Source organism: Esox lucius, chromosome 25 (assembly GCF_011004845.1).
Source record: "Esox lucius isolate fEsoLuc1 chromosome 25, fEsoLuc1.pri, whole genome shotgun sequence".
Lineage (NCBI taxonomy): Eukaryota > Metazoa > Chordata > Actinopteri > Esociformes > Esocidae > Esox > Esox lucius.
The window spans coordinates 3065122-3209300 of record NC_047593.1 but is presented as its reverse complement, the minus strand read 5'-3'; the positions used below and the strand labels follow the sequence as shown (position 1 = coordinate 3209300).

General features: G+C 41.1%; 2 protein-coding genes across 2 annotated transcripts; one reads left to right on the top strand and one right to left on the bottom strand.

Annotated features, from left to right (window-relative positions):
- Window positions 1–23982: 23982 nt before the first annotated feature.
- cnga1a (cyclic nucleotide gated channel subunit alpha 1a) lies at window positions 23983–32182 on the bottom strand. Its single transcript, XM_010868156.4, has 13 exons — window positions 32052–32182; window positions 31534–31887; window positions 31331–31400; window positions 28872–28977; window positions 28714–28776; window positions 28588–28641; window positions 28346–28480; window positions 28088–28192; window positions 27742–27848; window positions 27344–27648; window positions 25654–25959; window positions 24880–25491; window positions 23983–24748 (listed from the first exon to the last, which is right to left on the bottom strand). Exons 4-13 carry the CDS (start codon window positions 28955–28957, stop codon window positions 24446–24448), a joined length of 2076 nt encoding a protein of 691 aa, XP_010866458.1. The 5' UTR covers window positions 28958–28977; window positions 31331–31400; window positions 31534–31887; window positions 32052–32182; the 3' UTR covers window positions 23983–24445.
- A 19468-nt stretch (window positions 32183–51650) lies between these two features.
- Window positions 51651–108906, top strand: dchs2 (dachsous cadherin-related 2). Its single transcript, XM_010899209.3, has 20 exons — window positions 51651–53727; window positions 73633–73824; window positions 74216–74447; window positions 77423–77659; window positions 79758–80825; window positions 81819–82009; window positions 82958–83057; window positions 83563–83720; window positions 83807–84659; window positions 84927–85166; window positions 91198–91332; window positions 94349–94558; window positions 94657–95517; window positions 96292–96405; window positions 98475–98689; window positions 100919–101070; window positions 101648–101778; window positions 103285–103571; window positions 103793–103934; window positions 105886–108906. The coding sequence occupies exons 1-20, from the start codon at window positions 51979–51981 to the stop codon at window positions 108489–108491; spliced, it is 9873 nt and encodes a 3290-aa protein (XP_010897511.2). The 5' UTR covers window positions 51651–51978; the 3' UTR covers window positions 108492–108906.
- Window positions 108907–144179: the final 35273 nt, after the last annotated feature.

Here is a 144179-nt window from a genome sequence, read left to right as displayed (position 1 = left end):
CATCCCTGCTTAGACTGCTGCCCCCGCGACCCGGCCCCGGATAAGCGGAAGAAGATGGTATGGTATGGTATGGTATGGTATGGTACAAACCCGTCAACCCCAGGTAACATTGTACCAATTTTGGCCACCTCTTGCAAATACCTCCCAGGCATTATTAGAAATGCAGCGATCAGGATTCAAACCTACAAGGCAGCGACTTAGACTACTGTGCCACGCAGGAAGCATGACCACGTTTTCTTTGTCTTAACCTGGAATGTAGTCTGATATAGCACAGCTTTCAACCAAATAACAACCAGGCCGGAAGCACATAGTTTAACATTCTGAAGTTTGGTTGCAGAAGAAATTGTACATCTGTGTATTTGGTCTGATTTCTTTTGCCTTTTTTTCCCACAGCCTGGTTTTCCCCTCAGTTGCCACAGGCCTCAAAACCTCCTTTCTGAACCACAAACTTGTGGCACCCACTGAACAGCCCTGGAGTGTAATTTCTCCTCTCTCTCTTCCTCAGTTTTTATCAGTTAGTTCCCTTTATGTTATCAATAATGATAATTCAATGAATGTTACAAAATGTTATCTCAACAGTCAGTTCTTAAAAACATCCCAAAATGTTTTATGTTAATTACAGCTTTCAGTCATTGTTTGTGACAAGGGCCAAGGGTTGTGGAACCAAGAGCGGACACAGAGAGGAGTTGACGTGCAAAGACGTTTATTTCACAATAGGCAGTCTCGTAGTCGGCAGGCAGAGTTCAGACAATGGGTCGGACTACATGAGGTTCTGAGGAATAGGCTGGTCCGAGGTCGAGGACAAGCAAAGGTCGTAATAGGTGATCCAAAAGGCAGAAGTACCGTGGGGCAGGCAAGCTCAGAGTCAGGGACAGAAGGGGATTGGTACTGGGAAGGCTGAGCAGAAAACAGGTAACAAGAAACAGGTAACATAGAGAGTGGGGTTGAACAGGCATGAGATACGTCACAGAGGGAAATGTGACCTTGTGACATTTTCTGGCATTAGCTCAGTTGCGGTCTGGCAATACAATATTCTGAGATAATTGTTGTAATAACAATGTTATATCACTTCTAAAAACATTCAGATCTTGTCTTTGTTGACAATAAATAGAACATGAATTTGGACTTTTTGTATGTATTACATTTACACATTGATTTTGAATTGATTTTATTTTTGTATGAGAAGAATTCCTTATTTGAACACATTTTCTAAATAAGGGACTAAATGACTGTAGCAATATTTCAATGTTTTTAGATATAGAGTGAGAAATTTAAACAAATGGACACTTAAAATGCATGTAATAAACTGAATGTACTGGCAAAAAATTACCAGGAACATTTTCATTGTTTTACAGACAGTTCCTTGAAAATATTAACAGAAAGTAATGTTTAAAAACAGTGATTTTCCTTTAATAGATGGAGACAAGGGCAGACAGAACTTGGCAAACAAAATAGGGTGCAAACGAGGTGAAAACAATCAGAACAAAAAGGACAGGCTACATTCAAGAACAAAGCAGAACCACACACATTAGTATATACAGTATTTACGTTTTTACAGTTAATAAAACATAAAGCAATTTATGTTTGGACAGTCTAAGGATCTGAAGAAAAATTGCATGTGAGAGGAAGAATGTGTGCTATATTCCAAGCAACAACAAAAATAGAGTGGCTTGCGATGATTCATATTTTTTAATTTAAGTAGCTCAAAAAACATGGAGACCCCCGGTTTACAGTACCACCGCCCACTGCCTTTTAGTCACTCTAACTCAGATATTCAAAACCTCAAAAATATTTTTGTCAAAAAGAGTGGAATTCCATGAAATTAGTTTGAGAATGCCAAAATGTTCTCTTTGTCCTATGGCAAAATATACATTATTGAAGCAAATATTCTTCTAAAGTGTAATGTGCTAAAATATTTTCAAAAGGCGTGAAAGTGTACCCACTCACTTCTTTAAGTTGGTCTGGATGAAAGCTTCTGCTAAATCTCTTAAATCTTGATGTAATTTCCTTGGCTGCAAGCAATGACTTCCAGTGACCTGGCTACAAGAATGAGAAGAAAGTAGCTATATATTGTAGCTATATGAAAACGGAGTTTGAATTCTGAATGCTTATTGGCTGATTGCTGTGGTATATGAGACTGTACACGACAGGTATGACGACACATAACTCTAATGCTGTAATTCATAGTTTTCAGTCACATGATTGCACTGACAGGCTGGCGGGCAAAACATTGTTAAAACATGGAAGCTAACACTGGGAATTCTATTGAGCTAGTGCAGAAGCCGGTCATATCTTCTACTTTTACAGCCCATGAGTGTTTAGATCACCTCACAAAACATGAAAAAAAAGCTATGCAAACAAACTGCATGTCTTAGTCACTTGTGACCCATATACGGCACCCGCTGTGTTATTTACATTGTTACAAACAGCAACCTCCCTTTTGGAGCTGAACTTTGGGGATGTGTACATATACCTTGTGGAGAATCCATCCTCTTACGCACACTGCTACCAAAATGGAAGTGTACAAAAGTACAGACAGCTATCTGTACATTTGATCAGTGTGGGTCAATAATGCAATTGTTTGGGAGGTGAAGGAGAAGAAATTCTTCATTGTCAAAGCGAAGTTGAGTGCTAATTTACCCATTGGTTCTATGGGTGGTCAGTGTAGCGTAGTGCAACCAGTATAACACAATCTTGAGACAAATGCGAAGAAATTAGCATGACAACAAGTTGAAGCACACAGCCAAACTCTGGACTGGCTTCTGGACAAGTCTGTGAATTTTCTTGTGTGGCCCAGCATAAGCCTGGACTTGAACATCTGTGAGGAAGTCTTAACCGACTCTTTCCATCCAATCTGATAGAGCTTGAGAGGATATCCCAGGAAGAATGTTAGAAATCCAGGTGTGCAAAGCTGGTAGATGCATACCAATGAAGACTGCAAGCTGTGATCGCTGCCAAAATGATCCTGATGGCCAGCTTGAATTGCAAAACACCTTGGTCCTCAAGTTGTCAGATAGTTGCAAAATTCTGAATGCAAATGCAAAGACTTGAATCAAGACTAGACATGCACTAATGATTGAAACAAACATACCTGTCTAATAACAAACAGCTGTGAAGCCCTTTTCTCCAAATACTTTTGATACCTTAAAATGGGGGGACTATTTACAAAATGTGCTATAATTAACATATATGCAGTGGTCTCTTAATTTTTTCCAGAGCTGTATGTACAGTATTGTGCATTTATGAAGCATGTACATTTTTATGATTACCTGCAACAGGGTACATTGCAGGATTCTAGGGGTTGGCAAGACAACAGAGATGCCAATTATGTCCAAGGGCTTTTAGTGTCCCCCAGAGGCTTTTAGTGTCCCCCAGGATTGTGTTTTGCTGCCTGACCTGCAAAGGCGATGAACTCCAGTTTCCCACTGGCATTACAAACATGCAACCACGAGCATTGCGACAGAGTTAAATTGCTTGTTTGAGGACCTGTTTTTGCTATCTGGGAACTGGTGAAAGTCAAATTAATTACTTCCAAGAAATTGAACTGATATTACCACCAGTCCCTCAGCTTGTCATTCTCGCAGTGTTGCCATGGCAAAGGCAGTGAGCCTGGTGCATTCTGGGCAATTTCAGCTTGACAAGTGATCAGCCATGTAGAATCGCTGCGAGGGTGGAGGGCATGCTGTTTGTTCTTTGAATCCATAAACCATATATTTTATCCTATATTGTAGTCAACTTTCAAATCAAAATTTAGTAGAACACTAGTCTAGAATGCCTGAGGCTTTAAGAGTAATGTGTGTGTGTATGTTTGTGTGTGTAAGTGTTACATATCAAGAACACTGATATTATGGAGTAGGCCTACATAAAATGAAAGAATTTTTGCTGTTTATGGTAAAAATAAAATACAATAACGCAGATTTTGTTTCAGTTTCATACAAAACATTGTCCCCATGCACTGCATTTTAAATGTAAACATGTTTATAAAATATTTATAAATTCAAATTCAGACCAATTGGCTGGTAGGATGAACTGTCTAGAGCTTACGCTCTTATGTACATTAATATTAATCTATTATAATCAGGTCACAGTGACATATCAATTAGGCCTGCAGTTTCCTCCACGTATTTATTTTTAACAGCTTTTGTGGAAAAGGGGACTTGGCTTAATTTCCTTACTTCAAAGTATTATTTTCTGTTTTGTTCTGGTCGTTGTCCCTGAATGTGCTCTTTGGTTTTTGTCCTTTGTTCTTGAAAGCAGCTTGACTGTCTGTCATTATTGTTTTCACCTGTGTCTCGTTATCTCCTTATTTAGCCTGACCAGTTCTGTTCAGCCTTTGTAGCGTCACTGTGTTTCTTGCCTGCTGTTGTGTTGTTTCTGCCAGCCTGCCTGCCTGCCTGCCTGTCTTATTCCTGTTGTTTTCTCGCCTGCCCTACTTTTTTTCATTAAAGCCATCGTTGTCTGGCAACTTTGAGCCTGGCATGCTGCTTACCCAAAACGTGATAGTGCTTGAATATAATCAACAAAACATAATATGTAAATTTTATTGCACTGGTCGTTAAGCATATTCAGCATATTATTAGTGATATACATTTTAGGTAAGGAAAACCCTGGTTAAAATGATCATGTTTGTTGTACGTTGCTCAATAAAAGTGTTATCCAAAAAGTTAACCCCTTGTTAGAATAATTACTTCTGTTGTACATCACTCTGTCTGTGTTGATGATTACTTGATTTCATCACACTAAAGAATCTGGCTGTAGAAAGCATTTGAAAATTGCCTTCAGAGGTATGAATTACGATGATTAATCACTGTAAAAGGTTCTGGTATACAATATGTACAACATTGTTTGTAAAACCTAATCCGTGTGAGCTACACCACTTATGAAAGGAGATTTCATGAGATCAGATACAGGAAGTCTTTGACAGTCTTCCAGAATTTTTCTTGTTATAAATGCGACTGTCAGCACCAAACTGCTTGGGATGAAAACTAATGATTATCTAAGTTACACTCAGTGAGTTATAAGAACATTCAGTTGTTTCTCTGTCATGCACAAAAACTACAGAGCTGTTTGAAGGACGGCATGGCCTGTAATTATTGAAGGAGTTAATTGATGAAAGCAAGACGTTTTCAGAGCACCAAAAGCACCAAAAGCAAGTGTATTGTTAGTCAGTTGTGTTTTGTTACATTATTTGTGCAGTTATAAGTGCTGTCCATGTCTAGTCTTTATTCTCGGCTTTCCTTTGCTGACTGTTATTGGTGTGTGTCAAAATGATCAGTTCTATATTGTGAAGCTTTGCCCATAGGGGCTTTGCTCCTATTGGTTTACCCCTCTGCCCAATAGGCAGTCACTGAAAATGTAAATATGCAAATCACAGCTATCATAGCCATCTACCCCATGGCTATAAAAGAGGTTGTCATACTCTGTCTCCCTTTTTTCTTCACGAGAATGGTTTAGATATGCAGTCATCGTGATCTCCAACAAGCCAAGGATGGATTCATCGACCTTCTTCGACCTGGAGCGGTATCTGCTAGCCCGGCGCCCCGGCTGCCGACTTTCCTGTCGGCTGGCCGGTTGTAGCAAGCTGGACCCCGGTGGGTCGACACGCACACACTGTGCTGTGCGTGTCTGGGACCGCAGCATGCTCGCAGCGGCGCCATCGACGAGCTGGTGTGCACCACCTGCGCCGTCCTCCCTTTGCAGGTGAGGATGGACAACGTCCTCTCTCTCCTCTCTGAGGAGGACTCCTTTCAGGAGTCGGGGTTGGAGGCTGAGGGGACCGGCCTGATTTCGGCTCCTCCCACCTCTGGAACTGTTCAGGACAGGAGTGTCAGTGAAGGAGGACTTCAGTGACCCCCCGGCAGTGAAGGAGGACTTATTCGCTGCCATCTCTGCTGCTGCCCGGCGCCTGCACATTCCAATGCTGGTGCCCACTCCGGAGGAGGGGGAGGACCTCTTTGAGGCCGCCCGCTGGACACGCGCTCGCTGCCCGATGCCGAATGCGGCGCCGAAGGTCCCTTCGCTGTGCAAGTATGCAGAGTACGAATACGGATACGACTCAACCAGTGCAGCGTGAGGTGAGAGAACCTCGCCCCCCAAGGTCATCACCCTCCTCCTCCTTCTCGCCAGCAGAACGAGGAGGGCCAAAAGTTCCCACCGTTCAAGAAACGCCGTACCTGACTCTTTGGGGGGGAGTGTCCCTCGGATGCTTCCCCACCCTGGGTGCGTTTGGTGGGGAGCTCCTCTGTTGTGGTGAATATAGTGAGCCTTCATTTAAGACAGCTGTTGCAGGCCCGGGTAAGGTTAGTGAGCGGTCTTCCTGCCCTCAGTTTCTGACTGACGGTGGTGGTCTCTGACTCCATAAGTCTGTGGCTTCCCCTCCTGCTGCCATTGGGTTGGCTGGCAGGTGTGGGAGACCAGGCAGGGTTCTGTTGGGAAAGGAGGAGTTCTCTGCTCACCCCACTGAGGTCTCGGGCCCACTGTTCTTGGCTTTGCCACCTGCTGGAGCCTCTATCTCCATGGTTACAGCTGTAACCGATGGGGAGATGGACAGCTCGGCCCAGGTGACGCATGTGTCTTCCTCTCCCTTTTGGGTTGGCCCCACCTTGGGCGGGGTGGTTGTTTGCGAACGCCCCCCCCGCGGTGGTCGGTGCCAAGGACGCGTACAGTCGATGGCTGGCCACAACTCCCCAGCTGCGTGCCTGCCCGCTCTCTCTGTTTTAGTCAGAATGGCGTCGGCTATGCACACTGCCGGGCTGGTTAGACAAGACCCTGAGGAAGGGTTATGCGCTGCAGTTCCATTGCCCGACTCCCCCATTCTCTGGGGTCGTAGAGACAGTAATGATATCTCCCTTGAAGATAGTTGCCCTGCAGGAGCAGATTGTGGAACCTCTAGAGAAGGAGGCAGTGTCTCTAGTCCAGTTGGAACAGAGGGAGAGGGGGCTGTACTCCCCCTTCTTCCTGGTGCCCAAGAAAACAAGGAGGCATGAGGTTGATTCTCAACCTGCGTGTTTTGAACAAATGCGTGTCGAAGAGGCCATTTCGCATGCTCACGACGAAACATTTTTTGGAGTGCGTGAACCCCGGGGATTTTTGCATCAGCATCAATTTAAAAGGACGCTTACTTCCATGTTCCAATACTGCCTCACCACAGGAAGTTCCTGCGGTTTGCTTTTCAGAGACAGGCGTATAATGACACGTGGATTCGTTCGGATACGAGTTGGCCCCCCGCACTTTCACCAAGTGCGTGGAGGTGGTGTTGGGACCACTGAGGTGTCAAGGGGTCAGAGTTCTGGCCTACTTAGACAACCTTTTGGTCCTGGCGCACTCAACGGGACAGGCCCGGTTCATACGTTCAGGTTGGTGACTCAGCTCACTCGCCTGGGGTTTGTGGTGAACTGGAAGAAGGGCACTCCTCAGCCCAGTCAACTGGTGGTATTTCCGGGGCTCCAGTTATCCACAGTGTCTATGAGGGCGTGTGTGTCCGAGGCATGGAGAGAGGCCACTCTGCAGGTCCTGGCCCACATCCGGCCGTTGCGTACGGTGACAGTGTATGCGGTCATGTTGCTGTTGGGCTTGATGTCTTCAGCCCACGCAGTGGTTCACCTGGGCCTGCTGCACATGCAACGCTGGTTCGCACGTCTCCAGTTGGATCCGATCTAGGAAGTGGCACAGGTGCACCTCAGGTCTCTGAGGGCCCTTCACATTCGCAGAGAGCTCATGGTGGGAGCGGACTTGCTGTCTCTGGGAGGTCCCCGGGATGACGAGTGGCATCTTCATCCCGACATTGTAACCGAGGTCTGGAGACGCTTCGGGAAGGCGCAGGTGAATCTGTTTGCGTCCCGGGATGACGCTCACTGCCCTCTGTGGTTTTCTCTTTGAGTACAAGACATGCCACCATTGGGCGTGGACGCGTTGGCTCACCAGCCGTGGCCGAGAGTACTGCTGTACACGTTCCCCCTCACCAGTGTATTCTCCCTGTCATGTCTCGGGTGCAGATGGAGAGGCTGTCGCTCATCCTGATCGCCCCTTTTCGCCCGGCTGCCCTGTGGTATGCAGAGGCGGCCCAGATGGCGATGGGGACGCCATGGCCGATCCCTTACCGCCACGGGGCATTGACACAGGCGAATGGGGTGTTCCCTGTGCTGGGCCAGCCGCTACGGGGCCTGGCTCCTGAGAGGGCCAGGCTGCTGCGGCAAGGACTGACTGAGGAGGTAGTCGCGACCATTGGCTATGCTAGCCATTGGAGGATCTTTGCCCACTGGTGTGAGGACACGGGGTTGACCCCTGTGTTGTGACGTAGGCAGTGTCCTGTCGTTCCTGCAGCATCTTTTTGATCAGCAAAGATCCCCTCAAGGTATACACATTTGCGATCTCGGCTTGCCATGAAGTGTCTGTGTTCAGTCATCCCTTGGTAAAACGTTTTCTGGCTGGGTCCCGCCGTCTCGGGCCGGTGGCTTGGCGGATGTTGCCGCACTGGGATTTGGCTTTGGTTCTGGAGGCGTTATGTGACACGCCGTTGGAACCGATTGATCAGATGGATCAATGAGGATGCTGTCCCTTAAAACTGGCCTTTTGTTGGCCTGAGGGTCAGTGACCTTTGTGCTCTGTCGACGCAGCCTGGCTGGCTCGCCATTAATGGCGATGGCAGCAGTGCTGTGTTGCTCCCTAACCCAGCCTTTCTGCCTAAGGTGATCAAGTCATCGTTTCGCTCCATAATGATTGTATTGTGGGCGTTTTCTCCCCCTCCCCATGCGGGAGAGAGGGAGGAAAGGTTGCATTGTCTGTGTGTCAACGATTAGGCCCAGTATGTCCAGCCCCTTGTGTGTCACGGTGGCGCCTTCTTATTGATTGAGGAGTTACCGGATGGGTTGGTGCCGTATGTACATTCGTTTGGGGCTGTTTTTTTTGTGCTTGAAGTGAGCGGGATGGAAGCGGCTTGGTGTCGTGGTTAGTTATCCACGCCTGAGCCGTGTGTTGGGCACTTATCTCGTTGGTGAGGTAGGGAGACCGGCAGGGTGTACATTGTGGGCTTGCTCGCTTTGCTCTAAACCAATAGGAGCAAAGCCCCTATGGGCAAAGCTTCACTATACAGAACGATAGTTACTATTGTAACTCCAGTTCTATGAGTGGAGCACCGCCCATAGGGTTCATACCCTGACCGGTCTCTGACTGGTTTTCTCATGAAGAAAGACAGAGCAGAGTATGACAACCTCTTTTATAGCCATGGGGCAGATGTCCATGAGAGGTGTGATTTGCATATTACAATTTTCAGTGACTGCCTATTGGGCAGAGGTGTAAACCAATAGGAGTGAAGCCCCTATGGGCGATGCTCCACTCATAGAACTGGAGTTACGAAAGTAACTATCGGACCCCTCTCCAGGAGGTAGGTTTGGATGTTTCAGCCACTACCATCCAGAAAAATTACTTATCCCTACTCATCTCTATTACTTGGTCCTGTCGTACATAGCTAGCATACATAGCTACACATGCTACGGTCACAAGATGCAGTATTTATTGTAAAAGTTTTCTTAACCAACTAGCTAAGGCTGGGCTTTCTCGCAAAGAGCTCCATTATTGTGGATTGATCTACCGATCCATGTGAGACACGGACTCACTCTCAACCTTTAAAACTGTACTAAAGACTCACCGTCACCCACTAGAGCGCTGGCCATCCCAGAGGCCACCCCAAAGCCCTGCCCAGCGACGATGACAACAAGCCGCCCCGAGTCCTGCCTGGCCTATGCCATGCCCGGTTCCTAAGCTTCCCCAATTCCGTGTGGTCTGGCCAGGCAGTAGGCTGGCCATCCGGCAAACCCCACTCCCTGCTCTGCGGCCATCCTTTGCCCAGGGTACATCCCAAATATTATTTTTGGGGGGGCTATGGGGCCCTCCAAGGGGAAGCTCCCGTTCCACCACATCCCAAAGATGCTCTATTGGGTTGAGATCTGGTGAGTGTGGGGGCCATATCAGTACAGTGAACTCATTGTCATGTTCAAGAAACCAATATGAAATGATTCAAGCTTTGTGACATGGTGCAATATCCTGCTGGATGTAGCCATCAGAGGATGGGTACATGGTGGTCATAAAGGGATGGACATGGTAAGAAACAATGCTCAGGTAGGCTGTGGCATTTAAACGATGCCCAATTGGCACTAAGGGGCCTAAAGTGTGCCAAGAAAACATCCCCCACACCATTACACCACCACCACCAGCCTGCACAGTGGTAACAAGGCATAATGGATCCATTTTCTCTTTCTGTTTACGCCAAATTCTGACTCTACCATCTGAATGTCTCAACAGAAATCGAGACTCATCAGACCAGGCAACATTCTTCCAGTCTTCAACTGTCCAATATTGGTGAGCTTGTGCAAATTGTAGCCTCTTTTTCCTATTTGTAGTGGAGATGAGTGGTACCCGGTGTGGTCTTCTGCTGTTGTAGCCCATCCGCCTTAATGTTGTGCATGTTGTGGCTTCACAAATGCTTTGCTGCATACCTCGGTTGTAACGAGTGGTTATTTCAGTCAAAGTTGCTCTTCTATCAGCTTGAATCAGTCGGCCCATTCTCCTCTGATGTCACGTCCTGGCTGTGCCCCTAGCCATCCCTGCTCCTCCGCCGGTTGTTGACCCTCCGCCGTCTCCCCCGGCTCCTGCTCCTCCGCCGGCTGTTGACCCGCCGCCGGCTCTCCCGCCGTCTCCTGTCCCTCCGCCGGCTCTCCCGTCTCCTGGCCCTCTGCCTCCCCGGCCTGTCCCTGCGGCTCCGCCTCCCCGGCCTGTGCTGGCAGCTCCGGGCGCTGAGCCTCCGCCGGTCCGGGTGTGGTCATCCCGGTCTTGCGGTCGGGAGCCCGCGCCTTTGGGGGGGGGTACTTTCACGTCCTGGCTGTGCCCCTAGCCATCTCTGCGCTGGGCTCGGGGCATAGCCAGGACAGGACAGGAGGTGGCCTTTAGCCACCTCTAATCCTTTTTTTGGTTTCCCCAATTGGAGGCAGGTGTTAGTTATTGCCTCCAATTGGGGACCCTATTTAAGTTCAGTTTGTAGGCCCAGAGGTGTGGTTCATTTTGGTTTTGTTTATCCTGTGTAAGGAATACCCACGTCACTGGTTGCTGCCTTTTGTTTTGTTGGAGTCCTTCTTATATTAAACATGGATTATCTTCACTGGCTGCCGCTGCTGGCAGGTAGGAGACGCTGGCTGCTGCTCCAATGCAGCAGGGGGGCGATCTGCGCCGTGGCGCAGGGACAGGGGCGGCAGAAGGCCGCGGAGCAGGAAGCGGTGCGCGCCTAATGGCCAGCCTACAGCCTGGCCAGCCTGCACGGGGTCGAGGTGGCACCGGACATAGAGGGGGCGCCGTCGGGGCTTCCCTCGGGCACCCACTCAGCCCCCCCCCTAAAATGTTCCTGGGGGGACCTCGGACCGAGCGTTGGGCACCTCGCCCTCTTCTTCCTCCGGCCTCGCCTGCGTCCTGTCCTTCCTGCCTCCTGCAAGTCCTGCAGGAGACCCTTCACCAGCTCCCCTTGTTCTTTGGTGAGGGGCTTGACTACTCCGTACTGGTCCGTGCCCCACAGCGGCACCCCGAACCCGTCTTGGGGCAACCCCCAGCACTGCTCCCCAAGGGGATCCTCCTCCACTCTCTCATAGACCACTTCATCATCGTCCGATGAGAGGGAGTCAGACCCCCAATCGCCCCTCCAGGTATACATCCTCTCTGGAGGGACTGCCTGCTGGTTCCAGTTGTGGTGGAACATTCTGTCACAACTCGTCGTGGTGTAGTGTTGGAGGAACCAGGCGCAGGCATATATCGCGTTCGTTGTTTTTTTTAAAACAACAAACAAACCAAACACGAACGGAAAACGAAACTAACTACTGACTGAATGAAAATAAAGTGCGCGACAACGCGTCTTAACAATCAACATTTAACAGTACATTAACAACACTCACCGGCATACTAACAGACAGCAACAATGACAGCGACAGCAACAATGATCCACAATGTGGGGAGCAGAGGGGAAACATATATACACATACAAATGATGACAATTGGGACCTGGTGTGGAAGATGGGAAACATGTGACAGTCCGGGATGTGTTCGTGAGATATGGGAACTTGAGAAATTATGGCACGGTGGCGCTGCTGCTCACCGCACCATGACAGATATTCTAATTTTATGACCAGCATCTGTACATAACAGCATTTGACAATATGTTGGTAACCATCTGGATGAGTCTGTGTCTTTCGCTACTGCTTGCGTCTCCACTACACGTTAGTGCAGCGAATATCAAGCTAACTAGAGCACTGGAAGTTTTCTTTGTTATTCTCATCTACACGCAACACTGATTTGCTTCCTTTGCGAGTCACAGTGCCAAAACTGGTGCGCAACGTTGCTGAAACAAGCGTGATAGCCTTTCCTAAAAAAGGAAATACAATGTATTATTATGAAATATCTCATCATTATTTTAAAAAGGGGCATATAAAAAAGATTTAACAATAATGTGCCACTTAAAATAATATATTTATTTAATTATTTATATATTTAATTTTGACTTCTTTGGTCCTCCATACTTCACTTGCAGGGATCGGTAGGTTACTTGTTAAATGTAATCCGTTACAGTTACAAATTACCTGTCCACGTGTAAACAAAAGTAGTAATCAATCAATGTTAGACATAGCTGGCCAAAAGTTTTATTTGCATTTTACCGTATGGTTTATGTACAGCGCCTTTGGAAAGGTTTCCTAAACCATTGCTTTCTACTTCAATATGGTTAGGCCACTCTACATTACACATTAAAGGTCTGTCAGATATTCAGTCATTTGAATTTATCCAATAACTATTGATCTTCCAAAATCTTACTTTTTATCTAAACATAAACCAAAATATAAGAATGTTCTGTTATTTTGTGTTTAATCCATGTTTTATATCGCTTCAAAACACTGTTGAAAAATAAATGTCAATGGGGGTATTTCAGAAAGCAGAGTTGACTGACTCTGAGCTGTCAAACTCAGTGTTGGTAACAGTTGGTAACAATTAGTTCAGTCAAGTCTGAGTTAAGTTAACCCTGAGTAAAGCACGTGCACAGGGAGATAAAAAGCCCTCATCAATGGAACGCAGATAATGTGATTCATCATGGCAACAGGAGAAAAAGGTACTTCTCCCCAGTGGAGTTAGATATGTTAATGCATTCACATGCAGAATATGAGTATATACTCAAGAAAAAAGCAATACAGTATCAGCAGCAAAAGAACGTGAGCTAGCTTGGCAGAAAATTGCTGACAGAGACAATGCGTGAGCATTAATTGAAAAAAAAGACAAGTTGCATCTCGAGTGTTGCACTCATTAAACATTTATATAATTAATGTGTGTGTGTGGGTGTAATATCAAGTTCAGAGTTTATTTATCAAATGCACCGAATAACACAGCATCATTCTTAACAGTGACATTCTTGTGAAATGCCACACAGAATTAAGAAATATATAAAGAACAAATATAGCAGTAATATACATAAACATTTTATCTAGCAATAATTTTAATGAGAGTAGGATGGGAAATAGGAACAATATGGGTAGAAGTATTGAATATTATAAATGTGAGTGTAATATGCCTATGAATGCTACATACAAAATAATATTCTAATGTACATTAAATATACATAGAAAGACATCATAGCATTTGGAATGTTCATGTGTGATCAGTATGATCATAGATCATTGTTGCCGGTTGAGGTGCCTTATGGCCTGAGGGAAAAAACTGTAAATCTGGAGGTGCGTGCCCTGATGCTCCGGTAGCGTCTACCAGACGGCAGCAGTGTGAACAGACCATAACCTGGGTGGCTGTAGCCTTTGATGATGTTCCGTACTTTCATCAGGCATCGTGTATGGTAGATGCCTTGCACGGAGGGAAGATGGCAGCCAATGACATGCTCCGCAGACTTGTGGGCATAGTACTGTACGATGCAGTAACCCCACCATAACTGAATTCTAGACCACCTTCATAACATAAGATCTCAAACAATGTATACATTCAAAGTTCTTATAGTTCAAAATGATTTGTAGAATTTGTATTTATTCTTTTTAACAATATATTTCAGAATATCAGAATACAGACACTTGGCAGATTTGACCGCAGCATAGCACCTATCTACGGTCTGTGAAATGAATGGTAAAAGAAGTGGAGCACTCCAATAATAGTAATATGCCTCACACTATGCTCATCTTGTAGAAACAAGCAACTTCTTTTTATTATTTACTAGTTTTTAATAGGAATGCAGAAAAAAGGCAATCGCTCTTTATTAAACAAAAAAGTGATCTCACCTTTTTCATTCAGACCTGTGGAGGAATGACGCAAGGAATTCAGACTAGGTCTTCCCTGGGGGGAAGTCCCAGGAGATGGGACCCACGATGCAGGAGGCGGGCAGGATGCGCATGTCCCCCGAGTGTTCCCAGTCGTGCAGATGAGAGAGTGCGTCCCCCCTGATGTTCTGGAAGCGCTTGAAGAACAGGGTCCAGCGGTCCTGGCAAGAGTTGAGGCGCCGTGCAGCCCTGATGCGTTCCAGGTCCTGGGGGTCGGTAGGGACTGTGAACAGCTCTTGGGCACCCTCAAGCCAGTGTCTCCACTCCTCCAGTGCCAGCTTCACTGCCAGTAGGTCACAGTCGCCCACGTCGTAGTTCCCCTCCGCAGCAGTCAGTTTCTTTGAGAAGTACGCACAGGGATGAAGTCGGCTGGGATCCCCGTGCTGCAGGGAGAGGACAGCCCCTAACCTTAGACGCATCCACCTCGACCGTGAAGGACTGGTGCAGGTCCAGATGGCGTAGCAGGTGGTATACCCTTTTTCTTTGTTTCTTTGCAGATCAGTCATAATGTCAACCAATTTAATGGTGAATACTGTCATTATTAGCATCATTTCTGCACCCCCTCTTTTTTCTTTTTCAAATGCATCATTTAACACTCAATCACACAAACTCACACATAAAAAGACCCGATATACAGACAGACGAACACAATACTATGTAAGTGGTGCATCAGGGGGATGGTATTGGAATTGTAACCAGCTTTGTATAGATTCCTTCATAAAAGTCGATGTTTCAAATAATGTACCATTGTCTATCAGTTTAAAATGTCCCACTTTAATCTGCAGCATGGCAAAGGGTCTTTAAACATGTGATGGGCCATTCTTATTAGTCTACTTGAGAACCAGTTTGAATTCAGATATAGTTGTGATAAAATTCAGCTTCAAGTGACTGATTCAAAGCTCTGATATTTATTAAGTTAGACCCCACCCATTTCATATTAATTATATATTTTATCTGGCTTACCATTCCAGATGAAATCAACTTAAAAACAGACTCTCCAGACTAAGGGAGTGTCATAAATAAATATGTGAACTGGGATAATACGAGTGAGGTGAGTAGAGCGGTGGTGAACCTGCCCTTCAGGTCGAGGATGGCCTTCTCTTCTTCTGGGGTCCAGTAGAGGGGCTGTGGTTGACCTTTCAGCAACGATTTGAGTGGCGCTGCAATTGTGCTAAATCCCTGGATGAACCGGCGGTAGAAGTCGACGAACCCGATGAAGCTCTGCAGTTCCTTAATGGTCTTCGGGATTGGCCATGACCTCACCACCTCAACCTCCATCTTCTCTCCCTCCAGATCGATGCGGTACCCCAGGAAGGAAACGGTAGATTGGTGGAACGTAGAGCGCCCCCCTCAGCTGCTCGATGGCCGAAGGGACGAGGGGCATCGGGTACCAGAACTTGATGGTGATATTGTTCAGGCCCCGGTAGTCTATACACAGCCAAAGCCCCCTGTCCTTCTTGACGAAAAATAAGATGACTGAAGCAGGGGAGGTGGAGTGACATATGTCTCCATGGCCTTTTCATTGAAAAACGCCCCGTTTAAGTCTGCGTACTCTGGCGGGGCGTTGGCTGGGAGGGTGCCCCCCGGGCTCTCCACTGACATGGCTCCACACGTGATGGACAAGCAGGTCCCATCTCAGAATCTTCCGTTTACTCCAGGCGATGTTGGAGTTGTGTTGTTGCATCCACGGAAGATCTAAGATGATAGGGTGTACAGATGACAATCATCACCCAGCAAGTCCAGTCTCTCTCGATGGCAGCTGTTAATGTTGAGAGTGAGCGGGCCGGTCACATGGGGCCCCACAGGACGACCGTCTAAAGCCTGGATGGGCATCGGAGGACCTTGAACAGAGCAACGGCAGCCTGAGAGCGGATACCAGAGACCAGCTCCCCGCAGCCCCATAGTCTTTCAGAGCTGTGGAAGAATGAGAGGGAAAGCCTCCTGACAACACAACCGGACAACAGAAAGGGCCTGCTAGCAATGCGCAGGGCACCTACTGTGCCCCGCCTGTGCCAACTTGGCTGCTCACCCCCTTCCTTTTCTGCGCTTGGGCCGAGGCTCACCCCTTCCCGGAAGTGCTCCTTCTCACAGACCCTGTTGACTTTGTTATGCTCTCTCCTCTGAGGTGAGTCTCATAATTCCCTGCTCCATGGGCTCAGGTTCCGGCTCCACCCGGGAGGAGGGTGGATGAGCGTGGCACACCAAACGGTCACTGTCCCGGAGCTGCCCATAGATGGCAATGGCCCGGGTGATATAAGCGTCCAGCGGCACGGAATTGCTAACACACGCCAGCTCCATCTGAACCTCATTCCGCAGAGCCCTTCGGCGAGTGACCCAGAGAGCCAGCTCATTCCAGCCGCTGGGCGCCGCCACCATTCCGGAACGACAGCGCATAATCCGTGGCCGTGCTTGTTTCCTGCCTAAGGTGCATAAGCTGCTCACCCCCCTCCCGCCTATTGCAGGGTGGTCAAACACAGCTCGGAACTAAGTAATGAATCCGGGGAATTTCCTCAATTCCAAAGACCATTCCATTGTCCATTCGAGGGCGCGCCCAGTTAGGAGAGTGATTATTGTGGTCACCTTCTCGTAATGCTTATACGGTTGGTCTCCAAAGCACAGTTCACACTGAACAAGGAAACCACGACAACCCTCCGGACATTCATCATATTTCTCAGGCAAAGCTCTCCGGAGTTCTCTTACCAGGGCGCGGCTAGACTCGTTAGATGACGGGAGGCACAGCAGCACCCGCTGGCTCAATAGGGCTCTCCCCTCCCCACCGTGCTGCCATGTGAGACATCATTTCGCTCAACACTGTTACCAAACAGGCGATCTGTCCCTCCGTGACAGGAGTCTGTCTTCTAGCTCTGACGCACGGCCGGGGCTCCAGCTCATCCTCGTGCCCACCCTGGCTTAAAGGGGACATGTAGGGAAAGTCTAAAATGAATGATTCAGACGTTAAAGCCAAAGAAAAAATGCCTCTGGGCGTGACGGGTTATTCTGTGAGGTGTCAGGGCAGCATGTGCATAAGGTGAGGAAAAAAAGAAAATCACAAAACGACAATGACACAAAGATAAAATTTTGACTTCTCGGTTCTCAAAATACTGCCACCCACACGGTTTCGTAACATGACAGGAAAACACAATAACCAGTGAGGTGTGGGTGACAAACAAGGAACTTAAATAACCACATAAAAACAAATCAGATGCAGGTGTGTGTGTGTGTGTGTGTGGGGTGGGTTGCTACCATCATCTCCAGCCGGCAGTTAGTACGCCGGCGAGGTGGAGCCCCAGAGAGGGCACACAGCACCACGTGGAGGAGCAATCACAGTGGGCATTTCAGATGCATAAGGATGTGACCAGAAGGCTCCTTTAGGTTGGACTCCAGTTACCACATGTGATACTAGATATTAACAGAGATTGAAAAGGAAACAAAATTATGGAACCATACTAGATTTTTCTCACCTTTCTTGTTTGCTTGCTTTAGGGTCTGTTATGTCTGCTCTTGTCTTTGTCAAAATAACAACTTGTGCTCTGGAAGCCGACCCAACATTTCTTAATTAAACTGCCTTTAAAGCTTCAATATCATGTATCTTCACCCTACTACATCTGTATTCAAATAATATAGCCATTTATAGATGGGAAATAACTAGCCAATGACATGTACACTTTCTGTGTGGGTTGCGTTTTGTTTTGTAAAATCACTTTTGTAAAACACCCCAAATAATTCAAATTATTATAATAGTAAAAACAATCATTATAAATACATTTTATGGTTTATTATGTTAAGGCATATATCTGGGTAAGGTTATAAAGGATCTAAGTCCCCGGATGCACAGTTGGCTCTGTAATTGTGAAGTTGAAGAAGTTCCTAGTTCCTAGAGATGGGCGTCTGGCCAAACTAACTAGAAGTCAAGACGGGCCTTAGTCAGGGTGACCTGTGAATATTCTTGACTGGTGAAGCCAAAGTCTAAACTTTAACCCTATTCAACAACTCTGGGGAGACCTGATGATCACTGTTCACCAACCCATCCAATCTGACATAGCTTGAAAGGATCTATGAGAAAGAATTGCAGAAACTGCTGAAATCCAGGTGTGCAAAGCTTGGGGAGGCATACCCAAGAAGACTGTAATTGCTGCCAAAAAATGCATGTTTTTGCTTTGTTATGATGAGTACAGATTGAGAATAATGTGGAGGATGTGAAGAGGTATAAATAATATAAATTACATACACTGTAATTTTAGCAGTTACATATGCTACATGTAAGAACATATTCTTATTTACAGCAACGACCTGGGAGCAATTACGGTTAACTCTCGTGCCTAGGGACAGAACAACAGAGTTTTTCACCTTGTCAGCTTGGGTTAGTTACTGGCTAAATGGTCTTGAGCAATAGGCTACTCTGACACCCCATATATATATGCAGCCATATACAGGTGTTTACAGGAGAACAATATTAACAAAAGTCCTTGAAAGCTCTTCTGAACAATTCTGTCTAGATGGGCCTGAAAAAAATTCCCTAACATTGACTGTGCGTTCCACATCCAAGAAGCCACATAACTGAACGCCCTGTCAACCATATTTTTTGTCAGCTGTGGATCTGCTGAAAGTTGATATGGACCTGCAAGAACTACAGATGTGTGTGTATCAAGAGGGTAGGATGACATTAGACTTATTCTTAGGACTAGAGCCAAATAATATTTGTGCATGGCTAATTTATAGTATGTTTACACCACAATTAAATCAATAATATAATCTCGTAAAATATTTTTTTCATTAGTACACAAAAGGATATATATAAATATTATTAAATTAACTTAATTCCATCTTTTTTATTATTATACTTGTAACATAGTGTTGTAATGTGGCAACATAAATGAACATTTAACCATTTTGTTAAATTGTTTAACATCTGGCCATTTTAAGTTAGATTAACTGATCAAGTTTGTTTTTGCATGATGCTATCCTCATGTGTGCAATGACAAGGACTTGATTTGTATCTAGAAAAACAAATCATTGGCTTCTTTAGTACAGGCAGTTTATCACCATGATTACCTTTGAGTGAAAGCAAGTGCCTTAGCAGTGTGCTTTCCAGCCTCTCAGAAACGCTCTGGTAAATGTGTGTGACGACAGTATTGGCAGAGATTTCATGGCTGTCACTCTTTGTGCTTAAGCAAACATTTTATACCCAGACCTATTTTCTTATTTGTTACGGACTGATTGCCTACAGTGGATGCTACTATAGAGTAGCGGAATACACATGATAATATCCCATTACTGCCAGTAAATAGAACTATTCATCTTAGATTTATGTAGTTACATTTTTTTATACATTTTCTTCTTGACTTATTCTTCTCTCTTCACCAGTTTTGGGATATCAACATGTACATATAGCCCTGTTTCACCCCAGCAACTTCCAGTCGTTTTGGGAGAGTTAAAGATTTTTACATATCTTCTTCATTGGCCTCAACCCCACTCTGTAATATTTTCCACACTGAATGTTCAATCAGGAAGAGGCACCCAAGGCTACTGTGCCACCTGTGAACTTTTTACTATAATTTCTATTGATAGACGAGAGTTGCATTATCTACGCTTCAACCTCTTGTCCCCGCACTCTCCCCATCTTACAAATATCTCCACATCATTCCCCCTTGACCCCGTCCTCTCTTCCCTTCTCCAGATCATCTCTGGAGACCTCACTGCATCCCTAGCAAAGCAAATAATCTCATCCCTTTGGTTATTGCTTTTTAGGAACGCTTGCTGTATTTAACCAAAACTCCTGTTTTCAAAAAAGGCTTTGAGATGGTTCATCACCTGAGACCACTCTGTATTATAAATAGCATGGCATTGCATGGTGTGGTGTAAGCTGGTGTCCTTTACAATTCTTCCAAGTATTACCTTTCTACTCCTTACCATCTCACTGCAATTGACACTTTCATTTTCAGCGGCAACACTAAATGAATGAACTCACTGCTGTCGCTCTTGAAGAAATTCTGCATATGGAAAATGGAAACATAAACCAAATGTGGCACACCACTGAGCTAACAGTCTTGATGTGCTCATAGAAACACAGTACTAATTGAGGTGTCAACAGCGTCCCACCAATACCACATGTAGCAAATTAGGGAAACACAATTTAATCACTCTCACTGTGCCATGGTTGTCCTGACATACCATCAAAACTACAGTTATTGCAGCAAACTAGCTAAAACTGATTTGCTGTCCACTTCAGAAAGGCTAGCATTACATTAATTGAATGCATTTCAGTCACTGAGAACACAATCCCAAGTCCTTTATTTACAGTGATGTTTGCAAACGGTGGTTATGTGAGTGCTAAATACTTTACCTCAATGCGAACTGCCAACAGTGCGCTGCCGCTATTCATGTACATTGGAGAACACAATTAGGAGGTGTCCTTTGGGAAATTACTATGTCTAAACCTCATGTCCACAATCAAAGAGAACCCATGATTCACCTACCATGGGTTAAATAGATTTTGGTCTACAGCACATGGGCATTTCTTTTTTATCAACAAAAAGGTCAGTGCTCATTTCGACAAGCTGTGCACTAATTAATCCCTAACTAAAACAAAATAATAGCTGTAAGGTGAAAAAATTATTTGTGTAATATAATAAGAATAAGTGTTGATACATATTCTACAACAGAACTCTAACTACATTATGCATTATGTAAGCTTATGTACATTAGGCATGTCTTTATTTTATCCAGGGATATGTGTGGTTTCAGTTAGAGTTAATTGTCTAGCTCAAGGAAATAAAATCTGCTGAAATTGGACTGAAATACTTAATTGTCCAAGAAGAATTGTTCATTCTTGTTTTTGTTTATAAAAGCTTTGCTTAAGTGTATGCAATACTGAATATGACCTTCTGTTTCAGGTTGAGGCATATGGGTGTTTCAGGAACAACATACATTTAACTTAAATGCGGCCACTCTATGAACTCTTTTCCAAGAGATCATGTGAATGCAGAAAAGCTACAGAAGAATACAGAACAACAGGTGTGCATTATTCAGAGAAGGAAATTGGGAGAATGCACATGTTTATTTTAGATATTTAGTTCTGTTTTGGAGTAATTGTTTCAGACTACATACCAATCTTTTAAAACGTCCATAACATAATCTTAACTCCATTTCCTTTGAAAGATTCTGTGGAGGGCTGGTTGACTAATTGAAATGCTTAATAGAAACGGGATAAATGTTTGGCTGATGTTAAGCATCTTTACAATCAAATATCTAACAATAATTTTCATTTCAGTGTGCTGAAGGCTTTTATGTACCTGAATGGTAGTCCTGATACTTTGTTCATAACCAGCAGGATAAGCCAAAATGAGAGAGCTTTGCTAAATATCCATCCCTTTACAATTTGAACTGACAAAGTTCAAAGGAAAAGCTTGTTCATGGGACAAAGCGATTTTATAGCTGAGGTGTCAGACAAGGACTAGTAGTTTTTGAAATAGTTTGAGAGAAGAAGACAGATGAAGTCTTGGACTAAACTAAGGTAGTGACTCTCTTCCAAAATGCACATAGTTGAAAAGAAAAGCAGAAATCAACATGGGTGTAAAACGTCAAAGAATTCCATCAGTACTACATGATGTGAACATACAGGAAGACAAAGTTAGCAAGATGCTTGTATGGTCCCAAATTCTATTTTCTGCTGTATTTTCAGGTTGTAGCTTAATAGGCTGCTTCTAATTATATGCTGCTGTGATTATTCCTGTCCAAGGACCATTGCCCCATTCGTTGGTATTAAATTAGGGTCTCTGTGTGTATTCTACCTTGCCTGTTGGTGTCATAATTAAATCCTTATGCTAGCCCAGACTGCTTCTCAATTCATGCTCTTGTGGTTAGTTACCTAAATTACCTTGTACCTCTGCACACCAACTTTCTACAGAAACTCCCTATATTGTCAAATGCATTGTTTTTCACATAATTGTTTTATTACTGTTATTTTTAGTCAGTATTGCTTTTCTTTCTATTTTCTGTCTTTACATTATTTTCTCTTCAATCAGAACCAGTAGATAAGTATTTCACATTCAGTCAACCCATGTTGTTAACAAAACATGGGAGAAATACAATTTTATTAAATGTAGTTAATTTATTATGGCTCAATTATTTGGTGAATGGAGAGAATTTCTATGCTTCTGAGTTTGTTTGTTGTCTGTCTAAAAGCAAGTGCTAAACTGGTTGTTTCAAAGGATCTCTTTGGCGGTGCTTTCACCAGTCTGATTGAGGCAGAGGTCTGAATGATACAGAGATTGATGATCACTTCGCACTGTTGGAAGTCAAAGATAGGAGTCCAAATAAAATGCTCCTTTGAAAAGGCGTTCTTTTTATCACTCGATGCTAGAATGCACTCACATCTGCAGTCATTATCTAGAACTGAGTCAGCGCCTGACCAATTTACGCTCTGTTGCCATTTGTTTTGTTTATTGGAACCTAGCCTGGATTCCGTGGGTGGGCAATACAGCAGAGGTGCGATAGTGAGATGAAATCATTCTCTTGGTGTTTCAGTTTATAGCGACAAATTCAGCAGAAGGTGTGGTGGTTAGTGTTGGACCAGAAAGCGAAAGGTTGCTGGATCGAATCCCCAGAGGTAAAAATAAATCTGTTGAGCACCAAGGCACTTAACCCTAGTTCATCCTGTGAGTCACTACAGGTACGAATGTCTCCAACATTAATAAAATGTGTTTTGTCTTTGTGCTGAGGTTTACTCTATTTACAGTCTGTGACATACTCAGATGGACCGTCTGTTGTAATGTATAAATAAACTGTTGGGATGTGGTAATATATTTACACTGACAAATGCACACATACTCACACACATTTGATATACCTTTGTGGGTAAACGTATATCAAATATACATTTTCAGGATGTTACTGTACACATTGAAGTTCACATACATTTTTTTTGCTGGGGAATTCTTTGAAAATGTGCAAGTTCGGAATAATACACACAAATGCGAACATACTGGGCACACACACCAGTCTTCAACTTAAGTATTCTATACACTTTAAAAAGACAACACTTTGAACCAAAGGGCTTTCTCTGATTTCTATGAAGAACGACAAGGCAATTGAAGAAGAACATGGACAAAATAATGAGATGCATATGAGGTACTACCCAAGAGATTTAAGACATGACACAAAAACAAATGCCTTGTTTTGCATCTTTCCCCTGTCTCTTTGTCTTATTGCCAGCGCTTGCCTCTAAATGCATTAATGAATGGGCAGACACTGTATGACATTAGAAGGAAGAGGAGCTAAAGACAGTTGCACTAACAATGAAAGCATTACCAATACAGTTCTGGGCATTTAGAATGTAACTATAAGTTAGAGGTCATTGTATTTTATGTTTGCATCTTGGCAGGAAGCTGATCCAAGCAGATCATACTGTAAAAGCAATACATTAGTCCAGTTCAGTTGTATACTAAATTGGCAGGACAGCTTTCTGAAATGTCAACATTCGTAAGCTTCTCTTTAAAATTCTGCGTCCTGAGTTATATATATATATATATATGATACTGATATACTGATATATATATATATATATATATATATATATATATATATATATATATATATATATATATATATCAGTAATGAATTCAGAGCATAATTGATTGACCAGAGAATATTTTATTTATTTATTTATTTAATGAAGTTGAATATTAGCTTATACAATTGATGTATTTGGAAAAGAAACAGACTGGACACATTAAGGATGAGAAAACAATAGTCAGAAAGAGCTTTGTGGTACTCATGTGGTGCTTTTGCACAACAGGTCAAAATTTTTGAGCCAAAAATAGTACCACCGCACCAGTTATCTGGTGCCCTCTAGTGGTTTTATTATTTCAATTAAAAGTTGAAGGTTCTTCTAGGAGTGTTACAGATCTATATTCTATCAGGTTTCTATATTCAAAGATTTCCCAAAGCCAAAAAACCCTTCAACCTGCAATAATGTTGGCAATACAGTTTGTTAAAAAAATAACCTGTTTTAACAAGGCTCAATCAATCATATGACTTATAAATCATATCAGTCATTTCAAATGTTATTTGTCTAATGGCCTACGTCCAGTCTGCTCAAATTGTGCTCATTTTCCTACTTCACTTTCTTCTCCTCTTTCTTTCTTCTCCTGTTCAACCTCTCCTTCCTTTTGCGCCTTCTCCTGTGCCTCCTCTTTCTCTGTCTCCTGTTCAACCTCTCCTTCTTTTTGTGTTTTCTCCCACGCCTCCTTCTCATCCTCAAATAAGTCTTCCCCTGACACCTCCTGTCCGGTCAGCCGCTCCATCCCAGCAATGCGTTCCCTTGTGGCCCTCTGGGTGGCGTCGTAGTTTCCCAGAAGCTTCTTCAGCTTGGTCTGCATCAGCTCCAGGTGGCTGTACATGCGGTTTACCTTAATAATAATAATGGTAAGGCATAACATTTTATGTGTTTTCATGGTACACAACACAAAATACTAAAATCAAGGCACAAACCAGAAGCTACAGAAAATTCAGCATTTTAAAGCAGGTTTTAAGGGTCCACCTTCTCCTCGATTTCTGTTGTCTCTGGGATGATTTTGGAGGGGTCCAGTTCCAGCAGGCCATCCTTTAGCAGGATCTGACGACCTTTCTCCTCCAGCAAGCTTTTGGCTTCAGGGTACTCTGTCAATGACTCCATCAGGTCATCCTTGGACAAGCAGAAGAGATCTGAGTAACCAATGCTGCGGATGTTTGCCGTCCTCCGGTTCCCCGCCTTAGAACCTTTTATCGCTAGGATACTTATCTCCCCGAAGTAGCTGCCATCTCCTAGCACGCAGAACTGTGTGATGCCGTCATCGGCCACCACCGCCAGCTTGCCTTCTTTGACGATGTACATCTCACGACCGATGTCACCCTTCTTGCAGATGTAGTCGCCCGGGCTGAAAACCTGGGGGCGCAGTTTGAGCACCAGCTCAATTAATAGGCCCGCCTCGCAGTCGGCGAAGATGCGGACCTTCTTGAGAGTATCAAGGTGGACATTAATGGCAATTTCGGCTCTGAGTTTGTCGGGTAGATATCGCAAGGTCTCCCTTTCATCCTGAGCCTTGCCGTTGGTCCAAAGGTAGTCAAACCACGTGACGACACGCAGCTCTAGGTCCTTGTCCACTTTTCGTTTCTGTAGAGGTGTTAAAAGGGGAAATTGGGGATTTGTAAGACAACAAACCACCAATGCACCCCCTGTGCATTCGATGCTAACTTAACATATATAAAGTGTTAAAGCACACCAACGTTTGTGTGAAAGGTAACAAACCTACAGGACCTAGATGGCTCCACCTACCTGCATATACTGCTTGATGTTGTCAATGCGCGCCTGAAACTCGACCTGCGCAGCGCTGATGTTGGAGATCATGGAGCTGATGTTGCCTACCAGGGTGGCAAAGATGAGTACACCCACCAGGAAGTCCAGCACGTGAAAGAAGAACTCAGAGTCCAGCTCTGGGGAAGGCATCTCTCCAATAGTGGTCAGGGTCAACGTGGACCAGTAGAGGCTGAAGGCATACTTCCTGCCGAGCTCCCCAAACTCTGGGTCATCTGGGTCATTTGGGTCTGGGTATACCCAGGGGTCCGAGCCGAAGCCGATGGACTGGATAAATAAATTAAATTTTTTTTTTAAATTATTGCATGAAGGTACAAAGAAATTCAAGCATAACACACGAAAGCCTTAAAAGATAAGTTCGCTATTATTAACTTGGGGTCTATTTGCAGATTATCTTGCATGATCCTAGTTTATAGAGATTTCCTTTTCATTAATATTTTCAGTTTTGAGTTTTTTCCTGCAGTCTCTCTGGCAGGGTTAATCTGTGTTCAAAGAAGCTTTATACAGCAACCGGGTTTGTTTACAAAACTGTAGCTCACGTTAGCTAGTATAGACTATTAGCTCAAACAAAAATGCCAACAAGTTGTATTAGCTGCTGGTAAACAGATGCAAATCTGTTTGTGAGGAAGCTTTATCCGGTAACTGGCATTGTTCACAAAACTATAGCTCACCTAATCTAACAGGTTTGTAAGAGATGTGAATCTCACAGACCGATGTGCGTCTGTTTACCAGCAGCTAATACAACTTGCTAACATTTTTGTTTAAGGAATGATGGAACATCAGCCTGTGCAACAGATGGCATTGACTTTCAAGCTCTTATAAACCAGGCAGTTTTGGAAACATTCCACATCCCCAAAATAAACTGGAAGAAGAGGCCATAGGGACCAAACAGACATCTTCCAATTCTTTAAGTAGGCATGTAATAGCTATTTGGATAATTCTGTCGTAAGCCCCATTCTGCAGAAATACTATGAGGAGGTTCTTAAATTATTACTACTACGGAGCATTTGCACGATTTTGATCCTGTTTGGAACAGCCATGTCAGTATTTTTCCCTCACTACCGTGTTTGGAAAAACCTCTGGCTCCTCTGATAATTGCGATGCATTCCGGAATGACGGCCTGTCTTTTAGACTCTAACCATTTTCAAAAATTTCTGCAAATTTAGCTTGTTGCTAGATCCAACATGAGGTCAGCATCGTAGTTTATAGATGTTGTGAGGTAGTACGTCGTTTATGGATATTTTTTTTTGGTTTCACATAGAACATAACTATTGATACTATGCACATTTTTGCACCATTTTTACAAGAGAACATACAGAGACTTATATCAATACACCGTGGACTATGCGTTTTGGATAACCAAATATGTCAACACTACATCGGTTGCCCCGTTAATTTCCATTTTAGCCGAGAAATAGACTGCAGGAAACGTAAAAAAACCTCAAAACTAAGATCATTTCAGATTTTTCCCCCCTCTAAACTAGGATCATGCTAGATAATCTGCAAATTGGCCCCAGGTTCAAGAATAGCAAACATATCTTTTAAGCAGCATGTTTCATTGATTTACAATATGAAGGACATCGCAGGACTTGATGATTAGTAAATTACTACATCTCAATAAGTACAGCCAGCATTTCAAAACCTCAAAGACCTTGGAAAAGGAATAGTAGAGGCAGGCATTCCAATGGATAATGATGACAATGTACATGACTAGATTTGATATGCGGAAGAGGTTGGTGTAGTTAGTCTTTGTCTCAGTGCGGACGAAGAACTCCATCATCCGTGTGATGCGGAGGAGCTTGTTGAGGCGGATCTCCGGATAGCTGAGGCCCAGAAAGAAGTACAACACATCGGTAGGCAGCATGGAAATGACATCAAGCTTGAAGTGAAGACTGCTGAAGTAACGCTCCTTCAATAGCTTCTCGTCTTTGACGAGGAGACCTTGTTCCAAGAATCCTGAGAATAGTTTAAATATAAGATAGAAAATGAATGTGAAATATATAATACAATTCAACAACCACACGCATACACACACACACACACACACACCTGTCCTTGTCCTAAAGGCCATATCAGCCAAGTAGAGGATATCAGAGGTGTAGTCCAGAATAAACCAGGCAACCAAGTGATTATCTTGCAGATCCTCAAAGCAAGCCCTGGCACACAGGAGACAGAGCAGGGAAGTCTGCTACCATAGATGCTCAACCATGCTTTACGGCAATAACTTAAAAACGAAGAAAGGCAATGTCACACAAAATATGTATTTTCTAATTCACAGAAAAACAGGATGAAGTTAAACTTTGTAAGTAACCTTCCTGTTTTTAAACTGGTTTATCTGTATATAAGATTAGCTAATTAGCTGTGTTTGTAAAATTTAAACAGCAGCTGTTTTTACCTGGATATGATCATGGTCCAATTGTACATGACTGGTATTGTGATGATGAGCAGCCAGTTGTAGTACAGACTGCCCGCTGGGTTGATGACAAATACTTCTTTGGGCCTGCTTGGTAAGGAATATCAGTAAGTCTATTAAATACTGATTCTGAATAAAATGTATTTTACAGTAAGATAAAGGCCATTGATACTAATACTGATGTTTAGTATATCAACATACTGCTTCATGTGAGAATGTACATAGACATACTGTACACACCCCTCATTTAGATCTTTCTCCTTTTTTTCTTTTTCTTCTTTTTCCTTTTTTTCTTTTTCTTCTTTTTCCTTTTCTTCTTTATCTTTCTGCAGCTTTTCATCCTGCTCTTTTTGCTCTTTCTTTTCTTTCTTTTTTCTGAAAGAAAAGAAGTGAGGTGTTCCAGGAGTTTGTGTGCATAATCTCTCCTAGGCAGTTGTGCAGTATTCATGGTAATTATGTAAAAGGTCAATTGATTTATTTACTCTTTTTTCTCTTTCTTTTCTTTCTTGGCCTTTTTCTTCTTTCTCTTATCCTCCCTGAGGAAAAGAACACATCTTATGACACACACGGCACACACACACAAACATTAACAGACCATCCGGACTCACTCTTCATTATTGTTGCTGTTGTTTACATTGAAGAGAGATCCTGGGCCAGGATGGGGCTCCTGTCTGGAAACAACACACAGTGGGATAAAATCTGATTAATTCCATTAAGTGAAATACCTAACAATAAAGTTAGGACCAACAGGTTACCAACAGTTTACATTTCATCATCACTGTCCTCCTCTGTGTCTGTAGCCATGTTTGGGACAACACGAGGTGCCACCGCCAGAAACGGACGAGGGATCATGGCCGCCAATTTTGGTTAGCCTGTCAAACACAAAGCAAAAGGAGTCCTACAATATGAATGGTGCTAAATGCTAAAATATCAGTATTTTCTTATATGAAATTGTATGTTTATGTATACAAGTGCATCATTGAATATCATGGAAAGTAAATGTATTTCCGTAATTCAAATCAAAGTGACAACTTCATATATTCTAGATTCATTACACATAAAGTGAAACATTTCAAGCCTTTTTTGTTTATATCTTGACGATTACGGCTTACAGCTCATGGAAATCTAAAATGTAGTATCTCAAAATATTAGAATAAAAAATGTATAATACAGAAATGTCAAACTGAGAAGAGCTATAATCAGCTAATTAACTCAAAACACCTGCAAAGGTTTCCTAAATATGTTTTTATGCATTTTTATGTATTTATGCACTCAATTCTTGGTCGGGGCTCCTTTTGCACGAATTACTGCATCAATGCGGCATGGCATGGAAGCAATCAGTCTGTGGCACTGCTGAGGTGTTATGGAAGCCCAGGTTGCTTTGATAGTGGCCTTCAGTTTGTGTTGTTGGATGTGGTGTATCTAATTTTTCTCTTGACAATACTCATAGGTCAGGCGACTTGGCTGGCCAATCAAGCACAGTAATACCATGGCCAGGAAACCATTTACCAGTCATTTTGGCACTGTGGACAGGTGCCAAGTCCTGCTGGAAAAGGAAATCAGTATCTCCATAAAGCTTGTCAGCAGATGGAAGCATGAAGTGGTCTAAAATATTCTGGTAGATGGCTGCATTGACTCTGGACTTGATAAAACACAGTGGACCAACACTAGCAGATGACATGGCACTCCAAATAAAATCATCACTGACTCTGGGACCTTGATTTCCAAATGAAATGCAAAATGTACTTTCACCTGAAGGGAGGACTTTGGACCACTGGGCAACAGTCCAGTTCTTTTTCTCTAGGAATGCGACACTTGTAGCCCATTTCCTGGACACGTCTGTGCATGGTGACTCCAGCCCCCAAGTTCTTGGAATCAGCTTTCCTTGATAAGGCTGCGGTCATCCCTGTTGCTTGTACACCTTTCCTTACCACACTTTTCCCCTCCAGTCAACTTTCCAAGAATATGCTTTGATACAGCACTCTGCGAACAGCCAGCAATGAACTTCTGTGGCTAAGCCTCCTTTTGGAGGGTGTCAATGACATCTGTCATATCAGCAGTCTTCCTCATGATTGTGGTTGTGTGTACTGAACCAGACTGAGAGATTCTAGGCTCAGGGATTTAATTAGCTGGTTTGAGCTCTTCTCATTTCTGTATTATACATTTTTTGTTCAAATATTTGGAGATACTGGATTTTTGATTTCCATGAGCTGTAAGCTGTAATCAAGACTGAAACAAAAAAGCTTTGAAATGTTTAAGTTTATGTGTAATGAATCTAGAATATATGAAGGTGTTACTTTTGGATTTGAATTACGGAAATAATTGAGCTTTTCCATGATATTCTAATATTTTGAGATGCACCTGTACATCAAGAAGATACAAAATTAATACCAAAACTATACTGCACATTATATTGTTCCTTACATACCAAAATAACAGTCTACCATGGTGCATTACGGTTTATTACTAATGCCAAGACACGCACTCATCACTGTCATCTTTATGAGGCGACTGGTTTTAGCTCTTTAGGTCTGTGTAGATGGTTCCATTGGCACATTTTTATTTATAAAGCTATCAATGGTATTTTACCCAGCTATCTTATTAGTTTGTTAACCAGGAAACATTCCATTTACAATCTCCGCTCCAATAACATTCTGACTCTAAATATCCCACGTGTAACAACTGAATTTGGTAAGACTGCTTTTAGTTATGTTGCTCCTTGGTGTTGGAATTTGCTCCAAAAAGTTTTGAAGCTTTCTGTTTTTATCACACTTGAACATTTCAAACAATTAGTTAAGCAATCCAAATCTGAACAATGCGCAAGTTTTAAATAACCCCTTTATGTTATTTTTAATAATTTCACATGTTTTGTAAATCAATTTTGTTGTTGTGACTGTTTCTGTGATTCTGTGTAATTTGTGTAATTGTTGCCCCAGGTCTCCCTTGTAAAAGAGATTTCACTATCTCAATGAGACATCCCTTGGTAAAATAAAGGATAAATAAAAAAAATATATATATGTTTACTCATTTGATTAAAATATGGCCACATTTTATTTCATTTTATTGACTCTGAGAAACATAAATGCATTTTTTTTAAACTATCTGTTCTAGAGGCATTCTTTAACACGTACATACATGATTGATAAAATGAAATATGATTTTCTCTTGATAAAAGGATGACAATTAAATATTTCTTAAAATAGTTAAATACTAGAGTTGACTTACCGTTAAATCTGCTCAGAGAAGTGCACTGTCCATAGTCTGCATAGATTTGTAGTTGCTCCTGTTGTACCTACTGCAGAACAACAAATAATGTAATGGTATTTCAAAATAATCAATCAGTTTGATTACATTCAGTTATATATAAACACAATGAAGTTGTTGTATTGTCAAAACAATAAGCGCAATTCGGTTGGTGTTATTAATACCTCTTGACCCTGAGTAGGATTGGAGGATTATGGAGAAGGATGAGCAATCACCCTCCTCCACTCACCTCCTCCAGGGCCTTTCTGCAAGCCTTCTTTAATACTGAGCAGAATAAAATTAAATAATTCATCTATTTCATTTGTCATAAACAACATAAAATGATCTTGCTGTTTTTTGAGAAACATATAGAATTGCTTATTGCCTTTAGTATTTCACACTGTCACAATCTAAGACATACAGAAACAGTGTCCAAATTGATCATTATTACCAAGTGGAGATTTGACTGGGATCACTGCTGACATAGGGGGCATCTCAATAGTCTGAACCGACTTAAGCTTCCTATCTCCTTTGTTTGTCTGAAAACACAAAAGGAAAGCTTTGTGCTACACCTACATGAAATCTGGCAGTTTGTTTTCAAACAGAAAAGTTGTGGTAAGTACAAACAAGTATGAAGATGAATCCACAGACATAAATATTTATACAAACCAGAGTGTTGGGTCTCTTAGCTAAAATAACGCACCTGTTTGTTGCTAAGCCCGTCTTGTTTATCCAACAGCGGTGTAGGATATAGTCTCACCAGGGTCTGGGTTTCACTCTCTCTGTTGCGCTGTAAGCACTTTCTACCATATCCCCTCTGATCCTATTAAAGCCAGTTGGATAGATGCTGCCTTCAACCACCATCTTAAAGTGTATTATTGGAGGATGAAAGACATGATCCTGGATCAGTTATTATATGCAAGCTCTGAAATAGTATTCCAAATTCTACTGTGACCCAAAGACTCCTCCTGGTGTAGCAGTGGAGATTTACTATGAATTAAAAGGCTGGGATTCAATCTGATCAGCAGTAGCATCACATTAAAAAGTCATCATCATCATCTTCCGCCTATCCGGGGCCGGGTCGCGGGGGCAGCAGTCTAAGCAGAGACATTAAAAAGTACTTAATGAAATTAATCATCAGATTGAGCAGAATTTACAGTGAATGGGTTCTATTAGAAGGTGCATGACCAACAAAAATCATATTGAATTCCAGACAATATGTAGACTAGTAGGAATGTACACACACATCCAGAGGCAGAGGACCGCATTCAGCGTTGAGGTCTTCACTGCTCCATTGACAAAAGCCAGGCAGAGATGACTGAGAAAACAACAGGGTGAAGAACTCATTGAAGAGATGGGGTAGGGAATCACTGAGCTATAGCATGCAAGCAAGTTTATTTATATAGCACAATTCAATGTGCTTTACAAAGAAAAAGAGAAATACAATAGAATAAAAACAAATACTAGGATGAAAACAATAAACAGCATAATAATAAAACACTGAATAAGAAAATAGAATTAAAAAAACAAAAGAAAAACATAACTGGTAGATTCATGAGGAAGCTATAAAAGCTGTGAGGCTAAACAGTGTGGTTAAGTTTAAGCGCTCATTCATAGGCGAATGAACAGAGTAGTGTTTTTAATATGGAGTTTGATGTGTCTCAATATTTATAAATATATCTAGAAAATCTGTGCGTATATTCATCACAACTCACAAATAAAAATAGGATATGTAAATGTGAAAACATTTTGTAAATAGAAATATTATCTGTAAGTATGTTTTCCTTCAATTGACAAGTTCTTCTGTGCGTGGTTTCAGTCAGAGGGCTTCGCATGGTGGGACTTATGGAAAATCCGGACTGGAGCCTGGTAGATTGGAGTCTATAGTAGCTACGACACGCGGTTTTCCTGGAATGTGAGTATAACGTTTATTTGTATACTGTAACAATATTTGATAGCATCACCAATGGGTAATACAACGCTGAGCGTGTTTTCAAGCAACTAACTTAAGCACTGTTAGTTATGTGAGCTTACATCTGGTTGGCTTAACTACAGTAATGAAGGTATTTAACCCCACGGCGTGACTTACTAGATAACTATATGTTGTTGACTTGCACAGCTGCATTCGGTTCATTCAGTATGAGTCTTGCACATCTAGCTAACGTTAGTGGCTATAAAAGGAAAATTATATGCACGTGTTAGTCCTTAGAATGTGTGTAAGTACAGAGGGATAGTACACCAACATCATGGTCCACCTACATCTTTAGTTTGTTAGAAATGTAAGTACCTTTTATTTGGCAAGTATTGGTCGCCACTTGTCAACCTTTCATCACACATCCAATCAGAGATAGAATTCTATCTACTGCACAACACTCAGTGCACTTCTGGCTCTCACAGGTTATTTGAGAAGGGTTCCCATGACGCTTTAAGTTTAAAACAAATTGGAATATTGGATATTTTTATCAAGAGTAACCCTTAATATAATGTGTTTGTATTTCTCTTTGTTTCCTTCCTACTGTAGATTGTGTCATTGTCCCCTCACAATGTCCTTCAATGTCCCTCACACCAAACCTCAAGGAAATAGGTGAACACTTCAGTTCCTTTGCAGTATTTTTAGAATTGCATTCCCTAATATTCAAAGTGTTAAAGTTACTAAATGCATGAACTATACTGCAGTGATCTCTACTGACTTCTACACTACATTAATGTTTTTACCGTTGATTTGTTACTGTTACTTATCCATCAAACATTACCCTGCTACTCTGTCCTGCTTTTTTCAGCAACGTGTTGTAACGACCATTCTCTTTGCCACCACTACCAAATTATGGTCCACCACTGAACTCCTAAATAAATCTGTCTCCAAGTCATCAGGAATTAAGGATTATTTCTCAGAGAGGAGACCATAACATACAATATACTGTATAGTTATTAAAATTGCTTTTATTATGAAAATTTTACAAAATACTCTGTATTTATGAAATCCCCATGAATGCAAATTAGTAATTACATACTGGAGTATTCTTGTTACAACAAATATAATGGTATACATTTTATTGTCATAAGATTCACTGTTGTCTTAAGAAATAATGTTTCCTAAAGAAATGTATCCAAAAATATAAACTTTGATTTGAGAATGCCTGATGTCATCTTCCATTCATTACTGTCAGTTGTGCTCAAATGTTTGCATACTCTTGGAGAATTGGTAATGTATGTACCATTTTTATAGAAAACATAAGTGAGCAGGCAAAACACATTTATTAAATTTCTTATGGGATTCATATTTTATGATATTAAGATCAGGAGACTGATGGCCACTCCAGAACCTTCACCTTTTTCTGCTAGAGTGTGAACTTGGCCTTGTGCTTAAGGTCATTGTCATGCTGGAAAATCCAAGAGTGTCCCATGTGCAGCTTTCATGCAGAAGAATGCAAATTGTCTGCCAGTATTTTCTGATAACATGCTGCATTCATCTTGCCATACATTTTCACAAGATTCCCCATGCCTTTAGAGCTCACACACTCCCAAAACATCAGTGAGCCACCACCATGCTTCACAGTGGGGATAGTATTCTTTTCACTATAGGCTTTGTTGAACTCTCTCCAAACATAGCGCTTATGGATGTGACCATAAAGCTCTATTTTGATCTTGTCACTCCAACTTAGTGTGCCAGAAGCTGTGAAGCGTGTCAAGGTGTTGTCAGGCATGTTGTAACCGGGCTTTTTTGTGGAATTGGCGCAGACTAGTGTTTTTTCCAGAAGTGTTTTTTCTGGAAACTCGGCCATGCAGCTCATTTTTGTTCAAGTATCGTTGTATTGTGCTCCTTGAAACAACCACACCATCTTTTTCCAGAGCAGCCTGTGCTGTATTTCTCCTGAGGTTACCTGTGGGTTTTTCTTTGTATCTCAAACAATTCTTCTGGCAGTTTTGGAAATCTTTCTTGGTCTACCTGAGCTTGGCTTGGTATCAAGAGATCCCCGAATTTAGTACTTACTGGCATTTGCAAGGCTTTTGATATCTTTTATACCCTTTTCCATCTTTATAAAGTTCCATTACCTTGTTACGCAGGTCTGTAAGAGTTCTTTTCTCCTCCCCATGGCTCAGTACCTAACCTGCTCAATGCATCCATGTGAGAGCTAACAAACTCACTGATTATTTATACACAGACACTAATTGCAAAGGGAAATTCACCTTTAATTGCCGTTTTCACCTGTGTGCGTCACCTTGTGTGTCTGTAACAAGGCTAAACATTCTAGGATATGTAAACTTTGATCAGGGCCATTTGGGTGATTTCTGTGATGATAAATGGCTTCATATAATTACTATCCTTAAATAAAATAAAACATTTATGCATGATCAGTCATATTTTTTAAATCGATGGCAAAATGTCACAATTTCTGCCAGGGTATGTAAACTTATGAGCACCACTGTAAGAGCCCTGCTCGGTTAATACTCTTCAAACATATCAGAAATGTACTCAGGGCCTAAACCATTCGGTGATTTATAGACTAAAATCACCAGATTAAAATCTATTCTGTAACTGACTGGAAGCCAGTGCAAAGATTTAAGAAATTAAGAATTTGGTGCTCTGTTCTTAGTCCTGGTTAACATTCTTGCAGCAGCATTCTGAATGAGTTGCAGCTGTTTTACAGCATTTTTGGAGAGTCTAGTTAAGAGGCCATTACAGTAGTCAATCATACTACATATAAAAGCATGGATGAGCTTATCTTGGTCTTTTTTGGATACCAAGCCCTTGATTCTGGCTATATTTTTAAGATGATAGAATGCTGTTTTTGTGACCGCTTTGATATGACTGTTGAATATGAGGTCTGAGTCAATCAGAACACAACGATTATGCTCTTGGTCCCTGGTTTTTAGGGCTTGTGAATCCTGTTCTATACTAATACTAGTTCTCTTATTTTTGTTGTCAAACACAGTCATCTCTGTTTTATCTTGGTTTAATTTTGTTTCATCCACATATTCATGTACTCTATACAGTGACACAGTGAGTCTATTGAGCTGTTGTCATATGGTTCAAGAGACATATATATTTGAGTATCATCTGTATAGCTATGGGAGTAAAGGTTGTTGTTCTGTAGAATTTGGCCCAGAGGTAGAATAGAGATTGAACAGAAGCGGTCCTAGAACTGATCCCTGGGGAACTCTGCATGTCATAGCCCCCTATCAGATTCATCTTTTCCAGACTGTCTAGAAGTGTTCTATGATCTACAGTGTCAAATGATGCACTGAGATCTATTAGAACCAGAACTGTTATTTTATCCAAATCAGTATTCAGCCGTACATCATTTAAATATTTTATCAGGATAGTTTCTGTACTGTGGTGAGGTTGGATGCCTGACAGAAATTTGTCTAAGAGACAGTTTGAGCTCACAAAATGTTGATTGAAGACAACCTTCTCAATGATCTTGGCTATAAAAGGGAGATTTGATACAGGTTGCTCAATATAGATGCATCCAGTGTTCTCTTTTTTAATAGGGGCTTAATGGCAGCTGTTTTAGAGATGTTGGGAAAATGCCTAATTGCAGAGAAGCCATTAACTATTTGCTGTATATATAGATTAAAAGCATTGAGCTGGAGTAGCTCTCACAGTACTGAAGAGCTGGATTACCACATTCTCCAGAACTTTACATCACTAGAGTTCTCCCCTCCACCCACCAAGATCTGATTAAAGAGAATAGAAAACAAAATTAAGATGTTAGTTAACTAATAACAGCATACTAAATCTATAAGTGAGAGTCATACAACAAGTTCATACAACGCTACTTCCGCTTTATCACATGTGTTTCATCCACACCCATTGCTTACAGGCACATAAAATCCAGCAAACAGCAATAAAATCTCCAGAGACAAACATTGGCAGTACGAGATTGGGTCGTACTGACAAGCTCAGTGACTTTAAACATGGCAATGTCATAAGTCAGTTTGTGAAATTTCTGCTGTACTAGATCTGCCCCAGCCAAGTGCTATAACTGTGAAGTGGAAGCATCTAGGACAAACAACAACCTAGCCATGAAGAGGTAAAAATCGCTTATCATCTGTTGCATCACTCACCAGTGTTCCAAACTGCCTCTAGAAGCAACATCTTGCGTCGAGAGCTTCACGAAATGGGTCTCCATGGCCGAGCAGTATACACAAGCCTCACATCAACATATACAATGCCACACATCATCTGGAGTGGTGTAGAGCACCCCGCCACTGGATTCTGGAGCAGGGGAAACGTTCCCTGGAGTCAAGAATGCACTGTCTGGGAGTCTGATTGACGAATCTGTGTTTGACGGATGTCAGGAGAACACTACCTACCAAATTGCATAGTGCCTACTGTATTTGGTGGAATATTTGGTGTAAGTTTCAGTGTTTGGGTTAGGCCCCTTAGTTCTTAATGCTACAGGATACAAAGTCTTTTAAGAAAATTGGGTGCTTCCAACTTTGTGGCAACAGTTTGAGGAAGGGTCTTTCCTCTTCCAGCATGACCCCTATGTAAGGGTCCATGAAGACAGGCTTTGACAAGGTTGGTGTGGAGGAACTCGAGTGGCACTGACCCCAACCCCGAAGACCTGTGGGAGGAATTGGGACGGCGATTACAAGCCAGGCCTTCTTATCCAACATCAGTGCCTGACCTCATGAATGCTCTTTTGGCTGAATGTGTACAAATTCCCACAAAGACACTCCGAAATGTTGTGGAAAGCTTTCCCAGAAGAGTGGTGGCTGTTATAGATACAAAGGGGGGGGCCAACTCCATATTAATGCCCATTGTTTTGGAATGGGGTGTCCAACAATCTCATATAGGTGTGATGATCAGGTGTCCACATTATTTAGCCCATAAAGTATGAATCAGTGTATTGCAGACAAATTGTATTGCAGAGATATATTGGGTATGGGCTGTTGTAATATGAGAAGCCTATATTGCAAGAAGCCTGCAATAATTTAATTAGCTTGTTTTGCATGCTAATTCAAAACCCCCTTAATGCTGAAAAAAATTCTGAGTTCCGTGATGAAAGAATTCTGAGTTCCGTGGAACACTGGCCCAGATCTATACCCTCTACGGGGTGTTGGAGGGTTCATGGGAGTTTGCCCAACCAATCCACATGTGTTTTGTGGATTTGGAAAAGGCATTAGACTGTGTCCCTCGCGGCATCCTGTGGAGGGTGCTTCGGGAATATGGGGTCCTGGGTCCTTTGCTAAGGGCTGTCAGGTCCCTGTACGACCGAAGCAGGAGCTTGGTCCGCATTGCCGGCAGTAAGTCAGACTTGTTCCCAGTGCATGTTGGACTCCGGCAGGGCTGCCCTTTGTCGCCGGTTCTGTTCGTAATTTTTATGGACAGAATTTCTAGGCACAGCCAGGGGCCGGAGGGTGTCAGGTTTGGGGATCACACGATTTCGTCTCTGCTTTTTGCGGATGATGTTGTCGTGTTGGCCCTTCAAGCCAGGACCTTCAGCATGCACTGGGACGGTTTGCAGCCGAGTGTGAAGCGGTGGGGATGAGAATCAGTACCTCCAAATCCGAGGCCATGGTCCTCAGTCGGAAAAGGGTGGCTTGCCCACTTCAGGTTGGTGGAGAGTGCCTGCCTCAAGTGGAGGAGTTTAAGTATCTAGGGGTCTTGTTCACGAGTGAGGGAAGGATGGAACGGGAGATTGACAGACGGATCGGTGCAGCTTCTGCAGTAATGCGGTCGATGTATCGGTCTGTCGTGGTGAAGAAAGAGCTGAGCCGCAAGGCGAGGCTCTCGATTTACTGGTATCTACGTTCCTACTCTCACCTATTGTCATGAGCTTTGGGTCATGACCGAAAGGACAAGATCCCGGATACAGGCGGCCGAAATGAGCTTTCTCCGCAGGGTTGCTGGGCGATCCCTTAGAGATAGGGTGAGAAGCTCGGTCACCCGGGAGGAGCTCAGAGTAGAGCCGCTGCTCCTCCACATCGAGAGGGGTCAGCTGAGGTGGCTTGGGCATCTGTTTCGGATGCCTCCGGAACGCCTTCCTGGGAAGGTGTTCCAGTCCCGTCCCACCCGGAGGAGACCCTGGGGAAGACCTAGGACACGCTGGAGGGGCTATGTCTCCCGGCTGGCCTGGGAACGCCTCTGTGTCCCCCCGGAAGAGCTGGAGGAAGTGTCTGGGGAGAGGGAAGTCTGGGCATCTCTACTTAGACTGCTGCCCCCGCGACCCGGCCCCGGATAAGCGGAAGATGATGGATGGATGTTTTGCATGCTGCAATATCAGACAGCAAACCCTGCTTGCCCAGGGCAACACATAAGTTGACAAACCCATTCATCTGGGGGAGCTAGGTAAAAAAATGCATTCATATACTGTATGTACTTTTACAATATACAAAACATGATGCTAACAATTTAGAATATACTCTAAAATAAGTAAAACTTGATTAATAGTCTAATAGTTTGAAATCTGTAGGACAAGCTTGTGGAAAAAAAGAAGGGGCAAAAATATATGATTTTATCCTACTAAATTTTTTTATCTAACCTTCCTTTTAGCAGGTGCGGTCATGCTGAGACCAAATATCTATTTTGCTGATGAGTTCGGCATTGACACTATTTTTAAACAATTGAAAGTATTTGGCTCATACCCCCCAAAAAAATTTACTAAATAAAGCATGAACACTCATTTCATTAGACACAAACACATTTTTCATGGAACTATAACTCTATCATCCTTTTGATTTGCTCAAGAGGCACCAATTTATTCAGTTTAAAATGGTCTTGGATTTTTTTTCTCATCTGAGGTCCTGAAAAACTAAAAGCTGATCTATCTAACTCGATGGAGATTGAAGGGATCTCTGAAGTTAACCATCCCTGAGACCGTGTTTGTTTATATCCGTGACTATATTCTAGTAAATGTTTGAAATTGGAGCATTTCACTGTCACACGAGCTACTTCCTGTTTGAGGTGCTGAATGCGTAATGTAGTCAATCGCTTTACTTTGGTAATGGATTGCTATGCACAGCATCGCTATTTGAAACTACACTCACTGTATACACTTTAGACCAACATACACCTTTGTGGTTTTGGGCTATTAGTTTCATGTGTAACATTGCCATTGCTGTACATTTGATGTGTTTTACATTGATGTGCATTTCTGTGTTTAGAGATATGTGCTTTGTTTAGTCATTCAGTTTTAAACACTAAGTATATTATAATATTTATAATACTAAATACTGACTATATTGAAATTCTATATTCTATTCATATTAGTATGTTCAGAATTTATGGTATGGTATGTGGCTAATATTGTTGTTTATACTATAGCCTTTCTATTTTTACAGGTTTATAACATGGTATTTGTGGACTAATTAGCTGTTTGTGGAAAATCAATCAGTTTAAAGAAAAAACACAATCAGTCATAACAACGTGTCCTCTCCTGATGCCCCGTTCGGTGGGGCGATTCTTAAAGAACCGAACAGTTATAAACCGCGTCCGGCTGCACTGGATTAAGTGCAGTGAAAAAACAGCCACGGACTTCTTCATTAAGGAAGCTCGATCACCCAGGATTAGTTGGCCTCTCATTTCTCTTCTGTGACTGACTCCCAGGTTATCATTAATCAAACTGCCCGCTGATCAAGTATAAAAGAGCGTGTGCGAAGTGACAGCTCTCTAGTCAACACAAAGGGAGTTACAATGGCAGACTGGGAAAAGCTTAAAAGTGTGCGATCAAGAGCACAGGCTTCATTCACAAAAAAGGCTCATACTCTCAACAAACCGGGACTTCTGGAACCGACTGAAGTTCTCAAAGAATGGAAGATGTTCAGGGTAGACTTTTCTAAAGTCACAGATGCGGGACATGAGTATGCTGAAGCCCTGAGGGAGTCGACAGATAAAGAGGTCATAGAATCTGCAACCCAAATTGATGTAAAGATGGCGGAGTGTGAGAAAAGGTTCCTTGAGGTAAAGAAAGCCACCCAGGAAAACTTTTGGACCAGCTACGCAGAGGAGACGTTCTTCAGGCAGGCTGAAACCGCTGAGTTGGCTATCACTCAGGCAGAGGAAGTTAACCCTCGGAAGTCAATCAAGGATCGCAGGCTAAGGAATAGAGGTCTTGAAAGAGAGGTCATCGAACTCAGAGAAATGCTGGTAGAGTGGAAAGAGTTGGTTTCTGGTCCGAAGGCATTAGATCTCAGGACACGCCACAAGACACTAAAGAAGAGGGTCCTGGCGTTGTCTGATAAACTGGAGGACGACGAAGCAGACCGAGTAAAGGGTAGAGAAAGAAACCTGGGAGATTATGGCAGTGCGGTTGGTGATCCGAGACAAGATCCTTCTTTTCTTTCTCTCCCTGACATGTCTGCTGATCTCAAGTTGAAGCCCATACTGTACACGGGGGCATCGAACATGAACACCCAACCCCTTTTACAGCAAAGCAGCCCAGATAGGACCAAAGGAAACCCTAATCTCCAGCCTCAAATCAGCCTTGAAAGAGCACGGCTACCCACTTTCTTTGGTGACATGAGGGACTATTATCGCTGGAAGACTGAGTGGGAGGACCTAGAAGAATTGGGTAACCCACAAGGTGTGGAATGTCTAAAAAAAAGTTCCACTTATTAAATAGTTTCCACGAAAAGGTCAAGAAGGATCTCGTTCTATCTAGCTGTGAATCTGCCGACGATATGTTTAGGCTGCTGGTCAGCAAATACGGGAACAAAGCGAAAATAGTCCTAATGATCACCAACGAGGTCCAGTCTCTTCAACCCATCAAAGGAAACAATCCAAGAGGAACCATTGAATTGATCCAGGCTGTGGAAAGGGCACTGTGCAACCTCCAGATTCTTGGTGAAGAGGATGCTGTGAAGGACCGTGTTGTTGCTCAATCTCTTGAAAGCAAGCTTCCCAGTTCACTCAACAAGGAGTGGATTATCCATAAAACTGACCCAGCAAACAGGTTCTCTCCACGGCATCATTTTGATTGCCTCCTACGAATCTTGAAGAAGCAGGAGGAGATTCTAGAAGAGTTGGATCAGTTGGAACCAAGCCCTGCAGATAAAGTCCCTGTGGAAAAGGGTTCTGCAGACTACTCAGATAAAAGAGGGAGGATGGCTTTCACAAAATCCACAGCAGGTCAGAAGGATGACTATCCCAGCTGTACTGTCTGTGGAGATGAGTCCCATGCCGGCAAGCTATTTGCCTGCAAGGTCTTCAGAGAGCAAGATCTCTTAAGAAAAAGGGCTCATTTGAAGAAGCTAGGGTTGTGCTCCAAGTGTTTGCGGCCCCACCCCAAGGATGGAAAAGGATGCACACCCAGATACCTCTGCCCAAAAGTAGACTGTCGGAAAGGAGGGGTGTCGGACCACAATTACTTTCTGTGCCCTAAGCCACCGACTCCAAAGAAAGACAGCAGCAGTGAGGAGCAAAGTACAATAAAATTTGGAGGAAAGAAACTTGGCCTAACCAACAAACAAGAGGAGTTTCTGGCAGAGCTTACTCCAGAACAAAGAGAGAAATACAAGAATGCGTTCTCAAATAAGATATCATCAACTGTATGCGGCAAGGCTGGAGATGGACTGCAAGAACATCCAGTGGTGATGATGCTGATGGCGGTAACGACAAACTCGGGTTGCCTTGTTGGCTCCCTAATCGACCTCGCATTTGACACTAATTATATCACAAATAAAACAGCTGATCGCCTTGGACTGTGCGGTGAGAACATCAGGCTTATAGTACATGGAGTCGGTGGGATGAAAAAGACTGTCTTGACCAAAAGATATTCCCTGCGGCTGAAGGTGAAGACATCCAAAGGAAAAGTGGCAGAGCATAGAATTCTCTGCTATGGCCTGGAAAACATTGCGGAGGTGACTCAATCAGTCACTGCCGAGCAACTGCAGAAGTTCTTCCCAGATGTACCCAGAGACGAACTGGTCCGTCCCACAAAGATTGAGCTCCTTATCAGTCAGGTTGTCTTGTTCCCCAGGCAATCAAGATTGTGGAAGACCTCGTTCTCTGGGACGGCCCGCTGGGAAAGACTGTTGGGGGAACCCACCCCAATCTCATTGAGACAGTCGACTGGCCGTGGTCTTCGAGTGGTTCAAGTGGGACAGCATCGGAGCAGCATGCAGTCCTCAATGTGGCGGCTGCAAGTGTGGTAGGTGCCCCTCTGGTGGATTACCATCAAGGAAGAGCAGGACCTGGAAAAGGTAAAAGAGTGCCTAACATACCTACTGGCGAACAAACACAGCAACTCTCCCTACTGGGACGCAGCTTATCCCTGGAAGACAGACCTCACAAAACTGCCAGACAAACGGCAGGCAGTGGAGGCAACCTTCAAAAATACTGAGAAACGTCTGGAGAAGGAACCTGTGTGGAAGGCTGCATACAAAGAACAAATACACGAAATGGTTTCAAGAGGGGCTGCTGCAAAAATTGACAACTGGGAAGGACCTAAATGGTACATCAGCAATTTGGTTGCACCGAACCCTCACGCCACCTCAACCCCTGTGAGAGTTGTGTGGAATAGTAGCCAAGAGTTCCGAGGCATAAGTCTAAATGATCTCCTTCACAAGGGTCCCGATGTATTCAATCCCATCGATGTATTCAATCCCATCCTTCTGAGATTCAGGAGTGGACTCCATGCTGCACTGGGTGATGTGAAAAAGATGTACAACTCAGTGTGGCTGAAAGATGATGAAGTTCACCTCCACCGCTTTCTCTGGAGAGACAACCCTGAGGACAACATTGAGGAGTTTGCAGTCGTCAGAGTCAATATCGGTGATAAACCCGCAGGATGTATCGCCCAAGTTGCAATGAAGGAGACAGCCAATCTTCCTCAGTTTGCTGATATGATTGAAGAACGGCGAGCTCTAACTGAGGACAGCTATGTGGATGATATCCTGACCTCAAACGATGACCTCAAGATGCTGGAAAGAATCACCAAAGGGGTGGAGGAGATTTTGAAAGCGGGAGGCTTCTTCTTCAAACCGTGGGTTCTGTCACGCCAAAGAGAGAGGAGTGGAGCCCCTGCTGAAACCACTGTACCCAGGACCCTGGTACTGCCCAATCAAATGCATGATGGTGAGAACAAAGCACTTGGGGTCGGCTACGAACCTGAGACAGACAAGCTTCGGTTGCTGACTTCTATCAACTTCTCTAAGAAAAGAGGGAAAAAGAGTTAATCTGAGCATGGAGGATGTCAGGGAAGGAACACCAAATCCCCTTACCCAACGCATACTACTTAGCCAGATTGCTGCATTATACGACCTCGTTGGTCTTGCCTCACCAGCCAAGCAGAAGGGAGTTATGTTGGTATGAGAATCATTCCAGGAAGCTGGCAAGGACAACCCATCTAAAGACACATGGGATGCCCCTCTCTCACTAAAATTTTGAGAAGCCGCAATAACGCTCTTTGAAAAATTTGTGAGGCTTGGCCAGGTAAGGTTTGAGAGGAGCCTAACACCACCAGGAGCCATAGGCCCACCAACAGGGATCACGTTCTCAGATGGAAGCGAATCCTCCTATGGAGCCGTACTCTACCTGCGGTGGCAAACTCGTGACAAAGTTGTAATGAAAAGGGAGATGTGATCAAGGCGGAACTCTGTGGCGCGGTCTTCACTACACGCCTAAAAAAGTATTTTGAGAAGCACGGCCACATTAAAATCGACCAATGGATTCACTTTGTGGACAGCCAAACAATCCTGGCAGCCATCCAAAAAGACAGCTACGGCTTCCAGACCTTTTTCGATAATCGAATCGGTGAGATTCAGAAAGCTGCTGTTATGTATGTGCGGCTTGTGTGCTTGGTGGCTGTTGCGTTGGTCACGCTGATACAACCTTATTTGCGGTCTGATGTTTAACGCTGCCGGCTCGATATATCCGTGACTATATTCTAGTAAATGTTTGAAATTGGAGCGTTTCACTGTCACATGAGATACTTCCTGGTTGCGGTGCTGAATGGGTAATGTAGTCAATCGCTTTACTTTGGTAATGGATTGCAATGCACAGCATCGCTATTTAAAACTACAGTCACTGTATACACTTTAGACCAACATACTGTACACCTTTGTGGTTTTGGACTATTAGTTTCATGTGTAACATTGACATTGTTGTACATTTGATGTGTTTTACATTGATGTGCATTTCTATGTTTAGAGATATGTGCTTTGTTTAGTCATTCAGTTTTAAACACTAAGTATATTATAATATTTATAATACTAAATACTGACTATATTGAAATGTATATTCTATTCATATTAGTATGTTCAGAATTTATGGTATATTATGTATGTGGCTAATATTGTTGTTCATACTATAGCCTTTCTATTTTTACAGGTTTATAACCTGCTATTTGTGGACTAATTATCTGTTTAAATAAAAACCACAATGAGTCATAACAACATGTCCTCTCCTGATGTCCCGTTCGGTGGGGAGATTCTTAAAGAACCGAACAGTGTGCTTTTGGGTCAACTTCCTCTTCATCTTCAGTTTTCTAACGGATGCCTGGTATTTGGAACTATCCATATTTCCCACAACCCTGACTAAGGCCCTGGTTCCAGCTGAAGAAAAACAGCCCCAAAGCATGATGCTCTCACCACCATGCTTCACTATGGGTATGGTGTTCTTTGGGTGATGTGGAGTGTTGTTTTTTCAACATAACTTTTGGAATTATGACAAAAAAATGTAACCTTGGTTTCATCAGACCATAACACATTTTCCCACATGCTTTTTGGGGACTTGATGTTTGTTTTTGCAAACTTCAGCCGGGCTAAGAAAAGGCTTCCAGCTTGCCACCATTCATATGAAGAATATGGGAGATTTTTGTCACTTGTAGCACACAGCCAGTCCTTGCCAGAAATTCCTGCAGTTCCTTTAATATTAGTGTAGGCCTCTTGGAAGCCTCCCTGACCAGTTTTCTTCTCAACTTCATACATTTTTGAGGGACCTCCAGTCCCTGTTGTGCCATATTTGTAATGTCTCTGTTGTGCCATATTTTCTCCACTTGATGATGACTGTCTTCACTGTGTTCCAATGGGACATCTAATGCTTTGGAAATTATTTTGTACCCTTCTCCTGACTGATATCTTTCAACAATGAGATCCCTCTGATGCTTTGGAAGCTCTCTGCAGGCCTTAGCTTTTGCTCTGAGATGTGTCAGGAAAATCCTACTAGAATAGCTGAACTTTATTTGGGATTAATCAGGGTCACTTTAAATGATGGCAGGTGTGTAATGACTTCTATTTAACATGAGTTTGAATGTGATTGGTTAATTCTGAACACAGCCACATCCACATTTATGCAACCAGGTTATTCTAAGGTTTTCTTTTTCTTTTTCTTGAAGATTTCAGTTTGTTTTTCAATTGAATTGTTCACATTATAGGTCACATTAAAAGTGGAAAATATTCTGTCATGATTTATCTTTGTCTCATTCTTTTACATCACAAGAACCTGGCATTTTAACAGGGGTGTGTAGACTTTTTATATCCACTGAAAGTCATTGAAACAATCAGTTAGTCCAAACAATGTAAGAAACATGTTTTAAAATGAATCTTGTGCTGAAGGTAATCTGTTACAGTTTTTTTTCACTTTAAGCAAAAGTTGATCTGTACATTACCCATCACAATTGAAAAGATTTTCCATAATATCTATTCCATAATCAGAAGTGTGATTAATGAAGACATTCTACAATTATTACTTCTACCATCATTGATGCAAAAAAGGTACTAGAAACATTTGTAACAAATACTACACATTTCTGAAAGAAATAAAAGAAATGTCAGTGTTTAGCACACACTACGCTAATTTGTGTCTATTCTGCATTTGGCCATGTTATCTTGTCCACGTCACAATGAATATCTTAATTTTTCATGCATTGTGTGAATACATTTTTGGTGGGGCACATCCATATGTGACATTGTTCACCAGTGTTCACCATGTCATGACATGGCTTATCCATGGGCTGAAAGAGGATGACATGCTCATGGGGATGGAGGTCATAGACCTCTGTCATAGACCATGTTGTGGCTCGGTAGACTTTCTTCCCACAAAGTCAGGGTTGTGGGAAAGTACAAAGATGTACTTGTGATGGTTCACAGCAGTTCAGTTTGTAGTTAAGATCCTGTTCAGGGGCTCTCTGATTTATTCCTCTGCATTGCCATCTACCCTGCTCCATGTTGATAGACATTGCCAATGTTCACATGGATTATATGGGTATATGCTTACCAGTTGTGGTGTAACTGAATGAAATGTATTTATGAAGCCCCTTTTACATCAGCAGTTGACACAAAGTGCTTTTACAAAACATCCAGCATGAAACCCCATTGAGCAAGTAACAAGAGTGTTGAAGCACAGTGGCTAAGAAAAACTCCCTAAGATGGGCAGAAATGTATGAAGAAATCTAGAGTGGAACCAGGCTTGGTGGGGTGACCAATCCTCTTCTGGCGGTGCCAGGTGAACATTTTAAGAGTACAAGTTGTAATAATTAAGAAATGCATTTGGGCTGCGTCCAGAGTCTATAAAACCAAAAACAATTACATCAAAAAATAGCGCCTGATCTATTCATCTTCAATTCTGATCGCGCATTATGACAATGTAGCGTGTACATTTACATTTTCTACATGTACATTCAAAACACTGTACTTTCTGTCCCGGGTGAGGCTGGAGGGTGGGCTAAGCCCCGAATGTATTGTGATCCTAGCGACGCATTTGTCGTCAGGTATTGTCTTGATCTGCAGCACAACCAGGAGGACTTTGGACAGGGGCAGCAATGAGTCATTAGAGCCTGGTACTTGCGAGGTGTGGGCCAAGATATCATGTGTTTAAACGGAGCAGTAGACAAGGAACATTTAGAGAGGTTATTCCTTAGGTTTACAAGGATTTACAGTGAAGAAGGAGAACTGACCCTACTCCCCCGGCACAATAAACTTGCAGCGTAAAACCCTTAGGGATGAGACACCGGGGTCTAACAAATCTGCTAACAAAACTTTTGGGTTCTAAATCGAGCATTTCTGGGTTTCCTTGAGTTTTTTTTATATCTGAATCGCTTGCTTCCAAACAGGTAATTTTGGGGCTTCTCCATGTTTCATCAAAATATACAACTGTGTGTCATCAGCATAACAGTGAACATTTACATTGTGATTCTGGATGACATCACCCAGGGGCAGCATATATAGTGAAAACAATAATGAGCCCAAAACCGAGCCTTGAGGAACACCAAAACTACTGTGGATGGCTATGAGGTCCTGTTTATGACAGTATTGTATAGTACATGAGCAACACAGTGGTCTTTTGCGCCTCACAAAACCAAGGTTGTGGGTTTGAATCCCACAGATGTCACATGCAAATCTATGGCTTAAGGGTGTTGATTCAGTACTTTTCAATCTGAGCATAGTAGGCAAAACAATGTGAAATACATACAGTATATTCACCAAATGTTTGAGTGATTATTAATGACTGTAGGAACAATGAGCATAGTGATTGTAAAAGGTGTTTTAACAATATCAAAGATTATCCATGTGCTTTGTAAGAATGTGAAATGTTTCTTCTATATGTTTTTATTGTACTTAATATATGTATAATGTATTTGTATTTGTGAACATTTTAATTTTTTGATGATCTGTTGTCTTTTCTTTACTACGAGAGATTAAATATTATCACATACTTGTGTGAATAGTACCATAGAGTCTGAAAAAAACTGTAATGTGAGCGGAGAGCTGTCTTCACCTGAGGAAACACTAAATATAGACAGAGGGAATCTGTTGTCTGATATCAAACTGAAGAGAATTCAGCAGTATGCCAGAAAAGGCAACATTTTCAGGAAGATTTTAATAAGTAGTGACATTGATGCTAATGAGCAAGATCAACAGGACATACAGAGCTGCCAGAATATTCACTTGTGGGAAAGGGGTACATTGAGTCAACCATGAAGATTGGATATTGAACTGTTTTCCTTAGGGATGAGAATCGATATATGGTCTCCTGTGTCATTCTCCTGTGTGAGAGAAGCCCCTGAAGACAAGGTCGATTTTAACACACAATCTTGCATTTTCTGGCTGCACTTCCAAAAAGAAACTTTATACCTTCTATCACACAAATCACACAAACAAATCTAGACTCTGACAAAAGAATCCTGCATGTCGCTGGCCAAAGCCCAACTGTTCTCATCTGTATCTTTGGCCATCTAACCCGTTCGTCATCTAAAATGTTAAACATATTCATGAACAATGTGTGTACTCTATCATTCAAACTTGTGTCTCAACTGTATGACGTGAAAATCTTAGTCCACACTCAGCAGAAGCCAATAGGGCAGGGTGGGAGGAACAGCTTGACAGTGAGTAGCACACTATGAAAATATATTGGAAAACCTTCAGTTCAATCAACTCCAGACACTGCCTTATACAATTTGATATTCTACACAGACAACTATTTCAGTAAAAAAGGTAATGGCATATATATAAATCTGGTGTCTCTCGTCTAAGTGTGCCCTCACAATTTCACCTCAATACCAACAAACATATGTGTACAGGTATAACGGTATGTAATGGTTCCCCTATACTAGGGGGTATGTAACAGTTCATACAATGAATTACCGATACACATGCATTTCTCCAAGAGCAGTGCTGTTCGGGGGCCTGGGTTTCAGAAATATTGGCCTAGAGTTTAGGAATATTGCCTTTTCCATTTTTGAAAATAAATGAGCATATTTGATTCAGACCAGTACAATAATTAATGGATTGCAAATGAAGTGGGAATTAATAAAGAAATAGAATGCCTATTATTTCAGATATGAAGAATGATTTTCAAATAGATTTTCTGGATTAGCAATCATTTAAAAATGACTTACTATAAGCCACAATTATTATTAAATGTTGTAACATCCGCCACTAGATGGCAATCTAACACTACCAGATCGGAATAAAGAATAGGTTATGGATTCCGTCAGGGTATTGACATCAGGCATTTACTTAGGTCATCATTAGATTAATCATCATAAAGAATCATTAAAGCAAAAAAAGGGTTTTCTGAGAATCTTCTGGGAATCTGGTTACACCATTGGGGTGATTGAACAAATTCATGTTTTTATGACTGTGCTGATCAGACCTGCCCTCCAATAGGGGTGTTTGTCTGAATTTAGAAGAGCTCAGTTTGACAGGCAAACACTACGGTTTTGTAGTGGATATGGACAGTGGAGAGATCCTGGAGCAGACAATGTTGGTTATCTGCAGACCAGTTCCAGGTGGTGAATTGGACTAAGGGTGTTGCTGTGCGTTGTGGCGGTGTCCTTTAATACCATTATCAGGCTGCATGTCTAATAAATGAAGCATTTGGCAGACTGCATTGGGTTATAGATGTCATTGGCCCCTATGCAAAATTCCTCTAAGATATTTAGGCTACATCTATCATTCTCCACATGACCCAAGGCAGAGTTGGCACTCAGCATGGCATATGTGATAACACAGTGCCACCTCTGGTTTTCCTTACATAATGCAACAATTTATAAAAGTTGCAATTTCTAAATGGGGAAACTGTGAAATATGTACAATTCATATTTAAAAATTGTTGTAATCTTAGATTTCAAATCCAAACCTTTGATGTAATGGAGACAAATTAAAAAAAAATCTTTCCTTTCCTTAGGATCCTTTGAAGAATATAACATTGGATGCCACATAAAGAGCATAGAAATTGGTAGAAGAAAATAGTGTATTCAATCAAATGTATTTTACATCAGCAGTTGTCACAAAGTGCTTTTACAGATACACAGACTAAAACCCCTAAGAGCATGCAATAACAAGAATTGATGCACAGTGGCTATTCAGTAGACCAGAAGCCATTGACTGCACTTTAACCCTAGAACCATAAAAGAAAAGATCAGTAGAGGGCGTGATGTCTTTACAAATAGAGATAACCCTTACCAAAGGATGGCTTTCAATATGTAGTATAACTGCCAGTGATATTAACCGTAAGAACTTTTCAGGATCAATAATATTGAATGTATAAGGGCAGACCTGATGCCAATGTTTAATTCAGATAATATCTTAATGATTATGATTCCACAATTATGAGCAGCAAAGACTATAATAATACTACTTTTCAAAAGATGTGACTAACAACAGTCGCATCCTTTGTGGCTGGTGATAAGTCGTTTTAGCGCCTCATTTATATATTTTCTGGTAAACAAAAGGGCCCTAACAATATTTGATATGGATAAATTATATAAACAGACAGGAGTACATTTTTGTTGATTAATTTAAAGTTTTTTAATTCCCTTGGGGTGTGTAAAGTTAAAAACCTATCGTGTCCTAATTAATGCGGGCAGTCAAGGCGACTGACACTCGCTGGCATGACAGACGGTGCGTGCCGCGCTCAGGGGATTGAGCACACACTAGGCTACCATGCGCGACGACAACGTGATTAGAGGTGTGAGAAAATCTAAACACGACCTCAACCACTAGACGCATTTCTAAGAAGTATGACCATTTCTGAAATATAAGTATTTCGTTTGACCTTTTATGTGGAACCATGTTTTACTTATTAATAAGTGAACTTTGACTATCCTCTAATCGAGCGCAAGAATGGGTCGTTCGTTTACCTGCCTTCATTTCGAGTATTGGTCGGAAACGTGAGTATCTTCAACAATTAAAAGAGTAATTTCACACGGAAATATGTAAATTACACTAAGGAATATAAAATGTTGAAGGGATGCATTAGCCGTCGAAATGCTGCGATTTTATTTCACCTATTTGCCGTGTGTTTTTGGTGGGAGATGTCATACGCTCAACAGGTGTACAACCTTAGTCTATCAATTGAAGAGGGACTACCAGCAAGGACTATTGTGGGGGATATACGAGCGGGGTTACAGACTCCAAGCAGTGGATTTTTCATCTCTGAAAGCAGAGATTCATACGTTTTTAAAGACTTGGAAATAGATGCAGGCACTGGAATAATTTCCACAGCTGTGGTACTGGACAGAGAGATCAGAGACAAGTATGAATTTGTGGCAGCCACTCTCACAGGCGAGGTGATAAAGATACAAATAGTGGTTAAAGATGTGAATGACCATTCCCCTGTATTCTCTGCTGAAAAGGTAGAGTTGACTGTGTCAGAATTAAGTCCTCCAGGAACTCGCTTTGAACTTGAGGGGGCTAAAGACCAGGATGAGGGTCAGTTTGGAACTCAGGGTTACCGTATCACTGAAAGTGAGATGACTGAGCTTTTTAAGGTAGAGTGTCGTAATGGGGATACAAATTTATTCAATCTGGACCTCATCCTCACCAATAGGTTGGACAGAGAAAAAATAGATTTTTATTCCCTTACTATTGAGGCATTTGATGGGGGTATCCCACCTAAAACAGGTAGGCTTAAGGTTAAGATCAACGTCTCAGATGAAAATGACAACGCACCTGTGTTCAATCAGACTGAATACCAGGCTTTAGTGTGGGAAGATGCTCCGGTTATGTCCTCTGTGTGCCAGGTCTACGCTACAGATCTAGATCTTGGAGACAATGGGCTCATCACCTATGAGATTATTCGACGCCAGAGTGACCCTAATGAATTCTTCATCATCAACAAGACCTCAGGTGTTATCCATGTTAACAAAACCCTAGACTTTGAGACCCAGCCATTTTATGAGTTGATCGTCAGGGCAAGAGATAATGGTGCCCAGCCGGAGTATAGCAGCACCTTTGTTGCCGTTAGGGTGTTAGACATTAATGACAACGTCCCCAGTATCAATGTAATGTTTCTGAGTGAGACAGGGGAGCCAGAGGTTTCAGAAATGGCTGGAATCGGGGAGTATGTCGCCAGGATTTCTGTCTCTGACCCCGACCTGGGAGAGGTTGGTAGAATAAGGGTCACTCTTGAAGGCGGCGATGGGAAGTTCACCCTGAAACAGACCGACGACTTCCTGTACGCCTTGTGCGTGGACGGCAAACTAGACAGGGAGAAAGAGGGGTTTTACGAGTTATGGGTGGTGGCTTCGGACTTCGGTAGCCCCCCATTGAAGAGCGAAACGACCTTGTTGGTGAAGGTCACCGACGCCAACGACTGCAGACCGGTGTTTGACCAGGATGAGTACACGGTGACGGTATCTGAAGATATACCTGAGGGAAGTTCTCTTCTCAGCGTCCAGGCCAGAGATTTGGACAGCGGGGTCAACGCCGCCATCCTCTATTCGGTCTTACCGTCAGACCAGGACCACCTGGTTAACGTCGACCCGGGAACAGGCCTCATCACCACGGCAGCCATATTGGACTGTGAGAGAGAGACGGAGCTGTGGTTTCTGGTGGTTGCTGTCGATGGTGGGTCTCCGGCCCTTTCCTCCACAGCCACAGTCATCGTGAAGGTTGAGGACGTCAATGACAACAAGCCTGTGTTCAAGCAGCAGCTGTATAATGTGTCCATCCCAGAACACACCCAGATCGGGAACTGTTTTTTACAGGTATGTTGACTTGTTTTGTGTGTGTGTTGTTGCGTGGTAGGGGTTGGAATTGCTGGGGACCTCACAGTACAATATTATCCCAATACTACCAGAAACTAGTCATGAGTTAATGGGCATTTACAATGAATGACAAAGGAAGGCAAATGCCATAATAATTCAATTGAGTTTTCAGAAATTCAGAAAAGTGGCCTTTCAAGGTTAGATAGCTGGAATTTATTGTGCATTGAAATATAAGGGGAACTATCTTGCATGAGATGTGAATGACTTCTTTGCTGGCGTACATGAGTCTACCTCTGGCTGTAGGTATCTATAACCTTGGGGGTAGGGAAGGTGAAAAAATGGCAAGCACGCATTTTTCATGTGGTCAAATTTAAAATACATATCACTTTGTGCTCGCTAGCCACTGCTGAGATGACATCCTCTGGCTGTAGGTAACAAGCAAGGCAACCTCTGCCAGGGAATGTTAGGTAATATAGGCCATATGTTTAAGGTTAGTTCTGGTTAGGAAAGAAATCTCTTTCTTATTTCTTCGGGCAGTAACTGATTGTTTGAAGGGACCAATACATTTCTTCTGAAATAAAGTCTGGCACCATTTGAGACCGCCCCTACTACACCGTCAATCAAGAGCCACCAATGCAGTTAATGCAACAATTGCGACCAAATGAATGACCCAATGATCAGCTATTCTCTCGCACACATTCACTGACTTGCACACAGTGGCACACTTTCTCTATGCCCACAAAGCAGCCAGTGTTGCTCAGTGCTATTCAGGCTGGATCCAACACACTGACCCATTCCAGCCACGTGTTTGTTATATGACAGATCCAATGCCTGGTACCACCTCCCTAGCTTGGCACAAGTAGAGGTCAATGACAATGCACCATTAATCCCAAACACATATATTTTGAATAATTTATTTCATAAGACTTATTTAGCCCTTGAAATGCTCATTCTGATGGTGTGGGCATTATAATATAATTTTAGGTCTGACTCCATTTAGTTTATTGGTCAATTGTTTGTGTATGTATACCTAGATCATTTTAACTGATTAACGTTATTCATTTCAGCCAAATAATCATCTATAAAACACATCTTATATAATAAAAGTGCATTGCTGTTTATGGAAGCTTAATCACTGAGCAACAATTCTATGTGTTGCAACAGAACTATAAAATAATATGGCTTCTGTGTTATGTCATCATTCAGTATGCTCTTAAAATCATACACCTTGATGTATTGATGTCTTAAAAATATAGTAATGTCAAATATTGAACAATTCAAGTTTTAAAAGTCAACCAACTGATTGGTTGAAAGATCTGCTGACTACTGGTAGACCGAGATCACGTTTTTCATTCACTGTCCATTTTCAGACAAACATGACTTTGTTATAAAAGCAGAGCAGCAAGTCTAGGGAAGTATAGGCTAACAACTTGTAGTTTTTATTAAGATGTCTGTTTTGTAGCTGAACTGGTGAGCATGCTGATTTCAACCCAATACTTATTTTGAATGGACCCATCGCTCATTAGAATCCTTGTGACTGGGACATTCTGAAAACAAATGAACATCAGAAACTTAATTGCGGAAAACTAATTGCTGTTTGTTGTGGAAAGACATGAACAATAAAAGAAAAAAAACATCCTCAGACTAATTGGGGAAGAGATGACCAGAGGATCAGGGGGATTATAAAAACAAGTAATGAGTCCCTTTTGCCTGATTTAAAGTTGCACTATGCTCCTACAGTATTGAATTACCATTTCCTCATTGTTGTTTTTAAAATGTTGATATCCATTGGAAACTGCTAACCTAATAGCTATATAGTAGCAATGCAAAAGCAACTACTACTTTTTACTACAATTGTAGTATTTCCTCTTCATTCCCTTCAATACCATGCATATGTGGAGTAGCTGCAGAATATCTTTCCAAATGGGTAATGCAAACAAATGGTTTTGCATCTCCACCTTTTGTACAACAAATTAGCATAATGCACTAGAAAATTGCTTTTTAAAAATGTTGTCTCTATTCAAAGTTCCATTGTTGATGTGTCTTGGTTGTTGTGAAAACATGATGGAAAAACGAATTTTATTCTCTCATCTCTCATCCGTTGCTGCAATGTGTGACAAAAAGCCTAGCAAAGGTTGTATCTTTATCATCAGCAGACCTTTACAATCTGGAACCCCCCATGTATAGAGTGAAACCTTTGGAAATTAGGCCAGTACCCTTTACAAGTGCTTTATATGTCCAGGATTTACAGATTTGTGAAGGTTTTCAGAACCAATATATATGGAGATGAATGATCCTCCCTCACTCCCTTTTCCCAGTACAGACACCAGTAAATTATAATAAATGATTTATATGAACATTGTGACATTAAATGGGACTGTTGAATATATTCAATCATTCCACTGTCCAAGAGATCATCTACAATTGGAGAACATTCCAGAGCACAGTCATACAATACCTGACTGAAAGATGCTTGTAGAAATCTCTAAGAACCCTAGGGAAAGAATAAGGGATCTACAGGCTTCTTCTTACCACAATCTATGTCAAAGTGAATGAGTCAACTGCCAAAAGAAGACTACACAACTTTGACCTACCTGGGAGGTCAGGAAGGAAGAAGCCTCAGCTGCTGCTTGAATATCAAGACATGACTGACATTTGCCTGACACCTGGGTTGACCAAACTACTAAAAAAATGTGCTCTGGACAGAATTGAAGTTGCAGTTGTTTTGCCGCAATGCCAGACGTTATGTTTTGCGAAACACTGAAAAACATATCGTAAAGAATGGAGGTGGTTGGCATTATTGTGTAGGGCTGCTTTGCCATCTTGCCAACTTGCCATCATTGAGTCCACCATGGATTCTGTATTGTACCAGAAGATTCTTGAGGAGAATATGAAGCCATCTGTCAAAAAGCTGAACTGAACATGATCTTGCAAAAGGACAATGATTTAAAACACCCAAGCTAAAACCAAATTGCTCTAAAGCAGAATTTGAGGGGTATGGAATGGTCATGTTAAATCCCAGATCTCAATCCTATCAAAATGCTGTGGTAGGCTGTGAACATAGCAGTTGAGCAATTCTATAAAGAACAGTGGTCCCAAAAAATCCTCCCAGTCAATGTAAGAGTCTAAAAAAATTTTTTATAAAAAAAGGGGGTTAAAATTCATAAAATATTTATTTTCCTATTACTGTATGTTTTCTTTTTTGCTTTCTCTGCTCCTCAATCTGTTTGATCACAGGTCAACGCTCAGTGTGATTTTGTGCACAGTTGAAGACCAAGTAGTCATGAATTCAACGCGCTCACATTGTTATACTGAAACTACACACGCAATCTTAAACCTGCACTAATATGATAACAAAATTGGTAGAACAAATAGATTTTATGAATTCCAAAAATGTTGGCGGTGTGGCAAAGCTTATAAAATATATGCCACCGAAGCAGAATGGAAAACAACCAAGTAATAAAATGTGCAGGCGGTTCCACAGGCATATTGCTCCATCATTCAGCATACCTAGACCCCATACAGAGAGAGAAGTGCAGTTGTGTGTTCTTGACTACATTTTAAGCCCTGTAGTTAAAGTTTGTCTAACCAGAAAGCTCATGTTTAATTTACTTTATGTTGTAACACGAATAAATATTTAACAAGACCATAAGAGATAAGTAAATTGTTATCAGTGTTTTAGACAAACATAAGTTAACAAATGTTAAAGGTGACTTCAAACGTTTGTCTCCTATATAGTATATATATACTTTATTCTCATTGTAGAACATTATTATCCGGGTGGTTTGAATTATAAATGCTGATAGCTGTTGTACATGTAAGCAATAAGGCACATGGGGTGTGGTATATGGCCAATATACCAAAGCTAAGAGTGATTGTAGTGTTGTGCCTGTAAACAGCTTTTAGTGTATCTGACTCTTTGGGAATATTTGAGTGGTCATCCATGACATCCAGTTTCACATAAATATGAGGTGACACAGGCTAAATACCCTTGGTTGTCAACTTGAGAAATGCCAGAAAACACAAATGAAATGTGACAGATGTTTAGTGACCATATAGGTATCAAGCAATAGCTATAGAAAAAAGCTACAGGCATAAAATAATACCTACCTCCACTCTTTGGATGATAATTAAGAAATGTAAAACAAGTGGAGCTGTGATTAACCTTTTTCCCCCACGCATGGGGAAAATCTCCAATTATCACAGTTGGAGATTGAAGAAGTTGGTTACATCATGTGGTCACCAAGTCACCAAAACTATAATTAGATGCTACCTCCATGCCAACAAGTTATTTGAAAGGGTTGCCACCAGATGAAAGCCTATGCTGTCACCAAACTACAAACATAAGCGCCTGGAGTTGCTCAATGTCATTGGAACTTTGATTGGAATCAGGTTCTATGGTCTGATGACACAAAAATGTTGCCTTTTAGCAACAAACACCAGAGTTGGGTTTCGTGTAAGAAGACAAATGGTCATGCAAAATATGACCTAATCCCTACTATGAAGTATGGTGGTGGGCATGTGATGTTATGGGGTTGTTTTTCTTTCAGAGGCACTTGAAACCTTGTTAGGAATTCCATCCACTATCAGTAGAGTTTAGGGCACAACCTGTCTGCCTCTGCCAGGAGGCTAAAACTGGGTTGTTGTTGGATCTTCCAGCAGGACAACAATTCAAAGCATACTTTCAAATCCCCCAAAATGGTTCACTGACCATAGAATTAATCTTTGGCAATGGCCAATACACTCCCCTGACCTACATCCGACTGAAGACCTGTGCGGTGAGCTAACAGAGAGTCCACAAGCATTGACCAAGGATTATGAAGGATCTGGAGAGTTTATTTATGGAGGAATGAGACCTACAATTACTTCCCACCTCATCAAACAGAAAATAATTCAGAGTTGTCATCTTGGCAAAGAGAGGGTGTTCAAGGTATTAAATGATGGGTTGCCAATACTTGTGGCATGCATGTTTTAGAATAAAATTACTATTAGATTTTTCTCTGAAAATGTTTCACTGAAGGTTAGATCCATGATGTTTTTTGTGTCAGATTATGCTGCTAAACCATGTTGATGTTTTCAAAGCCTTTTTTTCATTCAGATTTTCCTAGGCTGCCAATAATTCTGGAGGGCACTGTATATTGTCTGTTGTTCACGTTTCATTTCATACTCAGATCATGTATCAAATTACAGGGAATGGACAAAATAGCGGAAAAAACTCATTGAGGGAAAAAAAGTGAATTACAATTACACTAATTTGCAGAGTTCAAATTTGGTTTATTGCCAGTAAGTACTGTATACTGTATGTGTCAGCTCTGAAAATGTGCATTTTGATATTGAGTTTCTAAAGCAAGTTGAGGCCACTGACAGAGTTCCAAATAGGCCAAATAGTTGGTGCCTGAATTGAAGGTGAATCAGTCACAAAAAATGTGATATTGTGCAATGATGGGACATCTGTAATGGTGTGGACAGTCAGCTCGTGGGGGTTATTTGTGGTTGGGTTTATCAAAGAAGGGATCATATGTTTGAAGTCAGAGTTGCTCTGGTATTAGATCTATTAATTATAAATGCATCATTGTGGGTGGTATTTTAAGGGAACTCCTTAAGTTCGTAATCTAGTCATTAGCTGGCTTTCCTTAAAGCTGAAAGAAAATAAATCTGTGAAGTCTCCCATTAACACACCGTATAGGATCTTGGAAGAAAATGTGTTTAAACCTGGAAACAATGGTACATGATGTCAAATGACATGCAAGGTTTGTCACACTTGTGTCTCCTGTATTTCTTACCAATACAAACCAACAGTATACTACTTGAAGTAAATATTTGTTTTGAATCCATACTCTAACACATCTTTCAGGAGGGAGATGTACAGTTCTAAGCTTATTACTAGAGGCAAAAAAGATGAGCCGGATCTTTCCAAAACACATTTTGAAGGAATCACAGGTAGAGTTCATACAGTGGCCTTTTTGTCCTCTGCTCCTGATAATCTGTGTGTACCAATTGTCACTAATTGATGGCAGCATTTTGTCTGGCTTTACTCTTCCTAGCCAGGCTGTGTGTAGTGTTCGATGGTCAGCAGTGGTTATTTTCTTCACTTCATTAAGAAGAGGACTATTTCAAAAGGCTGCCCATGGCCTACTTTTTCTTTGATGTAATTTAAGTGTTTCACCGGCTGAGATGACAGCAATGATCTACATTGCTGCATGAGCCTGCTGTGTTCAAATTGCATATGTTGTTGCTGAAAATAAGAATGTTTTTAGTCACACTAAACTGATAATAATGGTAAAAAGTGAATGTGCTGTTCATTAAGCAAGTAATTCTATGCTATACACATCGCTACAGACGCTGTGCTAGATTCTGCACCCCAAAGTCATCTCATGTATACAACACACCAGATGTCAACTTTAATCCAGTTGGACACGTTCAAAGTGCCATGCACTATTGCGTAACTATTTTCCAATGTGACAGCATTGTTGTGTCTATTGTGTTAGCTAGCATGTCAAACAATGGCGTAGTTGATGTGCCAGTGAGTCCACTGTTTGTTTACACTCACAAAGTAAGGGTTCATTACACATCCATGCATTGTAGTAAGCAACAACAAGAACCTGGGCCACATAATAGTATGAAGTCAATTGAGGAGGGTTTCGGGTGATTTTGTACTCTCTCTCAAGTTTCTCCTTCCCTCTTCACTGTGTTTGCACTGTAAAACCAGAGTGACTTATTGGTTGGACGTTAAAAGTAAATAAAAAAAGATGCAGTAACCATATGTTTTTAATCATATGAAAACCAGTCACGGTCAATTCAGGTCTTCAGTATTATGCTATTGTTTTATGTTTCTGATGTTTCAACTCTGCCATTGTATTAATGCGAAGTTGCAGATCATTATATCAACTTTTCATGAGTTTTTGTTTAATGTTAAGAGGTTAGGCAGATGCTGAAATTGATGTAATTGGGAATTACCCTTTAATATGTTTTGTTGACTTTCACTTTATTCCAAGTCCAAACATGTTCTCCTGCAAACATGTTTTTCAACTACTATACTACTATAGTACATTACTGATTGCTGAAGGCGTCAGAGTGCCTGTTGGGATTTTACAATATTGTATAGAATTTAGACCTTGACCCACTCCTGTGTTTCCAACACTTCATCATGTCAGTCCATAAAGTTTGTTATGATATCACTTTTATGGTAGTTAGGGAAGGGCACCATCCAATGAGGCCGGTGAGATGAATCGGTCATAGGTATTCTTAAACCTACCTGTAATCTTGTACGTTTGCATTGGGTCTATGCGTAAGATAAAATAATCAAAGGATATACTGGTTCAAAGTTTATGTATCAGTTTTGCCCCACTTATTATTTTATGGCCAATGTGGAATCTCATTTGGTCTAGATTTGTGATGCCGACATTGTGCATGTCATTATAAGTGATGTCTCAGATTTTATTAATTTATAGTCTTTCCCCACTTTGCCCCATTGAGAGAGGGCTTATTTTTATTATTTTGGCACTGTCTCAAATCAGTTCACTGTACCTAGCATAGTCACTTGTTGTGGCTATATACATTCACCTAAAGGATTATTAGGAACACCATACTAATACTGTGTTTGACCCCCTTTCGCCTACAGAACTGCCTTAATTCTACGTGGCATTGATTCAACAAGGTGCTGAAAGCATTCTTTAGAAATGTTGGCCCATATTGATAGGATAGCATCTTGCAGTTGATGGAGATTTGTGGGATGCACATCCAAGGCATGAAGCTCCTGTTCCACCATATCCCAAAGATGCTCTATTGGGTTGAGATCTGGTGACTGTGGGGGCCATTTCAGTACAGTGAACTCATTGTTATGTTCAAGAAACCAATTTGAAATGATTCAAGCTTTGTGACATGGTGCATTATCCTGCTGGAAGTAGCCATCAGAGGATGGGTACATGGTCAGAAACAATGCTCAGGTAGGCCGTGGCATTTAAACGATGCCCAATTGGCACTAAGGGGCCTAAAGTGTGCCAAGAAAACATCCCCCACACCATTACACCACCACCACCAGCCTGCACAGTGGTAACAAGGCATGATGGATCCATGTTCTCATTCTGTTTACGCCAAATTCTGACTCTACCATCTGAATGTCTCAACAGAAATCGAGACTCATCAGACCAGGCAACATTCTTCCAGTCTTCAACTGTCCAATTTTGTGCAAATTGTAGCCTCTTTTTCCTATTTGTAGTGTAGATGAGTGGTACCTGGTGGGGTCTTCTGCTGTTGTAGCCCATCCGCCTCAAGGTTGTGCGTGTTGTGGCTTCACAAATGCTTTGCTGCATACCTCGGTTGTAACGAGTGGTTATTTCAGTCAAAGTTGCTCTTCTTTCAGCTTGAATCAGTCGGCCCATTCTCCTCTGACCTGTAGCATCAACAAGGCATTTTCGCCCACAGGACTGCCGCATACTGGATGTTTTTCCCTTTTCACACCATTCTTTGTAAACCCTAGAAATGGTTGTGCGTGAAAATCCCAGTAACTGAGCAGATTGTGAAATACTCAGACCGGCCCGTCTGGCACCAACAACCATGCCACGCTCAAAATTGCTTAAATCACCTTTCTTTCCCATTCTGACATTCAGTTTGGAGTTCAGGAGATTGTCTTGACCAGGACCACACCCCTAAATGCATTGAAGCAACTGCCATGTGATTGGTTGATTAGATAATTGCATTAATGAGAAATTGAACAGGTGTTCCTAATAATCCTTTAGGTGATTGTACAACATGCTTTTGCAGTTGTCTGTATTTTCTAATCAGATCAGAATAGAATTTCAGAATCGAAGTTCTACAATTCTGTACTTCAGCCATGCTCTGCCAAGGTTTTTCAGCAGACAACTTTGCTTTACAGTAGCTATGTTGGTCTATTCTACTTCAAACAATAATTATGCAAGTTGCTTATGAGCTAACCACTTCTCAAATAGACTTATTCATAATTTTAGAGGACGTGCTCCCACATAATGATGTGATATGCACTTCTCACAATGTAATGGATTGTATTTTCACATTAACAGATTGAATGCATGATCCAATTTTATTTACACAAGACTACCAGACTTGATTGACTAAACTGGTTTGTAATATGTGCCCATCTGTATTTCCTTTTTAACATAAAAAAAAAAACATGTTATGTAGAAAGAATTATATATATTTCTTTAGATGTAGAAAATAAGAGTTATTTTTGTATTTCTGTTTGAAACAGGGGTGTTGACATTGCAATATTTTTTTTTAAATTCAGAAGTATGTACATCCAACCAGAGATGTAGTTCAGCGACTAAACCTCTAGTCGAGTCCCAAGTCCCTATGGCTAAATTCAAGTCATGTCTCGGCCACCAATTGTCAAGTCATGAGTCGAGTCACAATTCACTATGGCCAAAATCTAAGTTTTGGTCATCAAGTCCTGGCCCTATTGCTCTTGCCTGATGCACTTGGTCGACTCAAAATAATTATATTTCTTATGTCGAATAGAGTTTATAGGCAGTTAGAAATCTAGTAATTCAATCACTTGCTATGATGTAATGGTTTCATGCTCCACCTCAGTTGTGAATACAGACAGTTCTCATACCATTGCCATTTTGTCATTTATGGTGTTGTATTACTATAAATTCATGATTTTGTTATTGTTCTAATCCAAGCAAAATGAATTAACATTCATATTGTAGAAATCAGTTCAATTAAGAGAGAGTCGGTTATATTTACACAGCATCATATGCATCATATACAATCACAAGATGTCACCAAAATCGCAATGTCGGACCCTAAACCTCTGTTTCCTCCACCTAAGCGGCTGAAGTCTGCAATGTGGGAATATTTTGAATATTTAAAAGACCCAAGACTCAATGTTGATGGTTACCCAATATGTAAAACCTGTCAAAAATCTCTGTAGAACCTGTTCCATCTCTGTGAGCATCATCCCAGGGAATATGCAGAGATAAATGAAAGTGGAAATACAGTGTAGGCTCATTCATTTATCCATTCCCCTTTCATGAATCACACAGCCAATGTGCGATAATGGAATAACTAATTACGATGATTTAAGAAATAATTTAAATTGCAAGACATTCTTGCAGTGGGAGGAATGAACTACAACCTATGAAAATAGGTTGCGTGAAACTCATGGCCATAGTCACAATATAGCATCAGAAGATAGAGAACTAAGTTTTTGAGAAGCACACACACCTTTGTCCATTTTGTTAATGTTCTTTCCTTCATCAGTAGTGTGATTTAGAATCAAACTAAATTGCAAAAGCAATCAGTTACCAAACTGAATGCATTTCTGAACTGTAGTAATCATGAAAAATATAGTTTTTTGTTTTTTATTTAATAACATAAATCCTAAAATATCTCAGTAAATAAAAAACGTGTGACAGTATGGCATACAATTGAATTGTAGAAGGGAAAATGTATTTTTTAAATCTAAATGTATCAGATTTTTATAATTTCTAATGTATTTATTTATCTATCCAGAAAAATGCCTCAAAATCACATCCTGGACTATCATTCACTCAGTCCACTATTGCAAAAGAGATAAATGAGGCTATGGCATACTTTATTGCCAAGAAAAGTATGCCATATTAAATACTGAAAAAAACTGTTTTCCTAAATCTTATGAAAAAGGCCATCAAGACCATACTTCTCCACCAAAGAAATCCTGAAGATGTACAAAGAGATTCAAGCTTCTGTTGGTATATGGTTTTCAGCTACCACTGACCTGTGGACTGGTACTGTAGCAACGGTGCAGGGGAACAATAAAAAAAGTTTCACAGTCCACAATATTACCTCTGACTGGCAACTTAAGTCCCACTGCCTTGAAATTCTGTACTTTCCAGAGGACCACACTGTAAGTCACATCATTGAAATGGTGGGAAATGTTCTATTGGCATGGCACAGCAACAAAGAAAATCTGTCTGGCATTACCACAGATAATGCTACAAACATGAATAAGGCCTTTGCACAATTTCCTTGCATCTGGTTTGGATGTTTTGGCCATAACCTCAACTTGGCCATCTCTAGGGCCCTCAACATCCAATGGGTACAAAGAACTGTAAGAGCCGGCAGGCACATGGTTGAAGCATTTTCACGCAGTTGGACGAAGATGAGAAAACTCAAGAAAAAACTGAAGGATCTGGATGTTCCTGAACATGCCCTTATTCATGATGTTGTCACTCAATGGGGTTCAAAATTTTCCATGATTAGCCAGTAACAGCAACAGACTGTCTGTGCATTCTTGGCTGCTGAAAGAGATTCATGGCATCTTATGCCCAAATCTACAGACATAACTGTCCTAGAAGATGCTTGTAAACTTCTAGGGCCTCTCCATAATTTCACAGATGCCTTGGCCTCAGAGAAGAGAGTGACTCTGAATCCTGTCATTGACCACATAATTCGCGAAGTACTCATTGACACAGATGAAGACTCCAATCCCATCAAACAGATGAAGCTTGCCATGCGGGAAGATCTGACCCAGAGGTATTCAGAGGAGATGAAAAAAAGTGTTGAAGGGGAACTGGAAAACACCATGAAAGCATGCACTGATGAGGCCACATAGCTTCAATCCATACAATCTGCCGCAATGACAGAAGAGACAACATTTCCATAAGCTGACTGTGAAGCAGGTGAAGGGAGCGGCACTGCAAGCAATGCCATTGACAAGCTAGATAAGATTCTATCTGGATTATTAAAGTATATCCCCTTAACAAAGGCCAGACAGGGCACCTGCAGCACCACCACCACAGAAAAGTCTCCCAAAGAAAGAATGAAGTTGGAATTGCCTTGCACACTGTCCCCTCAGATGCTGATCCATTTGCTTGGTGGAACCCACATGCCATAGAACTGCTACTTCAGGTTGCTATAGCCAGGAAATATTTGTGCATCCCAGCCACAAGTTAACCATCTGAGAGGGTTTTCAGCTCAAGTGACCACTTATTGTCCCCACAACGCTCCCGCCTCAGCACAGAGAATGTGAATTTGCTTACTTTTTTGCACCACAGCCTACCCTGATCGGAAACAAATCTCAGAATGACTGACACAAGACAACATTAGCATGCACTAAGTTAGTTGCATGCTTTTAGTGTTATTATAATTGTATTAGTTTTGTGATCTTTTGTGTGTTTTTACCTAATTGTTTTATTGCCTCTTGTCTGATTAAGAAATGTCCTAAAGTTTTGGTCTTGTCACTCCAAATTACAGTGTCCCAGAAGCTGTGAGGCGTGTCAAGGTGTTGTCAGGCATATTGTAACTGGGCTTTTTTGTGGCATAGGCGCATGAAAGGCTTCTTTCTGGCAGCTCGACCATGAAGCAAAAAAAAATTCAAGTATCGTTGTATTGTGTTCCTTGAAACCACCTTTTTTCAGAGCATCCTGTATTCCTCCTGAGTTTACCTGTGGGCTTTTCTTTGTATCCAGAACAATTCTTCTGGCAGTTTTTGGCTGAAATCTTTCTTGGTCTACCTGACCTTGACTTGGTATCAAGACATCCCTAAATTTCCCACTTCTTAATGAGTGATTGAACGGTATTGACTGGCATTTGCAAGGCTTTGGATATGTTTTTATATCCTTTTGCATCTTTATAAAGTTCCATTACCTTACGCATGTCTTTTGACATTTATTTTCTGCTCCCCATGGCTCAGTAACTAGCCTGCTCAGTGCATCCACGTGAGAGCTAACAAACTCATTAACTATTTATACACATACACTAATTGCAATTTAAAAAGCCACAGGTTTTGGAAAATCACTTTTAATGTGTAATTCACCTTGTGTTTCTGTAACAAGGCCCAACATTCAAGGGAATGTAAACTTTTGCTCAGGGCATTTTGGGTGATTTCTGTTATCATTATGATTTAAAAAGGAGCCAAACAACTATGTGATAGTAAATGGCTTCATAACGATCACTATCCTTAAATTAAAGTTTTTTTGCACGATCACTCATATTTTCAAAATCAATGCCAAAATTTCACAATTTCTGCCAGGGTATGCAAATTTATGAGCACAACTGTTTATTCCCATCCTTGCTTTATATATATGATTTAAGCTGCTCAAGAGAACGGGGTCTCCTTTGTCGTATTTTTCATTTCATAATGTGCCAAAGGTTATCAGTGGGTGACAGGTCTGGACTGCAGGCAGGCCAGTTTAGCAACCACTTACTGTGGAGCCATGCTGCTGTAATACATGAATGTGGTTTGGCATTGTCTTGCTGAAATAAGACCTGAAAACGACATAATCTGGATGGAAGCATATGTAAAACCTGTATATATTGTTCAGCATTAATGGTGTCTTCACAGATGTGCAAGCCACCCATGCCATGTGCACTAATGCACCCCAATACCATCACGGATACTGGCTTTTGAACTATGCGCGATAAGAAGCTGGATGGTCCCTCTCCACTTTAGTCCGGAGGATTCCCAAAAATAATTTCACTGTTTTGATTTGTCAGACCACAGGACAGTTTTTCACTTAGTATCAGTCCATCATAAATAAGCTCAGGCCCAAAGAAGCCAGCGGTGGTTCTGGATCTTGTTTATATATTGTCATTTTTTTCATGGTAGAGTTTTAACTTGAATTTGTGGATGTGACGATATACCGTGTTCACAGATAATGGTTTTAGATAATGGTTTTCAGAAGTGTTCCTCAGCCCATGCAGTGTTGTTCACTACAGAGTCATGTCTGTTTTTAATGCAGTGCTGTCTGAGGCTCCAAAGATCATGGCCATCCAATATTGGTTTTTAGCATGGTCCCTTGCATACAGAGATTTTTCTGGATTCTCTGAATCTTTTAATGATATTATGTACCGTAGATGATGAGATCCCCAATTTCTTCTAAATCTTATGTTGAGAAATGTTATTCTTTAGTTTTCCCACGCAGTCTTTCGCTGAGTGGTGAACCCTTCCCCATCCTCACTTCTGACAGACCCATTATCTCTGGAATTATTCTTTATACCCAATCATGTTACTGATCTGTTGCCAATTGACCTAATTAGTTGTGTGATATTCCATCATGTTTAGTTTTTTAGCATTACACAACTTTTCTGGTCTTTTGTTGCCTGTCACAGCTTTTTTGAAATGTGCTGCTGACATCAAATTCAAAGTGAGCATATTTTTTTCAAGAAACAATAAAATGTCTCAGTTTCAACATTTGATTAGTTTTTTTCTGTACTATTTTCTATTGACTATAGGGTTTAAATGATTTGCAAATCATTGTGTTCTGTTTTTATTAACATTTTACACACCGTCCCAACTTTTTTGGAAATGTGGTTGTACTTAAATCCTTTCTATTTTTCAGTTTTATTGCATGAGACCGATCAATTTCATTTTTGTAACCATGAACATAAAAGCTGATTTGACAAGTATTCTGGTAAATAATTTTTTGGCCACTGGTGAAAAGAATTGCACTGTCAAGCAGAAACAGGTGTCAGCCAATATGTGCCCAATGTAATCAAAACCACATAATATCAAACTTGGAATTGTATAGCTTATTATGATATTATAGTGATTCTACGTATAGATTATGCACATACAACGAACATATTACATATCTAGCACAAAATGTGTGATTTTTAACAATTGTTTATTTGCAAAAATCCCAGAATGCATCTTTAACGCATACCATTCATAGAAAACAATTGCCTTGTCATCAGTTACTGATAATATGTTGTGGGTCGGGTAGTTTTTCAGATAACACAGCCAGTTATCTAGCAGGCTAAGTGTAAACACCACTTTTTGGGTAAGTTTGTTTACAATGCAACCAATTAGCTTTTGCAATACTAGTATTCCATAGTCCATGCTACAAAAATACCTAGTAGCATCTACATTTAAAGTCAGTAAATCACTCTGCAGTGTCCAAGCATTCCAGTGGTGTGGTTCCAAGAGTGGCTGTAAGTCTAGGCCCCCACAATACATTTTAAGTTATATTGTCACCTTATGAGCATTGCAGTCTAGTTTCAATACAATATCTACAATCTTAGCAAGGTTTGGTTAAATACCTGCTTAGAGAATTATTTGCTTTAGACCCAGTCAAAGTCCTTTATAGTGGTGTTTGTGATAATCTCGAATCAAGTTGATGTGCATATTTCTTTGCCACTTGTGTTGTATTGGCTTGGTGGTAGGGATATTTGGCTATAACACTGACCCTCGTTTAATCTCATAAGAGAAACAAAAAAGTGCTGCCATGTCTCCCCTGAGAGATTCTGACTAGTTAGCCTCCCAAAGCTCATCTGACACCTGCCACTGACCTCCCTAATGTGATATTACAAAACATGTTGTGATTGGGGTTTTGGAGCCGTTCCATCCAACTCCTAAGCTTTACCACTAAACTCCAACCTAAACGATTTGCAGGTAAAGGTTTTGTAAAAGGTGCCTTCATTCTCATCCTAAGAGACTTACCACTTCTCCTAAAACATTGAAAGCTTACTACACACACCTTTTGTATGGCAACAGATTACTGTAATTCCTCAGTCATAGCTCAAGGTCAGCGCACTATTCACCTTGTAAGAAACTTTCCAATTATCTAATGTTTTAACGAGATGGAGGGAGCATCCCAGATTGGCACTGCACATGGTATCTCTCAACAACTACTTCTTTTATAGGCTAGTGTCCTACCTGATGCTGACATTGTGTCTCACTCTCCTCGGTCAACAACTAATGGCGCATCCTAATCATGTTGGTAGGCCAGATTTAAAAACAATCTGCAAATGAACAAAGTGGAATTATTTGAACTTTTTATTTTGATTTATTGCATATTCGACTTTAATTAATCTTTGATCCAGCGTTTTTTGCTGCTGTGTGTGAATATGGGTGGGTGATATGTTACCTGTTTCATAGAAGGGAAAAGAAGGTCCCGGTGTAATACACTGGACAGCTGTGCCTGTAGTAAAAAAAAAAAAATATATATATATATATATATATATATTGGTTTTCAAACTTTGAATAATGCATCCTGCTTGCATCTCTGGAAACTCAGTAGCACTGATACTCCTGGATTTAAGTGCTGCCTTTGATACGGTAGACCACAACGTTTTATTATCTCGTTTAGAACACATAGTGGGCATTAAAGGCACTGTTTTAAATTGGTTTCAGTCTTATCTTACCAATAGGAGTTTTTCAGTTAACATTAGTAACCACCGATCTTCCTCAGCAAAATTAATGTGTGGAATTCCGCAAGGTTCCACACTGGCTCCGATGTTATTTTCTCTATACATGCTTCCTCTGAGTACTATTTTTAAAAAATATGACTTGAATTATCATTGCTACGCAGACGACATACAAATATATTTTCCTCTTCATAATAATCAAACACAGATAGCTGCTTGCCTTGAAGAGGTGAAAGCATGGATGTCGCAAAATTTTCTTGGGCTGAATGAGAAAAAGACTGAGGTTATGGTGTTTACATCTTCCAGTCTACATAACACAACAAATATAAATCTTGGTACACTGACACCATATGTGAAGCCATATGTAAGAAACCTGGGAGTGGTACTAGATAGTGCCCTAAAGCTTGATAGACAGATCAATCAAGTTGTGAAATCATGCTTCTACCAGCTACGAACCCTGGTAAAAATTAAATCTATACTATCTAATTCTAACTTTGAAAAAATTATACATGCTTTTATCACCACAAGGCTAGATTATTGTAATTCACTTTATCTGGGGATCAATGAATCATCCATGAACCGTCTTCAAATAGTCCAGAATGCCGCTGCAAGAGCTCTGACGGGAACGCGGAAAAGAGATCACATAACTCCTGTCCTCAAGGCACTTCACTGGCTACCAGTCTGCCATAGAATTACTTTTAAAGTTTTATTACTAGTTTTTAAATCACAACACGGGATGGCACCATCCTACCTCAAGGACTTACTGACTGTTCATCAACCACCAAGAGCTCTTAGGTCTGCAAACCAAGGCCTTCTGGTGGTCCCTAGAACAAAACTTAAGACCAGAGGAGACCGAGCTTTCTCCATTGCTGCTCCTAAACTGTGGAATAGCCTCCCTGTTGAAATCAGAGCTGCACCAACCCTTGGCATTTTTAAAGTGAGGCTAAAGACATTTTTCTTTGAGCTGGCATATGCAAATAATAGTTGAGGAAATTGTCCTGGTGCTGTGTATGTATTGTTAAATTCATCATGTGTTATTTTCTTTATTGTTATCTGCAGTTGTCTCTGTACAGCACATTGGTCTACGGAAGTAGTGTTTATTTGTGCTTTATAAATAAAATAAATGAAAATGACCTCACGCATGCCCACAAAGTGTGCATCACTAGGTACCTCTGTTGCCACATATCTTAACTGGCAAACACAAATATATATTTTTGTCTATAACAAAACATCAAATTGATCAGAAATACAGTGTAGACATTGTTAATGTTGTGAATGACTGTTTTAGCTGGAAACAGCTGATTCTTAATGGAAAATCTACATTGGCATACAGAGGCCCATTATCAGCAACCATTATTCTTATTCCTGTATTCCAATGGCACGTTGTGTTTGCTATTCCAAGTTATCATGTAGAAAACCCGTTTGCAATTACAGTGGATATAAAAAGTCTACACACCCCTGTGAAAATGCCAAGTCTACATACCTGGTTGCATAAGTGTGCACACCCTCTTATAACTGGAGATGTGGCTGTGTTCAGAATTAACCAATCACATTCAAATTCATGTTACATAGAAGTCATTACACACCTGCCATTATTTAAATTGACCCTGATTAATCACATATAAAGTTCAGTTGTTCTAGTAGGATTTTCCTGACATTTTCTTCTGCATCTCAGAGCAAAAGTCATGGTCTACAGAGAGCTTCCAAAGCATCAGAGTGATCTCATTGTTGAAAGATATCAGTCAGGAGAAGGGTACAAAAGAATTTCAAAAGCATTAGATATACCATGGAACACAGTGAAGACAGTCATCATCAAGTGGAGAAAATATGGCACAACAGAGTCATTACAAAGAACTGGACATCCCTCCAAAATTGATGAAATGAAGAAAACTGGTCAGGAAAGCTTCCAAGAGGCCTACAGCAACATTAAAGGAACTGCAGGAATTTCTGGCAAGGACTGGCTGTGTGCTACATGTGACAACAATCTCCCTTATTCTTCATATGAATTGGCTATGGGGTAGGGTGGCAAGACGGAAGCCTTTTCTTACAAAGAAAAACATCCAAGCCCGGTTGAAGTTTGCAAAAACAAACATCAAGTCCCCCAAAAGCATGTGGGAAAATGTGTTATGATCTGATGAAACCAAAGTTGAACTTTTTGGCCATAATGTTTGGCACAAAAACAACACTGCACATCACCCAAAGAACACCATACCCACAGTGAAGCATGGTGGTGGCAGCATCATGCTTTGGGGCTGCTTTTTTTCAGCTGGAACCGGGGCATTAGTCAGGGTGTAGAGAATTATGAACAGTTTCAAATACCAGGCAATTTTGTCACAAAACCTTCAGGTGTCCGTTAGAAAGCTGAAGAGGAAGTTCACCTTTCAGCACAACAACGAACCAAAGCACACGTCCAAATATACAAAAGCATGGCTTCACCAGAAGAACATTAACATTTTGGAATGGCCCAGCCAGAGGACAGACCTGAATCCAGTTGAACATCTGTGGGGTGATCTGAAGTGGGCTGTGCCTATGAGATGTCCTCGCAATCTGACAGATTTGGCAAAGAAGAGTGGGCAAATATTGCCACGTTAAGACGTGCCATGCTAGTAGACTCCTACCCAAAAAGACTGAGTGCTGTAATAAAATCAAAAGGTGCTTCAACAAAGTATTAGTTTAAGGGTGTGCACACTTATGCAACCAGGTTATTGTGAGATTTTTATTTTAAAATTTTCCCCCTCAAATATTTCAGTTGGATTGTTCATGTTATACGTCACATTAAAGGTGTAAAAAGTTCTGACATGATTTATCTTTGTCTCAATCTTTTACATCACAAAAACCTGGCATTTTAACAGGGGTGTGTAGACTTTTTTATATCCATTGTATGTTAGCACATCTTAAAACTGTTGTGCTGCTTATAGAAGCAATAAATCTGACCTTCTTTAGACTAATTGAGTATCTGGAGCATCATACATTTTTGGTTCCATCACAGGCTCAAAATGACTAGAAACAAAAAACTTTCTTCTGAATGTTGTCAGTCTATTCCATGCAAGAAATTGCCAAGAAATGTAAGCTCTCATACAACGCTGTGTACTACTCCCTTCTCAGCTGCACTGCTAGTCCTTTCTGAATGAGCTAAAACTTGGTATCGGCAAATGTAAGTACTCATACTTGTACTCAACCTGAAAAAAAGTGGTATTGGTGCATCCCTGGAAAAAATGTCCCAGCAACTTTTATGGTTTACAGGTAGAAGACAATGGTGAGTTAATTGTGTCCTTGTTTCTTTCTTCTGTGTAAACTGGGTGCTTCAGGGGTTGAATACACCATATTTCCCTGTTTTTTTCTTCATAAATATTTCCCAACATAAAAAAACAATGTCACCCCACAACAATTGATTTTGAGTGTTAGTGTTTTGAAATAAAATATCAGGTTACACTTTATTCTGTGAGTCACATTTTCCATCTGTTCTATAGATAGTAATACAATCAACACACTTTCAACAAACTGTTGATAAGCAACTGTTTTCTAAGCTCTGGTATAGAATAAGGTTCATGGTAAGGTTTATTCAGGTTAAAGGTTAATGTTAGGGGAAGGGTTATTAGATAATTAAAATATTACTGTTCGTCAGTACTGTAGATAATCTGTACAGCATCACTTTTAGGACTCTCAAAATAAAGTGAAGATCAAAGTTAATTAAATTGTTCAGGGGTTTGAATACTTTTGCAAGGAACTATATTAATATCTATCAGTAACATTTTGCTTTTCAACCATTCATGCAGGATGTTTTCTTCCTGTCTGCAGGTTGTGGCTACAGATGCGGACAGCAGTGATTTCGGAACAGTGCGCTATTATATCTCTGATGGCTTTGATATGCAGGATACGCACCCTCTCTTCCAAATCAACCCAAACTCTGGAGAGCTCTGTGTATCACAGGATATCGACAGAGATTCAGGCCTGGCTACCTATGACTTATTAGTGAAAGCTGAGGATCAGGTGAGGTGGTCTAATATTTTTAAGTTATGATATTTCTAGTTTCACTTCACTCTTTTTGTCATTGATTTTAATAATAATAGAGATTTTGGAGATTCTTTTTTTTTTAGAAGATGGTCTTATCCATCTGTCTTTTGCAAAGCAACCTGACCTTGTTGGGTTTGGTTCAAACCCATTGGACCAATACTCTTGACTGTCTAGACTGTCTGCTGCAAGAACTTTTAAATTTGGTTTTGTCCTGCTGAAAATAGTTGTTTGAAAAATATATGCTTTGAAAATCATTTAGCTAATATTAAAACATAATAAAAGATTGCTTGTTTTTCTTGTCACAGTCACTATATGCTTGTTTATACTGTACTCTATAATATTATTCTGTTTTTCTTTGCCCTTATAGGGAGGCTTAAGTGCCCAAACGTACATCCATATCGAGGTGGAGGACCTGAACGACAACCCGCCAGTGTTCAACCCAGAGAAATATGTAACCAGCATCAGCAGCCATGCCCAGCCTGGCACAGAAGTCCTCAACGTCATTGCCACGGACAGGGACTCTGGAGACTATGGTCACATAACGTATCACATCCTGCCTGGCGACCTGTCCACCCTGTTCTCTGTGGAAAAAAACACAGGTAGGATTACCACAGAGATAAGAACAGGGTTAAAATCAAATCAGTTTTCAATTCAGTTTTCAATCCTCAAAAAACTTTCAGTATGGGGAATTCATATTCTGAATTAGACGGGAATTTTACCACAACCTGTTGAATTAAAAGGTCCAGTCCTCCCCACAGAAAAGTAATGTCAGCGTTTTAAGAGTTCCACTCATTAACATATTAATTATTTTAAGTCACCTCACCCCCACTGCTATGCGCAGGAGTTAAACACTTTATTTGTTTTGATTTAATCAAGTGCTGATTTTTTTTCTGGTCATGGTTGTTTTGTTGTGGAGGTTAAGGTTTGTGTTGTCAAATGGTGTTTACCAAATCCCTTTACGCCGACTATTACACAACAAAACCAATTAGTGCTCCGACTTGACCAATTCTGTGAAGGGCACAACCCCCCTCCTTACCAGCACTTTACTGGTAGTAGGTGATAATGTATAGTTGTACAAATTTACAGAGTTCCGGACAATTGGAGGATTTTGAGTGGTTTATTAATCAAAAGGAATTTGCGAGGCATAAAAATTGCTGTTATTGGTGTATTATAATTTCAACATACATTATACCTAGCTTTTGATGTCCTGTAGTGTTGTTGTTGGATTTTATTTACCTACCATTGTTCAGCTGGAATGGGTCTGTAACTTACCCACAGCTGCTGTACTTCTTTCAACAGCCTACATGTACCATTAAAAAAATGGCTCAAAATTAATTGCATTATATTGCATATATTTTTTTATTGATTTCAAATCCATTGACTTAACTGAACAGCTTTTCAGCTGCATTTACCCAGAGCAAATAACAAATAGACTGCAGCTATCATTCTCACTTCACTTGCACACAGACGACTCATAAGATGCCTGCCGCCATGTTGCGAAAAACAGGTTCTTACTTGGCATTAGCCCCCTTGTAGTGGACGTGATTGTGATTGTCACCTCACAGCAGGGGTTCTGAAGATTTAGAAAGGCCTGTCCTTAAGCGTGTGCAGTAGATATCATTGCGCTAAATGTTGGCACACTACTGCGTGACAATTAAGACAATGGATGCATTAATACGCTATCATTCAAGCCGGATTGCTATTTAAAAGATTTATAGATATAATATACTGCATATTATTGAGAGATGTATTGTAGTTTGTCATGGCACAAGACAAATGTTTTGTACACCACTGGCATTTTCTAATAATAAATAGCTCGAGTTCAGACTGATCATTTTTACATTATTGTCTATTTTCAATGAATGAAAAGTTCAGATAGTGTGAGGGGAAATATATTGTATTTATAAGTGAATGCTATGCCGGTTCTTAGCATGGCTATTGATCCAGCCATCTGTGCATGCCCTGTAGGACACATTATTAATTGGGTTTTTGAGAACAATGCAGCCTAAAATCTGTGAGATTTGAGGGTAAATTCAGGTGACAAAATTAGCCAAGCCACGGACCATATGTCCTCTTGTTTTCTTGCATTCGCAGTTTACTAATTTAAGAGAACATCTATTTAACAGTCATGATGTAAGTAAGCTTGCTTTACCGTGGATTATTTTATATAGATTTATGCTATTTATGCATGAAGTGTATGCCCCTCATGTATCACACATTTTGTTTATATATAATATATATATATATATATATATATATATATATATATATATATATATATATATATATTATCTTTTAGAATGTTATGCTGTTTCAACACTTTAGTATGTATTGAGTTTTTCTTTATTTGCTGTTTTCTTTGTGAGTGCTTCCTCAAAAAATAGATGAAAATCTCAACGGGACCTCTCTGGTTAGATTCGATATTTTTAGATTAGATTCAAAGTTGTTGTTATTTAACAGTACAAGTACAGTACAATGAAATGCAGTTAGCATCTAACCAGAATTGCAAGTAGAGGTGGGCAGAAAATTCACAAGTTATTACAGGTATTGAGTATATGTATATTACCAGTGGAATGTGTAGATGTAGTAAATTAAAGTATAAAAATGTAATGTTAAACGTTTCACTTTAGATTAAAATAAGTAAAGAAATTAATAATAGCAAATTAGGTCTCACTCCTGTGTTCTCTGTAGTTAATTGCATAATTATTTCTAGTGGATAAAGATATCTAACTTTATGCAAGAGGTACTAGATTTCAAGAGGTACATCCAATTGTTTTATGTAGGTCACTGTCATGTGAAAAATTAAGTACACCCATTAGAAAGTTGCCTTTTTTATTATATATTTGAACATGTATATTTAAGCTAAATTCCAATAAATTCTTTGATAAAGGTTACCCAATATCATTATGCAATTAAAATAAACAAAAGTGCCAACATTTCCTTTACCATCACATAAAATGTCTCAAATTAGTATCAGGTGCAAATAATTAGAAATGTGTACCTGGGAGGCTCCAGCCATTGATACAAATTAGAAATAGTTATAACCCAAAATGTTTTTTTTTTGCCTAGGGCAACTTTTAATACATTTCCAATTGCACAAAAAATTGCTTTGTTCCCACTTTGCACAAGACCAAGTCCAAAATCTGATTTCCATCTTAAATAATTTCTTTCTGGAACACCTAGGGACTTGTCATTCAGAGTGCTGGAATTATAGTCCACCCTTTACAGCCTTCAAAATGTATCTTTTGCCTAGGGTTAAAAAAGTAAAATATCTTCAGAAGAATTGCTGTGTTCCTACTTTGCCACAAAAGTCAAAAGTTCCATCTTCAATAATGTCAAGTTCATGACATCCACCTTTAGTCAAGTTCACGATTTCTGCCTTTAGCTACAATAAAGGGGTACATGAAGTTATTTCAGCTAAAGGGAGCAATACCATCTATTGAAGCTACAGATGGGGTCTAATAATTATTCCTGCACTATGAAATTGTGTTTCTGTTTATTTTTAAATGCATAACCATTTTAAACATATTATTTGTGTGTGAGTGTCTAACTCTCCTAATCAATTTCTCTCCAGGCATGGTCTTCCTCACATCTACTCTAACACACCTGGGCACTGCCATTGTGAAGCTGTCCATCACCGCCCAGGACAGTGAAGGTCTGATGTCAGCCCAACCAGCACAAGTCACAGTGAATGTCCTGCAGATTGCCCAGGTCCCACCAGTCTTCCAAAGTTCCCGCTATGCCTTTAACGTGCCTGAGGATGCCTTGCCCGGCACTGTAGTTGGCGCTGTGGTGGCCCTCAACCCTACTAGTGAGTATTAGAGGAGTGGTATAAGATGCGTATTGTCTGTGGTGCTATTATTTGAAATAAAATGTATGCAATTGTTGAGCTGCTAACTAACATTATAGTAATCTTACTGTGGCTTCAGGAAGTATTGAAGTATTCAAAGCAATATTTTTTTGCCATCAGTTTACACTCACTACCCCATAATGTCAAAGCAAAAACACGTTTTTAGACATATATGACATTTCGTTTTTGTAATTTACAATAAATTCCCATTTACAAGGTGAATTTACAAGTATCAGCTTAAAAGCAAAACTTTAGGTTTAGGAAAATCTGACACAAATATTTGGCCAGACACCATAAAGCATTGTGTTAAACTGACTAATGTTTATTATTATGTTTACTTCCACTACAAATAGCATATATGAATTGTATGGCTTTTGCCACTGGCCATTTTAACAGTTTATTAGCCAGTAATAGGCTTACTTGTGTCTACTAAAGTACTGCTTGGAATAGCCATGAGAATTGAGCAATTTCTAGGGAGACTGAAGATTAACTTTACACTGCCAAAGCAATTTAATTTCATGGCACAAAGACGTTCGTTTTTCTTTCATTTGTGAATGACATTGATTCAATAACTATCAATATAGGTGACGATAACTGACTGGCAATTTAAGTGAAAAGACGAGAGAATCGTGGAAACCCCTACACTTTTACTGCCCAAGGGGTTTTGATCTAGCCTATATTACCGCAAAAAGCATACACTGATGTTCATTTCAAAAATCCACCAGAAATAATCACAATTTAACCGTAAACAGTTTTATTTTAGGCTATAACGTAGCAACTGAAGGTTGTATCCAGCGAAGTGTTTTGTCTGTCCGGTACGCTATTTAACAAGGGGTTTCAGTCAGTGAGTGAGTGAGTAACATTCACTCTTCTTGGGCGGCTCTGCTTACGCGGTCCGGCAAAAAAAGTCCTAAGTGTCTTCCTCCTGGGCGATCACACAAAGGAGATTTGGCAGGCTTTGGTGCTCTTCAGCACGTGGTAGGGGCATAGGTGAATTGGTTAATTAGGATGAGTTATATCGTTAGCCATTTGTTCATAGGAGTTCTTACAACCTATGACTCAACTGTATCTGCTATTAAAATATAGCACCAGATATTTGAATGAATTTTGTGTACATATGTGCTTGTGTTCTACTTGTTTTGACTTATCTGCTAAGCCGGTGTGCAAGTCTGTTAGTAGAGAGTGGACTACATAGAGCATTTATAGGGACTACAATAGACACATGGAAATGAGATCTTTCCTAACAATGGCAATGAATATCTGTCAGGTAAGATAACAATGGCAGCTGGAATGTGCTGTTATCCTTGCCAGACTCTGCATCTTTTAAACAATATCTTCATTTAAAATTTCAATCATGCAAGACGTTTAGCTAATAATTTAGAAGATTCTTTCAGTAAGACCAGTATTTTTGAAGGAGTAGTTCCTTAAGGGAGCGGCTTTCTGTGCGGAGTCCCTCACATTAGAAATTACTTAAATTATCCCATTGTGGGTAACATGGAGCAATGTCACTCATAGCTCTGTTCCAGACTGTTAGTACTACTCACTAAACCCTGAACAAGCTGCAGTGTCCAGCACTATGTCACTCACTTCAGAGTATGTATAAACGGCTAAGCCTTCCCTTAGCGGTAGACAGTCATTTAAGGTTATCACACTGTTTAACAGATTAACCCCTTGCTGCATAAACTTTGAAACATCAAGAATGTGTTCTTAAAGGGAACGAGGGCAAGTCCCCACACCCCCACACCCCTTAAGCCCCACTGGAAGGTTTAGTGTTCCTCTTGGCTGTTAGGTCGTAATTACTGCTTAATCACAAAAAAACAAGTTGGGGAGGGATTAGTGTGTGTGTGTGTGCGTGCAAGCACCTGTACAAGCACATATTAGAGCTTAGCCAAATGTTTTGACAGTTATTCACTTACTCAATTAAACATTTATTAATGTATTGATTAAATCTGAAAAGTTATATGACAACACATTCTACCAGTACTGTGGGTCTTATGCTTATTTCAACATTTATAACATCCACCTAAAATATTTTATCATGTTTTTCTTGTCATCCCAGACTCTGTGGACCCGGTATCTTACAGGATTTCGTCAGGGGACCCCCAGGGTCTGTTCTCTGTCCAGTCAAGTTCGGGCTTGATCAGTACCAGGCGCTCGCTGGACCACGAGTCCCAGCCCTACGTCCTCCTGGTGCTCCAGTCCCACTCGGGGACAGGTTTGCCTGTTTACAGCAGCACCCAGGTCAACATTACCATCGCCGACATCAACGACAATCCTCCCTCCTTCCCAAAAATGTCTGACTGCATCGCTGTGGCCCAGAATACGCCCCCGGGGACGGTGCTGTACATTTCCCATGCTCACGACATTGACAGTGGTGCAAATGGTAGGGTTAGGTATTTCACTTCAAGGGGTAGTGCTGGAGGGAGTTTGCCATTTTATGTTGACCCTGACCTCGGTACGGTGTTTTTGAACCGTAGCCTCTATCGGGACCCTCGACCGAGGTACGTTTTTAAAATATTAGCAAAGGACCAAGGTGAGCCCTCGCTCACTGCTACACTGATGCTTACGGTCAACGTTGAGAGCAGCGCCAACGTGGACACACTGGCCTTCGAGACGCTAGTCTACCAGGTGGAGATGGGTGAAGGCACACAAATAGACACACGCGTCATCCAGGTGAGGGCCCACCGAAGCTGGGGAAGCAGCAGCCACCACCAGGGTTCCAACCCCAATCAGGGCCTCTTTTACTCCCTGGAGCATGAACCAGGCTTTCCTCCTACACCCCTCCGAATCAACCCAGAGAGCGGTTGGCTCTTTCTCTCCCAAAACCTGGACTATGAGATGGAACCTTTGTTTCGCTTTAAGGTCCAAGCCACTGTTAAAGACAAGAGTACGCTAGCTATGGCTAACAACACTGCTACAGCCACTGTCATCGTCTTAGTCCTGGATGAAAATGACAATGCACCGGTGTTTACCAGCCAGAACTATTTCTTTGTGGTCCAGGAGGGGCCTTCACCACAGGGCCTGGTTGGGACGGTGCATGCGGTTGACATGGATTCCAAGAAGAATGCCCAGTTGTCTTACATCCTGCTGTCAGATGGAAAGCACTTCCGCATCAACGCAAAAACAGGTGACTGAGACTGGGACTATTTAACCAATAGCTAACCATACTAAGTCAATTATTTTTGTAACAGCATGCAGGTGACAAGTATAAAATCCCCCCACTCTGATCACTTTTACGGACACTTTTATGATTAGATTGTGTAAGTACAACAAAATGGAGTTAGCATCTAACCAGAAGTGCAAATAAAACAGGACAGAAAATGTACAAGTACTAAGTATATGTATTTTACAAGTGAAATGTATAGATGTGCAATGAGGGCAAATGCAGTACAAATGGCAATACCAAATGTGCAACTAAGGCAAGTAGAGGACAGCAGAAATATTAAGTATAGTGTATGTTACAAGTGGAAGAAATTGTTGTGTGGGTACAAATGGCAATTCTAAATGGGATTCTAGATGGCAATTGAGGAAAAATTAAGGATTAAAGTAATATGTGGAACAGGATAGCAGCAAAGGTGGTTAGTTATGGGTCTCAGAGTTCAGCAGGGTTACAGTAGATGGAAATAACTGTTCCTGAGTCTGCGGGTGCGGGAACGAAGAGACCTGTACCGCCTGCCTGATGGTAGGAGGGGAAACAGTTTGTTGCATGGGTTGTGAAGGGTCCCTGATGATCCCGCGTGCCCTACACAGACACCACTTGCGCTGGAGGTCTACGATGGCTGGCAGCTGGGTACCAGTGATGTGCTGGGCTGTTTTCAACCACCCGTAGCCAGGCCTTACGGGCGGCTATGGAGCAACTGCTAAACCACATTAAGGCACAGTTAGTCAGCATGCTCTCGATTGTGCAGCAGTAAAAGTTCACAAGGATCTTGGAGGACACTTTTATCTAAAGTGACTTACAGTAAGTACAGGGAGATTTTCCCTGTAGCAACCTACGATAAAGTGCCTTGCCCAGGGACAATTGGACCAGTCAGGATTCTAACAGGAACCTTCCGATTACAAGTCTGACTTTCACTGATCCTCCATCTCTCTCGTTCCCTCGTCTCCCTCTCTCTGCCAGGGGAGATAATCAACTGGGTGTCTCTGGACCGGGAGCAGCATCCCGGGCACACCCTGAAGGTGATGGTGACGGACCAGGGCCAGCCCCGCCTCAACACCACAGCCACCGTCCACATCCAGGTCACCGACATCAACGACAACCCACCCCAGTTTACTCATCTGCCCGCCGCCGGCAAGCAGCTCAACGTCCAGGTTGGTGTTTGATAGGTCAGCTGTTTTCAAACCTCGATTCTGGGATCCCCATCTGTGGCATTAATTTGATATGTTCCAGAGGTAGTGAATAATAAAAGCCATTCACTGGGTGAATCAGGTTTTCTTGATCAGGGCTACAGTGGAGTTGTGAAAAGTCAGGTGTTACACCAGGCAATACCTCATAAGGATTCTGACCTTGGTAACTAGCTTGTTAGTGCTCAGATGTAAAGAATGACTGCAGCTCAGATATTAAGAGTGACTGCAAAGTTAAAATGACCGCAATGACTCAATCAGAACAAAGTAACTGAATTTTGATCAATGAAATTGTCCTGTTCTATCTGAACCTCAAAGCAATAATATCACTAAACAGCTGAATAATAACTGAATGTCTTTTAGGTCTTGGTATTTAAATAGTATTTAGGTAGTTTACTGTGACCTAATATTCATATGGATTGGGACAATACCAGTATGACAATATGTCCCTATTGTATCTGCTTATTATACAATATTGTCTGCAGCATGAATAATAAGTAGGTGAGATTCTGGATGAAAACATAATTGGAGCTGTTTTCCTTAAAGCTTGAGTCCTTATTAATTGTTAACAATAACAAAGTGCTCAGCTTGATGGGTTATAATGCTGAAGGGTGAGTCTGGAAAAGTCTTATCTACTTTTAAATTAATTGAGCTATGAAAGCGGGGCTGGAACATCTAAGATTCCACGATTGGCATTTAAAAAGTGTGTTTACATCTAAGTTAAGGAGGAGTACATTTTTAGATAGTTAGATTCTGATATGATTTGTCAGTTGGATTAAGGTCATGAAGCATTCATAAGTTTCATATTCTTGTAAAATTTCAAATGTCCAGTTTAAAAAATGAAGCAACAGATCTAATCACAATCTATACGCTATTGACTGTCTTGAGTTTAGCCTATTTGACTTCTTCTTTTAGGTTTGGGCAGGTCTTCCAACAGGCTCATTGGTGACCACCATGTTTGCCAAAGACCTTGATGCTGGAGAAAATGCAACAGTAAAGTTTTCTCTGATGACAGGTAATGTTTTTCATTCTTAACATGCACATTTGCATTAGTCTTCTTTGAATACCATTTAGATGCCATTTGACTTCTTCCCAAACCTATATTTGGTTTTAATATGATGTATTTGAAGATATTTCTGTCTCTGAGTTGACACAATACAGAATAGCCTGATAGTCTGGGTCCTATGTATGACCTCACACCCCTTGTAAATATTATTGGATACAATTATTGCAGAACCGTATGTTACATCTGGTTAAGTGCTATCTATTTTTTTATAGGTATGGTTAGGGCTGGTATAGGGGATTAAGACCTTGAAAGTGGACCTATGTTAATTTGTCATTCATGGTCATTGTGTATATCCATATACCCTGAATCCAAAATGAATGAGGATAAGCACCGTTTTTCCATGCAGTTTTCATTGTTAATGTGGGTCTATATGGTAGGTGTTGTTCATTCTTCATGTACTTCATTCCCATCTGTCTGCATCTTTCTAAGTTTTTTCCACTTCTTTCTTTTTCAGATAAAGAAGAGGGCCACTTTGAGATTGACGGTCAGAGTGGAGACATCCGGACAACTGAGCTGTTCACCCAAAACGCCCACACCCACTACACCTTGACGGTGGTGGCCACCGACAACGGACCAGCTCCTCTGACGGAAACGGCCGTCATTCACCTCCAGGTACCTCGACCCACTCAAACAGTGATCACAGAAAGTTTTAATGCGCGTTACATTCAGCAGAAATGTAAATGCACTCCATTTCCCAGGTTCACGCGGCAGAGAAACAACAGAGCAATGTCGACCTGCAAGGTGTGCGCCACTTCACAGTGATGGAGAACGCCAAACCGGGTACCATCATCGGTTCTATCTGCATCTACTCCCCAACAACTAACAGTGGGCTGCGTTACTCCATTGTGGAGGGGGATGGGAGCCTTCACTTTGGGCTGGACGGCTCCACTGGCAACCTGTACATTAACCAGCCTCTGGACTATGAGTCAGCATCACACTACTTCCTGGTTGTGCGCGGCGAAGACCCCACGCGACCCAGCACAAACGTGACGACCTTCGTGAGCGTGGCGGTGGAGGACGTGAACGACCACGCGCCCTGGTTTCCATTCGAGGTAGTCAAGCTGGGGTTGCGAGAAGACACAGCGGTCGGGACACGAGCATTCGCATTTAACGCGAAGGACGCCGACGGGAGTCTGGCCAACAGCGCCCTGCGCTACTCGCTGTCCTTTGACCCCGCTTTAGGCACGTCAGAAGGGTCGACGTTCCCCTTCCACGTTCACCCGCTTACCGGCGTCCTCACCATCGCCGCACCCTTGGACCGCGAGAGGACGGCAAACTTCGCCTTCATGGTCACAGCCACTGACCAGACACCAATCGCGGCCGACCAGAAGCATTCGACTGTGATTGCTCAGGTGTTTCTGCTCGACGTCAATGACAATCCCCCGAAGTTTGTCTCCCAGGACACGGCCTGGGTCATGGAGGAAGCGGAGGTGGGAAGCTTGGTGCATCGTGTAGTCGCTGTGGATGAAGATCTGGGCGAAAGCGGGCAGGTGACCTATTGCCTCGTTTCTGGGAACAAGGAAGGGTTCTTTACTTTGGAAGAGAAAACAGGTATGTTTGTCATAATTCTTTGACAGGGGATGAATAAGGAAACTGTGTGTATCGGGCAAAAGATTTGAGGAGAAATTCCAGAAAATCTGTCCTCTCGCTGTCCACTCACACCAGCTGTATGGCAGACTTTAAAATGTATGACATTTCCGGAAATTATTTTCCATTCATTTGGAGTTGCTGATGTCACAGGAAGTTATCTTAGGAAGTCCTACTATTTGAGGTGTGGCAAAATAATTACACTTTTGTGTGATCGTCCTCCTTTCGCAGGGCTGATATATCTCTCCTCCCCTCTGGATTACGAGCTCCAGACCTCCCATTCCCTGACCATCCAGGCTTCAGACAAGGGGATCCCTTCACTCTCCTCCACCCAGACCCTGAGGCTGGAGGTTGGGGATGTGAACGACCAGCCACCCCTATTCCTGCATGACACCTACACAGCCAGCGTTGCCGAGAACAGAGAGCCAGGGGAAAGAGTGGTCATCGTCTCAGCCACAGACAACGACTCTGGCACGTAACACTTTTTTAGTTATTGAAATTTAATTGAATTTGGATTTCTTTCAGTTGGAAAAAATTGGAGTAGGAACAATACATGGTTACATATTTTTATATAATTTTTTTTTTATTCTGCACGCAAATACCCAGAAGCAGTACACTCATGATAAAATGTTAAACATCAGCAGCTCTTCACTCCAAGGGTGTGCATTTCCTTAGTCCTCAGGGACCTATAGGGACCTTAGGCAGGATGAAGAAAAACATCTGATATCATAATCCATACAGTTTCCAATGGTTTGGATGTTTAGATTGAATTTGCTTCATGTTGGAGAATGGCTGAGTATCCTTGACTGGAGTTCATCCTCCAGGTGGCAGCATTAGCATGTAACATCTACTTTGCCAGTTCGCCTGGTTGAGCCTAGTTCTATTTATTACAGTCTATGGCTTATTCATGTCTGTCCTAGGATACTGAACAACAATTATCCATCCTAACTCAATCTGACCATAAAATATAAATATACTGTATTTTGTGCTGGCTTGGATTTGCAATTTGTTTTTGGGGTGCATTCAAACCTCATATATGATTCTCATGTTGCTCTCTCCAACTGTTCACTCAGAAATGAAAATTGTGGAGGCCAGAAAAAATTATTGAGTTGTTGATTTTTGGTTTCTACAGGTAGATAAGTGTAAGATGATGAGTGATTGGTAATAAGATGTAGCATACTCAGTTGTATTTAGAAATTCAGGAATGGTAGATGGACAGTTTCAACCATCCATTGAAATATAACTCTTAGATGATCCCTAAATGGTAGTTTCCATTCAAGTCACATCTGCCAGCCACAGTGTAGAATATGAAAGTGTGACTATGAGTTTAACTGTCAAATTTGTTCCATAACCCTACATGAGGAAACCCTTCATAAAGATTATTTTGTCTGTCTGTGTTCACAACGCAGTGAACTGTTCTATATTTGCGTGAGTGTGTGCTGCACAAATTCTGAACTTCCCGTCTGCAGGTGAAAGTAAAGATTCCCAATAATTTGTATTTATTTTTATCTGCCTCTCAGGCCCCGTTTAGGCTTGAGCCCAGAGGCTTTAGTCACAGTAAGCCCTTGCATAAATCTGACCCTGTTCGTGATAGGAAATATCTATATGTTATTGAAAAACATATATATTTTGGATTCCTGTGTTCCTTGCTGCTATCTTAGGTAACGATAGTTGGCAGGTGCAATGATGGGGAAATCATATTCCCTGAAATGGCACGCAAACATTCTACCATTTCCCTGTGTTTCCTTTCAGCCCTCCTGTCCATCTGTGGTTCATGTCAGTAATCAGCTCCTCAGTCTGACAGGGTCATCAAATATCCACTAAAGTCTTAAAACCTCAACTGTTTGTTTATTGTATTTTTCCACCGGTGTCCCAAGTTGCGCCAACTTTGACCATGGCCTGTAGGGATGTGTTCCATTAGGGCTGGGCTACAAATGGCAAAAACGAGTCCTTACATAATGTACTACATTTGACCAGGGTCTGTAAGCATACATGGAATAACGAATAAGGGGCCCTGCACCCATAGTGCCCCCACAAATCAAAATGCCCCAAGGGCCGATTTCGGTCTTAAAACACACTGAAAATGTCTAGCTAAAAATGAGCTAAAAGTAATCCTCTAGTTTCTCTGATTTGTTTGTGAGTTGGATATGAGCTGGATATGAATGTATGTTCACAGTTTCATTAGGTTTTTTAGTCATTTTAAAGGATAAATATAATATGTATACATGTACATACAGTTTATAGTTTTACTTAATACACATGCCGGCCAGGATTGACACCTCAGTCATATGTTTGACACTCCTGGCACCTCCGTCATATGTTTGATGTAGGGAACAGGAAGCCAAATGGAATACAGACCTAAAAAGATTCTTGACCAATCGAGATGACTTTGGAGCCTTAATGTGTCCCAAATGGTATAGCCCTCAAGATCCTTGTCAAAATGATGTACTACACTGTAAAAAAGAGAAATATTACAAGCCTGAATATAATAGCATTAATAGTACAGACTGTTTTGTCCAAAATAAAACATCCTGAATCGTTGAAATTGTGGGAATACACCCTTTAATTAATAGGTATATTGGTTACTTTAGAATGTACTTCATTTAAGGGAGAAGAGAAGGTTTTATTAGTTAAGCACCGCAGCGGAGTTGTCTGATGTTTTGTTATCTATCTATCTCAACCATACATCCGCTTACACCCCAATTCATAGATATGGCTACCGAGAATTCCACAACACAATGACTTCCTGTGAACATGACTTCCTGTGAACGAATACAAACGGATGTTCTGTTTGTTATCTAAACATATTAACTTACAGCAAAGTGTACATTCATACCGTAATTCCACAGAATACATTTTTGTTACCCTAAAATACTTATTACTACTAGGAGAAAATGCATTGCTCTTTCAAAACATTTTATAAAAAAATATATATTTTGCCTCACAAAATGTTTTGCCAATTATGTTTAATAATGTATTTTTCCCAAAATAAATGAAATTACTTATTGCAAGATATTTACAGTGGATTACACTTTGAAATGCAACAAAATGCGTAACAGGTCCGTGGGGTGAACACTAATTCAATCCACTGTAGGCTTACTTAGATGTTCCTTCTTGTGGTAAAGGAACGGGTGCTGTTTGGAATGCACCCTCTTGTTTGATTGAAAGAGGGTGAGCACTGCACTGCTATCCCCTGATCTCGTCTTGTACTGTTTATTTTTTCTGGGAGCGGGCTGGTTCAAGCGTACATCGCACCGAATTACACTCTTGCCCCAACTTAATCGCGTTCGCACACGACAGACACGTTTATTTTAACACGTCGCCCCTCCATAGCCCGCCGGCTCAAAATCGCGTTTCTTAATTTCTCTCCCAAATATTGACAGTTGAGGAAGAAGGGGTGTGTGTGTGTGTGTGTGTGTGTGTGTCAATGTGAGAGAGAAATAGACATTCTTGGGGGTGAGAAGTGTCCAAGAACAGCAAGCAGGCAGAATGTGAAAGGTCTTGTCGACGATGAGTCCATAATCCCAACCATCTGTGCTAATAGGCCTTGTGTTTTTATGTCTCTCCAATCGCCTCTTTCTGGAGTGCTCCGACCCGCGGCGCGCCTGGACAGCGACTCTTTCTCCATTTTTCCACCATCCTTTGTGACATTTGATTATCATTGGGATAATTGAACTTATTTTGATTGACACCAGCAAAAGGGGGGAGGGAGGTCATTGTGTTGTGCTAGTTGATCTTGCTCTCCTGTTTCAGTGTGTAGACTGTTTTGTCAAAGCTTTCCTAAAACCTTGTTTATACTATAACAGTTTTTTTCAACTGTACTAAACCTGGTTTTGAGTCTTTTTGAGATTAGAACGTTTATTTTCTAAGTGATTCCTGGCCAAAATAGGTGCACAGAGAAGTTCCATAGAATGACACAATAAAATACAGGACTACAGTTCCTAATTATAACTTGAGCAGGTGTTGGGAGGTACAGTACAAGCTAGAGGTCAAAACATGTAGAGCCCCATCATAGATTTTATCATAGTTTATAATAATTCAGTATGACTAGATCCTTTAATTGTAAGATATTTTGTAGGTAATTTCAGTGGAGGGAGCAGAGTACTGGAACACCTTTACAATAGGGTGCACAACACACCTTTACACATAGCTACACAACACTCTTACTCCTGTGTCTGGGCCTCTCACATGGACCGGCAAATTATTCCTAAAAAATTAGCTCCACAGAAGAAAACCCTGCATCCAGCTGTTTCATTAGAAATTCTCGGAACAATAAGGGGGCCTGCATCATGTGACCTTAGAGTGCGTGTAGGTATGTACGGCAGGACCAATTCAGAGAGATAAGTAGGAGCAGGTCCAAGTAATGCTCTGACAATGAAACCCTGGAAATCAGCCCTAGCCTTAACAGGAAGACAGCACTAGAGGCTTGACTTGGAGTAATATAGTACTTATAGGAAGATTTGTTGTATATTGTCTGGGTAGTTACATAGAAGAGAATTGCAATAGTTTGAACAAACGTGTGAATTAGCTTTTCTGCATAATCTTTCAACAGAAATTAGATTTTTGCAATTTTACACAATGAATGAAACAAAAAGCTGCTCTTGACTGTTTTGGTTCCTGTGTAATGCAGATTGTTTATTTTATATGACTACAACTATCGAGATTTGTTGTCAGATCCGATTTAAGATCTTGTTTTTACAGTACAAAATTAGCATCATGGTTTTCTCCATTTTCAAAAGGAAAATAATATCTGTAACTTTGTTCCCTAGGTCTCGAACAAAAGCTTCCAGGGTAGGACATTTTGGTGCACTGACATGTTTCATGAAAATGTACTGCTGTGTGTCATTTGCATATAGCAGTAGCATGAAGATAATATAGCATCAAGATAATATTCATTGTGTAAACAAATGTGGTCCTACAATGCAACCTTGAATAACACAACAACATACTGTATTTTTGGATTTCTCTCCACAACTGGTGTCTATCTGAAAGTTAGGATCTAAATCAGTCACGACCTTGTCCTTGCAGACTTTATTTGGTGACCAATATCTCCAAAAGAATGAGGTCAAGGACATTGTCCTTGACCAAGAGAAACACAGGTCAAGGACAAGGTCCTGATGCCATTAAAAAATGGGTGGTTCTAACCCTGAAGGCTGAAAAGCTGTGATATATAAGGCTTTGTCAGTGGGTATGACAAAAACTGCTAAAACCAGAGCTTTTCATATATATCTATTAATGTTCAGGTACTCAGGGAGTTGCTTGGGAACAGATAATTGAAATAAAATTGGAATGGAAATCTAATGGAGGCCTAAACAACACCCCTTTACACAAAGGTACAAGAGCGTTGGTGAAATGACCAAAGATCTGAACACTCTTCGCTGTAGTCCGCAGGGCCACCAGACAGGGAAGAGAATGTTCCTCACCATCACCCCCTGTTATTAGCGGTTGAGTTAGGTTTCTCCCGTGAAAGTGTGCGTTGATGTGAACCACATGCGGAGACCTGTGCTGACTGGTACCTGCTGGGGCCGCTCCACGACTTGACCTCTGTGTGTCCGCCTCTCGAGAGTGAGGGAGGATGTGGGGGGGCTATGTCTAGGTCAGAGACATCAATCTGTCTGTGGACATCAATCGGTCTGTACGAGGGAAATGTATGAAGCAAGTTAGAGGTAGTCATTTGAGCCAAAACGTGGCAAATCTCTTTAGACACAATGCAAATCTCTAAAAACAGTATCATCAGGTTAAATTGACGCTGGAGTTAGTAGATGAAAGGTGAATGTAGGGAATAAGGTCCAATTTAGGAATCAGCCATGGCTTGACCTTACACGGCGCTGAACGGAGAAGACAGAGCAGAGTTATAATTGACATAAGCTCTGTGTCCCAGTTCCAAATGGCACCCTTTTTTCTTACATATCACAGTTCAGCCAAGCGTATAAAAGGGGGATGTGGAATTTGCTGGGTTATCATCAGTCGTATTTGGAGAAGAAAACATTATTTCATTGGTTTTAATGGAAAGCATGAGTGTGTTTTAGTGAGAAATGTGGGATTCTGGGGCGCTTGGCCGGCCTTTGAAAGGGGTTGTTAATATTGAAATGGATCATTTTAATGTGCATACCTGCCTTTTACCGAACATTGTTCTATTACATGGCCCTTGTTTGTATGCCTGTAAATCCGACTGTGAGGTGGGCAGATGTGCCATGGGTAGAAATACAATGTTCCTGTCTCTGTATACAACCTCATTCAAGTATTATCTTGAATGTATTTGAATTATGGTTTATTGAGCTTTCAGGACAAAAAGATACAGAGTATAAACCCTGCCTCTGGAATTTACTCCTGACAAGGCTCAAGCAGACACTGCAGTTTGTCAAAGAATTGCCAGCCATTTTGTGTCAGCCATACATCCAAAATGACCCCATTTTAGATGTATGTCTGACACAAAATGGCTGACAGATTTGTATGTAACACATTAGCTGTAACAGATATCTTTTGTTTCGGTCCGTCACAGCAGTGAATGCCATGGTGTGGTACAGTCTGTTGCCTGGACCGGGCTATGACCTCTTCTACATCGACCCCCATTCTGGACAGATCAGCACCAACACCCATCTAGACAGAGAGATGTACCAGCAATTCACACTTCGAGGTAATACAAATGATCACACAGCAACTTATAAATGGCGTCTTCTGTTAGTTTTATTGTGGATTTCACTTAACATGTAATGTAACTGGGTGAGTTAGTTGAAAACCACTTTTCATTGTCAGTGGCAGCCTGGTCAAAGGCATACAATTGCAAGGGGACAGGACAACACACACACACACACACACACACACAATAATGTGATGTGATTTAGTGACTACGATTGTGTCCACTTGCAGAATCCCAACACACCTTTAAACCCAAGACAGTGCCAATTCCCATGATCCCCGGTGACTTATCGAACCATATATCACGCTCGTTTGTTCCGTGGTTGGTTTCCTTAATCTCTGGAAAAGTTTCCCGCACCGTGAAAGAACTTGGGAAATGTATACTGTAAGGAACAGTCATGGTCCATTTGGTCAACCATGGCTCCGTTTCCTGGAAAGCTACCATCCTGGAGCTTTTTCGCTCCAACACAAATCCAGTGCACCTGATTCGAATAATTTGCTGATTGATAGGCCGAATCAGGTTAGTTACAGCTGGCGTCGGATTGAAAACTTACTGGCGGTTAGCTCTTTAGGAATACTGTTTGAAGAGATGGGGATGTCAGCCATGGGCTTAATGCTCACCTCCGTTTTCTACTGACACCCACGCATATGCGTATGATTTCCCTCTTGCAGAATGCAAGTTTATTTTTCAATAAGAATGTTCCACCAAAAGAGAGAATCAGTGTGAATTGTAGGGATGTAGGGGTACATATCTCGGGATATCAGCCAGAGTGTGGAATTCTAGCTCCATTTGAAAGCCCCACCGTGCGATACATGGAGACAGTTTTCTCGCACTGCCGGCCTCTCATTTAGGTCACTGCTTGGCTTGTCACATCTGTTTCCACCATAGGGCTTAATAAAATATCTTGAATATTTTCGACACTACTTCTTTCACCTTTTCCCTCTTCCCCTCATTCTCTGCCGTGCTCTCTCTCCCTCTCTTTCTCTCTCTCTCCTGCGCTCACATCTTTCACTCCTGCTTACCCACCCTCACACAGCCTCCCCCTTCTGACTCTGCTCTCTGTCTTGTTGTACAGTTCACAGCCATAATGAACTTGAGGTCTACCCATTTTATGAAAGCGACATTATTCACCAGACTGATGTAGAGGCCAGGCGAAATGTTCTTACTGTGCGTCCCGAATACCTGACTATTCTCATTCACGCAGTGCGCGGAAAGTAGTGCTAAATAGGTGCCATTTGGGAGTCAATCTCAGCTCTGGGGGTTGGGAGTGTGTTCCACCATCGGTTTGCTGTTTTTTTTTCACTTCTACGTGTGTGCCCCAAAATGCACGCTAAAACTAGTGCACTACATATTGAATATAGGTTGCCATTTGTGGCACATATTGGCCTAAGGTCATTTTTGTGCACGCCTTACACAAATACAATTATATCTAAAATATGCAATAATATTTTGTGATAAACTGCTTTCAGATGTGCACATGGCGATATTTGTACAGTTCGAAATTGAGTATGTTGAATAATTAAATCTACTAAGGAAATATAATTACAGGAAAGCAGAGATGTATTCAAGCCTTGCCAGAATCGACCCAGTGATGATTGTGAAATGGCAAGGGACGACAGGCCAATTTTCCACTAGTAGAGTCAGATGAAGTTGGTGAAGGGGGGTTCATATCAGCAGAAAGTATTGTGGGCAGTATAGGATGTTGATGGAATTTAGAAGCAAGCATTGAAAAAAGTCTGACTTCAGCTATGACTTAGGAAGGACTATTTTAATAACTTGTTTATCTGTTAAAGGTGCATGGGATTTTTTATTTTAGTTAATGTCCATTCTGTATCTACAGTAATTGAGATATTATGTTTCACAGTATTTCTTACCCACCAGTGTTGTGACTGGCTGTGAAATGTGCCTATTGATATCTAGTCCCCCTTGGGGAGGAGATAGCGTGACTGGCTTGGGGTTGTCAAAATGTATACACTGTTTTGACTGTGTGGCAGAAGCAAGCAGCCATTGTAGAAATCACTGGCATTTCCTGGTTCCAAAAAATCTACACATTGCACTCAATTTGTCTTCATTTGAAGAAACATGAACTAAATCGGTGTCGGGTATCATTTTACATCTAAATCATTTTAAAATATATTTTCTTTGAACAATTTTTATGGAACACAAAACTTGAATTTTCACAAAGAAAAAGAACATTTTAAAGAAAAACTAAAATAAAAATAGGAATTAAAGAAATAAAATGTGAACCAAAAAAACAAAACAGAAGTAAAGTTAAGCATGTCTTTCCTTATATATCATTCATAGGAAGAGAGAATTCATACTTAATTCAATCATACCTTTAAAATCTGTAATGAAGAAAATTGACAAATTAAATTTGTAAATGTTTTTTAAAAATCAGGTAAGAGCATTTGCCAGTGACATTACAAATGCATGCTCACCTGTTGGGTGAATTTTTGTTTTTATGTAATTATTGCAAAATATATTATGAGCTGGTAAAAAAAATTTTTCATCTACCTGTCTGTGGCTTGTGAACATACCAAAAAATCATTTCCAGCCCAACTTGGCTCTCTTGCTCCCATGGGAACCCTAAAAGGAAACCCTGGCTCCAACCTGTTCAACTGTGTTAGTTCAACATAAAGTTTAGGGCTGGTGACACACATTTTTTCCTATTCTCACTGGCCTGTAACTATTCACAGCTATCTTATAAACAATAATTTTTTTCAAGCTAGGCTTTACTTACTGTCATACCAATTCATACCAAACATTTAGGAATTTAATTGATACAAATATTTTATTGTGGGTTCAATAAATTCCCATTACTTTCCCAGAATTCCATGTTTTTACCAGACCTCCTGGTAGGTTACCATACCCTTTCTGATTGTGGGAATCTTTAAGTTGCACTTTATGGAAAACCTAGGATTTTAGCGTTCTGTGGTTCTGCAACATTCTTCACACAGAACTAAGCATTCCTCTCCTCCCTGGTCCCACCTCCTGCCTCATTCCACCCTTCCAGTACAGGCCCGCGACAGTGGCATCCAGCCTCTCTCCAGCACGGCGACGGTCCTGTGCTCGGTGCTAGACGACAATGACAATGTCCCTGAGTTCATGCAGGCATCCTTTCAGCTCAGCCTACCAGAGAACCTACCCCCTGGGGTCATTCACACTGCCCAGGCCTCAGACCCAGACCACGGAGTCAATGGCACCGTAACCTACTCCATAAAGGGTGACTTTTATATAAAGCTATTAAAAATAATTCCAAACAGAAACAAATCTATGCTGTGTGCACTGACTTACATTCCTTAGTTGTCCTGTCGACTGTAGGTGAGGACTACGATGGCCGTTTCACCATCCACCCCACCACGGGCGTGGTCAGCACCACTCAGGAATTAGACCGTGAGGAACGGCCCAGCTACAACCTTTGCATCCAGGCAAGTGATGGCGGCCAACCTACCCCCCTCAGCTCGTCCACCACGCTGCTGGTGCTCCTGCTGGACCAGAACGACAACAGCCCCTCGTTCAGCCGCAAGAGCTACCGTGCCTCCCTGGTTGAAGGGCTCCCTGCAGGGTCTGAGGTGCTGCGCCTGGAGGCCTGTGACGTAGACGAGGGGCCCAATGGTGAGGTGACCTTTTCCCTGGCCAAGGACCATCTGGGGGTTTTCTTGGTAGAGCCCACCACAGGCGTGGTGCGTAACACCCGGCCGTTGGACAGGGAGACCAGGGCTCAGTACACCTTCAAGGCCGTGGCTACCGACGGTTGCACCAGGGGTCCACGCAGCTCCGTCACCACAGTGACCGTGCAGGTGGATGACGTCAACGACAACTCGCCCGTCTGCACGGAGAACCCACTTGTCGGCTGGGTCGCCGCGGGCACAACCCCAAAAACAACTGTTGCCACCGTTGGAGCGTCAGACGGTGATCGCGGCGAAAATGGGACCGTCTGGTTTAGCTTAGCGGGAAACGAGACACTTTTCACCATCAGTGTAAAATCGGGAGAAATACAGTTGAACGGGTCCATAAGTCCAGGTTTTTCAGGTGCTAAGCTCCAGGTGTTGGCTACAGACCTTGGTACACCAGCTCTTACCTCTACCTGCCTAGTCTTCATTCAACTGAAGGGAGAGGACGAGCCACTGCAGTTCACAGAGACAGTATATGAAGCAGCTGTGGCAGAGAACAGCCAAACTGGTATGGAGGATCTGCTCTTTTATCAGTATAATAACATTATTCAAGTGCACAAGTTCCAGGTGGTCCCTAATAATCTCTCTTATTGTGTGCATTCGTGTGTTCACTCCTACCCACGTATTTAAATGAATTGGATTGGTATGGGATGGGCTAGTTTTATGTATCAATATTTGCTTTTAAATCCATGAAATTGCATACTTTTAGAGAAAGGATACATTTTTTGGGATCCATCCCATTTGAATTTGATCGAGGGCTGAAGGCCCTTGAAACTAATGACTCAAAACAACTGTAGTGTGGTTTTCACATGTATTTGGTCACTAGTTTTTACCACCAAAACCATGCAGCATATGACCTAGATGTAATTGTGACGCTCGCTGCCTGCTCACTCCCTCACCAGACAACCAGACCACGCCTCCATCACCGGAATTCTGAACACCTGTTGGCGATTGCACTTGTCATGTTCACCTGTATATATATTCGTTCTGAAGTATTGTTAGTTCTTGCTACTCTACTGAACTTTTTTTCCCTGATTCTTAAGGTTTCGATTATCTAACAATTACAATCTTAACTCCCCTTGACTACGTTCTCCAACCTACTCCTCTTGTGCCTTTGCCTGTTTACCTGGTTTAGACTTCCACCTGTATTCTGACTACCCCACTTGGATTCTGCTTTTGTACCGTTGCCTTCATTAAAATCTGTGCTCTGCACTTGAATCCACTCCCATTACAGTAATATTTTTCACTGGATATTTGTTTTTTTATTTGCTTGCCCGTCCAGGCTCATGGGTGGGAAACGTGGTTGCTCACGACCGGACTGACGGCAAACGGCAAATCGAATACAGCATCTTCAACAGTGACGAGAACAGTGTATTCGCGATCAACCAACACACAGGTATGAACTGAAAGTTTTCCACTGGAATTACAGCCCATTCACATCCTGCTTAAAAACCACCAGTCTTCAATTCATAACCAAAAAAATAATTAAATTCCCCTCCAGCCTCTGTAGAACCTAATTAATCAGGTGGTCCAGGTGTCCGGGAGGAGTGGGGGGGTGACTTTTGTGTGAACAATCCAGTTTTGAAAATGTCAAAAACTTTAATTGATGCATTTGTTATGTAAAAGCATTTTGCTATTTTGCTAAAAAAATATTTCCCTCCATAATTATCAGGACTGAAGCATGTTTTGTACACTAATGTAAATTATTTTTCTGAGAAAAAGTATTTTTGTGAAGAAGGGTTACTATGTATAAAAAGTGTTGTCAATTCATAATGGTGAAATACATTTATATTATTAATGTTTTCCATTTCTAACAGAGCTAAAATAATTACAAAAATGCCAATAGTTATTTTTTGTGCCCCAAAGTGTGTATACTTTCACAGTATAGCTGCAATATAGTTTTTCAACTGGAACATTTATAAACATTGCTGGAGTGGGATTTCATTCCTCACTCCAGGCGATGAATAGTTTCTAATTTCCCCACCAATGGTTATCATTAAAACTAGAAGCAAGGAGGCTGATCCTACATCTTTACGTAGGGGAAATTCAGGCACCACATTAGCTCAAACCACATGGTCTGCATCCCAAAGACCAAAAGTAGAGCACTTATCTGCATCTCTGGTCAAAAGCTGCGCACTTTAAAGGGTGCGGGGTACAATTTAGGATGCGTATATCAGTTTAGATGCCAGTGCGCAGGTTGGCAATTGCCAGCGAGCATTCTTCTTAATTGCCTGCAGCAGGAACTCCTGTTTGTTGTTTGGGTAGTTTTCGAAGCCAGACACACTGAGCCCAGAATATTTACCCATCCAACCTCCACCTATTCTTCTATCGATCGGTTTTCTGCACATCAGTCCATACTAATAGCCCAGGATCCCTCTCCCAAACAGTACTTCATTCCTTTCGGTTTCCAATTACTCAGCTAGAATCATTCGATTGCCTCGGACCATCCCTCTCCCCCGTATCTCGTTATCTTTAACTTTTTCTCTCAACAACTCGCTCTCTCCATCCTCTCCCCCTCTTCCTGTCTCTCTCATTCTTTCCCCCTCCCTGGATGATTCAATGCATTGTCTAATGCAGCAGTTGAAATGTTTTCCACCCATACCCCGCGATGTACCAAATAGCACCCTATTCCCTTATGTAGTGCACTACTTTCAACCAGGCCTCCATGATCTACTACATAATGTAGGGAGCAGGGTGCCATTTGGAACATAGGAACAGACTTCTCTGTGGAATACAGACTGAAAGACGTCAGAGGCCTTAGCCAGCATGGATTCATTATGGCCTAAACTTTCTGTGTGTCTGAGTGTGTGCATGCGCGATTTCTGAACGTTTTCATGTGTTTTGGATGTAAAACTGTAAATATATAAATTATCACGTACTAGGACATGCATAACAAATGAGCACACATGCATGTAAATATACTCCTGAATATTGTAGTGCTGCATGAATCTGTTATTTAGATAGAATCTTCTTTCAAAGCATAGTTACAAAAAAAGCCTTTGGTAATACTTTATTTTGAGGGTTCCGAAAGTGTATTATCAGTAAATGTTATCAGTAACATTTGAACTATTTACTAACCCTAACCCCATCCCTAACCTTTATTCTAATTCTAACCCAAACTTTAGAAAGCAGTTTGCTTATCAATAGTTTGTTCAAAGTTTGTTGATAGCATTACATCTATAGAACATCTACAGATGGAAATTGGGATTCTCAACATAGTAGTAGTAACCAAGCATGTTTTGATATCCATAGCGACATAAATGAGCCATTAGTTATTTAATTGTCTTGCTCAATGATAGAACAACTGATTTTTCACTTTGCCAGCTCTGGGATTTAATCTATCCTCCTTTCAGTTACTGTTCACATGCTGTAACCACTAGGCAATCTGCCTTCCTAGCTACTCTCTTCTCTAAACTTTCTTACACATCCAGTAATTATACTCTCTTTCCCCTTCCTCTCTCACAGGTGACATCACAGTGAGGGACCAGGCCAGTCTGGACTATGAGGCCAACCAGAAGGTGAAACTCCTGGTGCTAGCCAATGGTGGCCCCTGGCACATGACCTACTGCCAGGTCACAGTCACACTACAGGATGTCAACGACAATGCGCCAACCTTTGATCAGAGCTACTACCGCACGGCCGTGTGGGAGGGTCAGGTGCACAACACCTATGTCATGCAAGTACGTGTTGGAGCAGTTAGGCGTTAGAGTTTTGTCAAACACTTAGTCATTGTTAAAAGTTACTTGCTAGTCTGTCAGGTAAAAACTGAAACAAGACTTTAAATTAAATTAACTTGTTTCAATTGAAAATGCAGGAAATGGGCTTTAACATTTTTGAGAAGTATGTTGATAATGATTATTAATAATAACTAGGGCTGTGAAAGTTAACACGTATGATTAATTAAAACACCTTAACGCTATTAATTGTTTTTGTCACCATTAAGGCATTTTTCTTTGTTTTCAACAGAGTATGGTTAATTTCCACAATACTGAAAAAAGACAGTAGCTTTCACATTCCTGTCATGAATTGTGTTTACTTGTCACTTGTCTGTAAATCCTGCCTAACAACTCGTTACCTACTTGTGCATTAGAATACAGTCTGCACTGTTCCAAGTTGTTGGAAATTGGAATAGCCTATCTATGAGAACAGCAGTGCCTCAGAAAAGTATAGCTGTGATTCAGCAGGTACAGTGGGGAGAACAAATATTTGATACACTGCAGGTTTTCCTACTTACAAAGCGTGTAAAGGTCTGTAATCATAGGTACACTTCAACTATGAGAGATGGAATCTAAAACAAAAATCCAGAAAATCACATTGTATGATTTTAAAATAATTAATTTGCATTTTATTGCATTACATATGTATTTGATCACCTACCAACCAGTAAGAATTCCGGCTCTCACAGACCTGTTAGTTTTTCTTTAAGAAGCCCTCCTGTTCTCCACTCATTACCTGTATTAACTGCACCTGTTTGAACTTGTTAACTGTATAAAAGACACCTGTCCACACAATCAAACAGACTCCAACCTCTCCACAATGACCAAGGCCAGAGAGCTATGTGAGGACATCAGGGATAAAATTGGAGACCTGCACAAGGCTAGGATGGGCTACAGGACAATAGGCAAGCAGCTTGGTGAGAAGGCAACAACTGTTGGCGCAATTATCAGAAAATGGAAGAAGTTCAAGATGACGGTCCATCTCCCTCTGTCTGGGGCTCCATGCAAGATCTCACCTCGTGGGGCATCAATGATCATGAGGAAGGTGAGGGATCAGCCCAGAACTACACGGCAGGACCTGGTCAATGACCTGAAGAGAGCTGGGACCACAGTCTCAAAGAAAACCATTAGTAACACTCCGTCTGAAGTTTGCCAATGACCATCTGGATGATCCAGAAGAGGAATGGGAGAAGGTCATGAGGTCTGATGAGACAAAAATAGAGCTTTTTGGTCTAAACTCCACTAGCCGTGTTTGGAGGAAGAAGAAGGATGAGTACAACCCCAAGAACATCCCAACCGGGAAGCATGGAGGTGGAAACATCATTCTTTGGGGATGCTTTTCTGCAAAGGGGACAGGACGACCTCACCGTATTGAGGATGGATGGTTGTGGCTGGGTCTTCCAGCATGACAACGACCCGAAACACACAGCCAGGGCAACTAAGGAGTGGCTCCGTAAGAAGCATCTCAAGGTCCCGGAGTGGCCTAGCCAATCTCCAGACCTGAACCTAATAGAAAATATTTGGAGGGAGCTGAAAGTCTGTATTGCCCAGCAACAGCCCCAAAAACCTGAAGGATCTGGAGAAGGTCTGTATGGAGGAGTGGGCCAAAATCCCTGCTGCAGTGTGTGCTAACCTGGTAAAGAACTACAGGAAACGTATGATCCCTGTAATTGCAAACAAAGGTTTCTGTACCAAATATTAAGTTCTGCTTTTCTGATGTATCAAATACTTATGTCATGCAATAAAATGCAAATTAATTACTTAAAAATCAAATCATGGATTTTTGTTTTAGATTCCGTCACTCACAGTTGAAGAGTACCTATGATAAAAATTACAGACTTCTACATGCTTTCTACGTGGGAAAACCTGCAAAAGCGGCAGTGTATCCAATACTTGTTCTCCCCACTGAATGTACCTAGCTAACTACTTTGCTAGCGAGTACAGGGTAGCTAGCTAGGTACTAGTGCTAACACTACACACCCACTAACAAATACACTCTAGCTAACTAATGAGTTTATATATTTTTGCGGGATTATAACAATCCTCCATAATTCCATGACCACCACAACCTTGTCTGAATTTACTTAAATGTTTTTTTTACATTTGACACAATATATGCTATGTTTATGTTAGATGTTGGTTATATAGCTATAGCTTATAAGTCTTTATATTGCCTTTCTCCTTCCATTGTAGGTGTTTGCCTCTGATGCGGACAGTGGTACGAATGGTCTGATTGAATACTCCATACTGTCCGGTAACCAGAATGAGGCATTCATTATCGATTCAGTGCGTGGGATCCTTGCCACCAACACTGTTCTGGACAGAGAAATCACATCTTTTTACAAGTATACAAACTTACATTATGCTTAATCCTACCAAAGAGATTTCATTTGCTATGGCAATATAGTAATGAAAGATGCATGCTCCTTAATGCTTTTCTGTGGCTGCAGGTCTTTGAAAATATAGTCTTGTAGCGCCATATTGTCAAATCACTTTATTTTTATTTCAGCCCATCTTATTTGTGACCCTTTTTATAGTTTTTTTAAACATTAAAACAAGACCTGTTAAGGTGCATAGTCAGCTTATTACATACATCTGAGAGTTACCTCTGTACAGTACATGCACATTTTATGCTCATAGACTACTGATACCTGCATATATCATTACTGAGCCAAGAATGACATCTGGTGTTTGGCAGTGCTGCTCATAGCTGTAGAAAATAGATTAGATTACACTTCATTTTATTGTAATTGAACAGTACGAGTACAGTACAACGAAATACACTTAGCATCTAACCAGAGGTGCAAATATTGCCTTAAACTCATAACTTAATACTGTCTCTTTGCAGCTAGGGTTTGAAACATGTTGACATATTGTCTGGTATTAATGTGTGATTTTCTGTGGTGGTGGTGATGCTCCCAGACTGGTACTGCAGGCATCAGACAGGGGGAGCCCTCCTCTCAGCAGCACTGCCACAGTCCGGGTCCAGGTAGTGGATGTCAACGACAACAGCCCAGCCATCCCCCCCATGGAGCCTGTGGTCGTAGCAGAGAGTAAGACACTTTCTTCTGTAACTAGCCACCTCATTCCGATTATAGTGGAAATATTCAACCAGGGCCTATAGACTCTGTGCACCAGCGTAGTGAGGAACTTCCGCTTTTGGCTAGAAGTCTGCATTGCAGTTTCCGGTTTACTTACTAATACTCATCCGCATTAGTAAACACCTAAACTCACAACAAGATGAGTGATGCTGTTGTACGGAAAAAAAAAGAAATATAATGTACGTGACTCATTTAAGTTTCAAGGTACAAGTGGGGCATCATTTTAATCAGGAGAATGTCCTCTTTTTAATAAAATATGGCTTGCGCCATTCAATGACTTCAAACGCTAGACTAGAAATAGTCAGAAAATGCGATTATTTTTTTTTATATACTTATATACTTGCGCCATTCAATGACTTCAAACGCTAGACTAGAAATAGTCAGAAAAGGCGATTATTATATCTTTTTTTCATATACTTCCACGTAACGCAGGTTTAAGCGCAATTAATACCATATAGGACCAGATGTTTACTTCCTATGCCAGTTGTTATTTTTCAGTTTCGTTGTGAAATGAGGTTACAGTAGTAAAATAAAAGAGGAGACCTGTTTTGGTGCTTTTTTGAGGCTATGGAATTTTAAGCTTCATTCAGGTTAGAAGAGGCTTAACAAAGGTTTGTTTCAAATCACTTGCTATGGGGACGCGCTAGCGTTCCAACTCAGCCAGCGTTCTTTTACCGTTGAGGCTAGGATGAATTTTTATGCGTTCTATTGTCCTGCCTAATACTACACTAAAAAGGAACATGTCGCTAACTAGCTTAGCCGATAGCCGGCCGGCACACCACAGTGAACTACTTACCCTCGTAGTTGTGCAGATAACTCGATATGTAGAGTTTGAATCCCTTGTTCCACTTGCTTGTTGGAGCAGGGGACCAGGCATCAACAATTCGATGGACATTATTATTTTAGGCAGGCCTTGGAGACATCTACTAAAAACTGAAAATTTGGGCGACGCGGGTGATCGCCTTAAGTAAACCGGAAAATGATATGCCGACATCTGGCTAAAGCGGAGGTTCGTCCATATGCTTGTGCACAGAGCCTATAGGAGTCAATGTTTTTTGGTTTCCATTTTCCGATCAAATGTTTCATTGATTTCATAAAACCTGTCATCTTAACAGGTCAGTGCGGTCAGGAAGCTTTGTTGCTGGTGATGTTTTGTTCTGTTCTAAAGACAGGGACAAAGGCTAGTATTTCTTGATTTAGAGGGCTTACAATTTGAGATGATTAATATGTATCAAAATAATGCTAGGGATGAAGTTGGACACGATTGCTCACACCCAATTCTAGTAAGCCATTATCTCTAAATATTTAAACTTTTGATACATAACATATATAAACAGAATACATAAGGTATTAACCACTAAATGCTTACTTGCCCTTTACAACAAGCAGTGTGAGATTGACTAGGTGAAGTGTTTGATACTACTGTAAGTACGTCACTCACATGTTGCTGGTTACCAGACCTCCCAGCTGGCTACACGGTGACCCAGGTCCGCGCGAACGACGTGGACCTTACATCCACAGTCACATACAGCTTTTCGGACAACACCAGCTCCGACGGGAGCTTCGCCATCGACCGCTACACAGGCGTGGTGACCCTGAAACGAACGCTAGACCACGAAGAGCAGGTGGAACACAGGCTGACAGTGTGGGCCTCTGACTCCCTTCACGTTGCCACTGCCGATGTCGTGGTGCAGGTGCTGGATGTCAACGACAATGCGCCCGTCTTCTCCCAGGACTCCTACCAGGTGACTAGCGCTGGTCCATGTAACATTCTATTTATGACTGATTAATAATGAGAGCTACTCACCAAGGCGATGGGGTTATGTCAAGCTGGTCGAAGTATATTTTGTTCACACGACTCGCAATTGGACTCGTTCAATCTTTAGTGATGTCCTCTGACTCAAAGTTCTCCATGAGATGGTTAGAGGTGTTTCCTGTTAATGAAATGTTTTGTTTGGACCCCCAGGTGGAGCTTCCAGAGCTTTCCCCTGCCAACATGTTGATCCTGACTGTATCTGCCACAGACAGGGACGCTGGACACAATGGCAAACTCAGCTACAGACTCCTATCATCTCCTCTACATGGCTTCTACATCCACCCGGACAATGGTAAGAATTCTTCAATCTGTCTACCAATTAGAGGATTGGTAATTTCAGGAATATTTGTAAATACATTTCGCTCATGAGCATTTCAACAATATAGTAAATTCACCTATTTACTTTATTGAGTGGACAGAGAGAATGGCCAAGTTTAAGGCATTGAAGAAGAATGTGTCACACTTCGATTAGTGAAGGCCATGTAAATGTTTTTCTTCATTACCGGAAATGTCAGTAAAGAAAATCCTCCCAACAATGCCCATCGTTCAAGAAAAAAGTCAGACAAAACTCCAGTGATTGATAGATTTAGCTGCCACTAGGCCTCAAAACAATAGGGCTAAACCTCATGGGATAATACAAAATGTGCTCCTTTCAGTTCCTACGATTCAGCTTGTCAAACGTAAAGCCCTTTCTTTTTTTTCCTTTCTTTTTTTACAGGTTTATATCTTTAGACTGTCTGACAGCATAGTTTCCTTTCTCATCTTTTACATTCCCAATCCAATTATTTTGGCATGCTCTTTGCCAATATAACTTGTGTGTCATAGGGGGCTCTACACATCAAGGGATATCCAGAGTGTCAGTAGCCTCTGTCTCTCCATCCATCAATACTTTGTCTTTCTAAGGGCATGGATGAGTGAATGAGTGCAGGGAAGCGAGAGAAAAAAGAGATGATGACCGTAAATGTGAAAGACAGGTGATGAGGTCACTGATATAATGGTCTGCTAAGGAGCCGGGTCTCTCCTGCTAGCTCAATGTTTCAAGATGTCCGGGTAAGCCGGCGCCCTCCCCGACTTGATGAGTGAAGAAGATGAATTGAATGAGCCGAAGCTAACTCAGAAACCACAACATTCTCAAAGCTGTCTGTTGCATTTTTTTTGCTTCCAGCCAAGCAAGATTTGTTACAGGCTCTTGTTGCTTTGGAGGGCCACTGACTTTAGTATGTGTTCTCCTTGTTTTATTGTGCAACCAAAAAATGGGTGAAGTGAAATTTGGACAGGCATCAATATTTGAATTAAGCCTCTCAGAACCATGTCTTAATCTTAATTTGAACCAGATACACAATACTTTCTCCTTATGCATTTACTCCAGTTTCTATATGTTTCACTGGTTGGCAAGTTGTTTTTGATTCTCTGTAATGAAAAAGACAAAACGGTTTTCAATCTCTATTTCCTTTCTTCACATCAGTAAACATAATTTGGTAGTTTAACATTTTTAAATGAAACTTCAGCAACAAGCCCACAAAACCTCTGTTTAAAGGATTATTGCCACGATACAGAATTTGGTTTTCAGTAAAATGACAGCCCTACACCTCTGTTTTTTATTATGCTGAAAAATGGGTCTGTATAAATGTGTCTGTATAAACCACTCTAAGATCATAGACTCAGTGATTGATTCAACTCATCAGGTATTGAGTGATTTTGTTCTACTGCATTTGCGGCTACCCCGTTCTCCCTTTTAAAATAGTTTTAATCTCCGGGGGCTTTCCTGGATGAATAGGCATTCCACTAGCATTGATCTATTTTTATAGGCTGTTCTTTACCGTAAAAATGAGAGCTTTAATTATGCCCTGCACTACAGCTATTTCATTGTGGCCTCAAATTCTTGTTGCGGCTTACCAACACTGTCCAGGGGTCCCGAAGATGACTTCACAAATTGGCTCAGCACTGTTCTGCACTTCAAACTCCTTTTAATAGTGGAGTTGCTATGATGAGGCAACGCGCCTCATGATTGTGAATTGGGCATCTCAAACTGTCCTGCCATGGCAGCTGTTGTCTGTCTGTTGAACAACTGAAAGGCACCCTTATTGTCCTAACATTAGACTATGACAAAATAGGTATTAACTTTAAATTTGTATAGCACTTTTAATTAAGCTGAATAAAGCCCAAAAAAATACTCAGAACTTTTAGTAGGTTGAAAAGTAGTAAGACTGCAATAGATAACTCCAAACCCATTTCTCTTTCAGGTTCAGTGTTCACAAACAAGCCCCTGAAGTACGTCACCAACAGTAACGTGATCCAGCTCGTGGTGGAGGCCAGAGACGGGGGTGACCCCCTTCTCTCCACGGTCACTTCAGTGGATATCCTAGTCCTGGATGCCAACGACCACATCCCCCTTTTCCAGCACAACACCTACACGGTCAACCCTTCCGAAGATACACCAGTGGGCACCACATTGCTGACCCTCTGGGCCGAGGACCTAGACTCGGCACCCGAAAACACACGTCTGGATTTTGAAATTGTGAGTGGCAATGAGAACAGAAGGTTTTGTATAGAAGTAGGAGCGGTCCAAACAGAGAGCCAGTTGAGAACCAAGGGGAGTCTAGTTTTGTGCCAGCCATTGGACCGTGAGACCACAGAGAGCTACACATTGACCATGACTGTTTCTGACTGCGGCTTGCCCCCATTTAACAGCTCGGCGGTTGTGGTGGTCACAGTAGAGGATGTCAACGATAATGCACCAGATTTTGTAAATGCAGAGTACCACGCTCAGGTCAGTGAGAACAGCCCAATTGGCACACAACTACTGCAGGTACTTGCCCAGGACCCTGACCATGGAACCAGTGGTCTGGTCTGGTATGACATTATCTCAGGGAACAGCAAGGGTCACCTCAGGCTTGACACTCACACCGGTATCCTGGAAGTCAATCAAAGTCTTGATTACGAAGAAGACTCCCAATACACACTTACCATACAGGCTTCCGATGGGGGCAAACAAGGAAATCGCAAGGTGACCTTCACTGTAGTCTTTGTCACTATTTTGGACGAGAACGACAACTCGCCCTACTTCATTTTCCCAGTGGTCAACTGCTCTGTACAGGAGAACCTGCCAGCCTTTACCTTGACTTGTTCAGTATACGCTGTAGACCAAGACTCTGGATACTATGGCCAGCTTACCTACTCCATACTGTCATCCTGCTTCATGGATTATGGCAGCGGTAGTCCTGACAGGAAAGAGGCCTTTGCAATCGACCCTCTCACAGGGGATATCCACACTCGGCAAACCTTTGATTTTGAGCGGGAGAGTGAATACTGTTTTGTGGTGGAAGCCAGAGATAAAGGTGAGCAGGCTGCCACTGTGAGGGTCCAGGTGGCCATCGAAGGGATGGATGAGTTCAGTCCTGTGTTCACCCAGAGACAGTACCGTTTTGTCCTCCCCACAAATGTCAAGGTTGGACAGATGGTCGGCCACGTTATGGCTATGGACCATGATGGAGGCCTGGATGGTGTGGTGGAGTATTCCCTAGTCAACCCTTCACCGTTTTTCTCCATCAACAAAACAACGGGTGCTGTGTTTGTCTCAGGCCCAGTGTACCGCAAGAGAAGTAGTTCTTCAAACCAAGATGTGGTTGAGCTCTTGGTGTCTGCCGGCAGTCCCAGAATGGACTCCAGATCTACCACAAGCCTGGTGACGGTCAACATCTCTAATTCAGCTGAAGCTCTGGTCGGTGTGTCCCTCAGCGTCCACACGGTCACCTTGGGCATTTCTCTAGCCATCTTCCTCCTCCTCCTCATCAGCTTTGTAGGCCTCGTCCTTAGGTACAAGACCAAGGAGGCAGCAATCAAGAAGGCAGCTGCCATTGCAGCCAACCTCAACCACGGCACAGGCACGTTTGGCAGGACCAACCGAGGCCAACAGCGCACCAGCATAAACATCGGCTTGCGGGAGCTGAGGGCTCCCATCCCTATGCGAGTGAAGAGGGAGATATCCCTCCCAATTAGGAACTTGGACATTAGAGGCCGAGGCTCGGCGGAAGGTGAAACAGCTGAGGACCAGGAGATCAAGATGATCAACGAATACCCACGCCGCAAGAGGGCCAACTCGGATCAGAGCGAAAGGGTGTCTGACTCCGGTGTGCCTCGTGACTCAGACCAGCTTTCCTGCCATTCAGAGGATGGGGACCCAGGAACAGTCATAACCACTGTTTCCAGCACAGATCTTGCCACCGGTATGCAAAGCTCTGAGAGCCTCTACACCTTTAAAGAGGAGGGAGGGGGCGAGGGGATGCTTCCTCAGGTCAGGATGAGGGACATGGAGGAGAGAATAAGGGGCTATGTCCCCCTTTCGGACCGCCATACTTCTGTGGACGGCTCCCTCAGTTCTCTGGTGTGCCTGGAGGAGCAGCTGCGGGGTAGTTACGGCTGGGACTACCTGCTGGACTGGGAGCCACGCTACCACACATTGGCCTCTGTCTTCACCGATATCAGCCTGTTGCCCGACGAGGAGCTCCAGGGGGGCCATGAGGACCTGGCATCCGAAGCCCGCTGCCTCATGCACCCACCGCCCCTGATCACGGGTGTAGCGCAGCCTGGTATCAGGGCCGTGCCCCCCCGGATGCCACCTCGCAGCATGCACACCCTCACTCGGAGGCCTTCCTACCCCAAATATGCCTACGAACCCCTTGCCCGGAACACAGGACTCACTCCATCCGCCATGACCCCAAGCTTCTCTCCCTCATTGTCAGTGCTCACCTTACGGACTCCCAATGCCTCCCCGGTGGTTTCAGAGACTGGGCTGGGGGTCTTTAGGTTGGATGCCAGCAGCCTTTTGGAGGGAGAAATACCGGTTTAAATCTGCCTGGGGAAAATACATTTATTGACTTTGAAAAATACATTATATTGAATGATAAGGTGCCAAATACTTGCATTAAATGTCTCCTCTTCAGATTTGATCAGGTTATCCCACAATACATTCAATCAGCCATTACCGATGTTAACTGTAGTTAACCTTAGATTACATTAAGTTATCTCCATGTATGGGATTTTCCACCATTTCACAAAAGGAGAGTATAACAGTCAATGATAAATCTTTATTTATTGTTACAAGAGTTCCTGAATTGCATTCTGGGAAGGTTTATAAATAAAAAAGAATGTACAATTATATAATGCAACACAGAAGACCTAAATGTATTTTTTTGTAGTACTTGTGTGCCTGTATGATTAGCATGGCATTGTTAGCCTATGAAAGTGTGACTTTAAATGTTTTACTGGAGTCTCTAAAATGTTGTGATTCATGTAGAACAAATAAAGAATCTAAAATTTGTTTGAAAATCATCACTCAACATAGAGTTCCAAACTACCTCTGGAAGCAACATCAGCCCAAGAACTTGATCAGTTTGGTTCTATACCTCATACATTGAGATTTTGAGTTGTCCAAGCATCTGGTTTTGCAGTGCCTAAGAAAGAACTTGAAAGAAGATGCGCTGTATATCAAGCCAATTACCCAGTACTTGTGTAACCCATAGTAAATAACACCAAGATAAGACCGACAAAAAAACGGACAATAACTTTAGGAACATTTTGATAATTTTTTAGCTTTATTGCCAGTTCAGCTGATGTCATAGGTGTGCACATCATACTCATTAATATATGCATAACACTTTGATGTTGTAATGAACACCGAGACCTGGGGGGTGTGGTTCCAATTGCGGAGACGCAACTGTCGGTTTATTTCAGTACAGAGGAGTAGGCGGTTGACAAAACCGTAGAGTCGGGCCGGTAGGTTCGGTAACCAGGAAGTCCGTCCACGAAGGCAAAGGCACAGGCAGGAAGCGACGAAGCGGAGAAACCAAAAGCAGGCAGGCAGGTCAGGACACCGAGCGATCCGTCCGCGAAGGTGACAGTACCGACAAGGGTAGACGATAGAGGAATCCAGGGACAGGCAGGCAGGTCGGGATACCGGGTAATCAGTCCGTAAGGGCAACGGCACAGGCAGGTTTCAACAGGAGGAGAAACAAGGGAACAGACAGACGGGTAAGGATGCAGGTCTCTAAATCACACTGGAGGACGGGGACGGGAAGAGAGGGAATGGCAGGCAGGGAGTCAAACAGGTGAATGCTACGAGCGATAACGGCTTGGCAAGTCCACTACAAACAATACCTCACGCGGGAGTGAAGACAGAGGACAGGTTAAATAGGGGAGGAAACTGGACACAGGTGTTTAGAATTCTGGAGATTGCGATCTGGATTGCTGGCTGCGTTCAAGTGTATCTGGGAGTGGGAGCGTAACGGTGGTAGGTGAGGAGTGTGGCGGGGAGGAGTTAGACCTTGACTGGTGCGAGGACCTCACAGATGTCACAAAAATAATGGATCATGGCAACTGTCACAAAACAGGGAGGCCAAGATGGCGTCGTGGTAAGAGCGTTCACTATTTCACACGCTCTTGCAACTTTTGAGGGTTAGGTGGTTAACGGAATAACTAATGTTATTGGACTAAGGGAAAACAACTATAACTAGTTCAAATTATATATGGCAACCTTTGAGTAATTTCATGCAAGTCGAATGGGTAAGAAAAATGACACGTCTCACAGAAATCGGTAGACGTGCTAGCCGGCAACAGCCATGAAAGCAACATGGACACACAAGATGTCCCTTGCTTACATAAAAAAAGAAGCAAAACAGCCCAGGATGAGATACTAGCAACCACTCTACCACAGACACCAAGAAAAAGTCCACCAGGGAACAAAGCAAATGTCAGAACTTCTAGTGTGTATCCGAACCCTGACTACTAAACACAATGGTACTTTTCTTAAGGTAGCCGCCATAGAATGGGCTAACAAAGTTACTTCAAAGAAAATCAATAACTTGTCAGAGACTGTACGCCAACTTCTTGTGAGCGGTAATTAGGAGAAGATAAAGCTACTTGAAGGCAATGTTAAGAAAATACAGTTGTTTATTAAGGGAAAAAAGCTTTGCGTCAAAGAGGCGTTGTCACCGCAGGATCATGCTGCCAGGGAGAAATTGTGGCCTCTTTAATAGTGCCATTGTGACTGCTTGACTTATGACATTCTCTGAAATGACTAATACTGTATTTACACCGATCAGCCGTAACATTATGACCACCTGCCTAATATTGTGTAGGTCCCCCTTTTGCTGCCAAAACAGCCTTGACCTGTCGAGGCGTGGATTCCACTAGACTTCTAAAGGTGTGCTGTGGTGTCTGGCACCAAGACGTTAGCAGCAGATCCTTTCAGTCCTGTAAGTTGCAAGGTGGGGCCTCCAGGGATTGGACCAGTTTCTCCAGCACGTCCCACAAATACTCAATTAGATTGAGATCTGGGGAATTTGGAGGTCAAGTCAACACCTTGAACTCGTTTTTGTGTTCCTCAAACCATCCCTGAACAATTGTTACATTGTGGAAGGGCACATTATCCTGCTGAAAGAAGCCAATGCCATCAATGTTGCCATGCTTAGGTAGGTGGTACATGTCAAAGTAACATCCACATGAATGGCAGGACCCAATGTTTCCCAGCAGAACATTGCCCAAAGCATCACAGGGTAGATCACCAGTTTGCTCCCTTTTCAGAAGTTTAATTGACTTGGTTCATACTGTGATAATTACGTGTTCCCTTAATTGTTTGGGCTGTGTATTATTTGTCAGAGAAATCAGAGGCTTCTAATCTACCCTCAGACCTTTTATTTGAGAGGAAAGATTTTTTTAAGTTTGTGGGATTTGTTTTTCTAAACAAAGTCTAGAATGGTTTTATTAATCTCTTTACCGGTAGAGAGCTTTACAAAACAAGAAGGGAACACTAGGCATAACAGACCCTCAGCTTTGGATAGGACGACCCATCCAAGAATAGACAAATCCCTTTGTAGACAATTATTCAATATATATATATATATACACTCACCTAAAGGATTATTAGGAACACCTGTTAAATTTCTCATTAATGCAATTATCTAATCAACCAATCACATGGCAGTTGCTTCAATACATTTAGGGGTGTGGTCCTGGTCAAGACAATCTCCTGAACTCCAAACTGAATGTCAGAATGGGAAAGAAAGGTGATTTAAGCAATTTTGAGCGTGGCATGGTTGTTGGTGCCAGACGGGCCGGTCTGAGTATTTCACAATCTGCTCAGTTACTGGGATTTTCACGCACAACCATTACTAGGGTTTACAAAGAATGGTGTGAAAAGGGAAAAACATCCAGTCCTGTGGGCGAAAATGCCTTGTTGATGCTAGAGGTCAGAGGAGAATGGGCAGACTGATTCAAGCTGATAGAAGAGCAACTTTGACTGAAATAATCACTCGTTACAACCGAGGTATGCAGCAAAGCATTTGTGAAGCCACAACACGCACAACCTTGAGGCGGATGGGCTACAACAGCAGAAGACCCCACCGGGTACCACTCATCTCCACTACAAATAGGAAAAAGAGGCTACAATTTGCACAAGCTCACCAAAATTGGACAGTTGAAGACTGGAAGAATGTTGCCTGGTTTGATGAGTCTCGATTTCTGTTGAGACATTCAGATGGTAGAGTCAGAATTTGGAGTAAACAGAATGAGAACATGGATCCATCATGCCTTGTTACCACTGTGCAAGCTGCTGGTGGTGGTGTAATGGTGTGGGGGATGTTTTCTTGGCACACTTTAGGCCCCTTAGTGCCAATTGGGCATCGTTTAAATGCCACGGCCTACCTGAGCATTGTTTTTGACCATGTCCATCCCTTTAGGACCACCATGTACCCATCCTCTGATGGCTACTTCCAGCAGGATAATACACCATGTCACAAAGCTTGAATCATTTCAAATTGGTTTCTTGAACATGACAATGAGTTCACTGTACTGAAATGGGCCCCACAGTCACCAGATCTCAACCCAATAGAGCATCTTTGAGATGTGGTGGAACGGGAGCTTCGTGCCCTGGATGTGCATCCCACAAATCTCCATCAACTGCAAGATGCTATCCTATCAATATGGGCCAACATTTCTAAAGAATGCTTTCAGCACCTTGTTGAATCAATGCCACATAGAATTAAGGCAGTTCTGAAGGCGAAAGGGGGTCAAACACAGTATTATTATGGTGTTCCTAATAATCCTTTAGGTGAGTGTATATATATTATTTTATTCATTTTAGGAGAAAAGTTCATATGTTGTCTGACAAAGTAGATTTTAGACACATACAGTGGGGCAAAAAAGTATTTAGTCAGCCACTAATTGAAAAAATGAGAGAGGCCTGTAATTTTCATCATAGGTATACTTCAACTATGAAAGACAAAATGAGAAGAAAAAAATCCAGAAAATAACATTGTAGGATTTTTTATGAATTTATTGGTAAATTCCTCGGTAAAATAAGTATTTGGTCACCTACAAACAAACAAGATTTCTGGCTCTCACAGATGTGTAACTTCTTCTTTAAGAGGCTCCTCTGTCCTCCACTCGTTACCTGTATTAATGGCACCTGTTTGAACTTCTTATCAGTATAAAAGACATCTGTCCACAACCTCAAACAGTCACACTCCAAACTCCTCTATGGCCAAGACCAAAGAGCTGTCAAAAGACACCAGAAACAAATTTGTAGACCTGCACCAGGCTGGGAAGACTGAATCTGCAATAGGTAAGCAGCTTGGTGTGAAGAAATCAACTGTGGGAGCAATTATAAGAAAATGGAAGTCACACAAGATTATCTCCTTCGATCCGGGGCTCCACGCAAGATCTCACCCTGTGTGGTCAAAATGATCACAAGAACGGTGAGCAAAAATCTCAGAACCACACGGGGGGGACCTAGTGAATGACCTGCAGAGAGCTGGGACCAAAGTAACAAAGGCTACCATCAGTAAAACATTATGCCGCCAGGGACTCAAATCCTGCAGACGTGTCCCCCTGCTTAAGCCAGTACATGTCCAGGCCGGTCTGAGGTTTGTTAGAGAGCATTTGGATGGTCCAGAAGAGGATTGGGAGAATGTCATATGGTCAGATGAAACCAAAATAGAACTTTTTGGTAAAAACTCAACTTGTCGCGTTTGGAGGAGAAAAATGCTGAGTTGCATCCAAAGAACACCATACTTACTGTGAAGCATGGGGGTGGAAACATCATGCTTTGGGGCTGTTTTCTGCAAAGGGACCAGGACGACTGATCCGTGTAAAGGAAAGAATGAATGGGGCCATGTATCGTGAGATTGAGTTTGAGTGAAAACCTCCTTCCATCAGCTTTGGCATTGAAGATGAAACGTGGCTGGGTCTTTCAGCATGACAATGATCCCAAACACAGCACCCGGGCAATGAAGGAGTGGCTTCGTAAGAAGCATTTCAAGGTCCTGGAGTGGCCTAGCAAGTCACCAGATCTCAACCCCATAGAAAATCTTTGGAGGGAGTTGAAAGTCTGTGTTGCCCAGCGACAGTCCCAAAACATCACTGCTCTAGAGGGGATCTGCATGGAAGAATGGGCCAAAATAACAGCAACAGTGTGTGGAAACCTTGTGAAGACTTACAGAAAACATTTGATGTCTGTCATTGCCAACAAAGGGTATATAACAAAGTATTGAGATGAACTTTTGTTATTGACCAAATACTTATTTTCCACCATAATTTACCAATTATTTCATTAAAAAAATTTTTCCTCATTTTGTCTCTCATAGTTGAAGTGTACCTATGATGAAAATTACAGGCCTCTCATCTTTTTGAGTGGGAGAACTTTTGGTGGCTGACTAAATACTTTTTTGCCCCACTGTATACCTAAGTATTTCACACAGTCTTTAACAGGTATATTATCTATTTGGTCATCAACAGATTCATAAAATCATAGCATCTCATACTTATAAACATTTAAATATAAACCTGAAGCCTTAGAGAAAGCAGAGATCAATGCCAAAGCATGCGCCCCCTGATCTTTGTTCTTCAAAAAAAAGAGTTGTGCCGTCAGCGAGCAGAGAAATGTAAATTTCAGACATTCCACAACTACACTGAACAAAATTATAAACGCAACACTTTTGTTTTTGCCCTCATTTATCATGAGCTGAACTCAATGATCTAAGACTTTCTCTATGTACACAAAAGGCAACCGGCCTGCAAACCAATTGTTGCAGCAGCTGTCCGGGTGGCTGGTCTCAGACGATCTTGGAGGTGAAGATGCTGGATGTGGAGGTCCTGGGCTGGTGTGGTTACTTGTGGTTGTGAGGCCAGTTGGATGTAATGCCAAATTCTCTGAAAAGTTGTATGACGCCCCTTTAAAAGTTTCCTTCATGAACTGATCTATTACTTTCTTCAGTATTTTTGCAAATACCAGTGCAATACATTTTTAATCAATATTTAATTGAATAATTGTCTAGCTTTGGAATTAATATAATTATACCTTGCTTCATTGATGTAACCATTTCACCCTCGAAAATACAGATCAGGATTCTAGCATCCGTGTTCAGCACTAATTCAAGATTATTTATTGATTTGTCAGTGTAACCAGAGAGAAGAGCATTACAGTAATCTAATCTAGAAGTGACAAAAGCATGGTTTCCTTTTTCTGCATCAGTTTTTGACAAACATTTTCAGATTTCTGCAATATTCTGGAGATGTAAAAAAGCAGCTCTTGAGATATGTTCAGCAAAGGAGAGATCAGAGTCAAGAGCAATGCCGAGGTTTCTCACAGTTTTTTGGGATACGACCATAAAACCGTTGAGGTTCACTTTAAGGTCTGCCAACAAAACACCTGGTTGCATAAGAGTTTGAATGTGATGGTTAATTCTGAACACAGCCACAGCCACATCCCCAGTGATAAGAGGGTGTGCACACTTATGCAACCAGGTTATTGTAATTATTTTTTTTTCATTTTTCCCCCTCGAAGATTTCAGTTTGTTTTTCAATGGGCTAGGTGCACAAGCGTATGGATGAACTTCCACTTTAGCCAGATGTCAGCATATCAGTTTCCGGTTTACTTAAGGCAATCACTCGCGTCGCCCAAAATTTCAGTTTTTAGTAGAAATCTCCAAGACCTGCCTAAAATAAGCATTAGTCATGTCAATCGAATTGTTGATGCCTGGTCCCCTGCTCCAACAAGCAAGCGGAACAAGGGATTCAAACTCTACGTATCGAGTTAGCTGCACAACTACGAGGGTAAGTAGTTTAGGTGTGCCGGCCGGCTATTGGCTTAGCTAGTTAGCGACGTGTTCCTTTTTAGTGTAGTATTAGGCAGGATAATAGAACGCATAAAAATTCACCCTATCCTCAAAAACGTTAAAAGAACGCTGGCCGAGCTGGAACGCTAGCGCGTCCCTATATCAAGTGAATTGAAACAAACCTTCGTTCAGCCTCTTCTAACCTGAATGAAGCTTAAAATTCCATAGCCTCAAAAAAGCACCAAAAAAGGTCTCCTCTTTTATTTTACTACTGTAACCTAATTTCACAACGAAACTGAAAAATAACAACTGGCATAGGAAGTAAACATCTGGTCCTATATGGTATTAATTGCGCTTAAACCTGCGTTACGTGAAAGTATATAAAAAAATCGGCCTTTCTGACTATTTCTAGTCTAGCGTTTGAAGTCATTGAATAGCGCAAGACATATTTTATTAAAAAGAGGACATTCTCCTGATTAAAATGATGCCCCACATGTACCTTGAAACTTTAATGAGTCACGTACATTCTATTTTTTTTTTTTCGTACAACAGCATCACTCATCTTGTTGTGAGTTTAGGTGTTTACTAATGCGGATGGGTATTAGTAAGTAAACCGGAAACTGCAATGCAGACTTCTAGACAAAAGTGAAAGTTCCTCACTACACTGGTGCACAGAGTCTATAGGCCCTGTGCTATAGACTTTCAGTAGGCCCTGAGTTGGTGCCCCTGGAGAGTCTTCACGATAGACTCTGACATCCACCAATGAAGCTGTTGCAGTAGAAGTCCTCTGGAAGTCCCCATGGCTCAACAAAAGTGTCTTTCTCCCATTAGGGTCCCATCGACGTTCCTTCTGCTGCTGAACCACTCCCCCGTCCAGTTTTCCATCTGTTGTTTACTCCGACTATGACAGTCTTCAGTCATCGATTTGCAAGTGACCAAGCAACATGCCTACGCCCACTGCTTTGAAAACCTTCTCTACTTGCTATGAAGGCCATCCAAAACACATTGGATTGGTTCTGTAGTACATTGCATTTTTGTTGTTGCTCTTTTTCGAAAATTTGAGACTGGCTAGTGAGTATTAAGTCTTGGCAAAACATTTAATACTGCACAAAAGATAAAAATTACAGATGATCAATAAATGTTCTCATCTTGAATCTATCAGTAGTCTTGGCCTATGTGTGTGGAGTGATTATGTTCAAAGTATGAGGACATACTAGTAAAAAAAACAAAAAGGAAAAAAGAAAAGGAACCAGGCAAGCATAGTTCAGCCGGCCTGTGATTAGTCCCTGGCTGGTTTCGATTCAAAAAAAATTATGTGGTAGACTGTGTCTTTAACCATTACACAATTTAAACAGGAGGAATGGAACTTTTACCTCAGCCATTACATTTAGGCTGAAATAATGTGGGCAACAGAATGTTAATTAAGGCAACTAAAGTGTACTCTTGTACAAAGATTACTGTAGATGTCTGGCTAATAGCTATACAGTCTACTTTTAATGAAAACTATGACTCCAATCACTCCAAGGCTGGTTCGTTTCTACAATAACAGTATAAAAGGGTCACGTATATGAGATTCATAGTATTACAGTGTGGATATAAATTGTTGTGAGACAGCTGAAAAGTACAGAATGGATAAATATTTCGGGGAGACAAAAATTGGAGCGTCTGAGGGGAGAATCAAACCGGGATTAAAACATTGAAAGCAGGAACAATCCCACAAGACCAAAGGCCTTGCTAGTAACCAACCCACTCCCGCATAGTCTCCAAATGCCGCTTTTATCCTAGTCATAAAATTTTTTGCTGTATTAACATGGGCAACAGAACATTTATTAACTTTTGTACAAAGATATGAATAGCTTACCACAATGCTATGTGAACTACAAGGAAATCGAAAGCATTGGTTGAATCTGAAATTGCATACTACATGGTATGTACTACAAGTATGTACTTTGCACATGATTGTGAAGTACATACTGTTTTATATATAGTAAGCTAGTATGCCAGTATTGATTGGGACATACAAACCCGATTCCATAAAAGTTGGGACACTGTACAATTGTGAATAAAAACATAATGCAATGATGTGGAAGTTTCAAATTTCAGTATTTTAATCAGAATACAACATAGATGACATATCAAATGTCTAAACTGAGAAAATGTATCACTTTAAGGAAAAATAAGTGATTTTTAAATTTCATGGCATCAACACATCTCAGAAAAGTTGGGACAAGGCCATGTTTACCACTGTGTGGCATCCCCTCTTCTTTTTATAACAGATTGCAAACATCTGGGGACTTAGGAGACAAGTTGCTCAAGTTTATGAATAGGAATGTGTCCCAATCTTGTCTAATACAGGCTTCTAGTTGCTCAACTGTCTTAGGTCTTCTTTGTCGCACCTTCCTCTTTATGATGCGCCCAAATGTTTTTCTATGGTTGAAAGATCTGGACTGCAGGCTGGCCATTTCAGTACCCGGATCCCATCCAGACGACATCTGGATGGGAGCAATATGTTGTTCTAGAACTTGGATATAACTGTCAGCATTGATGGTGCCTTTCCAGATGTGTAGGCTACACGCACTCATGCAAACCCCATACTATCAGAGATGCAGGCTTCTGAACTGAGCGCTGATAACAACTTGGGTTGTCCCTTATCCTCTGTAGTCCAGATGACATGGCGTCCCAGTTTTCCAAAATGAACTTCAAATTTTGATTCGTCTGACCACAGAACACTTTTCCACTTTGCCACAGTCCATTTTAAATGATCCTTGGCCAGAGAAACGCCTGCGCTTCTGGATCCTGTTTAGATACGACTTCTTTTTTGACCTATAGGGTTTTAGCCGGCAACGGCGAATGGCACGGTGGATTGTGTTCACCGACAATGTTTTCTGGAAGTATTCCTGACCCCAGTATCATTCCTGTATGTGAAGATCACGGGCATCCAGTATGGTTTTCCGGCTTTGACCCTTATGCACAGAGATTGTTCCAGATTCTCTGAATCTTTGGATGATATTATGCACTGTAGATGATGATATCTTCAAACTCTTTGCAATTTTTGAGAAACTTTCTGATATTGCTCCACTATTTTTCGCCGCAGCATTGGGGGAATTGGTGATCCTCTGCCCATCTTGACTTCTGAGAGACACTGCCACTCTGAGAGGCTCTTTTTAAAACCCAATCATGTTGCCAATTGACATAATAAGTTGCATTTTGTCATGCATTAACATCACGCCAAGATGGAATATTTAGCTAGACACCATTAATCATTGTGTTGAACTGACTAACATTTCTTATTACGTTTTCTTCCACCACAAATCTATGAACTGTATGGCTTTTATTAGACAGTAATAGACCAACTAGTATCTACTAACTTACTACTTGGAATAGTCATAAGAATCGAGAAATTGCTAGCGAGACTGATAATTTTGCACTGCCAAAGCTATTTCATTTCATGGCGCACCAATGCTCTTTTTTCTTTCATTTGTGAATGACATTGATACAATAATTATCAATATAGGTGATGATAACTGACTTTTCGTCAAGTGAAAAGACGAGAGAATCGTGGAAACCCCTCCTCTTTTACTGCCACTTGGGGTTGTGATCTAGCTAATATTACCCCAAAAACATGCACAGATGCATACTTCGAAAATCCACCAGAAACAATATAACCGTAAACAATTTCATTTTAGGCTTTCTAGAACATAGGTTCTGAAGTTTGTGGCCAGTTTTTTTGTATGTCCTGAACAAATCCTAATGCCTAATTTACTTTGACCACAGAGAGACTTGAACACTGATCTGCGTTTCTAACCACTACACTATTTAACAAGGGTCAGACAGACAGTCAGACAGATTCACTCACTCACTCATTCACTCAGTAAGAGACATTCACTCTTCTTGGCCGGCTCTGCTTACGTGGTCTGGCAAAAACAGTCCAGTTGACTTACCCAATGTTACACAGCTCATATGCTGACTGCCTATTCAGTTGTGCAATTATATTTGTATTTATCTGCATAAATCCTTCTAGACAGAGTCCTTCCTCTGTCCGGTGTCTGTGTTCTTTTGCCCATTGTAATTTTTTCTTTCTACTGGCCAGTCTGAGAAATAGATTTTTCTTTGCAAATCTGCCTAGAAGGCCAGCATCCCGGAGTTGCCTCTTCAGTGTTGACGTTGAGACTGGTGTTTTGCATGTAAGCTGCCAGTTTAATGACGCTGCCAGTTTAGGACCTGTGAAGCACTGGTTTCTCAAACTAAACACTAATGTACACTGACCAGACATAACATTATGACCACTGACAGATGAAGTGAATAACACTGATAATCTCGTTATCACAACACCTGTCAGTGGGTGGGATATATTAGGCAGCAAGTGAACATTCTGTCCTCAAAGTTGATGAGTTTGAAGCAGGAAAAATGGGTAAGCGTAGGGATCTGAGCGACTCTAACAAGGGCCATATTGTGATGGCTAGATGACTGGGTCAGAGCATCTCCAACACTGCAGCCCTTGTGGGGTGTTCCCGGTCTGCAGTGGTCAGTAATTATCAAAAGTGGTCCAAGGAAGGAAAAGCGGTGAACCGGCGACAGGGTCATGGGCAGCCAAGGCTCACTGATGAATGTGGGGAGTGGATCACGGAGCAATGGGTGGCCTGGTCTCATGAATCATGTTTTCTTTTACGTCACGTGGCTGGCCAGGTGCGTGTACGTCGTTTACCTGAAGAAAACATGGCACCAGGATGCACTATGGGAAGGAGGCAAGCCGGCAGAGGCAGTGTGATGTGCAGCATAATAGTTTTCCTATTATGAAAAACCTAAGGGTTTTCTAATGATCATTTAGCCTTCTAAGATGATATACTTGGAATTCAGTATGATATTCAGCTAACTAGCTGAATGAGGAATCTAATTTTATCTTACCTGTCCTGTATGTGCTTCATTGTTCCTCCTGTTTTTCAAACTTCAGCTTCAGTATATTTTAGTTTCTGGAGAGCTCAGTGTATATGCACCCAAAGCCTGTCACTGGCCCTCACACACCTTAATGGAAGTACATACCAACGAACGTCCTGACCTTCTACGTTCTACTTCTCACCATGGCAGTGGGGACAGTGACACTCTGCCAGCTATGCTTTTAATGTTAATTGACGATATCTAAGGGTTAATATCTGACATTTTAATATAGAAAATGCTGCTTAAGGCACCTTTAACATGAAAGCAGCCAGAGTTACAAGATCACTTTTTTAATTGTTAACATTGGAAATGGAGCTTATACAAATATTAAACTTATACCAGTCCTATTTCCTGGCAGCAGGTAGCCAAGCAGTTAGAGCTCTTGACCGGTGATGGAAATAATGTAAGATTTAATCCCTAAGCCAGCAAAGTGAAAAATATGTTCTGCTCTTGAGTAAAACTGTGAAACCTGATTGCTTCCAGCCACCCGCATTCTTTCCAATGAGTAGCAGAAATGAAACGTTGGTTGGACCTTGTGTTCAATAGACTATACCTAAACGCAACTCTGCAACACTTCTGTATTCATATTAGCCAGTTGGTCTAATATGGGTACATCGTCAAATGCTAGTTACAGGAGTGGTTCAACTTTCAGCAAAAACATGTTTGGACACCTAGATCTCCACTATATTGTAAATGTTTGATTTCATACACTACTAGTTAAAAGTTTTAGAACACCCTGATTTTTCCAGTTCAATTAAAATGTAAGCAGTTTATGTCCAGTGAATAACCTGAAAAGGAACAAAGGTAAGCAATAAACTGGCAAATGTTAGAAAACAAGTTTAGGTTACCAAAAACTGAAAAAATAATGATTCTGGTAACCTAAATACTCAGTGTTATAAAAAATGAAATTTTCAGGGAACAAGTAATGGGTCAAGAACTTACAGCTGTTTTGCAACAATGGAAGTAAATTAAACCTTGAAAGTTGATGCCTGCAGGTGTCTCAACTTTTGTGCATTATAAAAGCAGTGTTGGAACAGACTGTGTTACTACACCCTCTTACGCCTTACTTGGACTGTATTGTACTGCAGGAAGTAGTTCATGGGTGTAGTTAATGGGTTTATTGTACGAAGGGATGCTTCCTCAGTGTGTGACACCAACTGTCAAACATAAAGGAAGTGTGATGGTCTGGGGTCTTTTGCTGGATCCTGAGTTGGCCATTTGCACAAAATGAGTTGCACCCTGATGCACGTCTTCCAAAGAATTTTGCAGTGCCATGCAATACCCCTCTGGTGTACACCTAGTTGGTCAGGGGTTTATCCTATGGTTAGATAATGACCCAAAATATAATATAGATAATGATATAGATAATATAGATAATGACCCAAAATATAGTACTACCTTAGAGGAAAAGAACAAGCCGGTATGCTTCAAAACATGGAATGACCAGCATAGTCTCCAGACTTACATTTTTTTGAATGAACTGGGTAGAAGGGTGAAAGCAAAGCAACCAACAAGTGCAACACATTTGTGGGATCTTCTGCAACAGTGCTGGGAAAGAACATTTTGAACAGTATTTCATTTCCATTGAAGAAAGCCCCAAGTGTGTTTGGCTTTTTTGTCTGCAAAAGGCTACTTTGATGAGTCAAACATTTAGATCCTTCATCTGACATGGAGATAGTTGACACCAAGCAAAACGTAGAGGAAATTGGCTATAAGGAAATTGGCTAAAATTATTTGGCTCATAGCTGAATGGCTGATTTTAAACCAATAAGCAAAATCTCTCTGCTTCAATCTCTCTCATAACATAATATAAACATACTGCTCATGAACTTACTTTACATTAATAACCAATACTTGAAAAAAGATTTGTAATAATTGTGTGACCATTTCCTCCACTGTCTGTAGGGCTGCAACAATTAACCAATAAAAATGGATAATATCGATAAAACACATTCTTGGCAATTAATGTCATTATCGATTAGTTGGGTATACACGAGACGGAGCAAAAAATAATTAATACACTGCTCCAAAAAAAATGAAGGGAAAACGTAATCATCACAGTAAAACACCATGTCAATTAAACAACAGGGACATCAATCTGTCCAGTTGGGAATCATAAGTCATTATGAATCAATGTCACCTGTTTTGGTGCTAATGAAAGTGACAACAGGTGCACTGGCGATGTAAAAGCAAGACAACCCACAAAAGGGGATGGTTTTGTAGGCAGTGGTCACAGACAATTGCTCACTCCTTATCCTTCCTGACTGATTCTTCTCTAGTTTAGCATTTTGCTAGTGTCCTTGTCACTACTGGTAGCATGAGGCGGTACCTGTAGCCCATTCAGGTTTCACAGGTAGTCCAGCTCCTCCACAATAGCTAAAAAGTATTTAGTCAGCCACCAATTGTGCAAGTTCTTCCACTTAAGAAGATGAGAGAGGCCTGTATTTTCATCATAGGTACACTTCAACTATGAGAGACAAAATGAGGAAAGAAAATCCTGAAAATCACATTGTAGGATTTTTATGAATTTATTGGTAAATTCCTCTGTAAAATAAGTATTTGGTCACCTACAAACAAGAAAGATCTCTGGCTCTCACAGACCTGTAACTTCTTTAAGAGGCCCCTCTGTCCTCCACTCATTACCTCTATTAATGACACCTGTATTAACTTGTTATCAGTATAAAAGACATCTGTCCACAACCTCAAACAGTCACACTCCAAACTCCTCTATGGCCAAGACCAAGACCATGTTTCTGGTGTCAAAGGACACCAGAAACAAAATTGTAGACCTGCACCAGGCTGGGAAGACTAAATCTGCAATAGGTAAGCAGCTTGGTGTGAAGAAATCAACTGTGGGAGCAATTATAAGAAAATGGAAGACATACAAGACCACTGATAATCTCCCTTGATACAAGATCTCACCCCGTGGGGTCAAAGTTATCACAAAAATCCCAGAACCACATGGGGGGACCTAGTGAATGACCTGCAGAGAGTTGGGACCAAAGTAACAAAGGCTACCATCAGTAAAACATTATGCCACCAGGGACTCAAATCCTGCAGCACCAGACGTGTCCCCCTGCTTAAGCAATGCCCCTGTCCAGGCCCGTCTGAGGTTTGCTAGAGAGCATTTGGATGGTCCAGAAGAGGATTGGGAGAATGTCATATGGTCAGATGAATCCAAAATAGAACTTTTTGGTAAAAACTCAACCTGTTGTGTTTGGTGGAGAAAGAATGTTGCATCCAAAGAACACCATACCTACTGTGAAGCATGGGGGTGGAAACATCATGCTTTGGGGCTGTTTTTCTGCAAAGGGACCAGGACAACTGATCCGTGTAAAGGAAATGTATCGTGAGATTTTTAGTGAAAACCTCCTTCCATCAGCTTTGGCATTGAAGATGAAACGTGGCTGTCACGACTCCCGGGACTCAGGACAGAGGTAGGATCCAGAAGCAGATACAGACACTGGGGTAAAAGGACAATGATGATGTTTATCTTAGTAGTCTGAGATGATAGTGGAGATACGTAAGAATTACGTAGGCGGGTATGAATGTATTGTTGGAGGGTGGATAGTGGGTAGCAGTGGTACGAAGTCCGGGAGGCAAGAATGGTCAGAAGGTCAGGCAGGGTTCGGTCAACAGAGCGGGGAGTCAGTCCAGGCGAAAGTCGATAACGGGAAGGCAGATAGGTGATCCAGGGAGTTGGGAGGAAGGTGCAGGACGGGTCTCGGGACAAGGGGCTGGAAACGAACAGGGAACAAAAATACAGTGAGCAGAAGATAACAAAAACAGGATATTCAGGGAATTCGGATAGCTTGCTAAATTAGGTAGAGAAAGCCTGTAATAATTACGTGGCTGTACAAAAATCCGACAGGGACTGAAAGCAGAACTCTCCTATTTATAGGGAGAGTGGCAATCAGCCCCCCAGGTATGTAGACTGGTGCAGGTGCTCAGGATCAGTGGTGATTACGGGTGCCTTCCTGGAGTGCCGGGAACAAAGAGACTGGTACTCGGGGAGATGTAATGACAGACAAACAGACAGACAGCTCAGGAGGGTCCTGACAGTGGCTGGGTCTTTCAGCATGACAATGATCCCAAACACACCGCCTGGGCAATGAAGGAGTGGCTTCGTAAGAAGCTTTTCTAGGTCCTGGAGTGGCCTAGCCAGTCACCAGATCTCAACCCCATAGAAAATCTTTGGAGGGAGTTGAAAGTCTGTGTTGCCCAGGGACAGCCCCAAAACATCACTGCTCTAGAGGAGATCTGCATGGAGGAATGGGCCAAAATACCAGCAACAGTGTGTGGAAACCTTGTGAAGACTTACAGAAAACGTTTGACCTCTGTCATTGCCAACAAAGGGTATAAAACAAAGTATTGATATTAACTTTTGTTATTGACCAAATACTTATGTTCCACCATAACATACCAATAAATTCATAAAAAATCCAACAATGTGATTTTCTGGATTTTTTCCCCCTAATTTTTCTTCATTTGGTCTCTATTATTTTTTTTTTATTATGTGAGTACAAACAAAAACGGAGAAGCAGGGCAACAAACCACCAGGTCAGCCTGGTTTTCCAATCCAAGTATTAACCTTAACTTAACAATATCCTCTTTACAATAGGGAAAAAAAATATAATAAAAAATAAAAAAATCACAATGCACATTTCCCTTCCCTTTATACCTACAGTACTCCTTTTTGTTTTTGTTTTTTCCTTTCCCTTAACACAAAAGACAGTGGACAAGACGAAAAAACTAACCGTTTAAACACATTCCGGGAAATTTAAAACACACAGAATAAATCACATTGTCAAACAAAAAAATCAATGAAAAAATAGAAACCAAACAAAACAAACCTAACCAAGCAAAGTAATAACAATAATAATAATAGTGATATCTCATTCACACACACAAATTACACTGGTGGTGTCTGGCTCCTTAAGTGAGCTGTTGAAAGAGAGAGAAAAACAAATAAATATATAATTTTTCATTCCATGTTAGATTTACAAAAAAATTAAATAGAACAAAAATTAATTAGGCAGAATTAGCGTTGGGCTAATTACAGAGCGTCAAGTATTGGTTTCCACACAGAGAAACTGTTTTTGTTTATTTTTGTCCGCTGACAGATTTTTCTTGATATTTATGTAATATTTCATCATATTTTTCCATCTATCCAACCCTGGAGTATCTGTGTTTTTCCATTATTTTTCCTTACAGACTAATGAGGAGAGTATTAATTGCCATCCCATAGGATATTTAATTTTTGTTACATTTTGGAGTAAGCAGGCTTCAGGTGTAAATACAAATTTCTGCTTACCGATATTAGAGAGCCATCTCTCAATATCAAACCTGGTTTTCTTTACTTTTTCACAGTATCAAAATGAATGTGTGAGACAGTCACTATAACCACACTTTAAGCAGGTGGGGGGGGGGGGTGCATAAAATCTATTAATTTTATCCCTGGTATAATACATTCTAGTCATTAATTTATATTGAATCAATCTTAGATTTTCGTTGGTTGTGACTTTATATGTTAGATTCATGCACTCCTTCCATTTTGTTTTGGCATTGATGTTCTTTATATCTTTGTCCCAGCTTTCCCAGCATATATTTTACTTAGCAGATTATCATTGATTACATCATTATTGAGATAGTCATACATAACGCTTATACATTTTTTCTTTTCCTTACTTTGTTCCAAAAGGGTTTTTATCTTTTCTGGAACATCATTCACTATACCACAGTTCTCTTTGACCCAGTTTTTTAACTGTATATATTTAAATATCTCTGAATCTTTTAATTGAAATGTATCCTTCAGTGTGTCAAATAAGACTATTTTATTTGAACTGATGATATCTGATAATATTTCGATACCTCCATTCATCCAAGTTTTCCACATTAATTTAGTACCTTGAATTTTAACAGACGGATTATTCCAAATCTTAAAATGTGTTGGGGTTCCGTTCTCCATCCCTAAAATCTGCTTGATTTTTTTCCACATATTTAATGTACTGTTAACAACAAAATTATCAGTTTTTATTTTCTTCTTAGAAAACAAGATGGATAATAAGCTATTTGATTGTAATTGGTGATTTTCGATAACCAACCATGGATCTTCATTAGTATTATTAATAATACGATCAATATAAAACATCTGGGCTGCTATGTGATACAGTTCAATATTGGGGAGGTTTAATCCTCCTTCCCGTTTGGAGCAGAACAATAAATTCCTTTATTGTCTTTCCTGCCCAAATGAAAGATGTAATTATGGAATTTATTTCCTTGATAAAGGTTTTAGGTGGTGTAAGCGGAATACACTGAAACAAAAAAATATACTTAGAAAGCCACATCTTCTTTACCAAATTAATTTTACCAATTAGATTCAACTTAAGATCCCTGTAGTTATTTAGATTATGTTTAAGAGTATTTTTCAGTGTTAAAAAGATTACTTATACAATTGTTTTTTATTTGCACTAATATAACAACCTAAATATTTAATTTTACAGCTTTGTATTTTAAATTGTTTAGATACTTCTAGATTTATTTGTTTTTGTCCAACGTTCAAAAATGTATTTTGCCACTACTAATTTTATAACCTGACATTTTTGAGAATTTATTCATTATATTGATTACACTCGGGATTGAAATGCCCGCATCACTTAGATACAACAACAGATCGTCAGCAAATAAGCTTAATTTATATTCATATTTGCCTATCGTGATACCAGTAATGTTATCTGTCTGTCTTATCTTCTCAGCCAGAGGTTCAATAGCCATCGCGAACAACGCTGGAGATAATGGACAGCCTTGAGTAGTACCACGACATAGTGAAAATACACCATTGGTGTAAACTTGTGCTTTAGGGGCTCTATACACAGTTTGTACCATATTGATAAATTCTACTGGAAAATCAAATGTTTCAAGCATATACAAATATGACCATTAAAGGCGGTTAAATGCTTTTTCGGCATCGACTGCCATCAAAGTCAAATGTGGGGCCATACACACTATTGAGACACATAATGAGCGGCCATGTGGAAAATCACGCAAGTTGAAACAGCCTGTGATTTTAATTGTTTACTTTGATTTTTGGTGTGAGTTTGAATCCAGCCCTCAATTGTTTGGTGATTTTGGTTTGTTGTTATGTCATTTTGTTCTCAACTAATTACACAATGTGCAGTAAAGATTTTGATCTTGAAAATATTTCCTTCATCGAGAACCGATGTGTGATTTAAGTGTTCCCTAAATTGTTTTGAGGAGTGTTCATATTGAAAGACGGCGGGGGCTTCACCGGGGGGAAGTCGCGTACCATCAAAAGTATGAGATCGCTTCACGTTTAAGAATTCAACGAAAACAGTATGTTGCAATATTTGCAAAGCAGAACTTTTGGCACTGGAGCACAACTGTAATGTATGAGCATTTAAAGAGAAAACACAATGTAGCAAATGTGACAAAAGACTAACTATTATTTGTAATCATTATAAAAGATTCATTATTTATCATTCTTTATTATTTGTATTCATGCAGTTACGTTTTTAATTGAGAAATAGTTAATCTTGAATGCATGGCTGAGTTAATGTCATGTTTTTCACCAACAAACTGGTGATCTACTTCAGCACGTTTGTTTCTAGTTTATGAGCTCCGGCTAGCTAACCATTCACAATGTTACTGATTAATTAACCTGTTAATGCAGGGGCGGGCAAACTAAGGCCCACAGGCAAATTCGTCCTGTGAAGCAGTTCTATCCTAATTTAAATTATTTCGAAATTATAATGGATTTAATTTAACAATGTTTTAATTATTGCCCTTTTCTGGCCTGCAAATCATTTATGATTAACAAATTACAAAACAAACGTGGACCTCCATTTAATATCAAAACCCTGATGTGGCCCTGATTGCCCTCCTTTGCATTAGTGTCAAATTTGGTGAGTTCCGTATTTCAACAGAAACATTGAGTTATTTAAATTCATTACAATTTTCATTTACAGTATCAGTCAAAAGTCTTCAACCAGATTCATTATACCCTGCAATGCTTTTCCAACAGTCTTGAAGTTTTTATTTGTTGTTTTTTAACTACTGCCTTGAGTTGATATAATGAAGGCATTGCACAAGGATGAGAAAAAGATTGACAACTTTTATAAAAACAATTATTTTAAATATTATTTTTTTTAAATAAAACATTTATTTCTAGGGGTTGATGTATTATTTTCTATCCGATTAATCGATTAATTGAAGTACAACCCCGTTTCCCAACGGTGTAAAATGTTAAATAAAACAGAATACAATTTAATGCCTATATTTAATTGAAAAAAGTACAAAGATAACATAGCAAAAGTTGAACCAGAGTTATTGTTTTTGGAAAAATACATGCCCATTTTGAATTTGATCCCAGCAACACATTTAAAAAAAGTTGTGACAGGGTCATGTTTACCACTGTTTTGCATCACCTCTTCTTTCAACAATAATTTGTAAGCGTTTAGGAACTGAGGAGAACAACTGCTGTAGTTTTGAATGTGAAATGTATTCCCATTCTTGCTTGATGAAGGAATTCAGCTGCTCAAAAGTTCTGGGTCTCATTTGTCATATATTTCGTTTTGTAATGCACTAAATGTTTTCAGTGGGTGACAGGTCTGGACTGCAGGAGCCATGCTGTTGTGATATGTGCAGAATCTGGTTTGGCATTGTCTTACTGAAATAAGCAAGGCCTTCCCTCAAAAAGACGTTGTCTGGATGGCAGCATATGTTGCTCCGCCTGAGGGCCTGAAGATCAAGGCCATCCAATATTGTTTTTTAATCCCTTGCATACAGAGATTTCTCCAGTTTCTCTGAATCTTTTAATGATATTAAGTACCGTAGATGATGAGAGCCCCAAACTCTTTGCAATTTTACGATGAGAAACATTATTCTTAATATGTTGCAAAAAATGTTGCCTGTGCAGTCTTTCACAGAGTGATGAACCCCTCCTCATCTTTACTTCTGAAAGACTCATCATCTCTGGAATGCTCATTTTATTTACCTGTTGCCAGTTAAGGTAATTAGTTGTGAGATGTTCCACCAGGTTTTTTTTGCTTTACACAACTTTTCTTGCCCCTGTCCCAGCTTTTTGTAAACATGTTGCTGGCATCAAATTCAGAGTGAGTATATATTTTTAAAGAAACAATCAAATTTCTCAGTTTCAACATTTGATATGTTGTCTTTGTACTATTTTCTATTGAATATAGGGATTAAATGATTTATACATCATTGCATTCTGTTTGTCTTTACATTTTACACAGCGCCCAAACTTTTTTGGAAATGGGGTTGTAGTAATCGACAGATTAATTGATTATCAAAATGGCTGTCAGTTGCAGCCTTAATTGTCTGTCCTTATGTCAGGAGGTTAATATCATTATTGTACTTTTAATTGAAAGACTGAACCAAGCTTTTGACAGTAATATTGCTAAGTGAAACATTTGCATTACAGTACATTGATGTTTCTATTCAAAAGTAGCCACTTTGATGAAAACAGTTTAGGAGAGTTTGTATACCTTTGCAATTCTTGGCAATGTGACATTTGTTTGGTTTAGCCGCTGCTTTTCCTCTTGAGAAATTAATCATGCTTGTGTGTGTCTGGTTCAATTAGCTTCCATGAGGTCCTTGGGTAGGCGTGATTTGCAAACCAATGTAAAAGTTGGAACATTTACATAATCAGATCAGATTAAGATTACAACCAGAATCTTACAACCAGAAACATCCTTATGAATAACTCCTGCTCAGGCATTATATAAAGTGATGGTAACCACTAAAAGACAAAAAGGCTCTGTCAAGTCAAACCCACACAAGTACATATTTACATTTGCTTATACATTAACATCACAGTTACCATGTCCAATGTAAGTATTTATAAAATGTTTGCTAGTTAATGTTAATAGTATGAAAGTACTGAGTAACCTAACTTGTGTGGGAAACGTATGTCATCTGATGCAGCAAATCTCTCCAAACCAAAATACTGGAAGACAGAAACACTTTGGAGTTTTGGTCTTTGGAGTTGCTTTATATTATTAAGGTGATCTTCGTTATCCACCAATGTCTGAGTTGTAGTCATGATCCATCACCATGGACACATCTACAACATCCTCAACATGTTCTGCTGTCTCAGTTGGCTGCCCTCTTCATTGCCATGTCTTGGATTGAGTGGCTGTTCCATTTTAATGAGACAGGGAGAGATCCCTTCTTTACTCCTCGGTTCCCCTGAGTGGTTTGAAATGCTGATTGGACCGGTGCGCCCCCCTGCCTAGCGGACGACCCAGTACTGACAATGGCCACTGATTGTACTGTCAACAATTACTCCCAGAATTCGGCTTCTATTCCAGGCCAATGGAACCGTTCCGTCACCATCTCCAGCATAGGAAACCAGTTGTCCAGCCAAAGGGTGCATGCGGGCCAGCTCTAAGATGATCTAATTCCTGGGGTGCGGGGCAACCAACAGTGTCTGGAAACAGAAGAAGCCTTTGAGGACCGGGAAGGAGGCAGCCGGCAACCTGTCCCCTTTGCGTGGTTGATCACGAGAAACTGCTTGCAGTTGTGCTTCAGCCGCTCATCCTCCAGGTGATGATCCTCCTTTCTGAAGCTCCTTCCTGTTCCTTGTCGCCATCCTCCAGGTGATTATCTTCCTTTCTGAAGCTCCTTCCCGTTCCTTGTCACCATCCTCCAGGTGATGATCTTCCTTTCTGATGCTCCTTCCCGTTCCTTGTCACCATCCTCCTCCTCTCCAGGCATGAAGGCAGGGCGGGACCTGACCAGTCAAATGGGAGGTGGCTTTTTGCCCATCGTATTTTTCTTCACGGTGACTAGCCAGTGGCTCGCATGATCTATGGAGCCGACCAGTTGGCGACTGAGCTACTACTGCTGGGTGGCCTTTTAGGGAAGTTGGGTATACTTAATACATTACTAATGCACACTCACTTCATGCACACCGTACACAGAAAAAAACGTCTGGACAAAGAGGGAAAAAAGCAAACACTAATCACTCTTTTCACATATACACTTTCACGTGTCCTCTAAAAACTAAACACGACACAGGCGGAGTAACACAAAAAAGATAGGCCGTTAGTACACAATTTTCCTCTTTACCCCCAGATGGCTTCAACCTTCACCTATATACAGTACATGAGATGCCATGTCATCGACTGACCACCCAATTTAGAAAGATAACTGACACTCGTAGCTGAAAACAGGAGAAATGTGGTAGAAGCTGGTAACACAGACCCGAGAAATGCATTCCTCTCACTCCCAATAAGCTTGTGCAACAAAAACCTCTCCATATGTCTCCTAACTATAGGTACATTTTCCTTCGTTAGTCCTGTTTACATTTTTTTTTTATTAGTCCTGAATGTCAAAAGTGCTTGGCAAATACTGGCTGCATGCGCAACCACGTGATATCCCCAACTGCTTTGCTAGCTGTGTTTACACCATACACATGGAATGAAACAACATGAACAGGCTTCTTCATAGAAATATATTTACCCACTTGATCCACTAACTATATGTATGGTACAATTAAGCAAAGGATTAACACCAACACTCTGTAAAATCGGTCTGTCGTGGTGAAGAAAGAGCTGAGCCGCAAGGCGAAGCTCTCAATTTACCGGTCAATCTACATTCCTACTCTCACCTATGGTCATGAGCTGTGGGTCATGACCGAAAGGACAAGATCCCGGATACAGGCGGCCGAAATGAGCTTTCTCCGCAGGGTGGCTGGGCGATCCCTTAGAGATAGGGTGAGAAGCTCGGTCACCCGGGAGGAGCTCAGAGTAGAGCTGCTGCTCCTCTACATCGAGAGGGGTCAGCTGAGGTGGCTTGGGCATCTGTTTCGGATGCCTCCGGAACGCCTTCCTGGGAAGGTGTTCCGGTCCCGTCCCACCGGGAGGAGACCCCGGGGAAGACCTAGGACACGCTGGAGGGACTATGTCTCCCGGCTGGCCTGGGAACGCCTCAGTGTCCCCCCGGAAGAGCTGGAGGAAGTGTCTGGGGAGAGGCATGTCTGGGCATCCCTGCTTAGACTGCTGCCCCTGCGACCAGGCCCCGGATAAGCGGAAGATGATGGATGGATGGACTCTGTAAAACTGAATTTTTGTTGGGGGAAATACTAGAAATTAAATGCGAGAGACTGTCAGTTGGATGTCTTTCAGATACAGTATATATGGTACACCAAATAATAACAGTAAATATAACATACCATAAAGCACTTCATAAACACAGGGTGTATTCAGAACCTTTCTAACCTTGGCAAAACCACACGTCATAGCCAATTATTTATTTATTATTTTTAAATAAATGAATGTCACTAGACAAACAGCTATAATGTGAATTCAGCGACATTACTGATGTTGTGTACTGACTAAATAGTACTATGTTAGCTGGCTAGCAAACAAGGGATTAACATTAACTTCCAGCATGGCAATAGAATATTTCAGGAAATATGTAGATAAAGAACAAATAGACTTAGAAATAGGGTAGCTTCCAAAAAGATATAACCGGTTCGCATCTGTCGCAACCAAAACATGAGAAAGCATAAACAAAGCCATTACTCAGGCACACTGTGGATATTATTCTGTTTTGTTAAAGCCCAATGGGCACTACTTATTCCATGTGGCATAGGAACATAAAAATTATCTTCAACCTTGTGCCTTCTTACAATGCTGAGGTGTGCAGTTAAACTTTGCAAGGCAAAGTTTTTGTTTGTTAATGCGTATGTAATCACATAATTCTGCAGGTTGTATTATCTGAAGAGTACAACCTTTTCTCACACATTAAGTGGCACGTGTCCTAATACAGGCACTTGTCGTATCCTGCCTGGACTCTATTCATTGCAGCAGCTCCCAGCACACTCTGTATAATCAATGAGTCATGTTGAACTATTTGACAACATTAAATCTGACACAGCACCAACTGAAAGGCAGATGAATGGCTGAGATTTAGACACATTGCATGTAAAAACAATTATTTGTATTATGAACGATTCATGCATTTTTATTTTCCTTAGCTTGCATCAAGCTCGGATTTGCATTGCAATCAAAGACACAACACAGGACACTGTACTCAAGTGGATGTTTGAGTCCATAATTAATGAACAAATGTAGAATCAACATGTGTGCATGCTAAAGAAAATGAAACACACTGTAATGGCAGTTTGTTATAGCTTTTTGACTTGGCAAGTATTCCTGAGTTTGTTGTGAAAAGGAATCATGACACCACAAACCCATACTCCAGGGCTATTCAACTCTGGCCCTAAAGGGACCGGCACATTTCTGTTTTTTGCTTCCACCCGGTGATTAACTGCACTTGCCTGGTGTCCCAGGTCTGAACCAGTCCCTGATTAGAAGGAAAGAAGTATTTTATGGTGAGCTAACTCAATTGCTTTGGCTTTTTTTTAGACAGTTAGTTCAGAATAATATATTGTTCAAACATCAACTTTCTATTTTGTCTGGTATTTTTGGAGATATGACCCATTTTATACATTCGGTATCAGCCCCTGGCCATGGTGCACATTAACTGCTACAGTTAATGTGAATACATACGTTTAATTTGAATACATATGTTTCAAAACATTTTATAGTGTTTATTGTATTGACACGTGTCATGTACTTTTCACGGATGACAGGGTGTGTATAAAAGAAAAATTTACTTAAATAGCATCTTTCATCAATGTTTCTCCAAAGTTGTTTATGTTACAATTGTAGAAAGCCAGTCAAACATCCTTTCTTCTGGTTAGGTCTCTATGCGTGAATTTCCATAACGATCTGAGGTACCAAAAATATTTTGCAATCTTCTCACATGGAATTAGCAACAATTAGTTTACGATTCAAATCTACAATGGTTTATAAGACCATGTGTGTGTTCATTTATTTTCATGATTGGACTGATGTGGTTAATGTGATTCAAATATAAACGACTCAGATAAAGAATGTGTGTTCATTATAGAGCAATGTTATACAATGTTACCAGACTCCGTGTGTGATTAGGAAATGTGAAATTAGTTGAAATGACCGCTCTTCAGAAACGTATTGATACCACATGGAGAACAAAACCCTACAAGTAATTATTGTTGTTGTTTTTCACTTTGTTTCCCACGCTTGTTAAAAAAATGGACGTCCCACTCTTTAAAAATGTGTTTGGGAATCAGAATTGAAAGACTTTTTGGTTCCATGCACCATTCTTCCTCAAGCCCATTTTCCACATGGCCACCCTGAGTGCTTTCCTTAAACCCAGTGTTAAAGAAAGAGGTCTGATTCAAAACAATGGTTTAAAAGAGTTTCTAATGTAATCCAGACCAAAAAAGGAGTGCAACCATTCCCTGGCTAATAGAATAGTTATGTTTTAAAGGGTGGAATCAAAATGAGGTAAGCTTGTGGCTCTGAAAGGGGCCAACATAGGAATCTGGACCTTCAATGGCTAGTATAATTGGTTAGAGGTTATACAATAGAAAAGGCCTGCCATCATAACACCTCATTTCTTTCCTCGCACTGTCTTTGAGGTTTCAGGAAAGTTGACCTCACAGCTATGAGGAAAGTGTCAGATGAAGATGCCGTATGCTTGTCTCCCAAAGGTTTTATCTGTAGCAGTGTAAACCATCTATGAGTGAGTTCAGAGGACCTTACTATCCTCCAGTATATTCCTCTGCTTGGCCAACCTTGAAATCCAGAATATTAATGAGCTGTTTCTTTGGATTTTGGTCACAAGTTGTTCATATTTGGAGAGCAATAATGTGTTCTGGCGTAACCTTTGCTCTGGCGTAAAATCTAGTGTGGTAATGAAGGGTAACATCTCTCTTACTACCTAATACATCCGCAACATGAGTCTAAACACTTCTTCAGAGCCATGTTCATACAGTGGGTAACTGTGAAAATATGGAATGGAATTTGGAAAGGAATTTGACTGTGGAATCCATTTTGCAAGGTGTTAAAAGTTTAAAGTATATCAATTTGTGTTTTCCAGCATGTCTTTAAATGTTTTGTATGACGGCTTTCATGTCTGGTGGCTGTAAAATGGCCTCTGAACTTGACTTGTGAAAAAGTAATAGGTCCTGACATACATATCTATTAAGGTCAGTGGACCAATTTTCTTACTCGGAACGCCCTAAGTTGCACTGTCTAAAACAGGCTACCTGAACATACGTGTTTTTTTAGCTCCAAGAGAAATAAGAAAAAAATGGGCGATTTGACACGGCTCCACTTGGTCTGGTGCTAATCCAAAAAATGCTATCTTTAGAAATGTGCCGGGAGTCTGGGACCGAGTTCTTATCTGATGGCTTCCTTCAGGATAATAAACAGTGAAGCAACTAGCTGGGCCGAATCCATGCGTTCAGCGTATAGGCCCTGATAGGCGTTTTATTTATTGACTCAGTTCTGGGTCACTCCCAGCCTGCCCGGTTAGTTTGGACTGCAGGTTTGCACGATGGTATTTGTGATTTCAACGGGTCCTTGGCCTTTGAAAGTGCTGCAGATGAAGAGATCTCTCTCGCGTCATGCAATCTGGTAAAACAAGCATCTGAATGTCTCAGCACATAGCTGGGCGAGTCAGGGGACTTGGTTAGGAATAAGGAGGTCCTCTATGAGATGTTCCATCACCTCTCCTTCAATTTATGTCAGTCAACTGACAATGTCTGGACCAGTAAGTCAAAGGAAAGTGCAAGGCTGTTTTAGCAAACTTTCAGCTAATGTAATTTATTCTAGAACTGGCTGTTACATTGTCATGTATTTATGATCAATCAAAGTTTGTAACAATTACCGTTTGGGACATCTCATAGACTCTGATCAGATGGGTACTCCCTAGGCCGACAGGTTTTAGGCTTTCGGTGGCGTGGGCAGGTTGCTTTCGCAGGTGTAAAAATCATACTATCTTTCATGCTTTGCGTTATTGGATAGACAAGTGTCAAACGGACTTAGTCAAAATAAAACAACAAAGCATTTATTAATCCCCTGACCATAGTTCTAAATTCACAGTCAGCTGCCCGATGTCCATGCTGGTCTACTGGCTTGTGTCGGAATCGGAGATGAGATTGAACTTCCCACCGGAGTTGCCTTGCATCCGGAGTACAGTAAACCAATCTCCTTGCGTCAGACAGACAAGCTTCTCATGCTTATGCTTATGCAGGTCTGATGTTCACTTGGAAGGAGATGCATGGAGGCAAATTCAAGACAGCTGCACTCAAACCTGGCTTAGATTTAATATTACTCCCCTATTGCTTGATATTGAAATATGCATTGGCTTTAAACAAATCCAGCATTGTGGTCTGTTTCCTCAGTGGTTGAGCTCTGTAGCGTCTTAAGGTCCGGGTGCTGAGATATTCTCTGTTTAATATAGACTGCGTTTGGACTTGGCCAAGGAACACTGACCGAAAGGGTAGGTTGGGGGGCATTTACAGATTGTTTGCATTTACAGTTGTTTCATAATGTTTTGGTTTTCATACAAAAGACAGTTTGCTGTGTCTCCCAGTGCAACAATGTGTTAGCCAATGCTAAATCTGATTAGAATGTAAAAACAGCTTTACATACAGTATTGTTGTAATTTGCTTGGAGTTGACTGATGGTCTTCTGTTAACCTCACATTAACTGGATAGCTACTACAGTACTGGGATTAGAACAAGGAACTCTTCTTTCACCAACTCTTAGTTTGGAGGTGTGGAAATAATGGAACGACAATGCTTCTCTCTTTCGATCCTTTATTACTAACTTGCAAGTAATTCAATACGCTTAAACCAGGGCTGCCAAACTCTGTTCATGGAGATCTGTCCTGTAAGTTCTCATCAACCTCAATTGTGAATAACCTGGTTTAGCTTCTCAACCAGCTAATTATTAGAATCAGGTGTGCTAAATTAGAGTTAGAGAGAGAACCTACAGGACAGTAGATCTCCAGGAACACAGTTGGGCAGCCCTGAGTCTTAGACTGTCTAACTATAGCACAAGGACTATTAGTTTTGTCCGGTGTCCATAGTCAAGTCTGACAACTGAACCAGTGGCAACCAAAATATCTAATTAACTATTGAGTGGTTATCTGATGAACCAAAGGTTACATAGTTATGCAGGATCACTTAACCCAACCCCATCCAATAGTGCAACCTCCCTTCAGCCCCCACAATAACTACCCAAAACATTTTCCTATTCCGAAACTCAGAGGAACTTATAATTAGAGGAACATGTATTTCAGACCCACGTTGCTGAAGTTGTAATATTCCATTCGCAAACAGCCATTGACCATGCCACACAGTCTTTTTTGTGTATTAAAAGTACATGAATGGAATCACAGAAACAAAGTCAATAATTTATTGAAACAAATTCTATTAGGTCCTGCTTAGTATGAATAGAGCAGTAATGCAACGGCTGCATTCATGGTCCTGACGCTGGACAGTCACTGGGGATAACCAATCACAAAGTTTAACAGTCTAGCATGTTGTTATTTCTGGACAAGGAAAGTCAAAACATCAACTCTTAACATTATTAACTGTAAAGATAGCCCGTTTATCACTGATTTTTCCACATGCTTGTTTACAAGTTACAGAATTCAAGCATGCATTAATTAATTTTAAAAAGTTCATAACAGTGCTTTGTCACTAGAACATTTGGCCAGCTAAGCCAAAGGGGCTGTAAGGGTAACGTTAAACGTTTCTGCAACCGCAAAAGCTAATCTGTGTTTCTCATTATTGCATAGCTATCTAGATAGTTTAATTAATAGCAAAACACATGCTATTAACCCAAAGAATGATAGCCGCCACTACAAGGCTGTCATAGCACTGGCGCAACTCCGGAATTATGTTAAATATTCATTGTTTGCTTACAAAAAGCAAAAAAAACTAACCACAAACATTAACAGAAAACGGTAATAATATACAGCTCCGGAAAAAATTTAAGAGACCAATGCACCTTTTTCTTTCCTTTCCAAAAAAGTCAAAAAGGAAGGTTTTGAGTGAGGAAAAGAAGGGTTAAAATTAAGAGACTGCTGCAAATTTAACGCTTCCTTTTCAACTTTTTTAGAAAGGAAAGAAAAATGTGCAGTGGTCTCTTAATTTTTTCCAGAGCTGTATATTTAATCTATATTAAGACTGTATTTTTTATTATTAAGCCATTGCTTCCTTAGCTACAAGTAGAATATTCACTAGTTACAGAACCAGTGCTTCATTAGACACTGTGATACAGTAGAACATTTGCCAAAGCAACAATGCTCTAAACATAGAGCCTCAATTGTTATCACTGGTGTGGACTAGAATTTTTTATTTTAAATGTCCCTTCCCGTTTTTCTTTTCTCATTTGTATTTATTGATGTGTCCAACCTTAAAAGGAGGTGGCAAATGCACCTCTCATCCTCTTTGTGTAATTTCTATACTTTATAGTGTTTGTGTTTTCTTCAGCAGGCAGCAACCTTTTGAAGAGTGTTGCTCCTTGCAGCTAATTACCTTAATTGCCTCTTATAAAGCACCTGAAGTAATTTTCCTTGGAGATTTTATCTTGATCAGGGAATCAGCATACATTTTGTATAACAGAGCTAAAGCTGTGTTGAGCTAAATATTACCAAGCTAATGATTAAGCCAACACTGGGTAACCTACAAAGTCAACATGGATTGATTGTATTTTGGCAAATGTCCATGATAAATAAGTGATATAATACTACTAGGTAAGTGTCCAGTTACTTCCCTATTGTGTGTATCTGAGATATCAGAATTCAGAGGCCCAAACCTAGCATTACCACCAAAAGAAATTTCAGAAATTAAACAATATTTAAATAAATTATTTCTTGAACAATATTTAACGTTTTCTTGGACATACTAAAGAAGACTTGAGGCGCTAGATACTTTTTTGGGTACATTTGCAGATATCGATAGACCAAAATGCTGACTAGGTAGCGTACGTCACAGGTGCCCGTGTGAAGACAATTATGTCAGAACTATATCAAGTTTCTGTGCAGTGCGAAGGTATAATGCTCATTTTCTCACAATTGATGGAAACATTCCTGCGTGGCACATCTTGAAAAATATATACAGTGGATATCTACACACCCCTGTGAAAATGACAGGTTTTTGTGATGTAAAAGAATTAGACAAAGTTAAATCTTTTACCACTTTTAATTAACAATTCAATTGAAAAACAAACTGAAATCTTCAAGGGGGAAAAGATATTTGACTGTAGGTACTGTGTTCTTTTCTTTGTAGGCCTCATTCCATTTTCGGTAAACAGTAGAATGATGTGCTTTACCAAAAAGCTCTATCTGTAGTCTCTGTGTCAGCAGTGGGGTCCTCCTGGGTCTCCTCAGACACACAATGCACAGAAGTCAACTTCTCTCCTTTTTATCTGCTTTCAGGTGTGATTTTTATATTGCCCACACCTGTTACTTGCCCCAGGTGAGTTTAAAGGAGCATCACATGCTTGAAACAATCTTATTTATCCAGAATTCTGAAAGGGTGCCAAGAATTTCGTCCAACCCATTTTTGGGGTTTTGTGTGCAATTATGTCCATTTTGCTTTTTTTCCTTCTTTTTTTTGTTTTGTTCCAATACACACAAAGGGAATAAACATGTGTATAGCAAAACATGTGTTAATGCAATACTTTTCTGTGAGAAATACTTGATTTTCTGGAAAAATGTCAGGGGTGCCAACACTTTGTCCATGACTGTATACCATGAAACACAGTGAAGACAGTCATCATCAAGTGGAGAAAATATGGCACAACAGAGACATTACCAAGAACTGGACGTTCCTCCAAAATTGATGAAAAGAAGAGAAGAAAACTGGTCAGGGAGGCTTCCAAGAGGCCTACAGCAACATTAAAGGAACTGCAGGAATTTCTGGCAAGTACTGGCTGTGTGCTACATGTGACAACAATCTCCCTTATTCTTCATATGAATGGGCTATGGGGTAGAGTGGCAAGACGGAAGCCTTTTCTTACAAAGAAAAACATCCAAGCCCGGCTGAAGTTTGCAAAAACAAATAACAAATCCCCCAAAAGCATGTTATGGTCTGGTGAAACCAAGGTTGAACTTTTTGGCCTTAAATTCCAAAAGCATGTTTGGCGCAAAAACAACACTGCACATCACCCAAAGAACACCATAGCCACAGTGAAGCATGGTGGTGGCAGCATCATGCTTTGGGGCTGTTTTTCTTCAGCTGGAACCGGGGCCTTAGTCAGGGTGGAGGGAATTATGAACAGTTCCAAATACCAGGCAATTTTGGCACAAAACCTTCAGGCGTCTGTTAGAAAGCTGAAGAGGAGGTCTTTCAGCACGACAACGACCCAAAGCACACATCCAAATCCACAAAAGCATGGCTTCATCAGAAGAAGATTAATGTTTCGGAACAGCCCAGCCAGAGCCCAGACCTGAATCCAATTAAACATCTGTGGGGTGATCTTAAGAGGTTGGTGCACAGGAGATGTCCTTGCAGTCTGACAGATTTGGAGTGCTTTTGCAAAAAAGAGTGGGCAAATATTGGCATGTCAAGATGTGCCATGCTAGTAGACTCCTACACAAAAAGACTGAGTGCTGTAATAAAATCAAAAGGTGATTCAACAAATTATTAGTTTAAAGGTGTGCACATTTATTGTGATTTTAGTTTGTTTTTCAATAGAATTGTTCATGTTATAGGTCACATTAAAGGTGGAAAAAGTTCTGACATAATCTTTGTGTCATTCTTTTACATCACAAGAACCTGGCATTTTAACAGGGGTGTGTAGACTTTTTATCCACTGTAGAGCATCGGTCAAGGCTAGAAAAACTACTTCAAGTTCTGACTGGTACAGTTCAGACTTTTGTTTGGAAATGTGTTTACTATGTTAGCACATTCAGTTTTTAAGGGTTATACAGAGAAGTTCTGGATAGATTTGAACACTGGGCTCATTACTAATAAAAATCAATAAATTGTTGATGCCTTCAATTACCACTCAATGGCAGCAGCCTCTTTATTTGAGAGAAATACATGTGAACCTTAACAGTTCACATCTATTTTGTTATAGGTTAGCCAATCGAATACATGCATCAGTCCTGACCCAAAAGCCTTGTAATATAAAAGTATCAGATCACATATTACTATAGCAATTGTTACAATATAAGCTACTTGAACCTCAAATAACCTGTCCTGAACAAACTGCCAAACATAGCAAATGTGAAGCATATAATATTTTTATCAGGATATTTTCTAATAATATAAATTTCGGATGCAGTCAGTATTTTGCATATTATCACAATTATCCAAGGTATGTGGCCACCATGCTTGATCCAACTCGTGATCCCACAGTCAACTACATAATGCTGTATCCGACCCAGTTGGAAAACGGATCAGAGCTCTGATATTCGGATATATCCGTAAAGACATCTACACACAACTGCTGAATATTTTCAGATCAGAACTATTTTAACTATCTACTAATATTACTTAAATCTGATAGAAATCAAACAGTCAGAGTTAAAACATGAAATGTTACAGAAGGTAACGCAAATGTGGAAAAAAAAGGGATTCAAGATGGTAAAATAAGAGAAATAAACAATTTTAAGGCAAGGGAAAAGAGGAATCAAATTGGGTTTGGAAACAGCCATAAGAAAATAGGGAGGACAGGATAATACAACAAGGAGACAAAACCATAGATTTAGTCCACTGGACTAGAGTATAGAAGAGCTAAGCAGCCAGTATCTTTCAAGTGCAAGGCAAAGGTGAAAAACTAGAAAAGGACATTGAACAGAAATATAAGCTTTGAATGAAGCTGAAAGAAGAGAGACAGAGGAACAACCTAAGAAAATCATGGAGAAAAAAGCATGCTCAAACTAAAGCCACAATAGACTCTCCACAGACAGAGACTGGGAAAATGTGTTACCGCGGCTGAACCCGAGAAGGGACCATTGTTTTTGTTATCTTCTGCCTGAACCTCATGTTGTCGTGTGCGTTGCAGCAAATAAACCTTTCTTGTGGAAAGGCAAGCTCATGTTATAAGAGACTGTCATACAATGTTAAATTTTCTGAATTTACCTTCTATTTACTCTTCAGTCAGACACTTCTGTGTTAAAGTACAGTCCTTACTCCAAGCAAAAGGGTAACCAGATACTGTATACTTGAATAAAGACCACATGTTTATATGTTTTGTAATCTGTTAAAATTATCATTAAAATTAGGAATAGTTTATTTGTGAGCACGGATGGGATATGATTCATTTTCGAATGAAGTATGTTTGATAATATAGTTTATCTAAATCAAGTCATCTATGCCTAACTATGATTTCTTTGCTGAAGAATTGTATTTTTTTATCCTAAATATTAAAAAACTGTTTCATAACTAAGTGTGTATGGATCATTTAATAACGTTTTTGAGTAACTGAATATCATATTTATCTACCTGAGGAATTAAAAAATATACTAAACAAAGCTAAAAAAAATAATAATAATGTTATGGCTGACAGATTTGACATGAATCCAGTTTTGATATTAATAATGTTTGTTTTCATAAAGTGTTGGGAAAAATTTTATTTACATGGTATGTACATACATACAGCGAGGGAAAAAAGTATTTGATCCCCTGCTGAGTTTGTATGTTTGACCACGGACAAAGAAATGATCAGGCTATAATTTTAATGGTAGGTTTATTTGAACAGTGAGAGACAGAATAACAACAACAAAAATCCAGAAAAATGCAATGTCAGAAATTTTATACATTGATTTGCATGAAATAATTATTTGATCCCCTCTCAATCAGAAGGATTTCTGGCTCCCTCTTAAAGTGAATGATCCTAATCTCAGCTTGTTACCTGCATAAAAGACACCTATACACAGAAGCAATCAATCAATCAGATTCCAAACTCTCCACCATGGCCAAGACCAAAGAGCTGTTCAAAGATGTCAGGGACAAGTATGTAGACCTACACAAGGCTGGAATGGGCTATAAGACCATCGCCAAGCAGTTTGGTGAGAAGGTGACACCATTTGGCACAATAACTGATTTTTTTGTTGTTATTCTGTCTCTCACTGTTCAAATAAACCTACCATTAAAATAATAGACTGATCATTTCTTTGTCAGTGGGCAAACATACAAAATCTGCAGGGGATCAAATACTTTTATCCCTAACTGTAAAATACCAGTTAAAGTTGGGTCTCTTTGGACCATGTTCACATGAAGCAACTTTCATTTTTTGTTGACCCAGTTGTTAGTTACAGAGATGGTCTACAAATGGATGTTCTTCAAGGTGTGCTAAAATACCTGGAGTCTGTTAATTTGTTTTAAAATTCAAAGTAAACCAGCGTTGCTAGCACTTTTTAAACTTGATGCTGTGACAAATAAGTTGAAGTCCTTATATCCTAATCCTAATATCAGAGTTGTTCATATTGCCAAAAAGCTGTAATCAAACAGAATCTGAGTAGCTCTGCTGTTTAGGCAGAATGTAAGCCAAAACATTTGTTAATTAAACAGCATATAATATTAGCAACAGGTACAATACATCACACTAAGCACAATGATTTTCAGTGTACATTATTTTATTTTTGAAAAT

What these genes read in the sequence shown, in the direction of transcription:
- cnga1a (XM_010868156.4), bottom strand. Translation starts at nt 28,957, where the DNA reads ATGATCCCTCGTCCGTTTCTGGCGGTGGCACCTCGTGTTGTCCCAAAC. An exon ending in GAAAAGAAAGAGAAAAAAGA is followed by an intron (nt 28,481 to 28,587) that starts GTAAATAAATCA and finishes CTTTTCTTTCAG; the next exon opens with AAAAAAGAAAGAAAAGAAAG. An exon ending in GGCCTTTAGGACAAGGACAG is followed by an intron (nt 27,649 to 27,741) that starts GTGTGTGTGTGT and finishes AACTATTCTCAG; the next exon opens with GATTCTTGGAACAAGGTCTC.
- dchs2 (XM_010899209.3), top strand. Translation starts at nt 51,979, where the DNA reads ATGTTGAAGGGATGCATTAGCCGTCGAAATGCTGCGATTTTATTTCAC. An exon ending in CCAGCAATTCACACTTCGAG is followed by an intron (nt 91,333 to 94,348) that starts GTAATACAAATG and finishes CCACCCTTCCAG; the next exon opens with TACAGGCCCGCGACAGTGGC. An exon ending in ACAACACCTATGTCATGCAA is followed by an intron (nt 98,690 to 100,918) that starts GTACGTGTTGGA and finishes CTTCCATTGTAG; the next exon opens with GTGTTTGCCTCTGATGCGGA.